Genomic DNA, 144179 nt, shown 5'->3' with positions numbered 1-144179 from the left:
CAACCTGATCCAGGACTATGATACCCGACAAATAGGGTTCCAAATGATTCGCAGGGATCAGTGTATAAATCTTCACGTCTGTGTTTAGCAGGGCAATGGGACGGTATGAAGTACACAGGGAAAGATCTTTCACCAGTTTAGGGGCAGCACTATCTCTGACATAGTTGGAGTAAGGCCCGTGGTGTCCATGAAATTATTAAAAAGGTAAAGAAGATGATCTTGAAGCTGCGGATAAAAAGTGTGGTAAACAGGAGGACCGTCAGTTCCGAGAGTTTTCCCTGTTGGAAGCTGTTTCAGGGTTTTTGCTATTTCCCCTTTTGAGTTTGTTTCGTCTAGGTTCCCAGAGACAGGAATCAAGAAAGGTTGTGATTTCCTCCAGAGGCAGGGTTCCTTCGCGTATAAATCTCTGTCGAAATTTAAAAGAGTTAAGCTCTTGTCAAGTTCCGATATCGCCCAAGTACCGTTCGTTCGTAGCAGTTTGGAGATGTGAGCGTGTGTGGTTTGGGCCGTAAGCGCAGTGCTAGGCTTGACCCAACCTTGTCTCCCCCTGTGTAGAAGTTTTGTTTGAGAGCGAGCAAGAGGTGTTCTGCTTTATTATTACAGTGTAAGCGGAGCTGGCCTCGCAACGCTGCTGTTTATTATGAAGGGAGGGTTGTTGGTGATCCTTTTGGTCTCGGGCTTTGATGTCAGCAGTGAGGGTCGATTCTCGAAGGCGGCCTTCCCGAGATCGGGCTATCGCAATAGAGGATATGACTCCCCAGATGGTCGCCTTAAAAGCATCCCATCAGAGAGCTTCCGCAGTACCAGAGGTATCGTTTGTGATGAAAAAGGCCTCAATCTCTTTCCGAATATCTGCTCGATCGACTGGATCATGGAGGACCTAAGGAGGTAGTCTCCATAGAGGTTGAGTGATACGCTGAGGATTGAGAGGCTGTAGTGATATCGAGATGTGGGCATGGTCAGATATTGAAATGTAGGATATCTCTGCAGTAACTAATGATTGGAGGAAGCGGAGGGAGAGAAAATAATATTCAATTCAGGAGTGTGATTGGTGTGCATGGGAGAAGAATGAGAATTGGAATCAGGGTGCAAATATCTCCATGCATCAAATAGCCCTAGGTCAGTAATGGTGTTTTTAAGAGCTGCAGACATGGCACCAGTGCCCTGGTATACATGTGCATTACAGTCCCAGTCAGGATCCCAGACCAGGTTAAAGTCACCCCCAAGAATAATCGCTTCTTTAGATGGTTTTAGGTGCGAGCGCAAGAATACGTCTTAGGCCTGGTTAGGGGCATAAATATTTAAGAGGTCAGAGGTTGCGTGCCCCAGTGTATTTGAATTTTAAGAAAGCGCCCTTCAGCATCCCTTATCACCTTAGGGGTTATCCCAGCCAGACCAGCCTTAAGTAGTATGGCCACCCTGGCGGTTTTAGTAGAAGAACAGGCCCAGTTTTGTGTTGAATATTTAGGATGTGACATGAGGCGAGTGTCAGTGGAGAGAAGGTGGGTCTCCTGAAGGAATATAATATCAGGGTCCTGAAGAAGAAGGTACAGCCAGATCTGGCGTCTCTTATTAGGGGAGTTACGTCCTCTAAAGTTTAGCGAGAGGAGTTTAAAGAGATTAGTCATTGTCGGTCCGGTGTGATGTCCCATGAATCGAGCCCTTCAAAAGTAACAGTGGGAGCCCAACCACCCTACCGGAGAGTCCCTGGTACAGTAGGAGGAATGGTAACATATTTGAGGCAGTTGGAACGACAGGTTGTCCCCAAACGGCAGCCAAATTCCCACGGCTGGGAATACCCGACCAAATCTCCCCAAAAAGAAGCGCATCCAAGGGGTAATGACAGGGAGGGAAGAAGAAGGAGGTGTTAATATTCCCAACAAGGGCAGCTAATGGGGCCAAACAAGGTCAATGTCTACCATGAACAGCCCATTGTCCAAAGGACAGGCCATTCTGAAGAAGTCACTCTTCAAGGGGACACTGTAGATGTGGGGAGGTGGCAGGTGCAGGACGTTCTTCAGGTCTCCGCTGCAGAGAGACACTCAAAAGTCGCCCACCGCCGGAGTGCCTCGGGAAGGAACAAGAGCTGGTGTCAAAGTGGGCAAAGACGAGGTCAAAAGGCTAAAGTCAATGCTAACCTTGTCCGTGTATCTGTTTCAGGGAGCCCACTTTTCCCCAGTGTGCTAAGATGGTTAGGCATGTTGTAGATGGTTAAGTTCCTTCTATCATATCCAGGCTCTAGGGTGCTATGTTGAGTCTAGAAAGCTTGACGATCTGGGCATTCCCTGTCTGGATCATTTCTTTTGCTCAGGGGATTGGGGCTGTGGGGAAGAGTCACCCAAGGCCAGGATGTGGTTGATAATATCCTGTTTAGCCTGGGAGGAGTCCTGTTCCTGGAGGCGTCTCCTGTGCTTGGGTGGTGGCACAGTGGACCATTCCAGTTGGGGGGTTTTCCAGAGCGCCCATGTGGAGAGGGAGGACTCCCATCGTCAGGGTCCAGTTGGAGATGAAGGAGCTGTTTTGCTTCACCCAGTGAGCAGAGGGCTTGTCATTTGCCCTCCCAGGTGAATATCAGCACAAATGGATGGCCCCACTGATATTTGATATTGAGTTCGCGAATCTTGTGTGTGACTGCCTTAAAGTCTTTTCGCTTTCGTAGGGTGGCACGGGCTATGTCTTGGAATATTGAATAGCCATTGTAGGATAAGGACTTGGCTCCGCTGGAACTTTTTCAGGATGGCTTCTTTTTCGACAAAGAAGTGGACCCGTGTCAGTATGTCCGGGATGAAGCCTGGGCGGCCTCTGGGGCCAGGAACATGATGGACTCTGTCCAGGGCAGGTGGGGATGCATCTTCATTCTCCCTACATGCCTGGAGGAGGTCCGCTGTGAAGGTCATGACATCTTTGCCCTCTGCCCCGTGTGGGACTCGGTTATTATGCTGACTTCGATTCTCCAGGTCCTCCTGCTTGAGCTATAGGCTAATGTGTTGGTCTTCCAACTCCGCCATGCATTGCCATAGGCTCTCATGGTCCTCCGCCCTGGCATCCATGGTGCATTTGAGATTGTCCACATGTCCACCGATTTCCATGACATCCCTCCGGATATCCTGCAAGCCAGACTTAACATCTTGTTGAAGGGAACCTATTTCTGCCTTAATTTCTTGGAGGAAAGAGTTCATAAAGGCCTGTGTAATTGGTGTATCATCTTGGTCCCTTTCCGTTGCAGACTCCGGGGAGACGGTTGCAGGCTGTGATTGCAGGTTGGATTTTGATGAGAGAGAGGTTACCGGATTGCCTCTAGTCAAAGTGGGTTCTTTATTTGTTTTGGTTTTGGGGGGCATAGCTGAAAATTACTCCTTGACGGCGCATCAAGAGCCCCGAGTGAGGTGTCGCTTTAGTGTAAAAATGAAGCAGCAAATTATTTTTCAGGTTCAGCTGTGGCCCAGGCTAATAGGTTCACTCCAGTAGAGGACTATAAGCAGTGGGGGAAGGGATGTAAACATGTTTTCAAGGCAAAACAGGTCACCCCACTATCTTTTCAGCTGGTAGGAGCAGGTCGTCGGAGACACCAATAGGGGTTATTGTCTCTCCCCTAGCTCCAATGCGATCTCCTGGAGAGACTCAGGCCAGCAAGTGGGACGGGGGTGCCGTGCTTGGGATAGGTTAGTAAGGATGGCATCCCAGGGTCAATGAAGGATCAGCAGGGGGCCCCAGCGAGCAAACAGAAGAAGACAAGAGAAATAGGGGGTCCCCAGCACCCAGATACAGACAAACCTGCTCCACCTAAGGCCCACGTGAGGAGGTCTGTGTTTTCACTGGGAAGACCTCCCCGGGACCATCTGGCTCTGTCCGCACTGTTTGAGAGTGGGGGGGCTCCCACCACCTCCAGGCAGTTAGGCCTGAGGCCCAGGAAATATTAGGCCCACCGGACAGCCACTCGAGTATTTTGCCAACAGGTACCGCTCTGGTCCCCTTGGTTGCACAGTTCCTCTCTAGCAAGGGGGCAGAGTGTACATTGCCAATATTGACGTATCTTCCAGGACTCACAGGCTTTTTGGCTGGGTCATTGTGGCTATGTACCCTCCAGAGTGCACAATTCGCCGCTCTAGCCCTTCTCTCATGGAAGGCAACTCAGCAGGAAGCTCAGACATTTCCCACAGCTTGCGCCGCCGCAAAGATGCAGAGCCCCCGACTTAGGGCCTGAGGGGCAAAGATTATCCCAAGCTGCAAGCCCCCCCAAAGATCCCAAAGATCCCTCAGGGCACAGGGCCGAGACAATGAGTCCAACAACTGGGCCGGGGAATAAATTCTTGCGCACTCCCCCAGTGACCAAATGGCAGGGTCGCGCTCAGCGGCAGCTCCCCTCGGCAGCAGCAGGCCCCAATACTGCCGATGTCCATGGGGCAGAGCAGGCCCCAATAAACAAAGATCACCTGCTTCTCGTCACACTAGAGGGCCATGTCGCACCGTCCAGAAGGCCCCTCACACTAGCACGGCCTTCAGCACTCGAAAGGCAGCTCTGCAGGTGGCTCCGACGGCTCCCCTGGCTCACGCCGCCGCAGGAACCAGGGCCCGGGGGCTCGGGGGCTCCCCGAAGATTCGAGGACCCTCAAGAGTCCCTCTGACAAAGCAACAAGTCAGCGAGCCCAAGAAAAGGGCGAGGGAAAGATTTCTTCCTGCTGCTCCCAGAGCAAGATGGTGGAGGCGTATCAGGCAGGAGCTCCCGCCGACGGCAATCTGCAGCTCCCTCGATTATAGCAGAGCAGTTACCAGGCAAGTAGGAGCACCCTCTGTCGATCCGGTAACAGGGTGGGCACCTGGTGATGGTTGGCGTGTCCGGTGGCCAGATTGTTAAGCTTTTACAGGCAGCGATGACTACATCGAATCAGAGAGATGCAATAATCTTAGGTATATTTTGGTGGTTGTATGTGCGTTCAGTAAATGGGTTGAGGCCTACCCCATGAAGGATAATACATCCATTACGACTGAGAAGGTACTCCTTAAAGAGTACTTTCGTCGTTTCGGCTTGCCCTGATATTTGGAATGACACCGAAAGTCATTTTAATGGGAAAGTGGTCATGTTGATTTATGAAGGATTGTATGTTCAGCAGAACTTTCACGCTGCTAATCACCTTCAGTCAGCTGGCCTTGTTGAGAAGTACAATGGTACTCTCAAACTGAAATTGGCGAAAATCCAAGAGACAACAGGGTTAAAATGGCCAGCTGCTTTGCTGTTAGCTCTTTTGTCAACAAGAACAACAGCTCATTCTAGAACAGGATTGTCACCTTATGAGGTTGTGTTTGGGCGCCTGGCAAATGTCTGGGGCGTCCTGTGCCCTCATAAGTATTCAGATATTGAATAACCTCTGTTGCTGGATTATCTTGGCCAGTTAACAGAAAGTTTGTGTTCTATTCTCCAACAGATACAGTAATCCCTACCTTCTGTACCATGACATTCAGACCGTGAACTTCGTGCTTATCTGACATTTCTAGCAGAAGAAAAGTCTGGAGACGCGCTGGAAGGGTCCTGAGCAGGTTGTGGTGGTGACACGGACAGCTGTAAAGGTTGTGGGCCGAAAGAACTGGGTCCATGCTACACAATGCAGGAGGGTTCCTTTGCCGTTGCCATAGGATCAGTGGGTGAAGGAGGGCATCGGCAATACAGAGTGCGAGCAGGTGCCCAGGATCATTCCTTTTTAATGATGCCCAGTTGTTCTGGACCCAAACAGATATGGAAAACGATGATGTTTTGAATGAGGCTGTTCCCCCAGAAATTCCATCTATCCAGGAGCCTTTGTTTATTGATCACACGGTGCCTGAGGCTACCAGGTACAATTTGTGCCCTCGGCTGAGGGATACTGAATCCAAGGAGAAGAAAGATTAGGAATGAACTGTACAAGATAGGTACTACTGAGTCATAGTACCAACGGAATTAATTGAAAATTAGGGGAGAATTTTGTACTCGCTTTGGCCTTATTCTCTGAACATTAGCTAGGGTGAGCAGAAGTATACCTTGCAGGTATACCATCTTTATCGATGTGGGATAGAATAAAAGATCTTAGGGCAGAGCAAGCTCCACCGCCGGTGCTCAAGAGTGCCAAGTTATTGATGGACGATAGGAGCCTGTACCAGTGAGGCTCTAATGGGCACTGGGAACTTGTATATTTTCTTTGCACTTTTGATTCTTTGCAATCCATTATGTATCCTTTTGGTAGAAAGGCTGCTGACGAAGAGCAGCCAATGGTTCTTGTTGCACAGCCTAAATATGATGTGGACACGAAAAGACAAAATTATATGTCTTGTTCTGTTGGTTTTATTGATAATATTATTGTGTGAGGTGTTATGGGTTTTGGAAAATGATCAAAGTGTCCCTTTACATAGTAAGAGTAAGGTTATCTCCCCAAAAAGAAATAAAAGAACAGCCCGAGTAATGTATTTCTGGAGACAATTAAGAGATTCTTTGGAGAAGGGACAGCGTGTTATCCCAATCAATCTGTTACTAGTCTGTGGACTGCATAGCCATTGTCACTTGTGAATTATACTTATACTAGGCCACCTGAAGTTACGGAAGTGAAAGGAGTATTTGGTTTTAGTTAACTGGGTCCATGTCTATATCATAGAAAGACACTGGGAGTGGGTTATCCAGGCTGTGATAACAATACGTATTGTGACAATTTCTACATGTGAAAACAAAATGTTACATTGGCGTATTGGCATTACAAGGAATTGATAGTTACCCGGTAGGCTGGTTATTATCCTAATTTTTGCTCCATCATGGATAGTACTGATACTTCTCTGTATATAAATTTTTCAGGAATAGTGCTGTATTAAAATACGATCCCCTTGGTGAATAACGAGGAGCCCCATACTTTTAGAATGAACTCCAGGTATGCAGCAGTAGATTATGAAGGACCGATTTATGCACACCCAGGGTTTTACTTTTGTCCAATGGAACATTTTACAATGTCCACAATGGTACAGATGATGTAGCTCTTGGGATGGCCCTGCCTTAAGGTGTGACTTGTAAATATGTTAAGTCTAACATCCGATGGATTAGGAGAACTCTAACAAAAGAATTCTGTGAGGGAGTGACAGACATAGAGGTCAATACTTATAGTAACGTGATCACTTTTGGGTACATCCTTTCTTCCATTTTCACTTTGAGTGGTACATCTATGGCTAGGGGTGAGAAAGCTACAGAATATTTTAATGCAAGCCGCAAATATTATCTAATACCACAGTAGCAGGTTTATGTGACATCACCATTCAGTTGGAGAATATTTCTATATATCCGGAACAGACCAAATATGCAGTTGATAATATTTTGGCTAGGAGTGGTGGTGTATGCATGGTAGTGGGCGATCAGTGTGTGGTCGGGATCAAGAATGCGGAGAAGGGGGGGGGGGCGTGGCGCTTTGAGAGAGGTCCAGATCCCGGGTACCTAAAACCCAGAAAATCCGTACATCCAGCCAGTCAATAGCAGGGTTAATGCTTGAAAAGCACGTGAAAAATGCCAGAGGCTTCACCAGCGTCATGTTAGACCAAGCTTCGCATTGGAAGAACCCCCGGTCTGAAGTCAATCTCGGCGGCTGGGCGCAGTTTAAAGTGAGCAGGTCATGGCCATTGTCGGAGCACCGGACTGTGAGGAGTGGGTGAAATGGCGCTACGAAGCAGGGGGCGAAACCGGCAGTGGCTGTACTGCGGTAAGAACAGCCAATCAGCATGAGTGCGCCATATAACACAGCAGCCCTGCGGTGAGAGGCATAGCTAGCGGGCCTCGTGGAGGAGACCGAGATGCGCCTCCTCCCCTCACCGGGCATCATCCGCCATTGAAATGCAGCCGGGCCTTGAGGCACTTTGTGAGGACACAGTGCTGGAATAGGGGCTCCTGGTGGAGTGAATCGGTGCTTGGAAGGCAACCAGGGGCACAGTGGGGCTCCTTCTCTCACCCGACACTAACCCTGGGCAATGAACTCCGCTCCGCTGCTGGAGTTTGCGGAGAGTTGTAAACTACGTATTCCATTAAAAACATGGAATTCATGCAATAACTCTGTTCCTCCACGTAGCGGAGTCAGCTACTAAATTGCACCCACAAAGGCTTTGATAAAGCAACTATACATGCTAAAAAGCATATAACCAATTCACAAAAGTGAACTTTGAAAACGAAAAATATCAGGCAATGAGAGAAGTGATGATTTTGGGGTCCCCCTAACCTAGGGGGAGGACCAAGCAGATGCCTTGAACACAAAGAGCATATCATGCTGAACGATTCATTGGTGGTCCCATCCTCTTAGGACCTCCCCAAGCACAGTTATGGGCAACAATACAATCCCAACCAAAGGTCCTGCAAAATAATTCTACAAAGAGCTGCAGTTCAACTAGTCGTTACTAGATCTCCCTAACAAGTAAAATGCAAAAGCATTGAAATTATTACATCAAGCTGCATTTCATCTAGTCGTTGCTAGGTGTCCCTCAAGTCAAATGCTTTTGCATTTGACTCATGAGGGACACTTAGTAACGACTACTGGAACTGCAGCTTAATGAAAGGGTTTCAATGCTTTTGCATTTGTCTCGTGAAGGACACCTAGTAACGACTAGTGGAACTGCAGCATTCTATGATGTTTCCAGCCAAATTGAGAGTTGAGGCCGAAGGGAAAACATGGTTCTTCAGCTCCCTGGAGGCGGCCATGGAATGGTTGGAGGGGTGGCGCAGCATTGGACCAAACGCCCAATGAGGAAGGTGGTGGGAGCAACACAGGACAGCAAGAGACGACTCAGACTGAGAGTGTTCGGACATGAGCCGGATGGGAGGATGATGGATGGTCTGGAAGTGAGGACTTCAACTTGACGCCAAGTCGAGGGCTGTGAAAAACAGGTTTTATTGTTGAGATGGTGGGGGGTGGGAGGGACTTGCCGAGAACACGAAATACCAATCATTGAGACTCTTGGTATATTGATATATTGGCAAAGTTGCTATTGCATACATATTGAGGTATTCTGCGGGGGGACCCTGGGGGAGGGGCTGCTGCAGTCTGGCACTGACCAACCCCATTTTGGTTTCTAGTTAGGGGCCACAGGCACTCTGCACGTTGGAGTGGTGGGAGTTATAATTAAGCCTGGGCAAAGCACTACGCTACGCTCGCGTAGTTTGCGAAGTTCGCGCTACTTCGCACTACGCAAACTGCACGTAGCACAGTGCAAACACGCGTAGCGTAGTGTTGCGTAGTGCTGCAGTCATTTTTTGCTTGCTCGCGGTCCTCAACGTCAAGTTGGCGACCGCGAGCAAGCAAAATGACATCCCGGCAAGACTTTTTCCTTGTTCGTGATCAGCAACATCAAGTTGGCGATCGCGAGCATGGAAAATAAACCTCCCGGCGAGATTCCCAACGCGAGGAGGTCAGGTTTCTCATTGCGAGTGGTCGCGTATGCTCGCGACCGCTCGCGATGAGAAACTACCAGTTCGCGTTGAGAAAGCTGCCGCTCGAGTAAAAATCTACTGGAGCAGCAGAAAACTACAGCTCGTGCCGGTTGCTTGTCTGCACTGTGCAATCATTGAAAACGACATCTGGCACAGTGCGAACAAGGTACTTCGCAGTTCGCGAAGTGCTACGCGTAGCTCGCGTAGTGCAAACTGCACTTTGCGTAGCTTCGCAAAGTGCTACTTCGCGAACTACGCCCAGGGTTAGTTATAATACCCACCAGCAGGGCAGCAGGGAGGGGGATATGGTACTTTGGGGATTGTTAAGTTTTGTAGGTATTTGTTATTTTATTGTTAGTTTCACATTATTACACAGTCAAGGTAATGGGTTGACACAACTTGCTAGTCATAGGATTGCTATTGCTAGTCTACTCTAATACTAGCCCCAATTGTTGCTCATCTTGTGGACTAGAAACCACTTATATGCCGGCTAAAGTTATAGATCGCTATCAGGATAGTTTGGAAAATATCGCCAAAAACCACACTGCGAACCAAATTATTGGAAAGACGATCTACAGTACCCCGCGTAACACATCCAAAATAATCAACTTTATTTTGTTAAACATCAGATCTATGTCAAAACATAAGTATGAATATGAATATTTAATATCAACTGCTAGCCCAGATCTGGTATTCCTTACTGAAACGTGGCCTTCTCCTTCCTCTGAACCAGACTGGAACATTGCAGTCCCAGCTGGATATTTAGTGGCACAAGTAGAAAGGGAAGGAGCAGTAGGAGGGGGTATCACACTGATATATCGATCTCATTTTAAAGTGAATTATAGATCAGAACCCACATTGGAGGCAGAAGCCATGTCTTTTAGTGTAAAACAGATTAATCAAGAACTCCTACCTGGTTTACCAATATACAGCAATAAACAAACAGTTCGAACAAGAGAGTCCAAGGGAAAATTTTAAAGACCACTAAAGGATTGCATCCCCAATCAACTGTTAACAAACACAAGAATCCTAGGGTCTACGAACTACCTCTAAGTTTACTGCTTAAACCTATGTGATAGTGAACCTAACTGGAAAGAAACTATAGAACAGAATGTTCCTAAGGGCAGATCCCTTTAAGGACATAGTCCCTCACTCACCAATGGTGACATGCTTCATCATAGGGACTCTCCTCCCAAAGGAAAAACCTAGTTCCTTTGGGGGCTACAACCCCCTCTCTGAGAGGGAGGAGCTCAGGGATGTTTTATTTCTAGTATTTAGGACTAACTAAGTCCACATATGATGAGCAAAGATGTATGAGCAAGGGTGCAGCGCAAGAAATGAAAATTGTGAGTATGTGAGAAGTGATAATTAAAACTGGCTAGGAGGCACCAAAGCCAACTTTAATCAAAAAGGTGCCTACTGTCAGGATTAAAAAGCAGTGCACCTGCGGTATGGATTTAAAACCGCTATGGTGTGAGTTTTGGGTGGTCAACATGTTTCAGCCCACGAAGACCCAAGGTGGATCAGGCTTTCGTCAGGACCTTACAAAGAAACGCTGCTGCAAGTGAATAAAGTGAAGAAACTAAACCAAAAAAGGATATAGGGTCAATGCAATATCATAAGCCTCTAACCGAACCTGCATGTACCCGCAAAGGCTGGGTACAGGATCTCACCTCTGCCTGGCAACCGCTCGGGAAGGCAGCACTGCTCTATCCGTCGGTACCGCTAGACCAGGAGAGCCTGCTGCCGGAGGTCATTCTGTTCAATAGTTTCTTTCCAGTTAGGTTCACTATCACATAGGTTTAAGCAGTAAACTTAGAGGTAGTTCGTAGACCCTAGGATTCTTACCGATATACAGACCACAGGGGACGAGAGCCCCTTTCATCAGATCACTACAAACCTTCCTGGAATCCTGCCTTGACACTACCACCTTCACAGTCTTAGGTTATTTCAATTTCCTTCTAGAGGAAAATAACAACTCAGATTCCTCTTGCCTAATTGACAATTTGGCGGGTTATGGGATGAACCAGATCGTAACTAAGCCCACCCATCAAGCTGGGCATACGCTGGATGGTATTTTTACCAGCAATGATCAAATTGAAGTAGGAGACATACAGCCCATTCCTTGGTCTGATCATGCGGTAATACATTTTAAAGTAAAAATAAACGTACCTATTAATGGCCGAAGGGATCGCCCTCTGTTAGCTAAAGCTCACCCTTGGAAATGCATACAGATGGAAGAGCTAATTACAATTTTGACAAAGAGTTCCCCCCCATGGAGGATAGCAATGGCAGGGATAATAATTTTGATTTATGGATCAGCCAGGCGATAAATGAGTTGGCCCCTGAGGAAAGTAAGCAGCCTAGGAGAAGATTAGCCACCTCACCATGGTACTCCGCAGAGATCAGGCAATTTAAAATTAAATGCCAGCGCCAGGAGCGGATCTGGAGATTGGACTATAGTACAGAGCATAGGAAGGAGTATAATAGAATCTTGGAGGAATATAAAATGGAAATAAAACAGGCCAAGACAGCGTACTTTACCCAAAAAATTCAAGAGGCCACAAATTCTCCAAAGGAACTATTTAAAACAGTATCAATTTTATCTAAGTGTCCACGTGACACTATGTTTGCCCCAGATCAAAATTTTGTTGACAAACTGGCTCTGATTTTTCAGCAAAAGGTCCAAGCAGTTGATAATGAACTCCAGAACCTGCAGGTAAATACGGGAAAAGACAACAGGGAACCAATTGAGACCTTTCCTATTATGAACTGTTTGTCCCAATTCTCCTTCCTCAATGTAGAACAGGTAACTAACCTGTTAACTCAAACTAAGACCCATGCCCCCCTACATACTTCATCTGGCCCCTGAAGAGATAAGTGCTTTCCTGACTCCTCTCCTTAACGAGACTATAAGATCTGGAGTCTTTCCTCAGAGATGGAAAAAGGCCTGTATAAGACCTATTTTGAAGAAAGACTCAATGGACCCACAGGATACGAAGCACTATCGCCCTATATCCTGTCTCCCTTTGCCATCTAAAATACTAGAGAAAGCTATGAATCATGAGCTAATGGAGTTTGTGGACCTCAACAAGATTCTGGACTCTTCTCAGCATGGCTTTAGATCACAACATTCTACGGAATCTGCTCTAATAATGGCTACAGAGGAGATTCGTAGGGCCATGGATGAAGGTGGCAGAGCTGTCCTAATTTTGCTTGATTTAACGGCAGCTTTTGACACCGTAAATCATGTGGATCCTACTACAAAGGCTTATAGCCGTGGGTATTAGGGATACTGCTCTAATGTTACTTAGGTCCTTCTTGGACTCCAGAGTACAACAAATCTATTGGGATGGAATTCAATCCGAAGAGTTTTTCCTCCTTTGTGGAGTTCCTCAAGGATCTGCGTTATACCCCACATTGTTTAACTTGTATGTGACCCCATTGGCAAAATTGATAAAAGACCAAGGCCTGAAACTGGTGTCATACACTGATGACACACAGTTAGTGGTGTCACTTACATAGAGTGTTGAAGTCACAGCTGAACAATTTCGAAATTGCCTTACAAGTGTTATGAGCTGGATGAACACTAATTTTCTAAAGCGAAACACAGAGAAAACAGAGGTGGTAGAATTTGGCCAAAAACCCTCAATCTGGAATCATTTATGGTGGCCTCCAGAAGCTGGCATCTGTCCCGTTCCGGCATAAAAGGCTAAGAACCTACGTTTCCTGATAGACAAAGATCTAACACTTACCACTCGACTCAATCAGGTTACCTTGGCCTTTTTTTTACGATTAAGGTCCTCTGTAAATATTGCCATTCATACCTTTTGCATTAAGGAAGACAGTAGTAGGAGCTTTGGTTTTATTGCGTATCGACTATTGTAATGCACTGTATGTCGGAATTGAAGAAAGACAGCTTGCCAAACTCCAGTCATTGCAGAATGCTACTGTAAGAGTGCTACTGGATCTTCCCAAACACCACCCGACGTCTAATGGCATAAGGCAACTACATTGGCTGCCTGTTCGACGGAGGGTGCAGTTCAAGGCTTTATGCCTAGTGTACAAAGCAGTAAATGGAGGAGGTACAGCGGATATGAAATCTCTTTTTCCCCGCTATGTACCATCATGAACACTAAGATCTGGCAGTCTAGGCTTGGTTTGTCTTCCTAAGATAAAGAGAGCCAGATGGGGTGGCAAGACCTTTTTTATTCCAGGCGGCAAAGTTATGGAATTCCCTGCCCACAGAGCTACGCTTGCAAACAAATAAGATCTTGTTCAGAAAGGCATTAAAAACCTGGCTATTCACCAAATCTTAGACCGGAAGCTGCCTAACCATAATCCTCACTTAGTGCCAAGACGCTTCGGCAATAGAGCGCTCAATAAATAATTCAGTCAGTCAGTCAGTTAGGATGAGAAACTCAATGCACGTATGGGGACACATGGGTGAGTAGCACTGTAGAGAACGGTGCAGACATCGGAAGAGGGCCTCAGGGAGGGACAGCACGGGGCTACCAGCCTTACTTTTTTGTTGTGGAATGTTAATGGCCTAGGGAGTCATATTAAAAGAAGCATAGTACTACAATACCTGCATAGACACTCACCGGGAATGGTGCTGCTCCAGGAAACGCACCTTAAGGGCCACAGATACCGGGCCCTAGATAGATATGGATACAAATTGGTGGCACATGCGGGCTACACGGGTGGCTCAAGTGGAGTAGGCATAATGGTCAAAACGGGCCTCCCTCTGATGGTAGGTAAAATATGGCAGGATCCCCTTGAGAGATATGTGGCTCTCACAGAAACATTGAAAAGACAAATGGTTAATATTGTCTCTTGCTATATACCGCTGGCAATGCGGTCCGAGGCATTTGCAGCACTGGGGACCCTACTGGTAGATCTTCCACAGGGACTCCTAGTACAGGGTGGTGATATGAACTCTATCATTACTCCGGGGCTTGACAGAGAATCCACATCAGTTAGAGACAGAGGGGCGGAACCACTTGGAATGTTCATAGAAGCAATGGGCTTGACAGACCTCCGGCGCCTACATGATCCAAGCACTCGTCAATAAATACACCTTTTACTCAGCCGCACATGGTAGCTACTCTTGACTTGACCATATTCTGACGCACAGAGGTGCAGAGGCATGTTTCTCAGGCACTAGAATCGGTCCACGGAGAATTTCAGATCACTCGGCAGTGGAGGTAAGGGTGAGGGGACCGACTCGAACTTAGGCTTTGCCAACCAAGCTGAATTCATGGTACTTTAAGAACAAAGAAAATGCTCAAAAAGTCCGGGAGTGGGCACAACTCTACTTCCAGGAAAATAAGGGAACAGTTGAGGAGGCATGTATCTTGTGGGAGGCGTTTAATCCAGTCATGAGGGGCTATGTCCAGGAATGCATATGAGGTAGTAACAAAGAAAAGAGACTGCAGTGGGATAAACTAGAGACGACAACAATGGAGATGGAGGCTACCTATCTGGCGGGGGGAGAACTGATACCGAATTGGCACATCGGCTGGAACTTAAGAGGCAGAAACTAAAAGACATGGCGGACAATTCCGCAAGATCGTCTGCGCTTGCTACACAAAGGCATATATACTACCTGGGAGATAGAGAGACAGTGAAAGGAGTTGGGTGGCAGAAATATGCGAAAAGAACAGTCAGGCGTATTCCACGGAAGAGTATACGACTCAGGTTTTTGTGGATTATTACGAGGAATTATATGAGTCCACCCCTGCTAGGTCAGCTACAGATTGTTATGAACTACTGGAAGAGATGAGGCTGCTGGTATTGTGGGAACAGGACATAGAAAGTATTGATAAGGACATAACCACAGAGGAAATAGTCGGTGCAATACAAGACCTACAGGGAGAGAAGGCCCATGGACCAAACGGTTTAACTGTAGATCTTTTTAAATGTACGGCAAATACTGTGGCCCCACATCTCATAGGCATGTTTAATGAGGAGAGAGAGCGGGGATGTCTGCCAGTTGATCAGCGGACAGCAACTATTGTGGTAATCCCCACGGCGGGCAAACCTACAGATCAGTGCACCTCGTACCAGCCGTTATCCTTGTTAAACACAGAGGTTAAAATACTGCCCATGGTATTGGTCAATAGACTCCTAGTCCCAATTATGACCTTGATACACCTGGACCAATTGGGCTTTATGACCCACAGAAGTACCAGGCTTAACCTACGTCGACTCTATGGGGTGATGCACCTGGTAAAGATCAACCCAGGGGTGGAGGCAGCACTCCTGTCCCTGGATGCCCACATGGCATTTGATAGTATAGAGTGGCATTACCTATTTAAGGTTCTGAAGTGGTTTGGGTTTGGCCCACAGTTGAAGTCATGGGTTATGTTATTGTATATGCCTCCCTTAGCCAGAGTCCGAGTAAACGGTGCAGTGTCCCGTACCTTCGCTCTCCATAAGGGCACACAAGAGGGTGCCCTCTTTCACCGATTCTATTCGCATTGCCGCTCGAACCACTGGCGGCATGGGTGAGAGGGGACCCGGTTATCACCAGCATTTTCGGAGGGGAACAATGGGAAGAGAGGATATCGCTATACGCCGATGATGTCCTGCTTTACGCGACGAGACCACTGTTCACAATAATCCGGCTACTGCAGATTTTTAAACTCTTTGAAGGGTACTCGGGATACCAGCTTAACTGGGATAAGTCACTCCTGTACATGCTATCGGATGAACCACCTCCGGAACTCAGTGCTGACAATCAGTTGCAGGTTAAGGATAGTTTTAAATACCTGGGCATCCAAATAGCCAAAACAGACGCGTGATTTCTGGCAGGGAATTTATAACCACTACTTGAACGTTTACTGGAGGAAACTGCCGATATCGCTTATGGCGAGAGCGGTCCTCTTAAAGATGATGTCGCTACCACGAATACTGTACGTTGTATAGAACACCCTATGTCCAATTCCTGACAAATTCTTTAAAGATGTGGACAGTAAACTACGTACATTACTGTGAGACGGTGGGGGTGCGAGAATTGCATTAGCTAAATTACAAAAAGGAGTCTATGAGGGGTGTTTGGCCATTACCAGCCTACAGAAGTAATACTGGGCCGCGCACCTAAGGGTAATTAATGACTGGGTATTAGCAGATGGGAACGACCCGGCATACAGAGTGGATCACTGGGCAATGGGGACTGGAGGACAGCTGAGAGCACTATATAGTCGGGGGAAAAAAGGTGACATGCCATCTCATATGCAGATAGTAGTGAATGTGTGGACAAAGGCGAATTGATTTTTGGGTTGGGCCACTAGACCGATGGAACAAACCCCCCCTATGGGACAGTGATACACTTCAGGAAGTGGGTAGACTACAGGGTTTCGGTAAATGGAAACTGATAGATATATTGCGCCTGGGAGATGTATGGTGGAAGGAGGCCATGCTCACGTTCCACAAACTATAGACAGAATATCAAATAGAGGATACAGAACACTATAGGTACTTGCAGATGAAACACGCAATAGGTAGACACCTTAAGGCGGGGGAGCAGATACATGAGTACAGTCCAGTAAAGGACAGATTACTATTGGACCCCATCCCAGAAAAAGCACTATCGTGCACCTGTAAGAAGATTATTAATAACGCCCGGAACCTCCTTGTGAAACTATGGGAGGCGTGGGAATCCGATGTGGGCCTGTTGGAGGACGAGGACTGGGTGGAGGTGTTGCAAAGCCCTAGAGAGGTGGCAAGGTTCAGACTTGTTCAACTGCGAATCCTACACAGGTTTTACTCCACCAGTGTGCTCATGTTCAAACTGGGGCACATACCCACAGACAATTGCCAGAGGGGGTGCAATCAGAGGGGTACCTTCTTTCATATTATATGGGAGTGCCTGATCATACAGTGGTACTGGCGGGGGTGACGCGGATAATGTCGAAGGTTGTGGGACAGTAAGTACCTATGGAAATATTGCCGGGGCCTGGGGAGCCCTACAACCCCCGACAGTGAAACGTTGGAAGAGGGATATGGACTTGTGCTGTGCGGACGAAAAAACAGTACATGAAGGCAGGGGGTGTCCCAAGAAATGGGAAGAAGTGTGGCGGCAATGGGAAGTATATAGGGGCAACTGGGAGATACCTGAGGGTGCAGAGTGGGAGTGGGTGGTGGGTAGGGGTGTGTCAAGAGGAGAACCTGACTGAACAGTTGAGTTTATTATAATGTTTGAATGTTACAGGGTGTGTACTACAGAGCTAATGATGTATTAACAAGATTGTCTAGCACGCTATTGTGTTTTGATACTGACGAAAGTTCAATATAAAGATGTTTAAAAAAAAAAAGAATATGGAGAAGAATATTACCAAACACATTTTAGATATCCTTGAAAATGTAAAAGGAATGGAAAGTGGGAATTGGTCTGTCTTTGGCAGCTGGGGCTGGATTCTTGAAAAAGTGATTTATCTGATTGCAATATTGGTGCTCTGCTGTGCTCTTATTCAGTGTCTTCCCTTCTGCTGCTCCTATTGCACCACTATTCTCACCCCTAAAAAGAAGATATCAATTCATGATACCAATGCCGCCATAATGATTCAAAGTATTGAAGATATGATGAACATCGATGAGGGAATTTTCGAGAATTCCTCCCTCCTTACTGTTTCACTTCTTGATGTTGATAGTATAGAGTGCTCATAATTGTTTATTAATAAAATATCTTATTACTGTATGTAGTTTTGTTTCCTCTTGTTGCTGTTAGAAAATGTTTTAGCTCATGCTAAAAGGAGGGTCTGTTAAAATAGAAATTGGTTATGCTTTTACAGTGCTCCACGTAGGTTAGCATTCTCTGCACCCTTTTCTATTTGGGCGCCATTTTAGGCAGTTCAAAACTGATTTAGTTCAATTCCGAGAAATGTTCCTCATAGAGTTTTGTTACTGCCACGTTAGGCTTGTTTCAGTAATGAGCATCCTGTTTATTTCAGCACATAGCTTTCTCACTAGATAGAGGCCCACTCCCCCTTGTCTGGTGGCGGGATCCAGATAGAACGACCTTGGACCATGATACTTTGTGTAAGATAGGAGTGCTGAAAAACATTTTTTCTGTATTTCACTGTTTTAGCGCACCTGCTTGGAAAATCCAACTGTGGGAGTGTTTTCGCCCGGTCACAAAGCGTATATAACGTATCTTTATGCTTGTCAATTTAGTATGGAAGGCTGAGAGGTGGTCATTAATGACCTGGGTGACCCTAAACTGGTTACTTCCTTCACCCTCATTATTAAAAACACACCCTTGACAAACTTGCTTTTGTTATGGCACTCACTGGCGGGTGCTCTGCCATGCTTCAGCCTCTCTTTGTCTGCTTCCTGCTTTCTACTGGCTCTGGGGGGGCCTTTGTTTTATGCTAGCTGGTGTTGTGGCTGCTGGTCCTGGACTCAGGATTCACAGCTTAGCCTCCCCTGAACGCCAAATAGGATGCCATCTTGGGAAGGGAGGCAAATTCTATCAACTTGGCCTTCCTTTTTCCTGCCCAAACAATCATGGCCACCTTCCTCTTCAGTTATATGGTAGTTTTCACAACCCTTTATGGAAAAATCTGGTTTTGGGTCACGTTTCCCTTTTCTAGATCTTATTGGTTATATCAACCAGCCTGTCTGTCCTAACGGCGCATCACAACACTTCCCGAGCCTGTCTGTTCGGTCTTTGCTCCAGAGTGATTTTTTACTGATTTTTCCATGCTTGCTTGTGCTATTTTTGTTGTTATACTTTAGGAGGTTTTGCCTTCCACATCCTTTTTCATCTTTCTGCTGATATTTTCCAAGGGCACTCCCCAGCTTCATGTTGTAGTCACTGGTTGGCAAGGTGGCTTCAGCAGACGATCATCCCTTCTTCAAGTCTCAAACTTACAGACTAAGAACTCAATAGTCTCATCCAACTCTTGAGAGACTGTGACACCAATGTCATGCTTCAAATATGGATCCTACTCAAGTCTTTCAGAATACAAATTGATTCAACAACACAGTGCTAAGTTGGATACTCTCTGAAATGATAATTCGATTTTGTGACAAGCAACAACCACTACAGTGCCCTCAAATTCACACCCAGTTCCTGCAAAAGCCTTACATTTTGATGGGAATCCGAACAAGCTGAGAGAGTTCCTAGATCTCTGACAGACCTTATTGTCATTCAGCCTATACAATTTCTGCAAGAGAGACCCAAGTTTGGATATTTAATCAGCTTCTATGACTTAGGTTACTCCTCTGGTTGTATCTTGGATACCAGTAACTATTCTACATTTTTGTAGTCGTTCCTCATATGCTTTAGAAGCCTGAAAGTTCTGATGAAGATGAACCTTGTGAGAACCTTCAAGGAATGACAGAAGTGTTGACCAGTAGATGCTGCTGCTATGGTAAAGTGGTAGGGCGAGGGGGCTTGGGGTAAGGTTTTAAAAATAAAAAAAGACTTATCTGCTGCTCTGCTTCTGCTGCCGGCCACCCCGTTGCTCCTCTTTGGCCAAGAAGTGGGTGAGCTTCATTTCACAGGCACCCCACTCAATCCAGACACTGCTCTCATGCTATAGATAGCATGAGAGCTACGCCACGATTGGCCTGAGTGGGCTGGTGTAACACTCGCTCAGGCACTGGGAGGCTTCAGCTATACTCCAACCCCGCTGTGCAAGACAGCTAGTTTGCAGAAACCTAAGTGCGAATGTCTGTTTAGCTGGTCTAGGACGGTCGGCCAAACTGACATGCGCACTCATAAGTGCCTAGCACTACTCCCTACTTCTGACATGACGCTCGTCAGCATGGCCCCATCATAACTTCAGCTGGCATAAGGTAAGGAAAATAAAATTATAATAACATTGTTTTATTATCATTTTATTTTACAGTGGGGCGACACTCCTCAGCCATAGAGGAGGAGTTGCCGCTGATGTTGACCTCTGTTACCTGTTCTAAGCATCTAGCAGCAGCAACTTCATGGGTTGAGCATACCTTGTTGCCTTTGTTCCATCACGGACCAAAGAAAGAATTAAAGGATGAATTAACCCATACTTTTTGCACTACGTCCTTAAGTGGGGATATTAAGTCTGCTCTTTATGCTGAACCTTGCCTCAGTGAACATAGCAAAGAGAAGAAGGGGTTCAGAACTAAACCTCAGCTATACACTGGCTGCTCCCTCGCACACACCGGGAGTTATGCTTGATCTTGAATACCTTGAGAGTTGAAATTTACCTTTTAAAAATATCGTTTTTTAACAAACTCGTTTTTTACTTTTAAAATTGTATTTTTTCACTGTGTTGCTGCTATTAATGTTTGGAGGGACTTGGGGGCATCTTGAGCCGTTTTAGGGCTCTGGGGTTGTGCTCGGCTGCCGACTAGCGTGACCGGACGCATCCGCCATCTTTGGTGAGGCGGTTGCTCGGTTGGCGGTCTAGTGCGAGGGCGTTTCCTGCCCCTCGCGCTATAAATTGTTTTTGTCTTCTTCGACCTCGCTCTATACACTGGCTGCTCCCTCGCACACACCGGGAGTTATGCTTGATCTTGAATACCTTGAGAGTTGAAATTTACCTTTTAAAAATATTTGGGATCGTTTTTTAACAAACTCGTTTTTTACTTTTAAAATTGTATTTTTTCACTGTGTTGCTGCTATTAATGTTTGGAGGGACTTGGGGGCATCTTGAGCCGTTTTAGGGCTCTGCGGTTGTGCTCGGCTGCCGACTAGCGTGACCGGACGCATCCGCCATCTTTGGTGAGGCGGTTGCTCGGTTGGCGGTCTAGTGCGAGGGCGCTTCCTGCCCCTCGCGCTTCATAAATGGCGGCGAATCCCCGTCCGCGCAGCGGGCGCGCCGATGGCGCGCCGGAGGCGCGCCAGAGGCAAGCCCGTCTGGGCCCATCCGGGCCAGGACGGACCTAGGACCAGGGACCCTGCCGGTTTCTGTAGGTAATCCCACTAAATATTCTAAAGAAGACTTACTCCGGTTGAAGCCTTCTGACTCACGTCACTGCCTACATGGAGCCAGAACTGATGTTCTTTTTACACCCTGTGAGTTCTGCCCCTTTATGAACCAGGCTAGTGGTAAAAAAATCCTTATTAAGGACCCCTTCAAATTAGGACTACTTAATTGCAGGTCCCTACCGAAGCATTCCATACAAATCTCTGAGCTGATTCAAGATACTAACTTGGATATTCTATATCTGACCGAAAACTGGACAACAGCCTCCTCAGACTTTGACCTAGTCAATACTCTTTCTCCCGGCTATTTGACTCACTGCCTCCATAGACCGCAAGGAAAAGGAGGTGGTTTAGCCATCATCTACAGGGACAAGTTTTCTTGCAGAGTAGTCAGGGGCCCTATTTTGGACGCTGAAAGTGGTCACTTTCATATACAGCTTTCTCCTAATTACTCTCTAGCTGGACTTTTAGTCTATCGCCCCCCTGGGACGATTAAACAGTTTTCCAGCTCTATTTTGGACCATGTCCCCGTCCTAGCGGCATCTTCCCCTAACTTTGTGTTATTGGGGGATTTTAATCTCCACTATGACCTGCAGGAAGATAAAAATGCAAATGATCTCAGATCTGAACTCAGAACAGCTAATCTTAATTTACACAATCGGGAACCTACGCATGTGAAGGGCCACTTGTTGGATTGTGTGTTTTCAAACATTGAGCACCTTCAAATAAGGTCCCCCTTTCCCCTGCCCTGGTCGGATCATTTCCTGGTGTCAGGGGAGCTTAATGTCAGTTTGGATCCTTTTCTCTCTTGGCATCAGAAGACACCCCCCATTTATAAGAGAATTTGGTCCCAACTCTCTACTGACAGCCTCTCACATACCCTTGCTGAGTCTACTCCCTCCCCTGGTTGTGGTCCTGTGGAAGCTGATATTGCTTTCCATGATTGGCTTCGCCAAGCCCTAGATGTAGTTCTGCCTGTCAAAAAGTTCACAAATAAAAGCACCAACCACAAGTCGTCTTGGTATACCCCAGAATTGGGGAGGATGAGAAAGAACTGCAAAAGGCTTGAACGGGAATGGCGGAAGGACTGGGCCGTTAACAGCAAAGACAATTACCGTGAAGCCATGAGATCCTACAAGGCGGCACGTAAATCTACTAAGGCAGCCCATTTTGAGGATAGAATAAATAAGGCAGGTAATTCTTCAAGGGAAACCTATAAGAGTCTCAAAGAGCTCCTTACGGTTCCCACTCCCCCGACCTCTCAGGTGGTGAATTCCAACAAATGCAATCTGCTGGCTCAGTTTTTTGACACCAAAATACGGAACATTTTAGCCAGCCTTCCCCCTAGCTCAGGAAATATGGGCATAACAGCCCCTGAGGTGGTCTCAGTTGTGAAGGGATTAGACATAATCTCTCCCATTTCAAGGGAGGATTTCTGTGAAGAGCTCTCGGCTCTGAAGAGTGTTTCCCGTTGGACCCCATGCCCATCCGGATCCTCAAACAATTTGTGGATCTCATTGCCGGTCCTGCTACTGACCTTCTGAATGCCTCCTTCACCCATGGCATAGTTCCACCCAGCTGGAAGCAGGCCATTGTCAAGGCACTTTTGAAAAAGCCTGACCTTGACCCTACTGATATGGCAAATTACCGCCCCATCTCGCTTCTGCCTGGCCTGAATAAGATCGCTGAGAAGTTTGTCAATCGCCAGCTCTCATGCTTCTTGGAAGCTAATAACTTACTAGGTCGGACGCAGACTGGCTTCCGCCCAGGTCAGGGAACAGACTCAGCTTTGATAGCGATGGTTGAGGAAGGCAGATGTATCTTAGATTCGGGAGGATCCGCTGCGATTGTCCTCCTGGATCTAAGCGCTGCTTTCGACACGGTGGACCATAATATTCTGATCCACCGTTTGGAAAAGATTGGAGTAGGAGGGTCGGCCCTCCAGTGGCTTAAGTCATATTTGAGTGGTCGCTCCTATCAGGTCTGCGATGGCGATTTTAGATCTCTGCCTACCCCCCTCCAGTGTGGAGTCCCGCAGGGCTCTTCATTGAGCCCTACGCTTTTTAACATCTACATGACCCCACTGGAGGAGGTAGTGGCACCCTTTGGGGTGACAATGGCAACCTATGCAGACGACACTCAATTGATTGTTTCTCTGTCCCTGTCGGAAAGCCAGGGGGTGAAGTTTGCTGCTTGCCTTACCAAAATCATGGCATGGATGTCGGATTCCCGGCTAAAACTGAATGGGACGAAAACGGAGCTGATGCTCCTTGGCAATCTGTGCACGTCACTGCCCAAATGTATGTGGCCGGCCAGTCTGGGTGCCCCCCCAGCCCCCAAGGGGGCCATAAAAAGTCTTGGGGTATGGCTGGAACCTGAGCTGTCTATGATTACTCAAGCCAAACGAGTGGCGGGGACCTGCTACGGGCTGCTTCGGTCAGCTCGAAAAATCTTGTCGCTTCTCCCTGACAATTCCAGGAGACTACTGGTGCAGGGATTGGTGCTCTCGAGGCTCGACTATAGTAATGCCCTCTTCCTGGCGGCACCTGACTCCACACTGAACGTGCTCCAAAGAGCCCAGAATGCAGCTGCTCGTATGCTCACTGGTACTGCCAAAAGCTCTTCAGCCCGGCCTGCCTTGAAGGCCTTGCATTGGCTACCAATTCGAGCGCGCATTAAATTCAAATCTCTCTGTATAGTGTTCAAAGCTTTACAAGGATTGGGTCCCCCCATTCTAAGAGATTCGGTCCGCCTCTATAAACCTACGCGAGCCCTTCGCTCTGAAGATGGGAATCTGGTAGTGATACCCAGAGCAAAAAAGGTGAAAACAGGTGGACGTCGGTTTTCTATTAATGCGGGTCAATCATGGAATGCCTTACCTATGGCCCTGCGTAAAGAACCTAATTTGGCAAAATTCCGTAAATTATTAAAGACTTATCTTTTCCCTCTGTAGGCTCCTCTTGGTGTTCCGGGTAGTGGCTTTGTGTATTGTTTAGCGCTGGGACGCTCAAGGGCAGCCATGCGCTTTAGAAATCTCTTTTTCATTTCATTTCATTTCATTTCATTTCATTTTCATTTCATTTCATCAATCTGGCCTGCTCCTCATAGAGTGAAAGTTCCTTGTCCAAGTTCAGGTAAGTAAGAACCAATGTAAACTGAAATAACTTGTGGTCTGTTATCAGAAGAAGAAAGATGGACATGAAGACAAAAGGGTCGTTATCAATACTGTGGACAAGATCTGATATGTAACTGCTGTTCTGCCATATAAGTCTGCGAGAAATTAGTAAGGACTGGACAACAACTACTTCCTCAGCTTATGTCTTCTAGTGTTTCTGACAGTAGTCATTCATTCCTTTTGCTGCTATCTATTTTCTCCTATGATATGTGTTGAAAATGGACATCTTTTGTGCGGTATTCCCCCACATTTTTGCTTGTGAAGCTGAATCCGTTTTTTGTTGGCCGTAGGTCTTTGCGTACTTCGCTCCTGCTAACCAATGTTGTGCTTGTGTTTCCCTTTTAAACATGATAAAATTGGCATATACCTTACTGGCATATTTAATTTACTTATATGTCCCTAGTATATGGTACTACATGTATCCAGGACCTGTAATGTAAATACTACTAGTTGGCCGCAGCACTCACTGTGCCACCTACTAAAGTAGCACTGTAAAAGATTTCCACAGGTCTCCTATTTCAGCCTGGTTGGGCAGTTTTATATTGCAATTTCGACTTGGTAAAATAAACTTTTTGCCAGGCCTAAACCTTCCTTTTTGATCCTTATAAGTCACCCCTTAGTAGGCCCTAAATGCCCATTGGGTAGGGTGCATGTCTTTTAATAAGTAGGATATGTATATTTCAGGTTTTACATCTTCTAGCACTGAAAAACCGCCAAAGCAAGGCAGACTCTCCCGTAGGAAAACATTGAGTTACATTAAAAAAAACATAACATTCTTAATTTCCATTTGGGAGCAGCTAGAAAAATGATTAAAGGACTTATTTTAATAGTCATTTAAAATCCAACTTAATGGTAAAGTTGGATTTACATTAATATTTCGAAAATGACACTTAGAAAGTTGTGATTTTATGCCTAAACCAAATCTGGCTTTCTGCCAGTGTCCAGTGTCACCTTACTGGTAAAGAGCTACGCTGGGGAGAGATTAGCTGTCACACTATAACAGGGCTGAGCCAGCCCAGGCCCATTTAACAAATGAGTAAGCCCTCTGAACAAAGGAGGAATTCCAGGCCAATGAACCTAACATCGGAAGGTGCTCTTCTTTGAAGGTTTGGTGAGAAAGACCAAGGCAGTTAGGTCAGCTAGGGGCAGAGAGGTGGCTCTCAGAAGAGATATGACCAGTGGCTCCTGCATGGTGCCATCTGTAACTGTCCCACCATGCTGTGAAGGACGGTTGGGATAGGGTTGGAAAGGTGTTGTGGAACCTTAGGATTGGCCAGGGGTGCCTGGCTTCTAGTACCTTGCTTCCCCAGGTTAGCCTGCTTTATGGACCTTTAATGGGTGGTGACCTTTAACAACCAGCAAGGATGTAAGCATATGCACTCTGCCATACTTCGTTACATTTCCCCCAGGGAGGGCCAGGGCCCGAGTGTTTACTCAAGCGTCTTTAATTTTTAAGAAGGTTAGAAGGGGGCATGCATGGGGCTCCCTCCCAAGAGCATTCCAAGGCCCGAGGGTCCCATACTCCAGGCCATTGTGTGCCAAAGGGGGTCTGGGCCTCAATCTCCAGGCCTCTGCCAAGTCACTAAGAAGGGGAAGTGTCGTTGCACATCTCACACCAAAGACAAAAGTGGCCTTGAGCCCCATCTCCAGGCCTGATGCAAAATAGATCAAATGAATGCCTTTGATCCCCCACACAACAAGAGAAGGAAGGGGCCCGGTACCCATTCTCCGAACGCCCAATGAGCCAGAAGAGCAGGAGAGAACTGTTGGGCTTCTCCAGTGGTGGTTGGCTACCCTAGTTCCCCCATGCCTGAGACTGGTGTAAGTGGGACGGCCACCGCATGCAGCACACCATACCTGCATGGAGCGGGAAAAGGGAAGTACGTTGCCAGCTCCGTCACCAGCCGAGATGGTGGATGCCAACCTGGTGGGGAGCCAGCAGAGGCAGCTGGGTGTGGGATCCCGAGCTTCCCTCAATGAGTAAATGAGGTGGCATGCCTGGGTATGACCAGGAACTCCCAAGAAGAAATATAAAACACACAACAAGACACTGGGCAGGAGCCCCTCACACTAAAAAAAATAAGATAGTAGCTCTCCCGAATGCAGCGATAGAGCCCCTTATCAAATATTCACTGCTCCTCCACTGGAGTTCCCCATAATGTATTGGGAGGGGCCATTTACTTACATTTATCTTTCTTAAGATGGCCCCAGGAGGACAGGGGCACCACCAAATGGAATAATTTAAAGTAGGGCAGCTGCAGGGAGTACAACAGCTCCTCTCCAAAAAGAATTTAAAACTGACCCTATGGTTCTGGGGTCACAGAATTTAAGACCCACAGGATTTTCATCATTATTTCCAAAGTGTTCCCAATGCTAGAGATTTTGGTCTACAGCTGGGAGTGCAGCACCTTCTTGGGGCTGGCTTTATGACTGTTTTTATGCAGTCTGAATGTATATTAAAAAAAGTCAACAACACCTGTTTTGATAATTTCCAATGTTTTATTAACCATTTGTGTTGCCAGTGTATGATGATTTTTAATATGAGTATTGTTTGATTTTTAACTTGATGCACTTTGGGGAAAACCCAAAGGCTTGTTTTATTTAAAGTGATATCCTCCTTTATTGTAACGTACTGTCTGGTATGGGTGGGGGGGTACTATGATTATAGGAGGTTTGACCCCTTAGGGGTCAAATGTGATTTCATAATGTATCCAATGGTATTTTCCATCTGCCTTATGCATATATTTGTAAATTAATGTCTAGTGTTTATTAGTGTGTGTGTGTGTGTGTGTAATGAATATAATTTTCCTTTTCTAAAGAAATAGCACAGACTGGACAGTCATTTATTGGCATGCCAGTGAATGGTGCTTACTAGTCGACGCAACCTCCACTGAGTAGGCCTTGGACTGCTCAGCTTCACTACCTTGAGAAAGTCAAGTGTAACAATGGGGTGCTCGGTTCACAGTAAGGGGAATTTTTGGACCTATTACTTGCCCTGGCCTCACATCCTGCACAACTAACAACACAATTTCCTTTCATCAACTATTTAAATGATGGTGTAGAATGTAAAGCAAGTCACAAGCTTTGAATATTTTGGTACAAGGTTGGCACTCAACTTGCCACAAATGAATAGAGCACACTAAAAATGCAACACTATTCAATGTCATAAAAGAAACTGCATAAAAATACAACTTCAAGACCCGCCTTCCCACCCATAGAGCTCTACAATGACAAAGATTTGGAAACAGCTCTCTATAGGGCAGAATTACATTGCTATGCCAAGGCCACCAGACTAAAAGCAGTTAAAAATAAGTTCCTAAAATCCCTAATCATCTTACTGTATTGTGCCTCCTTCTCTAATTATACATTGATTTTGGTCAGAATCCGATTTCACACATTGTGCAACTGAGACCATTGTGTTACTGTTGCAGATTGTGGCACGTAGATGAGCGTGGCCCCTACAGGACTGCTCTCAAAGACTTATTAAACATGAAGAAAGATCCTAATATTTAATCTTTGTAAATTAGGCTATAGTAGAGTAGGGTGAAGGCCCCACTCAAATAATAAACATAATCCTTTTCAGAGTGAACCACAAAAGTTACGGAATAAACTTGTGCTTAACTCCGTAGAAACTCGGCACGAAAGCAAACAAGCTTAACTTAGAGGCAATGTGTAAAGTCTAATGCACCACTTAAACATTATTAAAGTGAGAACCCAACACCTAAAAAAATCCCAAACCGATTTAGAAAAACTCAGTTATTTTAGTGAATAAAATAACACCAAAATAACAAAAATTCTATCAGTAGAACTGGAGAAATTAGTTTTTAAAGTTTTAAGTGAAAACAGTGTCAAAAAGTAAAAGCCACTTGTGGTTAGCTAGTCTCGCTGTACCGGGGGTAAAACTCACAAGTTCTAGTCAACATGGATGCAGTGCGGGTCCGATACAGGGAACAGGTTTTTCATGTTGAAGTATTTCCTTCTCAAGTCTGCATGAAGAGCTAGAGTTTGTATTGGTGGGGGGCCTCAACTAGGTCGTTGTCTGTACTAGGGGCAGGTTGGGCATTGTGGATCATTGCTCCTGTAGTGTGAAGAGCCTTTTGATGCTGGAGCTTCACTTTTTTTGTGACGTGGACTGTCACTGACAGTGTGAAGTGCCTATCTCACTGAAACCTGGTGTTGGCAGTCATAGTGGATGGTCACTATCAGCAAGTGAGCAGGTCTCTCTGGAGCTTTGAATTGGCAGTCATCGCAGGTGGTTGATTCTCGGCAAGAACAGTTCATTTCACCATCACAAAGAGACCAACATTTCTGTATTTTAACCTTTTCTTCAGAAGGAGTAATCTCTGATGCCATCCTAGGGTCCAAGACCTGGAGATCATGACTAACTCCAGTAGGGGTCAGCAGCAAGGCTCAGGCAGGTCCAGTCCGTGCTGGTCAGCTGACCATTTGCAGGGAGGCCTCCAGAAGGTTCTTGAGTTCCTGTAGATCGAGCAGGAGGCCAGCCAACTTACCCTTGGAGTCACTTGTGGAGAGTCAAGGATCAAGGCAAGCAGGGCCAATCTTCCATCTTCAGCCATCAAGGTAGTCCTTATTCTGATTCTTCCCCTTGTCCAGGAGTGTTCTGATAAAAAGTTGCAAAGGTGTCACTTTTATACCTGATGCCAGCCTTTGTGTGGGTCATTCCCTGGCCTGCACCCAGAATTGGTCCTAGTCAGCTCTTACTCCGCTCCTGGGTCCAAACTGTCTGGGATGACCAACGCAACGGCAGGCCTGTCAACTTCCTTTCTGTAGGCAGAGCCATTTAAAGAGTAATCTCCACACTCAAAACCCTGTCATGAAGATACTCTTCCCTCACATCTAGGACTCTTTTGTCTCAATGTCTGAAAGCAATATACAGACCCCAAAAAGAGAGAGCCACTAACAATCATGTGACCCAGGACACTAACAGAAGGCACAAATGGTTAGGAAAAGAAAATGACAACTTTCTAAACATTGTGTTTTCAGAATTGTAACTTAAAATCCAACTTTGACATTAAAGAATATTTAAAATGACAGTTCCTCTGAGTCTAAACAGTATATCTCTATCTGCACCCAATCCAAAGTTGGCACTTTTTAAATGTAATAAGGTAATCCAGTGTTGGCCAATGGGAGAGATAGGCCTTACAGTAACGAAAACGGATGTTTGAAGTCTTTCACTTCTAGGTCATGAGAACTTAAGCACACATACCCGACTTTGTAAAAGCATGCACCCTGCCCTATGACCCTTTATGGTCCTACCTTGGGGTGACTTATATGTATTAAAAAGGATGATTTATGCCTTGCATACATGTTTTATTGCCAGGTCAAAATTGCATTTTAAAACTGCACTACAAGCTGTAGTGCCAGACCTGAGACATGGTTCACAGTGATGCTTTAGTGGGTGCCACAATGGATGCTGCAGCCCACTTTTAGCATTTAATTTACAGACCATTTATTAGGGAATTATACGTAAATTAAATGTGCCAATTGTGTGCATGCTAATTTTACCATGTTTAAAGCACTTTGCAACTGGTTAGCAGAAGAAAGTGCACAGATTTCATTTCTCACGACAAATGCGCATTCGCGGGCATCCGCGCATGCGCATTTGTGAAAACAAGTTGCCGTCAACGAGGAAGAGGGAGCCCCGGGACGCCGCACTGCAGGTAAGGCATTTTATCTTATTTTTTATCATAGTTTACCTTATTTTAAAATAAGGGCGGGCGGGAGGCAGGAGGCGGGCGGCGGGCGGCAGGCAGCTCTGCTTCGCCCTGGCGTGTGCATAGCGCTGCCTGCTACGCCTACTTCGTAACACGCGAAGCAGGCAGTGCTACATACACTCCGTGGGCGAAGCGGAGTACTACGCCCGGGCTTAGTCACGATGGCACTTTTAAAAGATATTTTGTCTTGTTACCTAGGAGACAGATCTATGTAATGCAAGCCCAAAAGCATCTCGGATAGGTTCCTGGATTATAAATCTATGCTATTAGTTGATCCCTTTTGGACAAATTAGTTTGTCTAACAGATAATCAATTATACTTCATATTTACATATGAGAGAGCCTTCTGACCAACAGTTATTGCCGCAGATTTGGTTAGAATGCTTTTGATGATAGATGCTCAGAATATAAAATAGAACAGGAGACAGTCATGCACTTGTTCTGTTTTTGCAGAGCTCATGATAGTTGATGGAAGAAATGGTTCTTACGCATCTGCCTTCTGTTAGGGATGAGACATTTATTTAAAAGCTTTGAAAATACTAAGAACAGACACTAGCAAACCAATCATCTATTGTGTGGCCAAATCTTTATTTTCTATGTAGATGATGAGGAGGAAGCACTGTGGGGCTGTTCTTAGTACACAGAGTGTTGGATTGTCATCAATTTTAATATTTTATCTCATAGTATCTATTTATTGTAGTTTTTTTTAAATATCGATTGTTGATGAAATGTGATATTCACATTTGATTAATTATTGTGTGTATGTAGATGTATTTTCTACCTGAAATAAACAAATTCTTATTTGATTAGGGAGGAGTAAGGAGGGATTCAGGGAGGGTTAAGAAGGGTTTTAGGGTATGACATGCACCCACCCATAAAATTGTAAGCCCAATGCTATTCACAAACTGCACTTCTAAGGTTACTATGGCCACAAAGGGATCCACAATGGTAGTAAATCACTTAAGTTCAAAGCTATAGTAAGTACAACACTTGGCGAACCACTGGCACTGCAACATATTTTTGTAAATTAAAAAAAATATGTATATATATGTTTTAATTGTAGAACAAAACTAACAAAAGTAAATTTTTTAGTTTTGCCTATATATTACCATATGGATAGAAATAAGACTGAGTATAGTGAAAACTAGTAAAGTTTATTAAACTTGGGAAAGGGAGTAAAAATATTTTTAAGTCAAATATTATTGTGAATTTATTTGATATATTTATTTCAAATGTAGAACTATGGAAAAAACGCTACAGCACTGTTAAGTTTTTTAAATATTTTAAAACTATTAAATGTTTCAAATTAAATAAAAATTATTTTCCTTTAGTTCAAATTAAAAAAATATTTTCCACCTAAAGAAAAAGCATGCTACTATGCATTAATAATAATAATTACTGAAAGTGATGTATAGTGATGAATAGAGTGAATTAAAAGTAATTTAATTATAAAATTTGACATCAATATTTAATTAAAAATATCTACATAATTAAATAATGAATATTGTATATATTTGTTTATATTAAAATATATTGTTTTATTTTTAAATATTTTACATACTTAATTCACTGTAACATTATTTCCTATTTTTTTTATTTCAAACCCCTTTTTCTATTATTTTCTAAAGGATGGTGTTGTAGTATCTTTGACTGGCCATCTGTGGTGTTGGACTTGCTACTGTTTTTTTTGGCAATACTAACATATATTTGTAAATTTAGCTCAGGCTGTAGAGACATGGACGTCTACACTTTTGAGTAACTTAACACTCATATTTTGTGAATAGCCAAAAGTAGGAAAAGTTACTCACAAGTGTAAGTTACCTTGGATCTCTACCTATCCACCTCCCACGTAACTGCATTTTGTTGCTACAATTTAAACCTGGATTCAAGGCCTATGACCTTACTGCCTTATGTAGGTCTGGAACACTGATTTCCATATATTTTTCCATTCTTTATACTATTTTATTTTTTGTCATTCTTGTGTATTTAAATTGTTTTCAGGTTACAGTAATTCAGAGCCAATTATACATTTCTTTGCTCCAATAAGAATCATATGTGCATATGATGTGCTTCAAAACTAAAAATAGTTTCTGTACCTGTTCTCAGTACACCTGCCTGCTAGAAATCACATGAACTGTTTTTTTATTTGGCATATGCTTGCAGTAAAATGATAAAGAAGTGTAGGCCTTGCATCAAACACTAGACCCATGGACGTCATTTAGGGGTCACATTTGCAACCCCTGGCATGCCCCTTGCGACCCTTGGCACTGTCCTTGAAACCCATGTCCTAAGAGAACACTAAAGCAGTGCCAGGAATGTTTAACAGGTCTCTCACGAGCTTGTTTTCCCTTTTCTTACAACATTTTGTGTAACCTGCGGCTAACATTAACATTTGGTTCACCTAAATAAATTCAGCAGTAGACCTGCACTAAATTCAAACTAAATGTTAGCACTTTTTATGAACTAGTAGCCATGAACTAAGCTGCTTTTGGTGGGCATTTTGAAGGCATCTCCCTCAGAAACCTCCAACATAATTTATTGATATTGGTTGAGAGGCTCCTGGGAAAATGGCAACTCATTGTCCCTGGGCATGTCAGGGGAGAGGGGAAAAAGGCAGAGATTAGAGACAAATAAGAGGTAAGAGACGACGAGGAGCAGCAGAGAGAGCCCAGAAATGAAGAAAATACAAATGAAGGGAGAGACAGAGAGGAAAACAGGAGGGTGTGTGTTTATGTGTGTGTGTGTGCGTGTCAGAGAGAGAGAGATAACTATAGAGAAAGAAAATAAGGAAACAGCTGACATAGACAGAGAGATGAAGCGATATATGTTTGAGAGATAAAGACAGACAGGTGTGAAAGGGAGAGACAAAACATTTAAGACACAAAAAGGCGAAAAAGAGATCTCTGAGAGTCAGAGGAAAAGACAGAGATATGACAGCCTGAGAGATTAGAAAGACACATTAGAGAAAGAGGTTAGACAGGTGTGAGAAAGGGGTGAGAAATGTTGTAAATGTAAATGTTGTAGACTTGTAAAGCACACAGCTGCCCCAGCAACGGGGCGTCCCAGCGCTGTAGACCGCTGGGGAACTCGTCCTGGCTATCCCTGTGAGATGGTCCCTTTCTGGGTATCTCCAAGGTGAAACCAGGCATCCCTGGCGTCTGTGGGGGGCCGTTGTAGAGATGAGGCAAGCTTAATGCCCAGAGTTGCCGAGTGTGTTTCTGGTTAGAGTAGGTACCGAGGCGAGAATTATCGAGTCCGTTTTGACCCTGGTCCACGACCCTGCCACGTCGGGAATTGAACCCTGGTCCCTGGCTGATTCTCTGCTTACAGGTCTGCCGCCTCTAACCAGTGAGCCACACCTCTCCACGAGAGACAGCACAATGAAGAGACAGAGGGGATAGAAACAACTGAGAGATAAGGGAATGGACAGGTGAGAAATCAGTGATAAACAGATTTAAGATACAGAGGTAAAAGGCAGCTGAGAGAGAAAGGTGGGTGAAATTACAGGTGCAATGTAGGTAACAAAAAGAAAGATAAGAGAATATGGGGCATATCAGCAACAACCGGCAATAATTATCGCTTAGCGCGCTTAGCGCTAGGATAATTATCGCCGGCTATCACTGGATTTTATCGCAGAGATAGCGCGCTATCAGCGACGCTTATCTCCAAAGTGATAACATTTCCAGAGTTAGCTGCCAAATGTGCGATTATCGCTGGAAATCCAGCGATAATCGCACAACGATTGGCGATACGTTGTTAAAAGGGCAGGGCAGACTTAGCCATTATATCCACCTTCCATTGGATATAATGGCTAAGTCAGATTGAAAGCAGGTGGAAGAAAAGTAGCAATAAGCACTACTTTTCCTATCGCCATGCAAGTTAGCGGGAGGTTTGTTGATAGCAGAAATGTCGGTTAGCGACATTTCTCACGTTATTTTTGTGCGGAGCGCCCACTATGCCTCTCATTAGAGATGCAAAGCTGGGCGTTGAGGGAAATGGTGCTAAGGAAAGGATTCCCGAGATAGCGTGACCTTGCTGATAATGCGATAAAATTATCGCTGCTTTTCGCCCGAAAACGGAAGCTAAAGCGGCGATCATTTTATTGCGGTGCCTTGATGATATGCCCCTAAGATGGTTGAGGGAGTGAGGCAGATGTGTGAGAAAGGCGAGAAGAAAGCAACGTTTAAGAGATGGGTGAAAGGGAAGAGACTGATGTGAAAGACTTTGTTCATAGGGATGGAGATTAGGAGATGGATGAAGAGGAAAAAGAAAAATTGAGGCGAGAGTTAAAAAAAGAGGAGATAGGTAAGAGAGTGGGTGGTGAAAAAAGACAGCAATTTAGATACAAGTAGCTGAGAGAAGTAGGGATTATTGACAAGTGAGATGTAGGTGACAGAAACAGGTGAATGAGCTAGGAGACAGCTGAAAGCAGATATAGAAATAGAAAAAGTTGAGGGAGCGCTCAGAGGGGAAGACATGATGTGAGAAGTTGGCCTGGTATATGCTGTCCACTAATTAAAGTGGGCACCTTGCACCAGTCCAAACGACCCTTCTGGTGATTAGGTCAAAGATAACCTTTATAGAAAGCTATCCTAGTGGTTCCTATGGAGAGCAGCCTTCAGGCTAAGTCTTGAAGGAATGTAAAACAGCTTGTTTTACCAGAACAGAACTTCCTGAGTGATCAAATGAAAGGAGGTTCTGCATTGGTGTGCAGCGGTTGGGATTCACGCTTGCTATTGTTTTACCAGATAAATCTCATTGAGTGATTAACTGAAAACTACTACAAGTATTAGGCACATATAATACATTAAGATTAGAATAAAGTAAGTTCTACTGAACTTGGAGTTGGGTAAGCCAAGGGAATAGCACACCCTTTCTCCAACTCAAGAGAGTTTAGTCTCCACCAGGTAAGGTACGTGACTACACCACATAAAGCTAGTATGTCTTCTAAAGAAGAGGCCAGTGGCCCTTTGACAACTAGATATGATAGTCTCTCATTTTAAGAATTGAGGAACATGTGCACATCTAGGAAACTGAAGACAGGGAGAAGTGCTAGCACTCAACGCCTCATAGACATATTACTGCTAGATGACCTCAGAAAGACCCCAGGATCTGATAAGGTATGTAGAGTGGGTGGAACAGGGAATGAGGAAAGGCCAGACAGTAAAAACTGTGGTGACCTGGACTCAAACCCTGGCCAGGAAAATCAAAATGATTCTAACCTGGACAACTTAGATCTTCCTTTAGGTGGGGGAGAAGGCCCCAGTGGCCCTCTCTTTTCCCGACCAGGAAGAGTACTGAGTATACCTAGATCTCCCTCTGTGGAATCTAATCACTCAGGTACTTCTGTAGGGACTTCCATATCTATTAAGAGGGAATCCTCTTATGATAAGCAGTGCCCATTTCTAGAGATTTAGAGAATCAAGCTCAGGCTCAAGAAAGAGCAATTAGACCTAGACAGGGAATCCCTAGAGCTCCAGAGAGCAACCAGAAGATTGAAACTAGAGTCCCATAGTGGCAGCAACAGTGTCCCTAAAACTAGAGAGTATTCTTATGATCATAGGAACCTGAACAAGATAGTCCCTCCCTATTGAAGCGAGGACATGGGATTAACTGCAGACATAGCTAAATTAGCATAAGTTAGTATATGCTTGCCTGTAATTTTTGTCGCTTTTGCACACGTTACTACATGGCCCTGTTCTTGTAAATACTCTGCTTGCGCATTTTCACATGAGAACTGTCTGCCTTTCACACATCTAGCTGTACACTGTGATCTTCGTCTGCACAGCGTGTTCAAGATCGAAAAACAATGTATGCTGTTGATTCACTTTGGTCAGTCCCATGCCCATAGACACAACATAGAACACAGCTGCACTACTGAAAGTCAAGTGCTTTTAATATGGCATTGCATGCATGTAGAGGCACTTGGAGAAAAGCTTTCCAGAATAGAAGAGCTGTGCTTGTCCGTAGATGTAAATTCTTGCATCTAAACTTGGAGGTATGGGGTCCCCCTGACGAAGCCCAGAGGTCTCCTATAAGTATAATAAACTAGGTCTTAGCACGGGAGGGTCGTAAGGCACTGTAGTCCTGTTTCCACTGTCATTATAATATGATTTTCCCCTTCGTGCTTTATGGAATTGTAACAATGCTGATTATATTGTTCTTATGCACTTTGCTGCTAGTATTGTCGCGTGTAATGCATTATAGAGCACGTTAGTTGATATAAACTTTTTAAACCCTACAGTGTCTCTGTTTAGGTAGTGGACTAGTACAAGTGTTTGAACGAAAGAGTGTTCTTGTTCCCGCGATTCCTGAGAGGTTCAAAGAGACATGTTCTAGGATGTCTAATCATTGGTCGCTTCGCTGTAGTATGGAGAACACATGAGACACTATAGCTAGTTGGATTGGGGTTCTGGGCACTGAGGTGGGTTTTTTGGTACACCATTACACACCGAGGTCCTGGTTTCCTGCGCATAGTTCTGTGTATGTGCAGAATCCCTGCAACACTATCAGAGTGGGGATGACATCCACAAATGGATAACTGCAGTAGAGAGGGCCTGTAAAGTACAGAGGGTCCCTCAGGAGCAGTGGAAAGCTATCTTGTGGCTCACCTTTGCTGACAAAGGTAGAGATAAGCTCCTCACTGTTAGAGAAGAGGATGCTGACAATTACTCAGTCTTGAAGAGTGCTCTCATAGATGGGTTTGGCTTAACCACTGAACAACACAGGATTACGTTCAGAGACACCCAGAAGGCACAGAATCAGGACTGGGTTGATTTTGAAGATTGTGCTACTAAGGCTCTGGAAAGCTGGCTACTTGGCAGTAAGGAGTGTGATTTTAAAGGATTGTACAATTTAATTATGTGGGAGCAGATCCTTAATAATTGCCAAAATCAGTTGTTGCATCAGTTGTCGTACTTTAATCTTTGTTACCGCGTAGGGAACAGGGCCCTACCCCTGTCTATCTTGGTATTAGCAAACCGCAAATGGTAAATGCGGCATGTACGAGTGCTTTATATATCGTTCTAGCTATGAATGCACTGTGTACACATTATTCTGCTTCACTACGCGGGTTCCATTTTGGAAGCAGTGGCCATCTTGTCATTGCCCTCACATAGGCTATAATGGAGTAAATACGGGCCTCACAGTACATGGGCTTCTCCTCTGACTTCTCTGTGACCTGGGCAGCTGGCTCTGCTGCCCCAGGTCAAACCGGTCTCACGAGCTCCCCTTCCTCCGTCCACCTGTGATTAGCATCAGGGCTTGACCCATCATAAAACCCTTTCATTCTACACAATCCTCCGGCTAATCTCTTTCACACCTGCTTGTTCCTGCTTTATGACTTGTTTCCCAAAACAGGAGATGCTCATGTTTATTGGGGGGTCTATTGACATCCGATGTGGGATCTGAACCTTACTGTGTAAATCATTGTGGGCTGGCCGAACTGGAATGTGGGATGGTCATCATGACTCTGCTTTTTCATTTGTAATGTATACTTGTAATGGCCATATCATAAACCTAGGAATGTATGCTTGAGGCAAGAAAAAGGGTATTTAAGATGAAGTCCATTCCTATGATTTTCAGCAGTCTCCTGAGAACATACACGCTGTTGTACTTCTAGGATACCTGTAATTGGTCTGCAGCCAATAAATGAATCTTTGACTTCACCCAGAAGACTCTGTGTTTCTGTAGGTCTGGAACAGGGTGAACCCAGAAGTCATAGGGTGTGTGCCCCTGTACCGCTGGGTCTAAAATACCCAGTACTTCAGTTTGGCGCCCAACTCGGGACGATTTCAGCGGTACCAGTCCAAGCCAGAGGTTCGTGACGTGAGGAGCTTCGTGTGGAAATTCCGGAGGAATGCCGCCACTTCATCGACCCCTGCATGTCGACGTGGTCCGAAAGTCTTTTCTGCGAGGTTCTCCGCGTCCCGACGGCTACGAAGGACTGCTGCCCTGATTAATCGACCTGTTTTGGACCCTTGACGAGTTTGAGAGAGCGAAACAATTGAGAGAGTCTTCTGGTGACGCCATCGATCAGCAATATTCAGTTAAGTATAAGTGGAGCGTCTCCCATTTGTTTTGGTATCCTTCGGGATCGTTTGAATTGGTAATTTGGAGTTTGCAAACGCCAAAGCCAGAGGACTCGTGTATTCACGAGAATATTGTAATCGATAATCCTTTGACGTTTGGATCTAGACTAGTGAGCGAAGATGCCTGGTTCTGGACTATTTGGTAGATTATTCTGTTTGGGTTGTGGAAAAGATTTCCAGCTGGAGGAATCATGTCCGGTTCCTCCGGTTGGAACTCCAACTTATGAGCTCTATGTAAAACATGGCGTAGACCCCATTGCATATAACGAAGTATGGATCCACTACACCAGAAGAGACGGTGTTTTAAAATGGCCCCAAAATGGTAGTTTCGATACCGATATTTTAGATAATTTGGAAATTAAATTGTTCAAAAAGAAAGCCCGGCCGGCGATGTTTGACTCTTTCCGCTTATGGCGAAAGGAAGCCAAACAGAAGGAAATTAAGCTAGCGAAAAAGAATAAAAGAGAGAGAGGTATGACAGTAATGCAAGCAGCTGTACAATTTAAAGACAATGAGGAGGAGCAGATGAGTGAGCAATTGCACAGGCAGCGCAAGTTAGGGATTGACAAATGTTACCCAGTTTTACCACATTCTAAGCAGAATGAGTTAGAAGAAAAGGAGAAAGATCCCCTGATGTCACATTTGTTGAGTTCGCCACCCCCGTATGCTCAAAATGCCACGGCACCTCCCCAGCTTGTGAATATGCCACCTCCAGTGAATATACTGCAAGCCTTGCCGCAACCGCCAGCTGCTTTGCAGCCGGCTCTTATCCATGTAGCGCAGCCCTCTCAAGGGCCGCCAGTTGTGCTTCCAACTGCCCCCGCACTTCCTGCGACTTTGCCTAATACAGCAGCTGCCTCTTCTGACACTTTTCCTTGCACCACTCCAGTACCTGTTTCTACATCCTCTTTTCTTCCCTCTGTTTTTCCCCCTGTTTTCGCCTCAGCTTCTCCTTCAGCGCGACAGCGCTTAGCTAATGTGGTTACTACGTTAATGTCGCCTCTCTTTGAGTCATCTGGTGCGACTCCTGGTTTACAACGTAAGCAATTGCGTAGCCAATTGCCTAACCCTGATGAGAAAAAGGTAATAGACAGCATGGCGCGTAGATGGATTGTTTTCCCTTCATTGTATGATGTGGAATCAGTGGTCAACGTTTTCCATCAGTGGGATGCCCCAAAACAGAGATATGTGTTTGAGAAAATGTGCGAAATTCTCTGTGAAGAATTGGAGGATAGTGGTAAAAATCCGAGCCCGCAGGAATTGTGTAGAGTGAGGTTTGATTTTGGAACTGGTATAATTGTGGACCGCGAGGTAGATAAAGCAGTTGCGGTTGTATTGTCCTTCAGGAATGATGATTGTCAACAGTCATTGCTTGAACAAGATGTCCTTGTGGGGAAAAAGGTAAAAGCGCGACAATACCCCATGAGAGAAGTTCCCCCGGTATGGAAGGAAGCAGTTGCAGCTGGTGCCGGTATCGCCGCTGTGCCAGCGCATTTCCAGCGTGTTTGGGTGCATGTTCCATGGAAGCGCTCAGAGGTGTTAGCACTTAAGCAGTCCTTACCTGATCCCCGTAAAAACCCAGCAGGTTATTATAAAGAGTTGTCACAGACGGCAGGGTCATGCGTTATGAATCTGGCCGACATAGACATGTTGTTTGGTAATGTTGTTCCACAGCCTCTATGGGGGTCAATTCGTAATGTAGATCACGATGCAGAACTAGGGGATACATGGGCTAACATTATTGCTGCTGATGCTAGACAAACTGGTGGCGCGAAACCAGAACCTTTAGTAGCTGAACTGCCTGGTAGAATCATCACGTATATGAAGACAATAATGCCCGCGATGCGCGTAAATTGGGACAAGTTATCTGCATGTAAGCAGAAGAAAGATGAGACAGTGTCAGACTTCTTTACTAGGTTTGAAGAAACGTTTATTGACCACAGTGGGCAAGATATGAGTACTGAGGGTGGCCAACGGTTGTTCGTGGATAAGTTTGTGCAGAATCTACTCCCTGACCTGTGTAAAAAGTTAAAAGATTCAGAAAGTTCTTGGGCTGTTTCTTCTTCAGCGCAAATACTGGCTACTGCACAGTATTATGAAAACAGAGATAAAGATGAAAAAGATAGAACAGAAAAGAAAACGAAGGAATTAAAGACAAAGGTCCTTTTACAGCAGGCCTATCCGCCACGTGGAGGTCAGAATAATTATAGGCAACCCCAAGGTGTCTATCACCAACCCCAACAGTTTCAGAACAATCAGCAAATGAACGGGTATTATCAACCACGTGTCCCTGTAGGTCCCAACCAATGTTCATACTGCAAAGAGGAAGGTCATTATAAATATAGTTGCCCTAAATTAATGCAGCGGAACGGTAATGCGTATGGCGCAAGAGGTAGGGGTGGTCAGCAAGCTCCTAGAGGCAGAGGGCGTGGAAATGCTCCCCAGAACGCGCGTCCTCTGCCGCCTCAAAATACCATCAATAGCTTTGATCAGCAAGCTAACGCGACTAGTAATACGGCCCAGTATTATAATAATGATTATTATGCAGAGGACGGTGATGCAGAAAGTAATGATTACTAGGACAGCCATAGACAGAGAGAGGGAGTTGTTTCAGTGCCAGTGGATCAGAGTGGACCGTATGTTGAGGTAACTACAGCAAATGTAACAGAGCCTTTTCTGCTAGACAATGGTGCTGCAAAGAGTTCAATCATGCATTCAAAACTCCCTGGCGCACCTTTGTCTGGCGATATAAATGTTTCAGTAGGTTTTTCTGGCGCCCCAGTTAGGAACCCGATTTCTAGTCCCATGTCACTTTCTGTTGGACCTTGCGAGCTGAAAGCACCCCTGATCCTAACAACAGGTTGTGGTGAGAATTTGCTGGGATTAGATTTGTTGAAAAGATTGTACGCAACACTGTATTGTTCTCCTTCAGGAGTACAACTTACATTAGGTAGGAAAGTGATTTCCCCAATGTATTTGTCTAAAAATACAATGCCACCTAAATTATCATCCCTTCCGGATGCCCTTTGGGCTACTGGTCCCAATGATGTGGGCCTCTTGGAGATACCACCATACGTGGTGACTTTAAAGGCTAATGTCAGACTGCCGCGTATTCCCCAGTACAAAATCTCTAATGAAGGCCAGAAAGCATTGTTAGACATTGTCAGCGACTTGATTAATAAGGGTGTAATTGAAGAGACAAGAGGCAACGTTTGCAATTGTCCGATTTTACCTGTCTTAAAACGAACGGACCCTTCACAGCCACCTGTTTACAGATTTGTGATTGATCTTAGAGAGGTTAATAAGATTGTTGTGCCACAGTTTCCGGTTGTCCCTGATATAACTGCCTTGTTAACAATGATTCCAGCCTCTGCTGCATGGTTTTCAGTGATCGATTTAAAGAATGCTTTCCTTAGCATCCCAATTGCAGAAGAGAGCAGAGACATTTTTGGCTTTAGTCTGGGAGGCCGAAGCTTCCGCTTCAAACGCGCTCCCCAGCGTTACTGTGAGAGTCCATCCATATACAGTCAAGCTTTGAAAGCACAGCTTGATACACTTGTTTTACCTAGTGGCGCTATCCTGATTCAGTACGTGGATGATTTACTAATTGCCGCGGATACTGAGAAGATCTGTAAAGAAGCCACATTGTCACTGTTGCGCCATTTATCCGCTTTCCATCACAAGGTGTCTCTCTCTAAGCTGCAATATTGTCGACAAGAAGTGACCTACTTAGGTCATCTCTTATCGAAGGAGGGAAGGAAACTGACCCCAGAAAGAATTCAAGCCATTGCACAGTTGAGTGTGCCAAGAACACAGAGAGAAGTAGGTGCTTTCTTGGGCATCACTTCATACTGTAGGCATTGGATACCAAGTTTTTCCTTGCTGGCAAAACCTTTGGTAGCCTTAACATGCAAAGACACACCGAATCCTATCCCATGGTCTGAAGAGTGCCAGAAAAGTTTTGTGGAATTGCGCAATGCATTATGTTCAGCACCTGTGTTGGGCACTCCTGACTACAGCAAACCTTTTACATTGTATGTTCACGAGAAAGATGGATGTGCGTTGTCAGTGTTAACACAGCCTTATGGCGACAGACCGCGCCCATGCGCATATTTTTCATCAACCTTGGACCCTGTAGCGAGGGCATTGCCAAGCTGTCTGAGAGCGACAGCTGCTGCAGCAATGTCTATCCGACAATCTGCTGGTTTGGTAATGGACAACACATTGATTGTTATGGTTCCACACACTGTAGACACATTATTAAATAGAACCAAGACACAACACTTGACTAGTGCGCGATTATCAGGTTATGAGCTCACACTGTTAGCAAATCACATACACATAAAGAGATGCAATACGCTGAATCCAGCTACATTGTTGCCAATTCCAGCAGACTCAGATGAGATTGAGCAACATGACTGTCTGTTCAGAACAGAAGAAGAGACGAAAGGGAGAGTAGATCTAAAAGATACTCCCCTGACTGAGTGTGATGGTACTTTATGGGTGGATGGTTCGTGTTTTAAGCTCCCCAATGGTGACACGACTGCTGCATATGCTATCACGACTTTACACACGGTCGTGGAAACTGCACGAGTGCCACATAATTCGGCCCAAGCAGCAGAATTAATCGCCCTCACGAGAGCATGCGTGTTGTCTGAAGGAATGAGAGTAAATATATACACAGATAGCCAGTACGCCTTTGGCGTGGCTCATAATTTTGGGCGACTGTGGAAGGAGCGTGGGTTCCTGACGTCGCATGGAGCTAAAATTCAGAATGGCAAGTTGGTGAATGATCTCCTTGAGTCACTGACCCTACCATTGCAAGTTGCGATCATGAAATGCAGTGCGCACAGGAAAGTCACAGATGATGTTGGACGTGGGAATGCGTTTGCTGATGAGACCGCGAAAGAAACAGCACAGAATGTGAAGACTAGAATGTATGTTGCAGGCCCCGCAAGATGGGTTAATGATGTGGGAATGTGTGAGAACACAATAGAGAGTGTGAAGTCGCTTCAGGCTGAAGCCACAGAGAAAGAGTTAAGCAAGTGGAGAGAAAGTATGGGTAAGTTGGATGAGAATGGTTGTTGGATTGATCTGACAGAACATAAGCGATGGTTATTGCCTGATGCATATGTGCTTCCAGTGGTTACTATGGCACATGGAATGGCACATATCAGTACGAAAGGTATATGCAAGTTGTTGGCTCCAGTATGGCAGAATGCTGGGATTCCCAAGTGTGCAGAGAATGTGGTCAAGAATTGCATGGTATGCTTGAAGTACAACCCTGGTAGGGGAACCCCAACTCCAGCTGGTCACTTTGCACCCCCATCATGTCCATTCGAAGTCTTGCAGCTGGACTTTATTCACATGGAAAGATGCAACAACCTGAAATATGTACTGGTGGTTGTTTGTGCTTTCTCAAAATGGATAGAGGCTTATCCTCTGAAAGATAACACTGCCCTATCCACAGCCAAAGCCCTTGTGAAGGAATTTTTCCCTAGATTTGGAATGCCTAGAATGGTGTGGTGTGATAATGGAAGTGAGTTTGTGGGTAAAGTGATGAAGAATGTATGTGAAGGGCTAGGGATAAAGCAGAAGTTCCATGCTGCAAATCACCCCCAATCAGCTGGACTAGTAGAACGCTACAATGGAGCCTTAAAGCTCAAGCTGGCCAAAATTCAGGCGAGCACCGGTCTTAAATGGCCTGACGCTCTGCCTTTAGCACTCCTGTCCACCAGAATGACCATACACTCACGAGTGGGACTTAGCCCTTAAGAGGTCGTTTTTGGCCGTCCGGCCAACGTATGGGGTGTACCGAGGCCTACGAAGTTTAGTGAGATTGAGCATCCAGTACTACTCGATTACCTGTATGATTTGACTGTTAAACTGCGTGTTTTGCACCAACAGGTACATGATACTCTTCCCCAAGCTTCTGAACCTCCTGGACACCCTATCAACCCTGGCTCGTGGGTCCTGATCCGAAATTTCCAGCGTAAGAGCAACGACGAGCCTCGCTGGATCGGCCCTCACCTTGTGCTCCTGTCGACAAGATCAGCGGTACGAGTAAAAGGGAAGAAACACTGGATCCATGGTACCCACTGCAAAGTAGTCCCCTTGCCTCTGCCATATGACCAGTGGGTCAAGGAGGGTATCGCCGACTTTGAGGCAGACACTGTACCTCGTTTTGTACCATTCAGTGACGCACGCATAAGAGGCACAGTTTCAGACCAAGAGAGTGACAATATTCTGCAGGAAGCTGTGCCACCATCAAATCGACTGGACACCACTGAGCCTGAACTTTTGTTTCAAGACCAAACAGCACCTGGCCGTCTCCGCTATAATTTGAGACCAAGGCCCATGGACAAATAAAGATTTCCTTACTATTTCCTTTTTGACATTTTTGCTCTCCCATCTGAAGGACTTTCTTGATTTTTGTTTTTCGAACCACCATCCGGGTTCTGCCGCAGGGTCGCGGTGCTAAGACTTTGGGGTACAGGCCGAAGACGTTAGGTCAACGGTTCTGGTTGGTCTAGGGCGTTTCCCTGGACTGACAGGCGTGCCCCTTAGCAGAAGACACTCATCCGCCGCGAGCGGCCCGAGTAGAGGATGGAGTTTTTTAAGATGGAGAGACCGATTGAGGAAATGAACTTTAACGCAAGGGTGTGTAGAATTGTAAAAAGTAAATGTTTTGTATTTTTGTGCCTTTTTACACTGTGTAGCATAATGATGTTCATCGTAGGATTTGTGTTTTTCTCCGCTCAAAAGCCCATTACACCCACTGAACAGCCTATACCTCTTTCTACCGCCTCCTCTCACTCCTTTCACCCTTTGCCTGAACACGAACAGACCAGACGATCGGAGTTCGTAAATAACTCGTTTATCCAGCTCTTGCACCAGCACCAACTAGTAATGAATATGACCAATTGCTGGGTGTGTGGGTTAATGCCACATACCATTAACAAGGGTATTCCCTACCTGGTGCTGCCGTATAGTTACAATGGATCGTCATGGGCATTCCAGACCATGTTTCTCTATGCTCTAGGTACATACTCCCCTCGCCAACCGCGTTCCATCAGACCTATCACCAATAATAAGGCTTTGATAAAAGGAGTTGCCGATATGAGTAGGGATATTGATGCATACTCATCCATTCCCAAAGAAGAGTTGAGACCTTATGTAGGATGGAACACGACGGGGTATAGTATTAGTCTGGGTGAAAGACAGCGAAAAATCTCATCTCCAATCTGGGTCGTACCCCACATGGGTCGGTTCTGCTTACAGGGTAATGGTCAGAATCCTAGAGCTCAACTGGGAAGAAGTGACTGTACTGAAACGTACACTTTCCCGTCACAGTTTTCCCCTGCGTTTTTGGCTGCCAAGGGCACATATTTCATCTGTAATGATCGAGCATATACATGGTTGCCCCCTGATTTCTCGGGCACATGTTATATTGCAAACCTGCTACCGCCTACATTTACTGCCGCCTCCGACTATCACAAGACCATAGTTGGGAGAGGCGTGATTAGTAAGGAGGACACTGCGGGTCAGGAAGCGGGAGACTTCTTCTTGGGTTTCCTGCCGTTTTGGGGACCTATGGTCAATAGTAGGAACCTGAGACAGCTGACTCGTGTGGTTGAATCCACTGTCAATGTAACGGCTGGTGCCCTTGGTAATCTGACAGCTGAGCTCCAAGCGGATCGCCTTATGACTTTACAGAACCGCATGGTTCTAGACGTTATTCTTGCAGACCGCGGTGGGGTATGCAAGGTCATCCAATCCAGTTGCTGCATTTTCATACCAGATAATGCTCCAACAGTGTATCAAGCCATCTCCAAACTCCATAAAATATCTGAATCCATACACGTGGATAAAGGAGATTGGTCACTGGTGGGGTGGTTCTGGGAATTGATATCCGCCTGGGGTTGGAAAGTTCTGATGGTCATTGGAATGATCTTAGCCATTCTTTTCCTGTTCTGTCTGTGCATACAGTGTGCTCCTGCGATATGTGGTCTCTGTGCTACCTTATGTATAAGGAAACCTGTATCGAGGGACGAGCTAAGTAATAGGATGATGCTACAGCAACATCTCCATGACTTCGTGAACATTGACCTAGACTCGGATTAAGATGAGTATAGTGATTGCCTATGTAAGGGCAAAAGGAGGGTCTGTCGTACTTTAATCTTTGTTACCGCGTAGGGAACAGGGCCCTCCCCTGTCTATCTTGGTATTAGCAAACCGCAAATGGTAAATGCGGCATGTACGAGTGCTTTATATATCGTTCTAGCTATGAATGCACTGTGTACACGTTATTCTGCTTCACTACGCGGGTTCCATTTTGGAAGCAGTGGCCATCTTGTCATTGCCCTCACATAGGCTATAATGGAGTAAATACGGGCCTCACAGTACATGGGCTTCTCCTCTGACTTCTCTGTGACCTGGGCAGCTGGCTCTGCTGCCCCAGGTCAAACCGGTCTCACGAGCTCCCCTTCCTCCGTCCACCTGTGATTAGCATCAGGGCTTGACCCATCATAAAACCCTTTCATTCTACACAATCCTCCGGCTAATCTCTTTCACACCTGCTTGTTCCTGCTTTATGACTTGTTTCCCAAAACAGGAGATGCTCATGTTTATTGGGGGGTCTATTGACATCCGATGTGGGATCTGAACCTTACTGTGTAAATCATTGTGGGCTGGCCGAACTGGAATGTGGGATGGTCATCATGACTCTGCTTTTTCGTTTGTAATGTATACTTGTAATGGCCATATCATAAACCTAGGAATGTATGCTTGAGGCAAGAAAAGGGGTATTTAAGATGAAGTCCATTCCTATGATTTTCAGCAGTCTCCTGAGAACATACACGCTGTTGTACTTCTAGGATACCTGTAATTGGTCTGCAGCCAATAAATGAATCTTTGACTTCACCCAGAAGACTCTGTGTTTCTGTAGGTCTGGAACAGGGTGAACCCAGAAGTCATAGGGTGTGTGCCCCTGCACCGCTGGGTCTAAAATACCCAGTACTTCACAGTACCTGGTTGATTCTGATCTGACCTCTCCCCAAGAATTGGGAAAGAAGGCAGACACATGGGTCAGAACCAGGGTGAAGCAGAAAGACCAGAACCAAGGTGAAGACTCTAAGAAGCAAGATTCTAAAACCTCAGATAAGGGTGGGGAGAAGGGTAAAGACCAGAAGTCTTCACAAGTGCCCCAAAAGTCTTCATCTGGGGGGAGTCACAATCAAACAAGGGAAAAGGCAAAACAAAACCCTGGTGTCATATCTGTAAAGAGAAGACCCACTGGACAAAAGATGCTAGTTATCCAAGAGCCAAGGAATCTACTCCAGCCACCACTGCCCCTAAGGCAACTGTTCCTCCTAGCTCAGTTCAAAGTGGTGGTACACAGAATAAGGGTGTAGTAGGGTTGACCCTGGAATCTGAGATGGGTTCTGGCCTACTCAGATTTCCAACTCAGGCTGTGTTAGCCTGTGATGGAGGCATGGATATTGCCTCCTTATTTGTCAGTCCCAGTGATCTGGGCAAGTACAGACAACAGCGTTTGATCAATGGTAAGGAGACCATGGCATATATGGACACAGGTGCAAGCATCACCATGGTGACAAAAGAACTTTTGGGCCCTGACCAGATCATACTTGGTGAGATGTATCAAGTGACCAATGCAAGCAATGTCAGGACAGACCATTCCTTGGCAGTTGTGAATTTCACCTGGGGAGGGATAACTGGCCCTAAGAAGGTTGTGGTAAGTGCAGACCTCCCTGTAGAATGCTTATTGGGCAATGATTGGGAGACTTCAGCATGGGTTGAAGTGGAACTCAGGACAAATACAGAAATGCTAGACATCACTGCAGATGTGTTTGCCATGACTAGGTCACAGGCAAACATGTCTTCCACTGAACAGGCCCTGGAATAATGGACCAGGTGCCTTCCAAGAGAAGGAGCAGTAGGGGTAAGGCAGTGTCTTCCCCCCTGCCTCAGAATACAGATCAGTCTCTTGAGGGGGATGATCTTAGTTCTGAAGAAGGAACTGTTTCAGAGGAAGTTGAACTTGATCAGGTTGAGTTCTTGGGGACAGAGGGCCCTTTCAGGGCAGATCTGAGCCAGGAGCAGCTGAGCTGCTCCTCTCTTGAACCCCTCAGACAACATGCTGCTGAGGCTACTGGGAGTGCCAGTGGCGCCCACAGGATCTACTGGGATGATGGACTCTTATACTCAGAGGGTAGAGACCCCAAACCTGGTGCAACCAGGAGGTTGGTTATACCTATGAAGTTTAGTGGCTTCCCATTGACACTGGCACATGATATCCCATCAACAGGACACTTAGGCCAAAACAAGACCTGGGACAGACTTGTTCCTCACTTTCATTGGCCTCATGTCAGAGGACACAAAGGAGTTTTGTCACTTGCTAAGCCAGTGGTGAGGCAGGTGGTACCACAAAGGCCCCCCTGATATCACTACCTGTGGTGGGGGTTCCCTTCGAGAGGGTTGGGATTGACATTGTTGGTTCCATGGATCCTCAGACTGGGCACAGATTTATACTCTTGGCGGTGGACCATGCCACTAGGTATCCAGCTGCAATTCCACTTAGGACTACCACAGCTCCTGTTGTGGCTAGAGCCCTCCTGGAATTTTTTTCCAGAGTGGGTTTCCCTAAGAAGGTAGAATCAGACAGGGATGCAAACTTTATGTCTCGTGAAAACCCGGTCTGGAGCCCCCTTGGACCTCTGCCACCTGCACTTCTACCAGAGGGCCACTACCGCCATCGCCCCCGAACTACGGCAGACCATCGATGTCTCCCTCCAATCCGGCATCTTCCCCGACATCTGCAAGCGGGAGGAAGTCAAGCCCCTCCTCAAGAAACCCACGGCCGACCCTACGGACCTGAAGAACTACCGTCCCATCTCCCTGCTCCCTTTCACTGCCAAAGTCACCGAAAGACTCATGAATGCCCAGCTGACCACGTTCATCGAAGAAAACGCCATTCTAGATGCCTCCCAGTCTGGATTTTGCAGCAACCACAGAACCGAGACCGCCCTCCTTGCCGCCACCGACGACATCCGCATGTTGCTCGACCAAGGACACACCACAGCCCTCATCCTACTGGACCTCTCTGCAGCGTTCGACACCATCTCACACCACACCCTCGCAGCCAGACTACATGACGCCGGGATACAAGGAACCGCACTCAACTGGATCCATTCCTTTCTCTCCGGCAGAACCCAGAGCATCAGTCTCCCCCCCTTCACCTCCGAACCCACAGAGATCAACTGCAGAGTACCATAGGGATCATCGCTCTGCCCCACGCTGTTCAACATCTACATGGCCCCCCGCGCCGCCATCGTCAGACAGCACGGACTCAACATAGTATCTTACGCCGACGACATCCAGCTCATCCTCTCCCTCACAAAGGACCCCGAGGACACCAGGATCAGATTCCAGGAATGTATGAAGGACTTTGCAGCCTGGATGAAGGACAACACAGAGAAAAAAGAGGTCCTCATCCTGGGTCCCTCAACCTCTGTCTGGGACAACACATGGTGGCCCTGTACCCTCGGGAGCCCTCCCACCCGACACCACGTGCGGAACCTCGGCATCATTCTTGACTCCTCCCTCACCATGACCCGCCAGATCAATGCTGTCACCTCCACCAGCTACAACTGCTTCCACATCCTCCGAAAGTCCTTCAAATGGATCCCCCGAGCACAGAAAAACCATCACCCACGCACTCATAACCAGCAGACTGGACTACGGAAACGCCCTCTACGCCAGCATCAACAAGACCCTCCTACATAAGCTCCAAACCATCCAGAATGCCGCCACCAGACTCGTACTCAGGACTCCTCAGCATAAACACATGACGTAACACCTCCGCGACCTACACTGGCTCCCCGTCGAGAAGAGAACAACTTTCAAACTTCTAACCCATACCTACAAATCCCTCAACAACATCAGTCCCAAATACCTCAATGAAAGAGTCTGCTTCCACGCACCTAAAAGGAATCTCCGATCCGCCGACCTCACCCTAGCAGAGATCCCCTGCATCCACAGAAGCAGAGCAGCAGGAAGGGCATTCTCCTACATCGCAGCTAGGACCTGGAACAAGCTCCCAATCAGTATCAGATGCTCCGCAAACCTGCACATCTTCAGGAAGGACCTCAAGACCTTGCTCTTCGACTGAGTTGGAGCTGTCCACCCCCCCTAGCGCCTTGAGACCCTCACTGGCGAGTAGCACACTCTATAAATCCCCTGATTGATTGATTGATTGATTGATTGTTTGCTACTTGACTGCTATGTGGAAGGAGTGTCGGGTAAATAACAAATTTACCACTCCTTAACAATGCAATGGGTTTGTTGAGAGATTCAACAAAACCCTCAAGGGCATGACTAAAGGCAGTAGCGGTCCGTAGAGGGAGTTCCGTGGGCGGTGAGGCGGGGCGGGGGAGGGGCAGGGTGGGGGAATGTAAACACCGGAATATGGATGAACGGAGGTAAGTTCTAAAAAATACCCTACAATATCTACCAGCAAATTTCTAATGGAACAACTAAAATTATAGTAACATAAGAGGCTCACTAATTGGTATGCACCCTCTATATTCATTATTCTTAATAAGATGTCTCTAAATTGAAAATAGATTAGATATTTTTTCAAAACACCTCATAAGTTGTCACCATATATTTAAAATTAAAATTAATATCTATATCGTGTCTATATTTTTCGAAGTTACTTGTCCTCATCACCTTTTTATATTTACAGATTTTATCATTGTAAAAATAAATTCTGAAAGAGAAGTTCCTTTCTTCAGCTCTATATTAAACAGTCAATTTGGTCTAACCAAAAGTGGATCCTTTTTAGAAAATATGGAATTAATACAATAGGCAAGTACATAGCTATAACAAAATACCAGTTAAATATTTGCACAGCGATATACCTATGACCTTTCTGATAATCTTTGGATACCATCTTGTTTTTACTCCATAGATCAAGAAACTCTACGACTTTTCTAAATCCCCATAAATCAATGAACGATATTTTCCTTATAATACAAGTAAGCACCTTTCAGTTCGTCTCTATTAACTGGTCCTCTTCATCTTCTCACGGGTGTCCTGAATAGAAATAATAACAAAGAAAACCAAATATCTATAACATTCGGGCTTCTCTATACTACACCCCCTATCTCCTCTTTTTCCATATATCTACTTCTCTTTCTCCTTTTGGTAATATTCACAATCAGCAACAAATGACAAATATAGACAGAATTATCAAACACATGCTATTTGTCATAAATGTTGTTAAATAAAGATCTCTTTCAACAGACAACAACTCAGCATACCCAAATGTATTTTATAGTACAGAAATGTATGTATAATTATTGTTTTACTTAATTCTTTAGATTTTTGTGGCTACTCCTGACGAAGGCACCCCTGTGCCGAAACGCGCGTCGTGAAGAAATCCAACTTCGCCACCCCTTGTATTGCATTAGTCTGATTTATGTTATTAGAAAATTCATTTTATTTGTGAAAAAATCTAAGTCTGCCACCCTTTGTATTGCATTAGTATGATTTATGATATTAGAATATCCATTTTATTTGTTTATTGTCCTCATTAGAGTATGTATTTTATTATGTTATTATGTTTTTCAAATTAAATTTGTGAAATGTTATCCCTTGATTGTTTTAACTTATTTCTGTACTTTATCAGTTTGAATTAATAATCTTAAACATTGCCTGGGAACTATACTTTCCATCGTGAACGGAGGTAAGTACACATTTATATAAATAAAACGAATTTCGTTGCGCGCGCTGCATCACATTTTGCGATGCAGCGCGTGCAAAGGAATTCGTTTTATTTATTTAAATGTGTACTTACCTCCGTTCATCCATATTCCGGTGTTTACATTCCCCCACCATGCCCCTCCCCCGCCCCGCCTCATCGCCCCACGAACTCCCTCCACGGACCGCTACTGATTAAAGGTCTCCCTGAAAAGCTCAGGCGTAGATGGGATATCCTTTTGCCCTGCCTTCTCTTTGCCTACAGAGAGGTTGCTCAGAAGGGGGTTGGTTACAGCCCTTTTGAACTTCTGTTTGGACATCCAGTTAGGGGTCCTTTATGTCTAGTGAAGGAGGGATGGGAGTTACCTCTCAAACCCCCTAAACAGGATATTGAGGACTATGTACTTGGTCTCCGCTCCAGGATGGCTGAGTACATGAAGAAGGCATCCAAAAACCTTGAGGCTAGGCAGCAATTGCAAACGGCCTGGCATGCCCAAAAGGCTGTTGTGACTGTTTATCAGCCAGGACAGAAAGTATGGATGTTGGAGCCTGTGGCCCAGGCAGCCCTCCAAGACAAGTGGAGTGGACCTCATACTATCATTGAGCAAAAGGGAGAGGTGACCTCCCTGGTGGACCTTGGAACTCCCAGGAGCCCCCATAGGGTGCACCATGTGAACATGCTCAAGCCATATGTGGACAGAGAAGACATGGTCTTGCTCATGGCTACTGATGAGGCACCGAAGGAAGAGAGTGATCCACTCCCTGACCTGCTCTCACAGAACCCTGATGATGGGTCAGTTGATGGTGTAGCCTTGGCAGGCAGCCTCACTTACCAGCAACAAACTGATTGTAGGCAAGTCCTGAATCAGTTCTGACATATGTTTTCACTGACTCCAAGTCAGACTACCTGGTGCACTCATGAAGTGAACACAGGTGACAGTCTGCCTGTTGAAAATAAGATTTACAGGCAAGCTAATCATGTCAGGGACTGTATCAGGACTGAAGTCCAGAAAATGTTGGAGCTGGGAGTAATTGAGCCCTCAGATACCCCCTTGGGCTAGTCCAGTAGTCTTGGTACTAAAACCTCACACCCAGGGTGGTAAGAGAGAGATGAGGTTCTGTGTTGACTACAGGGGTCTCAATGCAGTCACTAGGACCGATGCCCATCCAATAACCAGGGCAGATAAACGTATAGTTTCTTTGGCCAAGTTTCTGAGTACATTTGACCTGACAGCAGGTTACTGGCAAATCAGATTAGCTGAGGATGCAAAACCAAAAACAGCATTTTCAACCCCTAGTGGTCACTACCAATTTGTGGTGATGCCCTTTGGCTTGAACAATGCACCTGGCACTTTTCAAAGGTTGGTGAACAAAGTCCTTACAGGCCTGGAAGCCTATAGGGCAGCTTATCTAGATGATATTGCTGTCTTTAGGTACACCTGGGAGGATCACCTGGTCCACCTGAGAAATGTTTTAGGGGCTCTGCAAAATACAGGCCTCACTATCAAGGCCACCAAGTGCCAGATAGGGCAGAGTAAGGTTGTATACCTAGACCACGTTGTGAGTGGAGGTCAGGTTCAACCATTGCAGAGCAAAATCCAGACCATCATGGACTAGGTTGCTCCAGCTACCCAAACTCAGGTCAGAGCTTTCTTGGGCCTGACTGGGTATTACAGGAGGTTTGTCAAAGGATATGGATCTATAGTGACCCCTTTGAATGATCTAACTTCCAAAAGAATGACTAAGAAAGTTCAGTGAACAGTTAGCTGTCGAAAGGCATTTGATGATCTGAAGTAGGCCATGTGCACTGCTCCCATTCTGCAAAGTCCTGACTATTCCAAACAATTAATTGTTCAAACTGATGCATCTGAGATGGGGATAGGGGCTGTGTTATCACAACTGAATGAAGAGGGTCAGGATCAGCCAGTAGCTTTTATTAGCAGAAGGCTGACCCCCAGAGGGAAACGTTGGACAGCTATTGAGAGGGAGGCCTTTGCTGTGGTTTGGGCCTTGAAGAAGCTGAGGCCATACTTGTTTGGCACTCACTTCAGTCTTCAGACAGACCACAAGCCCCTTTTTGGGCTAACACAGATGAAGGGTGAAAAGCCCAAACTTTTGAGGTGGCCCATTTCCCTACAGGGGATGGACTATACAGTGGATCATAGGCCTGGGAGTAACCATGCCAATGCAGATGGACTCTCAAAATATGTCCACTTAGAACATGAAAACTCAACTGTTCAAGGTTAGTTTAATGTCCCTGCGTTTGGGAGGGGGGCGTTGTGTAGGAGAGTAGGATCTGCCTCTTATGGTTACCCCCACCTTTTGCTGATGTATCACTGTTTTTGACTTAGTCTGACTGGGATCCTGCTATTCAGGACCCCAGTCTATCTGCTTTCTCCTGTAAAGTGATTGCATGTACTTTAGGTACAGTCCAGATTGGGTTCTGGGGTACCCTTATCAGTCCCTAGTATATGGTAAACTATGTACCCAGGGCATTGGAACCCCAGAGGCCTCCAGGGGCGGAAGCATGTATTGGGCCCCCTGAGAGGCCATTCAAACTGACACCACAGGTCTGCTACTGCAGCCGGTGTAAGGATGTGCATGCACCCCTTACTAAGATATAAGTTCCCTATATCTCTTCTAAATCACTACACACATAAACCTATCAGTCACCCCTATGGCCGGGCTTAACAATCCTGAAGGCACGGTGCTGGGTTTTATGTGAGAGGGTGCCCCTGTATGAGAAGGGCCCCTCTGCAGCCTTCGGAACCTATTCTCCGGGGTTGTCTGTGATGCAGCCAACCATATATACTTAAGTGCATCATAACCTTGCGGTAAATGCTAACTTTAAAACGGCTGCTTAGAAACATGTCGTGTTTGGTGTCAAACACCTTGGAATCATACCTTCCCACCAGGAACTGGCAGGGGAGGTATGATACCACCCTCCTAGAGGGACTTAAGTGGATCACTGGTATACCCGGTAACGGCTTTCTTGACCTGGGCATCACAAAGTGTTTGGTGTCAAACACCTTGGAATCATACCTTCCCACCAGGAACTGGCAGGGGAGGTATGATTCCACCCTCCTAGAGGGACTTAAGTGGATCACCGGTATACCCGGTACCGGCTTTCTTGACCTGGGCATCACAAAATGGATGCTGCCAGCCACAGACACGAGTCTGCCCTCCTGCTGCTGAGCCAAGCTCGAGCAGAGGAAGGCCGGACAATAGGTTTCCTGTCACAGGGAGCTGTGACCACCCCCCTGACAGGCGTTAGTGTATTGGGGCTGGGTGGGTGCACTCTGAGAGTGCCAGAAAGTCTGTACTGGGGGCTCATTTGGTGTCCCCATGCATAGTCCAGCTCAAACCAGTTCCAGCAGCCATTTGCTCCTGCTCTGGCGCGAAACTGGACAAAGGACATGGGTGTAGCCACCTCTCCGTCCTCCCCTCCCCTCAGAGGGTTCCCAGAGTCAGTCCAACCCCTCCCTGGGTATAAAGTGGGAAACCTGATTACAGGACTTTGAATTTTACCTGGACTAAACTCTGCAACAGAAACCAAGTACTTTGACAGTCTACACTTCGCTCGACAACAGAAGAATCTCCCTTGGAGTAAAGGAGTTACTCACCTGCAGCAGGAGGCACCTAGACACATCTGACCGGTTTGCATCTCCTGAGCTCCTGAGGACTTCAAAGATTTCTGCAACACAGGAGGTGGGTTCCCGAGCATCCCTGAGGTCGATCTGCCCTCTCAGCAATCCTGAGACCAGAATTCCTCATGGGGCCCATGCAACCCGAACCCCTTTGCACCGTGTACTTTTGCAGCAGCATATGCTTTTTGGCGATCCCTGAGGCTGTACTTTGGACTACATGTAGTCCCGACCCCGAGCAGCATTTCCACCAAAGATCTCCTGCCTCCTCTCCATGAGTGCTCTGTGGGCTGGTGCTTTGTGAATCCGCTCGAGGTCCCTTCGTGATTCCATGTTCGTTGGCTGTGGGCCTGTGGGTCCTGGCGAGGGTTACTTTGATTTTCCTTGGGCTTCCCTGGTTGCTCTAAACATGCTCTGACTCCCCATTGCTTGGAGAGTCTCCTGGACTTGCTGGTCCACACCGTAACCCGTAACCTGTTTCCCGCGTGGGTTGCCTTGGCCAAGTATTGTTGGTCAATCCGGACACTGACCCCTCAGCATTCAACTTCCTTTGTGGGACAGCTCACCTTGAGACATTGGTCGTCATCGACGTCTCCTGGTCCCCGTGGCTGCAGAGTCAAGCATCCTATTTTCACACCTGAAGCACCCGACATCGGTGGGCATTCGTCTATCGAGCCCCTGTTCACCCTGAAGTGACCCAGACTCTGTCCCCTCTACTTTCAGGTTCTTCTCACCTCGGATCCAGGATTGGATTCCACCAGACACTTTTCATCTTCCCTGCAGCAGCTCTTCTTTGCATCACGTCATTGAAAACTATGAGGGTTTCTGACACCACTTGACCCCTATACACCTGGCTCCTCTGGGATAGGTAACCAAGTACCTCGGTACTCACAAGGGTGCCGGCCTTAGAACCTTCTATGTTCCAAAGGGTTTGCTTGAAGTCCTCTCATAAGTGTCCTTAAACTGTAATTTTCCAACCGCGACATTCCCATAGAGTTGTACGGAGCATGTGTCTGTGTTCCCACACCACACCCGTCCTCCGTGGGCTCCCTGTGTCACTCCTTTTGGTCGTTCCTTGGGGTCCCAGCGATTCCAGGCACTGTGTCTATTGAAGTCCTTGTTGTTATACCATTTTTAGGTCTCGCCTGACCCAGCGCATGCGCTTGTCTGGTGAGACTTATTGAGAGGGCTCCAAAAAGTGCTACCAGGCCAGCCTAGAGCTACAGTGCATGTGCGCGGATGCGCGCGCCGCGCTTTACCGCGATTACTTTCACTTTCGCTTTGCATAGCCAATAGGTCTCGCTTTTGGGATCTTATAAGTATTTAGTTATGCAACTGTTGCATAGCTAAACACTTATAAGATCCCAAAGGCGAGACCTATTGGCTATGCCAATGCTTGTTTTAGCCCGCTGTGTATTGTGCTATTTACTGAAGAGCTATTGATTAGGTATTGTGTGCTTTATGATCTAATCTCGTATAGAGATTAGTAGAGAGTGAGTAGTAATAAATACATATTTTTTATATAACACTTGTGTGGTTCTCCTTTCATTTGATCACTCAGGAGGTCCTGTTCTGGTAAAACAAGCTGCTTTACATTCCTTCAATACTTAGTCTGAAGGCTGCTCTCCAGAGCTACCACTAGGATAGCTTTCTATAAAGGTTATCTTTGACCTAATCACCACATGGGTCGTTTGGACTGGTGCAAGGTGCCCACTTTAATTAGTGGACAGCATATACCAGGCCAACTTCTCACACATGAGTGCACTGATGAAGTGGCAGATGGGTGAGAAAGAAGCAGCTGGATGGAGGAGGCAGACTGGTGACATAAAGATGATAAAGTCACATCAATCATGGAAAAGGAAACAGGAGAGAGATAAAGGTGACAAAAAGGGAAGGAGTGGTGATAAAGAGACAGAAACACAAGAAAGCGACAGAGAGGCCGAGACAGGTTAGAGACAGCACTAATAAAGAAAGTTTAGAAAGAGAGAAAGGAGAAAGATTAGGGTTAAAAGTATGAGATGGAGTGGTTATATACTGGCAAGTGAGAAAGAAACGGCTGAAGACGTGAGACAGAAGTGGGAGACCTGTGAGAAACAGGTAATGAAGAGATGGATAATAATAAGAAAGAGGCAACTGAGATAGTTCTGCAGACAGGTTCGATGGAGAGGTGGTGTAGGAAGTGAAACTACTCAGAAGGAGGCAGCTGAGGGTACAAGATGTGAAAAAAAACTGAGAAATACAGATACATTTGACAAAGAGCCACTTGTCACAGATGAGGAGACAGCTGAGGAATGGAGAATAGTAAGATTGATAAAGACCAAGAGAGAAAGATATACAGAGGGAGGCAGGTGGTGCAGTAACAGGGGGCTGAAAAGGGAGAAGAAAGGTGCCCAGTTGAAGGGAGACAGAGAAGCAGAAGCGGGGCAAGAGCAAAGGGAGACAAGAGACAGGAGCAAGAGGCAGAAAACGAAGAAGATGTGAGGGACAGGGTAGAAGACAGAGGCCCACAAGATGGTGGACAAGGGAGGAAAGAAAGATTTTAGAGGAAATGTAAGAGAAAACCTAAAGCAGATATAGAAGGACCATAACGTTTGCCATACACCTGTGCTCATAATCTAGCACAGTAGTACTGTTCTACCTACCTCTATTATGAGTTGATGGGCTTGGATTCTGCACAACCTTGTGGAACCAAAGGCAGGCCCCCATTCTACACCATTTCATATCTTCTTTGTGCATGTAAAGTACTAACAGGTCCATGAACCTGATTCCAGTAGAAAATACTCTGCCAGGTGTTAGTGTGTTCGCTGATAATCTGCAGCTGCACCAGAGAGAGCGCAGCAGTAAAAACACGGAACAGTGGTTTCGAACTGCACCTCCATCTTTCACTACTTGTGAGCTGGCCTTCCTGTGTTTGGTGCATGTGGAAATCGCAGGGACATTTAATGATGCCTAGGGGGCGCCCTCGCTATTTGACTCCACCTACTTGGCACCATTTGTGAACGTAGCGATAGTCTCTTTGCTCCTTTGGCAACATCATCAGCATGAAACAAACAGATCGGCAAAGATACTCCCTTATTTGCATGAAATGAGGGAGCGCTTTCTTGAAATTGCACAGGAGTGGATTAAGCACTTAACCTTTGGGTATTACACAAGGGGCTCTACATGCATCTGCAGTCCCTTATGTTTACGAAACGGAATGTTATAAAATAATGAATGGTGAATATCGATGAAAACGACTGAAGTATTGTTTGGCGGTTTGCGCAAATATGTTAGTTGGTTATTAACATTTTCTTAAAGTTTTATTAAAATGTAATATAAATGAACACTCTAGTTTCCTAATTACGACTTTAGAGGTGAAGCACCAGGTCCACCCGGCCGCCGCACTGCCAAAGCCATGGTCAGACTGCCCGCCAGATTACAAGTGTAACTCTTGTCTGGTGGGCTATTATTCTGAAGTTCCCACTGCGATGCCCTGAAAATGGGCACTGTAATGGGAAAGCCAAAAGCAGTTCCTGCACGGCATGGACTAAAAGTCAATGCCGTGCAGGAACTAGTGTGCATGCACACAGGGGGCACCCTACATGTATCCCTATGTGGAGGATGCACATTTCCTCTCTGGCACTGTGTTCATGGAGTAGGAACCTTCATGACACCGGAGGCGGAGAGTTACTCATAATATTCTTGGTGGGACTGCCACAACACCGCCAGGGAACAGCAGAGGCTGCGGCGGGGCTATGGCGGTTCGACTGCCCTAAACTAAAGAGGGTGTTGGTGAGACCGCCAACAATGTGCCCCTACAATTCTGAGGGACCTTGGTCCGCCAGACTCGAAATCAAGCCCCTCGGAATGGACAGTGCATGAGGGTATGTATGCTTTAATCCTGCTAATATCTGTTTCTACCACTTTCATTGAACAGGCGTTGGAATTAATGTAGGTCCCCACACTTTCCATCCAAAAAGAACCCTAAAACCCCATTAGTTTCACCAAAACATAAACCAACTGTTCATAGGCAGTCCCACTCTGAAAAGATTAGATCGCTAGCTGAAAAACACTGATATTTAAGTATTAGATTTCCAATTGATGAAAAATTAACTCAACTGAGCGTCCATAAGTGTGATTAAAGTAGTGTCTTTATTTTGTTCAAGTAGACAAAGCTCAAGAAATTTAAGATATAGTGAAAGCTAACATTTGTAGCTATGCCTCTTTTTGATCACATAAAATACGTATTCTTATTGGAATAACTTTCAGTTTTTACTTGTACAACATTTTACCTCGGATTTGGGGGAATGTGTGTGCCTAAACAAAACAGCAATCAGGCAAACAAAATACACTTTTTACTACTCGACAAACAAGCTAGCGCGTCGGCCCCTCAGGTTCCACACGAGGAACATAAAGGTATCTTGATCTGCAGACAAGAAAGAACAGGAGGAAGGGGGGAGGAGTTTTTATATTGGGAGGTGTGTCTGATTGGAGGAAAGAAAGCCTCAATGTTCTGAAGTAAGGCGAGGAAGGGACGTGGAGGTAATGCACTTTTAATTAGCACATGAAGAAACATGGTAAGGCTTTTTTTTTTTTTAATACGGCTCTCTAAATCTGTGTAAATTGTTTTGTTTAGGCAAAAACAGAAGACGCTAATCTAGCCTGAAATTTCAACTCTGGATACGCCTTTGCGTTCTGGGTGACGTATGAGAAAAGGAAAACAAATGGTTTACAGCTAGAACATCGAGGTGCAATTAAAAAGAACACACTGCAGCGGAATGATATTAGGCCCAAATCACTGAAATCTGGCTTTACAAGTGACAAAGGTTGGTAAATTGTTTAATAATATATTGGGAGTGAATCCAATGGGTTACCTACCATGCTTGTTCTTCTCATGATTACACATTTTGTGTATGTGTAAGTCTTAGCAGTGATGGTTGTCACCTGTGACACGTGGTGTGTAATCTGGGTATTTGTCCACTTTTTACGGTGAAATAGATTAAAATTGGAGTTCTGTGTCTTTGTTTTAGTTCAATATTGCATTTTAACAAAGAACATTTTCCTTCAAAATCCACAAATATATTTTGTGTATAAGGTCACCATCAATTCTGCTCCTCTTTCAAAAGATTAAGATGTTTTGTTTACTCTTATTTCATGGGACTGAATAAAAGGATTAACAGCCTTTGTATTGAAAAAAAGTATTATCATTCGTATAAATTAGCTCCCGCTAACAATAGTAACCTACTGCTCTATATACTTTCCTAACCGACAATATAAATGTACAGAGAATGTTTTTGCAGGTTTTTGTGTATGAGTGGGCATGTTGAAGATGTGAATATTGGGTAGTTCAATTTTCTGGCCAATAAGGTAACAGATGTATTACCTTATTTGATGTGATATGTTATGCATCATTGTGTCTACAATCGCATTCTTTTTAGGTGATCACCTACCTTTCTTTACAAGCCAATGACCACTCCTCTGATTCTTCTGATAGAGCACCTGCATCTATGCATCCATGTGCAATATGAATTTGCATAATTAATGCATACTTTCTTCACAATCTGTATACCAAAAGAAAATGATGCATGCATAATTTAGCTGTGTAAGCTGTTTATATATCATACATGTATCATTTATGTTTGTCCTCATGCATAGGTGACACTAACAAATGCATAACGTTTTGTGAATCGAGACGAAATGCCTCTATGCTATAAAGAGGGAGTTGTGGAATAATCAGAAACTGGCACCTCGCTGCACGCTGACCAGGAACCTCTGCAGCAGCAGTTCAACTGTCCTACAACCTGGACTGTTACTGATCCATGCCTGCCAGCAGAACCGACTCTTTTATAAGCAATTGAAAACATTGATTTAAGCAAGTTTTTGTCTCAGAACTGTGAGTGCGAGATGCTGTGACCGTATAACTACGTTAAGCAGTGCTACACTTCAGAGTTGCCTGACTTCCATTGCCTAGGATCCAGAGTGCAGAGTCCACACCACTAACTATTTTTTCACTTCTTCCAGAGCAACAATTGACAAACACAATGAAATACATAAAAAGAAAACACACACACATCTGCCAATGGTCTATATCTAGAGAAGCTCCAACCATGACAACTCTATACTTACTCTACTCTATGTAGTAAGCAATACATTTTGTAAGTAATATCAGTTACACTACCCAAAGGTAAGTACTTCAGTGCACAAACTATATACTGTGGCTATTACCTAGTTAAAATTGAAACTGCAAGGATGTTTTTGTCACAGTGCTTAGATTAGGAGCATGAAGCATACAAAAGAATGATGGATTGAATGATTGAACTAATCTCAGCCACTATTAATCACTCCATCTTTATTTTGCACTCCATGCTACCTTGGTTTGGACCCAACCATATGCAAACCAGTCTTGACCCATTTCCAAAAGGAACAGTCCACATTAGACTGCCAGGTCAGGTACTCCCTGAACCAAAACAAAAGCAGCCCAAGACAGTTTCACCCAAATTGAGGCTTATTTGTCGGGTGCACTGTGGTTCCAGTGGCAAAGTGACCACAGGACCCACATCTGGGGATACCCATCACATTTCGGGCATTGCACTGAAGTATACAAAAAAGTGATGATTGGAATGCCTGAATTCATCTCAGCCACCTCACAGTCCATCAATTTTTGTGATTTCCAGAGAAAGGTAGAGGCATGGGGCAATATTTTACTGATAATTGTCTAACTATAAATATAGAAACCATTTAAATAATGATTTAAGATAAGAAAGGAGTCAAGCAAAATGGCTTATAAATATGGAAAGAGTTGAGGAAGTTACGATCTATTAATATTTAGGGTTGCTTTTTTCTAGGAAATTAAGTTGGAATGAACACTTTAAACTCTAAAGATTAGAACAGTTCTTTCAGCTGGGGCATTATTAAAATGTTAAGATTGATATGGAGGGTATTCTCTGTAGCCGTTGCTTACTGCTTATGTGTGCAAAATTCTTCCAATGTTTTCTTATGGCACCAAAATGTTATGTCTTGATCCAAAGGATATCTGGGAACTTTGGGAGTAATACACTAAAAATTATACTTCATTTATCAATAAGTTCCATGTTCCATGTGATTAATTGTGAATTTAAGCTCATTGCATGGTCTATGTTAGCTGGTATATGTATGTTAAAGTATTTCAGTAAACTGTCAGTAGAACAGAATGTAAATGTAAAAAAAAAAATATATATATATATATATATATATATATATATATATATATATTCACTGAAAAAACCATAGGTTTCACACATGTTATAGTTAGCTGTACATTTTACTGATAAAAAACCAATGAAATTCCCCCGTTATAGTTACTGTAGGCAACTATAACTCACGCGACCGTAATCCTCTGCTGATGCTAATACTGTATTTAGACACTTATTTGCCCATGTCTTCTTCCATTAAATTTTAGCTATACATATATTAGAAATATTTTTTTTTCATAAAGACACATATTTCATCAGCAGAGGATTACGGTCGCGTGAGTTATAGTTGCCTACAGTAACTATAACGGGGGAATTTCATTGTTTTTTTATCAGTAAAATGTACAGCTAACTATAACATGTGTGAAACCTATGGTTTTTTCAGTGAATTTGCAAGGTTTTTTAAATGCTAATTCCTAACTATAACGTGTGTGAAACCTATGGTTTTTTCAGTGAATTTGTACGGTTTTTTAAATGCTAACTTACTTTACGCCATTTGTGGCGTGCGCGCCCAGTTAACGCAGTTCGTTCCGTGCGCGCACGGTGTGCTTCGCGCACCGCGCGCCCACTTTATGCAGTTAGTGCCATGCACGCACGGTGGTCACGCGGTGCGCTGCGTGCACCGCGTGCCCACATTATGCGGGATGGGCCATGTACGCACGATGCGCTTCGCGCACCGTGCGCACATGGGGGACATATTATGCGCATCGTTGTGAAATGTTTTGTTTATTATTTTCATTGGTTTGATATGCCATGCACAAATGATGCCTTTCGGGCACTATTTGCACATGGGGTGGGGAGTGTGTGGATAATTTTTTTTTTTTAACCAAATTTTTACCGTACGCGTACGGTAAGCGTAATCGGCGATTTTTCGAAAAAAAAAAACATTTTTTTTTTGGCCTTGGGGGTTGTTTGGGGGCCCGTATATCACTGCTGGGTGATTATTATCTCAATATACTGCCCCTTTACACATTTTTGGGCTTCATTTATGCTGCCCCACTCAGAGTGCGAGAGAGAAAATGGCGGCCGCCGCTTCCTGGTTTCGGCCGATTCGAATGTTTACTAAGAGCTAAGAGCCAATCAGAATCGTGCTCGCGCACGTCACCGTACGCGTACGGTAAGCGCACCGTAAGCGCACCGTAAGCTGTCACAGATATATATATTGATTTAAAGGCTATTTTCTCAGAATCTACTGAACAGATTTACACCAAACCTACAAAAGGCACTTCCTTGACCTGAGGACTACCTCTCTGCCAAATTTCAAGTAATTCTGTTCAGCCGTTCGGGCTGTAGCTGTGTCTAAAGGTCCTATGGAAAAATGCATGGGAAAAACGCGTTTTGGGACCCCCCTTTTATCTCAGCCCCCGCTTGACGAATCCCCCCGAGACTTTCAGGGTAGGAGCGGAGCGTAGCGCCCCACCTATTTTGAAAAATTCGCGAGGATTCGTCGACCGGCGCAAAAGTTATTCAAAATAGAATGTTGCGGATTTCCTATGGAAACGTGGTCCTAACTATAACTACCTACTGGCGACCGCCAGTAGGTAATATATATATATATATATATATATAATATATATATAAATATATATATATATATATATATATATATATGTTCATATGTATGTTGGAAAGAGACACTAACAAGTGAAAGAAACTGGCCATCACATCTAATGAAAATGAGTGAGGCACACAAAGAAATGCATAAGAATTGGGGTAACCTTGTATCATGGGAACCTTTCCCATCCAAAATGGCATTAAAAACCAGCATATTTAATGCCCTTCAAATCTGATAATGTGTATCTGTTACATAAACTGTCAATTACTCTTACCGTAAGAATATTGGGAAGTGATGGCATTTTCCAATATTTACATAAATTACCTAATCCAATTCTACAGTTCAGAGTGCTAAAACCTAGGAAAAGTTCTCTGCATGAGTGCCTAACTGTACTGTTGTCTGGCTCCCTAATTCTCCTTTTAATTGTCATAGGAAAACACGGATCATGCGTGTGTGTGCCAGGACATAGGCCTGTCTTATGTATTAGGGTCTTGTTGGACCGGTAGGGGCACACAAAGTGCTACCCTTATAGTAGTGGAAGAATTAAGCGGTACAAGCATGGTGGTGGCAGCATACAGTGTAGTGATCAGTAGGAGTGCACAGGTCCTTTTTAACCTGTGTCACTGGAGTGAGGCCTACAGGTTCACTCACCTTTTAAAGTTCCGCTGTAGTGTCCTTAACTCACCCTTGGCCTACATCAGTTAGATGTAAAGTGCTGCGCACTGCAGGATTTGTGGTTCTTTGCTGAATGTATGGATGGCTGTGAAGGGTACAATACAGGGATAGAGAGCAATGCTGTGCAGAACATGCATGGTGAGTGTGTGTACTGGTTGTATGTGTACCTATAAGGGATACATACATGAGAGATGTAGTGCTTTGCAATGCGTGCATAGTGAAGCATGTCCTGGGTGTATATGTACATGTGAAAGATAAAATACATGAAGGGTGAAGTGTTATCAGCAGATGCATGGTGAATATGTGTGCTTGAAATGTGTGTCTTTGCAAGTGGGACCCCGTGGAAAAATTCAGAAAGGCTACAGTACAGAACAGTGTGCAGAGCAAATATGCGTGCTGAATGTATGTGTGGCTGTGTTGGCACACTGCATGGAGAGAACAGTACTGAATTAGTGTGTGTGCTGTATCCATACACTGAGTGCAAGTGTGCCTGTATGGTGAGACTCCTGTGTTTACTTGGCTACACAAGTCTAGTGGGATGTTTGCTTTATTAGACTATTAGTTGAGCGAAATAGCATTTCCAAATACAGACTATGATTTGATTTTAAATTATTTTCACAACAGCATTCAACTAAACTTCAGATAAGAAGGGGGAGGCGTCGACCCCCATCATCTAGGAAGCATAAGTTTAGGAGCAGTTACCGTCGCCTTAGAGAGGTAAGGTCTGCTTTCAATAAAACGATCTTATAAAAATGTTTTAGTATTTGATTCCATACTGTTAGTGAGAGTAAGTTGCATGTGAATCCTTGAGTCATATGGACATGTGAAGGTGTGAATGCAAAGAGTGGGAAGAGCAACATATATACCTGGATAATCACGAGGTAATGGGATATGTATATTGGGTATCATGAATTGTGTAATAAACAAATGTTGTAGGAGTATCACGTTTGCGAGGTGATGTAGTACCAAGACATTATCATGTCTCAACAAGGTTCTAATTGTAATCATCAGCAATGTTGGATGGTAAGAAGTACAAATTGTACCATCATATGCCTGGACAGGGATAGGGTGCATTGAACATCATGTAATTCTATTTTAATCTATGCCATTTTTAAGTTGGTGGTATATGAGTCCATCAAAACGCGTCGACGCCTCATTAAAAAGTACACAATCCATCAAGTGACTAGACCAAGGAGTATTTTATGAATTGAACAATACCAGGCACTAGCCCGTAAAGTTTTTCCTACGGATGTGTACGCTACTTATGACATGGTGATGTCTGTCTTGTGATATGTACTCACTTTTTTATTTACAGTGTTGGTATTTATAGTATGCAACTAGGTTTTGTTCAAATATTTTTTTTCTACAATTTTGTGTATAACAATAATTGTATTATGTAAAACTGTCTTCATTTTAAACTGTGTATTCCAGTGTTTTTAACTAATAAATTGGTTAGTACTTTTTCACAATTGATGTTGCCAGAATTATCTGTAAGGAATATATGGTCTCACTTCTAGGGGTGGGCGGAATTTGCGAAAGTGACTTTCGCAAATTATCGTGAAAATGTTAAAAATCTCCGCAAACACGCGGAAATATTGCGAAGATGCAGAAGTTTTTTCCCGCCCGTTCGTGGTATTTTCTGCGTGGTCGCGGCTCGCCAACTTACCCATGCGGTTGCTCGCGGGCGCGGCCATCTTGTTTTCACTCTTCTCGCGGTGCATGATCGCGAGAAGAAAGACGTGATCGCGCGACCAATGACATTACTGCAGGCGCGAACTGTGGTGAGACAGCGCAAATGGCTACCAACAATCCAACATCTAGTGGAGAACGCGACCGGATCGGGAAAACTTGTCGGCGAACGCGGGGATTCAGGTAAGGCGATCGCGCGCGCGTGAGAATGTATTATTTTACAGCGCGAGCAAGAAACAAATTATCGCTAAGCTGCAGAATGTGGAAATTTTGACATTTTCGCGCTCTCCGCGGAATGCGAGAATGTCAAATTATCGCAATTTCCGCGAGAGGAACGGAAATTTAGCCCAGGCCTACTCACTTCCAAGGTATGCAGAGGGTGTGAATGACAGATAATGTGTGGATTATATTGAATATATAGTAGACATAAGTATTTGTTCTCCAAAGGATAAAGCTCTTGTAATACTTACATACAATGAAGTACACTGGGTTAAATTTTGAGAAGCCCAGGCGTGTCTGAAAAAGACACCAGGAGTAGAGGAATCCCCCAAGGCAGATGTGTTTATTTCTGTATTCATGTGAGTTGGGTGGGACACACTGGAGAAGGAGAGAGGGACTCCCCTAGTGCATGTCAAAGGGTGCTTGTTGATTCATTGAGATCAGAAGGAAGGGGCCTGGATACATCTCAGGTAGGAGATAGGGCTGATAATGGCATCACAAAATGTAGAGCTTGGGGCCTGGGATTAACTTTTTGATGCATATATCACTGTGGCTGACATCATGGAATGTTTTGTCTGAATATCAGCCATGGAGTCTCTCCTACTGTAACAGAAAGCCTTTCGTGAGGTAGGGAGAGAAAGGAGGGGTGCACTTCAAATAAAGCAGACCCTTAACATAAACCTTCAAGGACTCAGACTCTAAATCACATTTGGTGTCTGGAAATGGAATATAAGAAGGGGAGTTTGAGACCCCAAAAATATTCATTTGCTAAGCAACAAGATGGGTTGTGTGAGGCGGGGAAGTTCTGCAAGACTTCTGCCTGTGATCCGTGTAGTGTCATGCTGGAGATGTGCTAGTATTCATCCTTGTGCTGTAACCCCACTTTACACCCACCCTTCACAGGCATCACCAGTCAGGTGACCTTCTAATAAAAGGGGCCGGGTGCACATGCCCTGTGCCAGGTACCAGTAGCGCATACCATGTGTCTGTGTGGTCATTTGTCCAGCATGTGGGCCAGGTGCCGAAGTCACCACAATGACGATGAGCGGGTCGATCCCATGTGTTCAATGTCAGCAGACCTCCAGTTAGTCACCTGCTGCTGAAGTGACCGGGGCACTGGGGCTGTTGCACATCTGGACAAGCATCCTCCAGTTTGCCCCACGCATCTGACAGCATGCTGATGTGGCTGCAGCCCTGCCGTACTGACTAGCCCAGCAGCGAGAGATACGTAGACGGTGGTGGAGTGCTGATGCCAGTACCAGCCTCAAGGTGCCTGCATGCTGTGGGATCTGCACCACAAGAGTTGAAACCCCACCTCGCAACAGCATCTCCCGGTTGGGGCAAGAGGACTGCACCCACCCTCAGGCTGACTAAGTGCCCAGGTGAGAGGAGCAGAGATTGTCCCTGCCGCATCCCCTGGCGCAAGTCACCTCCATACGGAGTGATTAGGCAGCCCGCACCGGCATTCGTTGCCCTGTGTGGCTGTTCGTTGACCAGGAAATGAAAGACTGAGTCAGGTACCAAGTGGAACAATGCCCTTGAGGGACAATCCACATACCCCCAAAAGTACCCTCAGGAAGGCAGAGCATGATCTCACTGGGCAGAGGCCCAGAGCAACACTGCCGGTGTGAGTGGCCTGAGGGCAAAGTGAAGGTGATGCAGCAGCAGCGTGGTGAATGGGTCTACGCCCCCATACCTGCTCGGGTGCTGGGAAGCTGCCTTGCCCAGCCCCAGCGAAGAGGTGTCAGGAGCAGAAGCACCAGCATTGAGGGAAGCCCTGCACTGACTTCTTAAACAACCTTCTAGGCCTGTAGTTGCAAGAAATACTGCTGCAGCCTGTAGAGAGAAGGCCTGCAGCACCACCTAGTGGCTGTGTGGCTACAGTGTGACCACACTAAGGAAACATCCTGCACCGGCAGCCCCAGCCTTGTGCTGCCCTGTCGTCACCCCAAGAAAAAGATACCCCGCTCATGAAACAAGCTCTGGACAACTCGGCAACCTCTAGCTGCTACAAGAGTGTCGGGTGAGGCAGGCCCCCATTGAAGCACATAACAGCTGCTAAGTCTCTGAGCAGCAGGAACATTACACCACAAAATAGCACAGCCCCGGTACCTGGTTAGACGTTGCCACTGCACGAACCTTGCTACTGACTAGAGCAGTCACAATAAAAAGAAGAGCTGTGCAGACAACGGTCTCAGCACATAGTGAGCTGCTCCCTGTCTCATAGGAACAATTGTAAAGGATAATCCAGGGGAAGGTGCACACTCCCTGTGAGACCATTACATGTACCCCAACCCCTGGCAGGGAGATGAGAGGAAGAGATGGAGCACAGCTCCTGACCACATGAGCACCACAGAGTGTAAATTCAACAAGGCTGCCCCCATCCCCAGAGGAAGAAAGAACTCTTCAATGGACAGCTAGAGCCAGCAAGCACTGCTGTCACAGTCTGTAGCCAGAGATCAGTTTTCTCCAGCGAAGGCCCGCCGAGTGTCAGCCTGAGAGAAGAGGAAAAGTCCCCAAGATAATAAGTGAGCACTCTGCGAATCCCAGTGGCTGTCTGATGTCACCACAAGAGAGAAAATTGCACCACACTTTCCCAGTGGTGAACGGAAACCACTGCAAACTAGAAAACGTGGTACGCAAAGCACCAGAAGAGAGCGCCCACAAAGAGAACTAAGCGCACAAGTTCAAATGTGCACAGGAAGCTGCTCCAGAGAGCCTGCCAGCACAGGCAGAAGTCCGGGTGAGAGAGAAATCTCTCTGAAGAGAAGAAGCAATGCTGAAACAGGAAGAGGCTGCACTAGCCGGCCGCTCACCACAAAGAATGGCCACAGTGGGCTCAGCATTGAGCATGTCACATGAAGTGACACATTCTGCCAAGCGTGCCTGAATGGAGGCAGGAGCAGGCGCTACGATGGCGCAGGGTGGCTCAAGGCTCAAGCACCTCACCCTTGAGTGGAGAAGGTGACCTGCCATCCTGGTAGCGGAGCACCTTGAAAATCCCTGAGGAGGAAATGGAGTCTGTGAGAGGTCCACGAGGAGTAGAGGCAAGTCCTGCTGACAGGACAGACCTGCAACAGGTCTGTAGCAAAGAAAGGGCCCAGTCCTAAGAGCAGGACATGAACTGCGAGATGTCCATGTGGCGTGAACATGAGACATATGGCATGGCACCCCATCAGAGTGAAAACCTGGTCGGGAATAGGAGATGAGAGTGGCAGAATGCCACACTATGAACGACTAGAAGAGAGTGGCATGATGCCACAGGGCAAACAACCACCACAGTTGCGCAAGAGAAAAGGGAGAAGAGCGATAAGATAGAAGACTCGTGCCACCACTGGGGAAGGTGTTCAGCAACACAAGCTAGCCACAGGGGTGCAGAGACGTCACTGGAGACAGCTTCGCAGGAAGACCAACCATAAGCCACAAGTAAGCGCGAGCTGTGTCCAAGCCCCACACTTCACAGTGCGACCGTCCACTCACCTGTGACTGGCTGCTTAGCAGCGATGGCATCACAGCTAGCAAGACAACCACAAGTGGCCACGAAGTTCCTCCAGTCCTCCTGACCCAAAAAATAGCCTCAAGCATGACATCACTGCCTGTCGCCCTAGCGCAATAAAGTAATTGTACTCACTACCCAGGTGCATCACTAGAAACACCTAAGGAGCATCGCACCACCAGAGTGGATCCAAATGCCTGAAACATCTGGAGACCACTGAGGCATCCCTGGTGCTGTGTGAGGCTAGCCACCCAGGAATCTTCTGTGTGTCCCTGTTAACCTGAGGCCTGCCGAAGAAGAGCATACTAGACCATTGGACTATCCACCCATGGGATTGCACGAGGTTTGGTCGTGGCCCTGTTGGGAGTTCTGAAGTGAACCCTCAGCGTTCCTATGAGAGGCCCCACATAGCCTACGCAGTTACATGGCAATCCAGGGGCAATGACCTGAAGGGAATTCTGGTGGGATCAGAATCCCAACAAGATAGATGCCACGACAGCAACTCCACGACAGGTACCGGAGAGCTTGGAGGTTGTGGATGTAGACTGGCCACCCGAAGACCACCTGAGGAAGGCATGTGAACCTGAGTCCTGACAGCCAGAGCACACAGACCCTAAGACATCATCCTCGGCGGTTGCAAGAGCGACTTGGTTGTGGTCCTGTTGGCAGTTCCTCAGTGACGCCTTCGCACGGCCTACTATGAGCGGCCCTGCACAGTACACAAGGTTCTGTAGCAGGGACTCAAGGAGACTCCTGTGAGAGAGGAGGCCAAGCAAGAGAGGAAAGTCTGAAGCTGCTCTGCCAAGACAACTGGGAAGCATCATCGCCTCCGAGGAAGGCCCTCATCCACCAAGGTCATCCTTAATCTTTGCAAGTTTTGCCGGCGATCCAGACCTGACCACCGTCAAGAAGATCTCCAAGGTGGACTCCACCACTGCTCCAGATGTACCCCTGTTTGAGCACCAACGGAGTGGGAGGTGGTATCGCCATCATTCACAAGGACACCCTCAGAGTCTCGACCAACACCGACGACACCCTCACCACCGCCAAGCTCATGCACTTCCTGATCCACACCGACCCACACACCACCCTCAGAGGAACACTCGTATACAGACCACCCGGACCCCGACCACAGTTCAGCGACACCTTCGCCGACCTCATCAGCACCCACGCCCTCGCCTCAATGGACTACATCCTCCTCGGAGACCTGAATTTCCACCTCAAGAACAACAACGACGTCAACTCCACCGCCCTGATCGACAATCTCGCCAACCTCGGACTCAAACAGCTTGTGACTACACCCACCCACGCCGCCGGACACACGCTGGACCCCATCTTCTCCGCAACCCCCTATGTCTCCTTCAACCACACCACCAAACCCCACTGGACCGACCACAGATGCGTCCACTTCACCTTCAGGAAACCCACCACTCACCACCGCACCCAACGGTTGCCACACCGCCGCTGGGGCAAGGTCACCAAGGACCAAATGACCACCACTCTTGCCCTAGGACCACCCACCGACCCCACCGACCCCGACATCGCCACCATCAACCTCAATCAATGGATCAGTGACTGCGCCGACACCCTCGCCCCACTCAATACCTCCGCAACCAACCACACCAACAAGAAAGCTGCATGGTTCACCGATGACCTCCGGACCTCCAAGCGCACCTGTCGGAAGCTGGAGAAGAACTGGCTCCGCGACCGAACACCAGACAGCTACACCGCCCACAAGAACGCCACCCGCAGACACCACCAACTCATCAGGACCGCCAAGAGGACCGCCTTCAAGGACTGCCTAGACAACAACGCACACAACTCCAAAGATCTCTTCAGCATCGTGAAAGAACTCTCCGACCCCAGCTCCAACACCAACGACATTCCACCTTCACAAGACCTGTGCGATTCACTGGCCACCTTCTTCCACCGCAAGATCGCTGACATCCACAACAGTTTCAACACTAACACCCCCACATCCACCGCCGAGACTACCAGCTCGCAGGCCCCCACCCGCACCAATCGTCTGACCTCCTGGTCCAACGTCAGCATCGAAGACACCAGCAAGACAATGAACTCTATCCATTCCGGATCCCATCTGACCCATGCCCTCACCACATTTTCAACACAGCGAGCACAGCCATCGCAACCCACCTCCAGAAGACAATCAACATCTCCTTCGAGACAGCAACCTTCGCGAAAAGCTGGAAGCACGCCAAGATCAACGCCCTTCTGAAGAAACCGAAGGCGGACCCCAAGGACCTCAAGAATTTCCGGCCCATCTCCCTGCTCCCCTTCCCGGCGAAAGTCACAGAGAAGATTGTTAACAGACAGCTGACCCGTTACCTCGAAGACAACAACATCCTGGACCTGTCCCAGTCCGGCTTCCGGAGCAACTACAGCACCGAGATCGCCCTCATCGCCGCCACCGATGACATCAGGATCCTGATGGGCAAAGAAGAAACTGCCGCCCTGTGAGAAGTTGGCCTGGTATATGATGTTCACTAGTTAAAGTGACCACCTTGTACCATGCCAAGTAACCCTTATGGTGTGGTTGTAAGTCAACCTTTTCGGACTAGCTGCCCTAGTGGTAGCGTAGGCTAAGCAGTCTTTGAGGCTAAACTCGTGAAACGTGTTAAGCAGGCTGTTTTACCAAATGTAACCCCCTTTTATACCAATGAAAGGACACCACACAGATATATATTGAAAATATATATGGATTTATTTCTAAAAGTAACCCCTAGACTCTTTATGAGCACAGGAGCACAAATCGTTAAACAAGAATACGTTAGAATACACAGAAGTTGCACTTTATATGGATAGGCCCTGGTGGCCGCTCAAACCATATACTAAAATAGTGGTATAAGTACCACGAACAGAAAAGGGAAAAGGCCTAGGGCCTCTAGAATCGCTGGGCCTAAAAGGAGCTAACTTCAGTTAGTGACCAGGAGGTCCACGGGTTGCGTGTGCAGAGCAAATAGTCACACGCGAGCTCCCATAGGTTTTCAATGGGTGCGTAAAAGTTACAAAGTTACTGCAAAAAGGATCTTCCGGATGGACTATGAACTCAAGATTGGAAACACAGACACTAGAGATGATACTCTACACTTGGGCACCGGAGTGCCAGCTTTACCTCACCCACAGGAAGCGGGTGCATAGGTCTCGAAGTGCGTCGGGTTTCTTCTATCTGTTCAATGGAGCCTGTAGTCAAAGATGCTGCAGGCGGTCGGCCCGGAAGAGATGCGGTGGATCCAAGAGTGGATCGGAGTTGTAGAAGACCTGTAAGCAGAGGGGACAGTGTTCACAGTCACTAGCCAGTGACCAGCGTGGCACCAGGTGGGTACCAGGCGATGTCGGGTGCAAACAGGAAGAAAGGTGCAGCTTGTCTCTGCAGCCACGTGGTCCCTGAAGGTCGACGACATCCAGGAGTCGGTTCACGAGCTGTCCCACGCAGGCTCTCGCTGTCGGCGGTGTCAGTGACTTGATCAAAGCAAACAAGCTTTGGCAAAAGCAATTGTTGTGGAAAACGAAATAAGCTGATGGTTCTGACCAGCAAGGTCAGAGGGATTGCTCCTTTGGAGGGGAGCAAGGGCCAGTCTGGAGCAACCAGACCAGCGGTGTATTTCTTGAAGTTCGTCGCCAAGATGGCCACTAGCCAGCGGGCCAGCAACCGGTTAGGCGCGTCGAGTGGCAAAATGCAGAAGGGCCCCACGCAGATCGTGGAGATGCTGGAGGGCTCACCTTTGGTGCAGATGCTGCTCGAGGGTTGGGCTTCTCAGATCTCAAAGCACAACTTGGAGGGAGCCTCGGTTGTTGCGCTTGCAGCTTGTCATGGTCTTTTCAAGATGGCTGGCTCCACGTGTCTCGGTGCCTCCACGGGTTCCTTCTTTTCAGGGACTGTGGATCGGGCGGTGAGAGGTCTGGAGGTCCAGGTCTTGTCAGTCTCTGGGCTCGGGCTCCGGCGGGAGGCGGCGGCAAAGCAGACGTTGATTTGCTGGATGGTGCTTGCGTTAGCAAGGTGGTCACTCCCTGACCACAGGGGAGATTGGCTTCAGTCCTCTGTGCGGCAGAGCGTCGAAGTTCCCGTCTTCTTCTTGTAGTTAAGTTGATTCCAGGATGTCTGAAGTCTTAGGACACAGGTCCTACCTTTAAGCGGATTCTAGGGGCCGGACTACCTGCTAGGTTCCTCCCTAAGGGTGGGACCAGGAAGGGGGGTGGTTACACCCCCAATCCTTTGTCCAGCTCGCCCCAGGCCCGGGACTGGTGTGCCCCAGGACCGGATTGAACTGGCATATGCACCGAGGCTCCTTGTGAGCCTCAGGCATGTCTGGTTTCTTTCAAGCCCTCCCTGACCAATACACAAAATCCTGTCTGGGGTGGTGCACGCACCTCCCCTGGCAGGAAACCCTTTGTCCACACCTCCCAAGCTGGAAGGACTCCCAGCAGCAGGAGGGCAGACTTGTGTCTGTGGTGGCAGCATCCATTTTGTGGAGCTGAGGCTATGTCTGATTTTACCCGGGTTTCAGGTACTGTACATGTCGTGTCCCTCTAGAAGGGTGGAATGCTAACCCCGTCGCCAGAATTGGTGAGGGGTTAGTATTCCAATTCGTATGACACCTTACTCGACATGTTTTGATAAAGCCAAACCAAAGATAGCATTTAACCGTGAGGTTCATAATGCACTTAAGAGTATATGGTATGACGATATCTGGAAACAGTAGAAGGAAGTTGTTCCGACCACTGCAGACAGGCTCAGCTCATGCCAGAGCACCATCTCACATGGAACCAAGCACTCTGCCTTCAGGATTGTTAAGGCCTGCCATAGGAGTGACTTATAGGTTAACATGTGTCCCATTTAAGGTTAGGTATAGGTATACTACACCTAAGTGAGAGGTGGTTACACCAACTTACCCCAGCTGAGTGATCAGCCAGTTGTGTCAAATTTGTTAGGCCAGGCCAGGGGTGGCATAATACATGCTTCAGCCCCTGGCAGGCCTCAGATACACCAATGCCCTGGGTACCTAGTGTACACTGGTACAGGGGCTCACAGGGTGATCCACTTCCAATTGGTTATGCACCTGGGGTACATGGAGCCCATTTTAAAGAGAGAGCAGATGGGCTGAGGTCCTGAATGGCAGGATCTCAGGCCAACTAAGTCGAAAAACCAGCTAGACACTAGGCAAAGATTTGGGGGTAACCATAGTCAGATATCCACCTTCCTCCACAACCCCCCGCCAAACGAAGGGAGATAAGGCTGACCTTGACCAGGTAAGCCTATATTGCCCAAGTGGCCATATAAGGAGGAACCAGCACTGGCATGGTTACCCCCTGTCTCATGGTCCACTAAGCAATCCCTCACCCTAAGGGTATCAGAGGGTCTCCACCATAGGGAATCTCTACCTTTGGTGTGTCTTTGCAAAGTAAAAGGCTGGTGTGGAGATGGAGTACTGAAGTGAGTGTCCTCAAAGTGAGGTTTCAGCTTCCTCCAATCATCCTCCACCATGGATGCCTTTCTTTCTTTAGCTGAGTTGCACTGTGCTCTCAGGGTCAGCCTCTGGCTACCTAAAGCTGGAGGCTGGGTCCCTTTTGTGGGCTTACTGGAGGGACAGGTCAGGTTTGGGGCCCTAAGGTCCCATGTTTGCCGGTGCCCAACAGAATCCCTCTGGGGGAGGTCCCTAACTACCTGTAAAGGAGATCCCTCAGGAATGTTTTTACCCATCACCTGGCTAGGGCTACTAGCCAGGCAATCCTCATTCTTTTGATGGGGGGGGTTCTTGTGGACAGGGGCCCTCTTGGGGTCCACTGGCCTCCCTGACCTCTGCAGCCCTGGGCTGACTGAGGCAGGGTAGAGAGAGGCAGGCTACCTGCACCAGACTGGGTCCCACCTTGGAAGGGGCCACGGACATCAGAGGCTCTGCCAGGCCAGGCCTGGCTACCTCTGGGGCAGTTCCTTCACAAGGGGTGAGGTCAGATCCCTGAGGAGGCTGACCTTTTCCTAATGTCTGGGGAGAGGGAGACTTTTCTTCCTCCCCACTACTCTCTGTTTGTGTGGAGTGATCCATAGTTTCAGGCTTCACTACACCTATGTCAGTCTGAGTATAGGCTGAGACCATTACAGCCTTGCCAACCCCTTCAGGGGGGTACTCAGTTTGTGTTTGAGCTGTGACTGTCACAGCTCTGCCAGTCTCTACAGGGAAGTCTGTCTGTGCCTGGGCTGTGGTTACCACTGCCCTTCCAACCTTTCCAGGGAGGAAATCTATTTGGACAAGGGTTGTGAATGGCAAAACCCCACTACCCTTTTGTGAAAGGCCTACCATTTTAGAATGGGTGTCTTGTTCAACTCCAGCCCAAGCTGAGAGTTCTAAGTCATTCCCCAGTAAGCAGTCTACAGGCAAGGTTGGGGACACTGCCACCCTTTTAGGGCCAGTGACCCCTCCCCAGCTGAGACATACCTCTGCCATGGGATGACTGTTCTGTTTGCCATCAATGTTAGTTACCTGGTAGGAGAAACCAGGCAAAAGCTGCTCAGAGGGAACTAGCCAATGGGCCACCATCGTGATGCTAGCTCCAGTGTCTCTGTAGGCCTCAGCTTTTGTACCATTGATGTAGGGCTCCTGTCTGTACCTACCAAAAGTGTTGGGACAGGCAGTGAAGTTGGCAAACCCCATGCCACCATCACAGACAAGAGTAGTTGCTGTAGGGGAATTGGCTAAGCCAGGGTCCCCCTGTGTTCCCCAAGTAAACCCACCCAAATTTCTGGGGGCACTCCCACCACCTGGGGGATTACTGCTGACAGTAATAGGTGGTGTGACAGGAGTAATTGGAGGAACAGTTTTGTTTTTAGCCTTTGGGCAACTGCTGTCAGTTTTCCAATGCCCAGGAATTTTACATTCATGGCAGTAAGGCTTTTTAGCTGTGGTAGAGGAGGGAGCTTGGGACCCACCACCCTGTGTGGAGTTTTGGGGCCCTGAGGAAGATTTCTCTTTTGCTTTATCCCCACCCTTCTCTTGAGGCTTGGTGGTATCTTTCTTTTGGTCACCACCCTGGTTTTTAGGCCTGATCCTGGTCCTGACCCATTTATCTGCCCTCTTTCCCAATTCTTGGGGAGAGGTCAAATCTGATTCTACCAGGTGTTGATGGAGAAGCTGGTTTTGACAATTACTTAAAATCTGCTCTCTCATCATCAAATTGTACAATCCTGTATAATCAGATACCTTACTTCCCAGCAACCAATCCTCCAAAGCCTTAGTGGCACATTCCACATATTCAGACCAGTCCTGAGTCTGTGTCTTCTGGGAATCTCTGAACATTAACCTGTACTGTTCAGTGGTTAAGCCTAACCCATCAACCAGGACACTCTTCAGGGCTCTGTAGTTTCTGACATCCTCCTCTCTAACAGTGAGGAGTCTATCTCTGCCTCTTCCTTCAAAGGAGAGCCATAAGATTGCTGCCCACTGGTCTTCAGGAACCTGCTGTACTTTGCAGGCTCTCTCAAGAGCAGTCATCCATTTGTGGATGTCATCCCCACTTTTGTAGGGGGGCACAACCTTGGACAGGTTCCTATTGTCAAAGACCCTATCTTTGTCCTTAGGGACAATGCTGCCACCAGTGGGTATAGACCCACTCTCTCTAGGTTGCCTAGCCTTGTTCAGTTTCTCCTCCATCAGGGCTACTTCTAGCTCCTGTCTCCTGATTCTCAGCTGGGCTTCCTGCATTCTGGCCTCATGCTCCCTCCTCTGAGGGGTGGTCATCCTTCTCCTGGAGTGACCTTGAGAGCCTCTAGAGGCATGAGAAGCATTAGATTCACCTGAGTGATTCCTTTGCCTCCCAAGCCCTGTGTTAAGTCCACTGGGGAGATCCAATGGGATGATCCCATTGTCAGTCCCCAATAGCCTTAGGTTAGCTGGGCCACGTATAACACTTGGCATTGGGCTAGTTCTCCCTTCATCCTCACTACCTTCTGTATCAGTACCCTTCTCACTTTCATCCTCTGTAGTATGAATCTCATCTAAGGGGTGACTATTGGAAAGGGGTACTGTGGAAATTTAGCTTGTAACTGAACATTATCTGCGCCATCTTGCCTCTCCCCAGCGCCACGCACGGCCGCCATTTTAGGCACCCCACTCTCTCTCCCCGCTCATTGCCGATCACCCTCAGGTGCTGCGAACATCCCCCGCGCGCTGGCCACCCCCGCTCTCTCATACATGGGCCGTGAAACCTCTCCTTCTGCGCGACCCTGCCATGGAATCGCACCCCGTGTCTGACCAACACCTCCTTTCATCCCATACATGGTCATACATCCTTTCTGATAACCCCCTTCCTCCGCGCCCGATTGTCCGAACCGATCCCAGGCCATCACCTAGCCCTGCGGATGCAGTTTATTGCCCCTACTGTAAGGAAAACACCCCACATCAAAGGGATTACAGCAGATCAAGGCCCCCACCCCCTGAGACCCGACCGGTTGCACACACCCCCGCGAATTGGCGGAATGTCCAGCTGTGTGATAGCCATCCCCTACTGTGGGTGGGGTGGGGACTTCCACTGAAGATATGTGTGGGAACGAGCTCGAAGTGGGGATCCCGAGGATGTTCTTTCTTGTATCAAGACAATCTCAAGAATGTGCCATGTGTGATAAACCTGCAATAAAGTCATAAACCTGTGTATAAGAGGCCAGGCCTCAGGGATGCAGTTAGAGCACCTCGTGACGATACCTTGCTGTCTGATCTGATGTGTTCTCCTCCGGAGAGAACAAAACTTTGTTTCCTGCCTTCCAGTCTCCGGCGCCTGCCTCTTTGTTGGTTTAGCATCGAATGGTATAAGAGGCGATTACCGCCGGGCAATACTTGAAAGGTTATCGACTGCGACTGCCGCTACCATTTAACAATTGGCGTCCCAAGCGTGGGGCCCATCAGCGACATGTGGATCCAGTGGGAGAGGTCCCGACGACAGAGTGAACGACTGCAACGATCGGGAGAGCTCCTGCCCGATAGACCCTCGTCTGGCAGCCGATCATCCAAACTTCACTGATTTCGAGCAGACCTCTCTCGAGCGATCTACGGTCCTGACTGGGAACCATCAGGAGTGCCGCGGCAATAACGGAGAGTAGAGGACGATCGGGCGCTGGAGGCGGAAGACGAGAAACTGTCCACGCGGTCCGGGTAAGGTCGTGAAACACGACAAATTGCGAAACGATTGATTGATTGATGGAAAAATACTAGTATTGCTTATTGATTGTTCTCTTTGAGATATTCGCTGTCTACAAACGGGGAGGAGTAGAAATACTCTCTCTCTCTCCCTTTGCAGATAGTGAAGGGTAGGTAACGCAGACTTTTGTCCCCGTTGTAACCCGTCGTGCCTATCTTTATCTCCCCACTGATTGATTGTCCGAACATTGATTGTTTTGAAGGATAGTGCTCTTTGAGATATTCTCTGTTTGCAAATAACGTAGAATAGAAATATTCTGTCTAGTCTTTGCAAATAGTGAAGGGTAGGTAACGCAGACTTTTGTCCCCATTGTAACCCGTCGTGCCTATCTTTATCTCCCCATTGATTGATTGATTGTCCGAACACTAGTTGTTCGATATTGGTTCTTTGGAGGTATTCTCTGCTTACAAATAACGAGGAATAGAGATATTCTGTCTAGTCTTTGCAAGCAGTGAAAAGATAGGTAGTGCTGACTTTTGTCCCCGTTGTAACCCGTCATACCTATCTTCTCCCCACTGATTGGTAGTTGGTTCTGCCCGGACCGCTTATTGGAGGTGAACCATCCGGCTCCACTGGAGGGCACCCCTAATAAGGACATGTTCACTAAATATGGACTAGTCGCCGTAGCTTATAGCAAGCTATGGCATAAATATACAAAGGGGGACCCCGAGAGTCAGTGGCCACTGGTGGGATATTTTTTTTGACCCTACAAAACTAAAAAGACGCTAGGAAATAGCCCTTTGTGGGATATATGAAACTAGGGGAAGGAGCCAAGCTCACGGTCAAGACGGCCACGAGGTAGCTCGGCTCCATCGCTCTCGCTGCCTAAACATGTCTGCCCTACCACCCACCCCGCCCAGTAAACACGACAAAAAAATCCCACACAACCGAAAGCCTGCTGATACCCACCATCGACGTCACCGAACTGGACTAGGATCACGCACAATTGGACTATGCCATTTTCCGATTACACAGTAACTAGATTGCAAATATGTACAACGCTCCAACAAAGTAGTATGATTAAAACATTTTAATAACTTATAGGTATAACAACATTCCGACAAGGTGAACAAGTTAAAACACGTTTTAAACAACTATTTACATGACAATCTGCTGCAACCTCCATCCCAAAGCATTTACGTCCGCGTGACACCGTCCTCGCCTCTCCTTCCTCGAAGTTGCAACATTGGCCTGTTTTGGGCGGCCCTTTTAGTCGGCTTTGGGCTATAAAAGCCATGCAAAAAATCCATCGACATCAGTGGCGGACAACTGTGCGAATAGGCCGGAAGCTACATGCGGCGCCAAGACCCTGGCAACACCGAGGTGGGGTCTGCCACGTTGTGCGGATCTTCCCATTCTCTTCTTCTTCCTTCAACAACGAAGGGTGCCCTGGCGGGGGGAAGCGACGCGGACGGGCCTCCCCCGCCTCCCCAGGTGGAGGCTCGCCAGCAGATGAGGGCACCCCAGCCGTTTCTTTCACCGGCCAGCTGAGTTGCACCCAGCCATTTCACTCGCCGCCCAGATGAGTGGGCGCCCCTGCACTCACCGACCGGCTGCAATGGGACAGCCATTTAAGTCTTGCCTGCCGAGTAGCCACTCAGGCGCAGATCCACTAAGATTGCCATTAGCGTTTCACCCGAGAAATGGGCCCCCGCGGCCGAGGGATCGAGGGACCCACCCCGGTGGCTGTAACGAAGAGCTGCTGCTGCTGCTGCCTTTGGACTCCGGCGGTCGGTTCTTCGGATCCAGGCCTAGCCCACCGTGAGACGGCCCTAGACTCGGAGGCTTGTCTGCTCGGGCGTGGGCCCCACCCCTTGAAAAACACCCTCTCAGCTTTGCAGGTTCCGCGGGAGTCATTGACATTCGACTCCCGTGGGCCTCCGGTGGGGACAATCGCCGCTATTTTTCTTGATTATTCCACGTTAACTTGTCCTTGCCCCGGGCAGCAGCCATCTCACCTCCGTTTGGTGTCGTAAAAGAAAGACTGATTTAGGGCGACGGCGGAAGAACCCGCCTGCTGTCCCGCCCCAAGGACGAACCACGGCATCGCTACAAGACCGCGGTGACGCCATGCTGACGCAAGCTAACGCTGATGAAAAACTCTCGAACTACCGAAGGGGATTCTGGTCCGGCAGCTAGTTAGTGGAAAGACTTATAATTGTGCACTGAACCCACCCGACCTCGCCCCAAAATGGCGCCGAGACGCCTCTCACACCGTGGCCGGCCTGAACGGTTGTAGGCCCGTATTTGTATACTGACATTGTTTTAAATAAAGGGCTTCTTAAAGGAATTACGGAATCAGTGTCATGACAAATCATCTAGGTTGGTAAAGGTTTCCTTTTGAATAAATGATTGTTACTCCCAAGCAATAGAAAACAGATAATGCAGACCCCATTTACCTGAATCTTTTTTTATTAACGGAATTTGTACCTGTCACACCTGTCTTTTTCCAAGAGTTGTCAGAAAATGATCGACTATAGCTTGAGGTATATGCCGAATGCAAGGTATGGTATCTTGCACCATAATATGCGACCGATTGAGAAATACATGTACGACCAGGGAACCCGAATTTAGGAGATGAATGAAATAGAGCGTCTTTGTTTCGGAAGAAAAGAATAATAGGTCTGTGGTATTACCCACTCCTGCGGCTAGCCTGGTACATGGTAAGTAGAACTTTTTCGTGTCTACGCGCGCTAATGTACTTTGATTACTGCACATCCCCTCCCCTCTTTTCCCCCTCTATAGGTCACGACGAAGTTCCGACTAAAGAATGGAGTGGACATGGACCGCACCATGTTCAATATAGGGAAAAACATAGACGAACGTTGTGGGATAATGCGCAAAGTGCAGACCACCATTGGGAACATGAAAAACTGTATGATATGATTGTGCGTGTGTGCTACGATTATGCGGCATGAATGTGTATGCATTTCATGCTTGGGTCGCTTGAGGAGAGCGTCATCGTATGATTGAAGTGCTTGTCTATCAATCAAAGGGAGGGGAGTAAAGGGTCCGACACCCCCCCTCAAGATAGACTACAAGATACTGAAAATACGCAGCATGCATAGGAAAGAGGACAAGAAAGGAAAGGTCCCCATACTCAACGTAGCCCTGTATCTCCGTCTTAAGTTTCTGTGCTTGATGTATGTACTGACACGCCCTATCCAGTATTTTTGTGTACGTGATCACCAAATTTATGTCTTTCCCCCGCTTGTGTTTTCTTACATAGAACTGACCCAAGCTACTCCAATATTGTGTGTGCACCAAGTAGCCTATTATCGTACACATGTTACTCTCTCTCTCTCGTTTTGTGTCGTACGTATGCCAAATAGCCTACTTGATGCGCACGCCTCTCTCTCTCTCTCTCTTTCACTCTCTCTCTCTCTCTCTCTCTCTTACTCTCTCTCCCTCCCTCGCTGAAGGCTTTCTTGCCCTCTTTGTTTTTTTTTAACAAATTAACGACACATACCTCCTCGGTATGTGCATAATTGGCCTCGAACGCGGCGGTGTTCGAACAAATTGACAGAAACAAAAACGACCGTAGTTTACCACGTTACTACCTCTCCTTTCTGCAAATGTTGAACTTAATTGGCTGAGAAAGAAAGGACAGGTAAGACGACTGATGTCTCCCAATTTGGCCCTCATCACGGGGACTATATGTCAGTGGTTTTCGTTTTTAGAGCTTTAACAACACCATCTCCACCGCCCAGAATTGCCCCCGCCCAATTACCCCGAACTAGAATGTCTAAGCACCCCGTTCTCCCAAAATAACCCCAGCCCTGTACTAGCCGTCTCAGAGTATTTCGAACAAAACAGCTGATGACCTTATTCTCTAAAGGTACATCGCCTAAGCTGATAAGGGTTACCTATTGTCTCCAGCAAGAAAAATGTTTAGCTTTTGTCCCTCCCCGAAATAGATACCTGTGAACCCATGACAGTAGCACCTCGCATTTTTTTTTTTTTCTCTTTTCATAAACTTAGCAGTCCTCGGAGGAAAATGTGTATTAACAGAACTTGTGTTAAGATGAACGAGTCTCTACCGGAGAAGCCGGTTCGAATTTTTGATAAACCAGAAAGTCAACAGATGTCAGGCTTCCTGCAACGATTATAGGGCACAGGAATCGACACCTAGCAGGCCAGACGATGAACAGGAACACCCACAGAAACCTGCACCACAGCAATGATTAATAGATTAGTAACACACACCGACATAAGATTTGATAGACATCAATCATGCAAGCGACCGACAAAAGCATTTCCCTAACTACTCGGTGGTTGGGAGAGAGGATGAAGTGTGTAAATGTCTTCCCTGCCAACTCTCTAAGATTTTGTTTCTTGTACTCATTCAAAGATAACCTGCGGCCATCGAAAGAGAGGAGTCGGACGTGACGCACAGCCTGCCTGCGGACCATGGAACATCTATGGCATCGACCAAGGGGGAAGCAACGAAGCAAAAAGGGCGTGAGACGAGGCACCATTATCAGGATGATAAGCGATAGAACGAAGGGCTATCTCGAGGCCCCCTGCTCACTGACCAGCGTGCCTGAAGTCCCAACCCGTCGGGCCCGATTGATGGGCCCAGTGCTGGAAGATTCTGCTCTCCTTGGTCCGCTTTTTGATCCGATCCCACTCCACCCCCTCTTCCCTCGGCATCCCGAAACACGCCACACCCCTTCTCTCTCTCTCTCCCTCTTTTATATGGATTTTGAATTTGACTTAACTACAGAAGAACAAAAAGCCGGTACCCCGTCTCAAAGTACCTATGATAAAATGTGTTAGGGAACAGGACTGTGATCGGAGAACAACGAATGGTCACACCCTGCTACGTGAAAACTTGGATTTAAGCTGGACCTTAGCTCCACCGCCGGTGCTCAACAGTGCCAACAAAAGAAGAACAACAATAAGAGCTTACCAGTGATGGCTCGTTATAATAGGACACTGGAAAGAAGAACTCCCTTCCATGACTGTAACTCATGTTAAGTTGAATTCCTCTCCCAACCACCTTTTTATATTGACTATCTTCCAATCGAGTTTTCATGATATTGCGTCAGTCACTTCCAACTGTACATTGATAAGTTAAGAAATTCTAACTTTGTATAATGACATTCGTATAACACCAGCCGTGCACACGACTATGCTGACTATTTTTGATCCACACGAAGTCTGGGCCTTAAGTAATGTACGAAATATCCCTTGTTTTGCCAGAACATTTTTGCTTTACGGTATCATGTTTGTGCTCAAACAAGCTCCCCTCCTCCTATCCCTGGGCCTGACATGCGGCACAGCTGATGTAATTTTGTATGCACTACCTCCTCGCCTACTTTATCAACTATATGTAACTATGTACAATTGTGTCAGATTGCTCCTGCCTGTCCTAAAAAAAAAACTCTGTACTTTTAAGGAATGCATGAAAAACATTCACGGTGTTATAGCTAAAGGGTTAACGAAGGTGAATGTCGGCCAGGCAAGCTGGCGAGATATGTTAAAAGGGAGGACTGTGGAAATTTAGCTTGTAACTGAACATTATCTGCGCCATCTTGCCTCTCCCCAGCGCCACGCACTGCGAACGCACGGCCGCCATTTTAGGCACCCCACTCTCTCTCCCCGCTCATTGCCGATCACCAGCGCGCCCCTCAGGCGCTGCGAACATCCCCCGCGCGCTGGCCACCCCCGCTCTCTCATACATGGGCCGTAAAACCTCTCCTTCTGCGCGACCCTGCCATGGAATCGCACCCCGTGTCTGACCAACACCTCCTTTCATCCCATACATGGTCATACATCTGTTGTAAAGTGAAACAACGATGTGATTAAGCATTTACTAAAGACATTAATTCCCCTCTTATAGATCATGTTTTCTCTGTTATGTTGACCGAAGTTCGGACTCCATTTTGTATTGTCATGCTTCCACGTGTTCCCCACGAGAAGAGTCCAACCTCTGTGTTAGTTGCTCTTGTAATCTGCCTAGTAACAGTCTATAAATAGCTCCTTTGTCCATCTGGCACATGCCCAGACTTGACCGCATCTGTTATCAGTTAGCCTTGCTTGACCATGTTTTCGCGGGCTCAAGGAGTGTGTTAGCTCCGCCCACATATTGATTCAGTATCGAAAATGACCATAAATGGTGATGTTCTTCAGCCTCATGTTGTATCCACCCACTTATGAGCCCCTCTGTTGTGTATAAAAGGGGACTGTGTACGCAAGTTCTTTGTGCTACTCTATGCAATACTGAAGAGTGTTGTGTGGATTGTAGGACCACCCTTAAGGGTTAATAAATGCTGTCTTTGTACTTTGCAGTTTCCGTGCCAACTTCCTTATAGATTCCATTACAGGAGAGCGAACCCTTGTGTCCTGCGGGCCTAGCTGGGGCCTGTATTCATCAATTGGCGCCCGTCACGTGGGGCTCATCGGCGACTCGGATGCCCGAAGGACTGGTCGCGACGAAGGTGAGGAATTTGACCGGGGACGTGATCACTGCCCGCGGCGTCTTAGCCCTGGCATCCCGAGGTTTTTCTTCCTTCCCTTCCGAGCTGACCGTCTGGGTGGCGCCGGTCCTCGACTGAGACCTCTTCTGTCGGTCTTGCCGTGAAAGCCGTTTGGGCGATTGTGGAGCTTGGCAGTTGGAATCTGGACTCTTGATTGGTAAGAACCGGTGTACGGTACTTGCTCCGAGTTTTTGAAGCCTGATCTGGCTATTTGAGTTTGATTTGTGATGACTAGTCATATTTTGAATTTGTCTTTGTGAATATATATGCGTTGCAACACATATAGGCAGGTAATGTGGAGAGATTTCTCCGGAGCTGTGTAACTTTGAACGGCGCAACGATTAAGTGCCATTTTTCTATAATATTGCATATTTTGCATTATTTCTGAGCATGCCTGCTTTCAGCGCACTCCGTAAGTGGTGCTGCTGTTTCGGAAACCGGTTGAACCTCGAGGAATCTGCTCCAGCTCCCCCAGAGGAGACTCCTAATAGGGATATGTATGTGAAGCATGGTCTTTCTTCCATAATGTACAGCACAGTATGGAGGAAATATACAAAAAAGGATCCTGAGTTACGATGGCCTTTGTATGGATCGTTTGATATACGTAAGATTGAGTATGTGGAACAGTGTATGTGTAAGCGGCGTGCTCGTCAGGATATGTGTGAGTGTGTGCGGTTGTGGGTGAAGGAGGTGCGTGAGCGAGAGAAGCGTGAGAAAGCGCTGTTTGATAAAGAACAACGGAAGAATGATCATGTGCGAGCACAGGAAGCGAAGCGTCGGGAGGACAGAGAGCAGACGGACAGGCAAGAGAAGGAGCGTAGGCTACAAGTTTCGGGTCAATACGCTGTTCGGCAGCCACTTTATCCTGTCCTTAATAATCTTGATGATGATTTTTATTTACTAGATCGCTCTCCGCCCCCTTATGTTGGCGCATCTGCTCCGAGGCCACAAGATTCTGTCCCGGGTACGGGTAAGGTAGATACGCGGTCCATGTTATCAGCCGAGCAAATGGCTCAGCTTCGGCAAATTTCCTTCCGTGCACTTAACGGCAAGATATCCATAGAGGAATTATTCCATACTTGGGGGCCGTGGCAGGAGAGAGATAAATTGTATTTTCTGGGTCATTTTGCGGAGGAAGTGATTGATGCTTTCCGGAAACGTTCTGGTGTTTTTGAGCCCGACGAAGTGTCATCGGATGCTAAAGCATTGCGTAATGGTGTTTTCTCTTTTTCTAAGGCTCCAGATATGGCTCGGCGGCTGTTCGCCTTGCGGGACGAGGTGCTGGTCTTTAAAGAGAAGCGTTACAACAAACAATTGATGGACGGAATGCTGACAATGCAGACATTCTCCCCCAGTCAAGAGATCTGGGTTAAATCCATCGTTCTTTTGCCCACTACGCCACCCCAGTTTAGACATGGCCATATGCGAATCAGTCTTGACCCTGTGCCTCATGGGAACAGTCCAGCCCGAACTGCCAAGCCATGTCTTCCCTGGACCGGAATCAAGCATCCTAGGACCGGTTTCTGGCTATCAGCCGTCATCAGCCAGGATAGCTTGACTCCAGTGGCGTAGTGAGCACGGGTCCCACGTCTGGGAATACCCATCCCACTTAGGGCGAAAAGCGTTACAACAAACAATTGATGGACGGAATGCTGACAATGCAGACATTCTCCCCCAGTCAAGAGATCTGGGTTAAATCCATCGTTCTTTTGCCCACTACGCCACCCCAGTTTAGACATGGCCATATGCGAATCAGTCTTGACCCTGTGCCTCATGGGAACAGTCCAGCCCGAACTGCCAAGCCATGTCTTCCCTGGACCGGAATCAAGCATCCTAGGACCGGTTTCTGGCTATCAGCCGTCATCAGCCAGGATAGCTTGACTCCAGTGGCGTAGTGAGCACGGGTCCCACGTCTGGGAATACCCATCCCACTTAGGGCGAAAAGCGTTACAACAAACAATTGATGGACGGAATGCTGACAATGCAGACATTCTCCCCCAGTCAAGAGATCTGGGTTAAATCCATCGTTCTTTTGCCCACTACGCCACCCCAGTTTAGACATGGCCATATGCGAATCAGTCTTGACCCTGTGCCTCATGGGAACAGTCCAGCCCGAACTGCCAAGCCATGTCTTCCCTGGACCGGAATCAAGCATCCTAGGACCGGTTTCTGGCTATCAGCCGTCATCAGCCAGGATAGCTTGACTCCAGTGGCGCAGTGAGCACGGGTCCCACGTCTGGGAATACCCATCCCACTTAGGGCGAAAAGCGTTACAACAAACAATTGATGGACGGAATGCTGACAATGCAGACATTCTCCCCCAGTCAAGAGATCTGGGTTAAATCCATCGTTCTTTTGCCCACTACGCCACCCCAGTTTAGACATGGCCATATGCGAATCAGTCTTGACCCTGTGCCTCATGGGAACAGTCCAGCCCGAACTGCCAAGCCATGTCTTCCCTGGACCGGAATCAAGCATCCTAGGACCGGTTTCTGGCTATCAGCCGTCATCAGCCAGGATAGCTTGACTCCAGTGGCGTAGTGAGCACGGGTCCCACGTCTGGGAATACCCATCCCACCTAGGGCGAAAAGCGTTACAACAAACAATTGATGGACGGAATGCTGACAATGCAGACATTCTCCCCCAGTCAAGAGATCTGGGTTAAATCCATCGTTCTTTTGCCCACTACGCCACCCCAGTTTAGACATGGCCATATGCGAATCAGTCTTGACCCTGTGCCTCATGGGAACAGTCCAGCCCGAACTGCCAAGCCATGTCTTCCCTGGACCGGAATCAAGCATCCTAGGACCGGTTTCTGGCTATCAGCCGTCATCAGCCAGGATAGCTTGACTCCAGTGGCGTAGTGAGCACGGGTCCCACGTCTGGGAATACCCATCCCACTTAGGGCGAAAAGCGTTACAACAAACAATTGATGGACGGAATGCTGACAATGCAGACATTCTCCCCCAGTCAAGAGATCTGGGTTAAATCCATCGTTCTTTTGCCCACTACGCCACCCCAGTTTAGACATGGCCATATGCGAATCAGTCTTGACCCTGTGCCTCATGGGAACAGTCCAGCCCGAACTGCCAAGCCATGTCTTCCCTGGACCGGAATCAAGCATCCTAGGACCGGTTTCTGGCTATCAGCCGTCATCAGCCAGGATAGCTTGACTCCAGTGGCGTAGTGAGCACGGGTCCCACGTCTGGGAATACCCATCCCACTTAGGGCGAAAAGCGTTACAACAAACAATTGATGGACGGAATGCTGACAATGCAGACATTCTCCCCCAGTCAAGAGATCTGGGTTAAATCCATCGTTCTTTTGCCCACTACGCCACCCCAGTTTAGACATGGCCATATGCGAATCAGTCTTGACCCTGTGCCTCATGGGAACAGTCCAGCCCGAACTGCCAAGCCATGTCTTCCCTGGACCGGAATCAAGCATCCTAGGACCGGTTTCTGGCTATCAGCCGTCATCAGCCAGGATAGCTTGACTCCAGTGGCGTAGTGAGCACGGGTCCCACGTCTGGGAATACCCATCCCACTTAGGGCGAAAAGCGTTACAACAAACAATTGATGGACGGAATGCTGACAATGCAGACATTCTCCCCCAGTCAAGAGATCTGGGTTAAATCCATCGTTCTTTTGCCCACTACGCCACCCCAGTTTAGACATGGCCATATGCGAATCAGTCTTGACCCTGTGCCTCATGGGAACAGTCCAGCCCGAACTGCCAAGCCATGTCTTCCCTGGACCGGAATCAAGCATCCTAGGACCGGTTTCTGGCTATCAGCCGTCATCAGCCAGTCTTTAAAGAGAAAGCGCGCCAGCGAGCAGGGGAGGAGAAGCAATCGGATTCGTGCACAACAGAGGGCCACTCATCCACCTCTCAATCAGATAAGAGCGATCTAGTGCATGTTAAACCAATGCGAGAGGCGGCGCCTTTGTATGTTCCTCCTAAAGGAGCGGGGACTAGCTCGGACATTACCTCCGCCGATGCTAAGGGATATTTTGTGTATAATTGGGTTTACACTCCATGGCATAGGGCTGATGTTATGGCATTGAAGAATGCGCTGCCCGACCCCCGCAAGAATCCAGCGGCCTTCTATGAAGAAGTCGAGGGGGCCTTGAATTCTTGCGTCATGACTTTAGCAGACATAGATTTGTTCTTTGGGCTTATTCTACCACCAGACATGTGGCGATCTGTGCGGAAGGTAGATGATGTTGCCACTTTTAAGGCTCGATGGTCTGAATTGGAAGATGAGGATAGGGAGCGGAAGCCTGCGCAGAAACCGCCCCAGAGTATTTTAGATCTCCCTGCTGCTATTGTGACTAAGTTGAAGACAATTATCCCCCCTAAAAAGATTGACTGGAATATGTTAGCTGCATGTAAACAGAAAGTTGACGAGTCAGTTGCGGACTTTTTTACGCGCTTTGAGGAGACGTTTCATGATTTTAGTGGCCAGTCGCTTACTGACGATACGGGTCGCCACCTTTTTGCGGATAAATATGTGGCTAATCTGCTGCCGGCAGTTGCGGCCCGTCTAAAAGCGAGCGAGAGTTCTTGGTCCTCTGCTACACCGACGGCCCTCCTGACTATCGCCCAGTATTATGAGCGTCAGGAGCAAGAAGCAAAGGGCCAGGAGGAAAAGAAATCGAAAGATTTGAAAACAAAGGTGATGTTGGCACAAGTCTATGGCCCGCCCCGACGGGGTAGTAATAGAGGTAGGGGAGGATCTTATGGTCCTCCCTTGGGCCGATCTGATTTCAATAGGAACCAATGTGCGTATTGTAAGCAATCGGGTCATTGGGCTAGGGACTGCCCGGTGTTGCATGCATCGCGTCAGGGGCATACCTCTGGTGGCCCGCGAGGTAGAGGGAGTTTCTCGAACTTTCGAGGGAATTCTAACGAACAGGCTCGTTTTGACTCTGCTGGGCAGCACCGAGATAGATCAAATGTTTTCGATCGCCAGCATCAGTATCAAGCATCAGGAATTGACCGGTCGGGGTACCATGACTCTCAGCATGCATAGGATTGCGTTGGATGGGGGTTAGAATCAGTTGAGGTGCCGGTCGATCAGAAGGGCCCTTATGTATCGGCTGAGGTTTTGGGCTCTACTGATCAGTTCCTAGTGGATACAGGAGCGACACGTAGTGCGCCATCTAAGCAATTGGTTCCGGGGGCTCCCCCATCCGGCTTAATGGTCACATCGGTAGGGTTCGATGGTACACTCTCCCGAAGCCCTCTTTCACAGCCCCTCATGTTTAAGGTTGATTCTTTTTCTGCACCCTGTCCGTTTCTGCTTGCCCCGTACACACCGGACAACATTATGGGTCTTGATATGTTAAAGCATTTTAGGGCTACGATCCGTTGCTCCCCTGCTGGTGTACGGGTAATATTGAATGACAATTACCCCCGATCAGAACGAATGTGTACGATGTCAGAGGATGCGCTGTTAGCTACCCTCCCTCGTGCTTTGTGGGCAACTTCGGATACTGATGTAGGACAAATGGTGATTCCACCGGTCCACATCAGCGTCCAGGAGGGGGCGGTGTTACCTCGCCTCCCACAGTACCGTATTTCCCAGGAGGGTGAGGAGGCTCTCATACAGATAGTGCAGGATTTGATAACGGTTGGGGTAGTCGAGGAAGTCCCCTACAACATTTGTAACAGTCCGATTCTTCCTATACTGAAAAAGGATACGGATGCCAGAGTTTATCGGTTCATAATTGATTTGAGAGAAGTGAACAAGATCGTGATACCTCAATACCCAGTGGTTTCCGATATCACGACGTTGCTTACCTTGGTCCCGCCTACGGCGACCATGTTCTCAGTGATTGATTTGAAGAATGCCTTCTTTTCCATTCCCATTCACCCTGATAGCCGATATCTTTTTGGGTTTACATTGAATAATAGATCTTATCGTTTTTGTAGGATTCCCCAGGGCTATACAGAAAGCCCTAGCATTTACAGTCAGGCTTTGAAACGACAATTGGATTCTTTTGCTCTGCTCGAGGGGGTCGCCCTCATTCAATATGTCGATGACATCTTGCTGGCGGCTGACACCCTGGAGTTGTGTGAAAAAAGTACGTTATCCTTACTTTCCTTTTTAGCGTCCCACAATCATAAGGTATCTAGGAAGAAATTGCAATTCTGTAGACCAAAGGTGACTTATTTGGGTCACCTTTTGTCTAAGGAGGGACGTGCACTCACACCGGATCGTATCCAAGTAATTTTGGATACACCGAGACCATCCACACAGAAGGATGTGCGTGCATTTTTGGGCCTTGTTTCTTTTTGCAGACAGTGGATATTGGGGTTTTCGCACATAGCTAAGCCATTGTTAGCCCTTTTGACAAAGGACACGCCTATCCCAATCCCTTGGTCAGATGAGTGTGATACTGCTTTTCAGCAACTACGACAGGCCCTTTGTTCAGCACCAGTGTTAGGAACCCCTGATTATGCAAAACCCTTTTCGTTGTATGTGCATGAGAAAGATGGATGTGCATTGTCAGTTTTAGTGCAGATGCACGGCGATAAGCAGCGCCCATGTGCATATTTTTCGGCTGTACTTGATCCTGTTGCCCGAGCATTACCAGGGTGTTTTCGCTCGGTTGCGGCGACAGCTGTGTCAATACGCCAAAGTGAGGGAATTGTGTTATCTCATAAGTTGTTGGTATTAGTCCCCCATGCTGTCGATGCCCTACTCAATCAAACGAAGACGCAGCATTTGACCAGCGCCCGTTTAACAGGATATGAGTTGACACTTCTGGCTCCTCATATTACGTTAAAAAGGTGCGTAACGTTAAACCCGGCAACATTGTTGCCATACCCCGAAACCCAGCCTGAGGCGCGGAAAGCGCATGATTGTATTCTCGTGACTGAGGAACAAACAAAGGGTCGTATTGATCTCCAGGATACGCCCTTTCCAGATGTGGATGGGGAACTGTGGGTGGATGGATCCTGTCTGAAGCTACCAGATGGTACGGCTTCAGCAGCATATGCAATTACCACATTACAAACGATAGTGGAGACAGCACGCATACCACAGAAATCAGCCCAAGCAGCGGAACTGATAGCATTAACACGAGCATGTGAGCTCAGTACAGGACTATGTGTGAATGTTTATACCGATAGCCGCTATGCCTTCGGAGTAGCGCATGACTTCGGCCTACTCTGGAAGGAGAGAGGGTTTTTAACGTCACATGGAGTACAGATAATGCATGGAGAGTTAGTTCACAATCTTTTAACCGCATTGACATACCCAAAGAAAATTGCTATCTGTTAGACCTGGCACCTTGGCGTGAGTTTCCCTTCCACTTTTTTGATGGTGTGCCTCGATTGTTTTGCTGGTGTTGTCCGCTCGGGGCACTGCGCCACGGCTAATCCGTGCCGCAGTGCAAGTGCTCCCTAGGTAAAGTGTACCTGTAATTGATGTCCATGATTGGTTTATTGGATTCACTGTCAGTCCCCAGTAAAGTGCACCAGGAGTGCCAGGGCTCGTGAATGCCAATGCCGCTGGTGGGCTTGCAGCGCTGGTTGCGCCACCCACAGAAGCGGCCTTGTAAAATATGTCTAGGGGCTGCCACCGCAGACCCTGTGCGCGGTCCGGGACCGTCGCGCTGACTACGCAAGTGCCCCCACTTGCCAGTCCCTAAACCTACCCTTACCTACATATTAGCCACCCCTCTGGTAGGCCCAAGGGCAGGGTGCATTGTAGGCATAAGGTAAGACATGCCCTGGTGTGTGTGGCATGTCTTAGTAGTGAATTACAGCCCTTTCCGTTCTTCACTATTGAAGGCTACCTGCTCTCCGTAGGCCAGAATGGGCTGCCGGGATCACGCCAACGCTGTGACCCCAGTGGACTCAGAGAGCATGGTAGAAGTGTCAAGTTTAGTATGCCTGAACTCAGAATAATAAAATACTTCTTGTAGTCAAGTTTATTTTAATATCCTGGGTTTGTAAATACTACTTTTAGAAAGTTAGTATTTACTGACCTGACCATCTCAGTCCGCCTCTGCTGTGTGTGTGTGTGTTCTGCCTAGCAACAGTAGGAGCAGGGTGGGGGGATCCCCAGAGACAGGTTGGCTGCCAGGTGGTGGGTAGAGAGATTACACCTGGATGGGTGGGAGGAGTACACCTTGACTCTTGAATAGACCTGGGCTCTGCCACCACAAAGCCGGCGCCACCCCCTGTGGGGCGGCTGATGTCTCTGCCCTGCTGCTGAAAGGAAAGAGCAGAGTCACCATAACAAAGTGCTCCAGAACTGGACTGAGCCAGGCCCAGGCCCCCTGGCGCTAAAGAACAAAAGAATCATGGTATAAAAGTAGGAGCCTGGCTCCTAAGAAATCAGAATCCTGTTTACCACAAAGAACCTCTGCCCGACTAGAAGGAGAAGAAGACGCCGGAGGAGCTGGCCTGCTGCTTGCCTTGCTGAGAAAGGAGAGGAAGAGACTTACTGAAAAGACTTTGCTACTTTGTGCCTGAACATTCTCCAAGGGCTTGATCTGAGCTTGCCCCCTGAACTGAACCCCAGGAACAGTGGGTTCTCTGTGCTTCTTGCTCGTCCTCCAATTCGAGCCGTGTGGGCATCCCGCTGGAAAAGAGACTGCGCCCCTCATCGCCCCTCCTAGGGCCGTGACACTCAGAAGCTCGCCTGCCTCAAACCCGTGAGAGCCCCGCTCCGTCCCGAGCCGCTCTCTGTCCCCGGGCCAGGCCGCCTGCATCCCTGTCACCGCCTGCTACTGGAGCGCGCTGACCGCGCTATCACCCCTCCCGCCGGAAGCCGTCCGACGACTGTGATCTACGCCGGGTCGTCCAGCTGCACTGACCGTGCCCTGCGACCCCGCTTCGCTATCCCCGGACATCTCAGGCCGCGCCGCCCCCGCTGTGGAGACCCTCCTGCACCGCCGTGCTAAAGGGTCGCGGGCCGCGCCTGCCTACTGGCCCACACCTGCTGATTGAGGACCCAAGAACACTTCCCGAAGTTGAGAGTCGCACCGACCTGTGCCGACTCTCCTAATCACGAAAGAAGTCCAGTATCGGGCTCGGGGCCCGCAACGCCTTATTTCCCCGTTCGCAGGAACCGATCTCTGTGAGTACTGGAACTACAAGTAAAAGAGACTACGAACTATCCATTTGAAGCTACGAGCCCAGAACATTTGCCTGCCGTATAACCCGGTGGCCTAGCGAAAACGTTATTGGTCTTGTGATAAGTCTGTTGAGATATATATACCTTATTTTTACATAAAGAAGCGTATTTTTATATATATCCAAGTCTGGTGTCCGTTTCTGGGGGGATTAATGTATTTACTGTGTGTACGATTGTAAGTGCTTAACCAACAACGCCTGAGGAATCGCCTTGGCTGCTCACGCCACGCACCTAGAGGGTGAGCAAGGGTCATTCGCGAGGGGTTATCCTGCGCCCTGACGTGGAGGAGAGGGTTCCTGCTTGACACAAGGGCAACCTTGCGCCAACCAGAGATCCCCGACTCTAACATTGGTGGCAGCGGGTGGGATTTCGGATTTGCACTTGTAATTTGCATACAGTGAATTATTAATCACCAGATAGTGAGAGCAGACCAAATAACGCAGCCACAGGTTTTCATTTTTGGAACTTTGTTGAGACATCTGCCATTACTGCAACCATGCCTGGCTCGCACTCCGCTGGAAGAGCACTCTCTGTGATTTCTGGAATAGATGAGGTGGATTGGGAGAGACTGGAAGGCTACTCGATGGAGCAATTGAAAGGCTACAGTGTAAAATTCCGAGTCCCCCATGCTGGATTCAAGAGGAGAACCCAGTACGCCAAGGCGCTGAGAGCCTGGAAGGAGTCACGAGACCCACGGAATGCGGGGGACATCGTTCCACCCGACAACCTTGAGGAGCCCAGCAGAGTCCGGTCGCCAGAGGAGCTGGCAGACAGGGCAGCCGACAGGGCGCATGCAATGGAGATGGCAAAGTTGGCCGGACAAATGGAAATGGAAAAGCAGAAGTTGGCCCTGGAGGCACAACAACGCCAAATGGATCATGATATCAGATTGAAGGAGTTGGAGCTGAAGGCGAAAAGTTTGGACACCGCTCCTTCTGGTGGCAGCACTCCACCAGCGCAGGTAGAGTCCAAGGTGTACATCCCCAAAGATGTAGTAAAGGAGTATTTCAGAAAGGATGACATAGGGCAGTGGTTTAGGGCCTACGAGGTGGCCATGTCCTCACACCGGGTCCCTGAGAAAGACTGGGGAGTGGGGTTGTGGGGAAGGTTCCTTGCTGAAGGGCGTGACACACTGTTAGATTTACCCTTAGATCTCCAAACCTCATACCCCCATATGAAGGAAGCTTTAATGACCAGGTATGGGTTAACTCCGGAGCTATATAGACAGCGGTTCAGGGAGACGAAGAAGATCCCTGAGAGTACGTATGTAGAATATGTGACCTTTTTCTGCAGAGCGCTGGATGGTTGGGTGAAGGGTAGCAAAGCGAATGATTATCAAGGGCTGCTTGATTTAATTGCATGGGAGCACTTGTCCAGTCAATGTTTTCCTGAGCTACGCCAGCACCTGATTGATAGCAAGCTGTCCAACCCGAGGAAGCTTGCTGAGGAGGCGGACCGCTGGCTCAGCACCAGGGTCCACAAGGGTCAAGTGGGAGACTCCGCCAAAGGTGGGCAGGGTCCCCAGCAGAAGAGTGGGGGGGACAGGGGTAAACAGAAAGGGTTCCAAAAAGGCCCCCAAAGTAATCCCCAAGGGAACCAGCAGAAGGGTTCTCAGCCTCCCCCACCCCCGCAGCAGAACGGGGCCCCGACAGGTAGACCTGTTCCAAAGGGGCCCTTCAATTGTTATAAGTGTGGTGATCCGGGTCACATTGCCTCTGATCCTAAGTGTCGCCTGTTTGGTAAGACCGCACCCACTGGTGCTCCACCCCGGCAAGTAGCTAGTGTTAACTTTGGGGAGGAAGTAGCAGTCCAGGAGGGTGGGGGTCCCGGGCAGATGACCCTAGTCTCGCTAGGAGACAGTGAGATGGTCCCTGTAACCTATCTGCCCTCTAACACTAAGAAATATGGGCAAGTAGTGACCATCAATGGAAAGAAGGTTGAGGCTCTTAGAGATACAGGAGCCAGCGTGACTTCGGTGAGGCAACACCTGGTGTCTCAAGAGCAAATTGTACCCAATGCCTACTGTAGGGTTGTCAATGCTGACAACGTAGAGAGTCGTTGTCCAATGGCTCAAGTTCCCTTTGAGTGGGGGGAGGTCTCTGGTACTCTACAAGTCGCTGTGAGAACTGACATGCCTGTAGATTGTCTGCTAGGGAACGACCTGGAGAGCTCCCCTTGGGAAAAGGTGGAGAAGACCACGCATCTGAGGATGGTGGGTCTACCCGACTGGGCGTGCGTGACCACCCGGTCCATGGCAGCCAGTAGGGGTGTTGAGAGGGTCCTGGAGCCTGAGGGAGAGGTCCAGGAACCGGCCTTAGGGAGAAGGCGCAGGAGGCGCGGGAAACCGGCCCCCGAAGTTCCCACGGCCCAGGAGGAAGCAGACCCGGAGGGGGATGCTCTGGAGCCTACCGGGGAACAGATCGCCGAACTGGGAGACTTGCCTGAGCTGACCCATTGGCAGCAAGAAGGAGGTCCCTCCAGGGAGGAATTCTGCAGGGAGCAGAAAGAATGCCCTTCTCTCGTGGGTATGCGGCAACAGGCTGCAGACCAGGCCAATGGTGTTTAGGCCAAAACACACTACGTGTACTGGGAGAGTGACCTCCTGTATTCCGAGCCTAAGGCTGCTGAACCTGGGTCAGCCCGTGTGCTGGTGGTACCCCAGAAGTTCAGAACCTTCCTACTGGGGCTGGCTCATGATGTGCCGTTAGCAGGACATTTGGGGATGGACAAGACCTATGACAGGCTTGTCACCCACTTTTACTGGCACCAAATGCATAAGAATTCCGATTCCTACTGCAGAACCTGTCAGACTTGCCAGGCAAGTGGTAAGAGCGGAGGGAAGCACAAGGCTCCTCTGCAACCTTTCCCTGTGGTCGGTACGCCATTCCAACGAGTGGGTATTGATATTGTGGGGCCTCTGGATCCCAAGACAGCCCTGGGCAACAGGTTCATCCTGGTCTTGGTGGACCATGCCACCCGGTACCCTGAAGCCATCCCTCTGAGGACAGTGACGGCCCCCGTGGTGGGACGGGCACTGATGGGAATTTTCTCCCGAGTGGGATTCCCTCTAGAGGTGGTGAGCGACAGGGGGACCAATTTCATATCCACATATATGAAATCCCTGTGGAAGGAGTGTGGGGTAACTTACAAGTTCACCACTCCTTACCACCCCCAAGGAAATGGGTTGGTTGAGAGATTCAACCGAACCCTCAAAGGCATGATCATGGGCCTGGACGGTCCAATGAGGCGTAAGTGGGACGTCCTCTTGCCATGCCTGCTCTTCGCTTACCGAGAGGTGCCACAGAAGTCTCTAGGGTTCAGCCCCTTTGAGCTTCTGTATGGTCACCCGGTAAGAGGACCTCTGAGTTTGGTAAAAGAAGGCTGGGAGCAATCTCCCAGGAAACCTCCCCAGAATGTATATAGTTACATGCTGGCCTTCCGAAACCAGACTCGGCGTTTCAGGCAACTTGCTGAGGCAAATCTGGAAGCCAGCCAGGAGGAGATGAAGCGGTGGTACGACCGGAATGCCACTCTGGTAGAGCTTCAACCTGGACAAAAGGTGTGGGTCTTGGCCCCAGTGGAGCCGTGTGCACTTCAGGATAAGTGGACAGGTCCATTTGAGGTTGTGGAGCGCAAAAGTCCTATCACCTACTTGGTGAACATGCAGACTCCCAGGAACCCTTTGAGGGTCCTACATGTTAACCGCCTTAAGCCCCACTTAGAGAGGACCGAAGTGGGCATGCTGCTGGCCACTGATGATGGAATGGAAGAGGAGACCGAGCCCCTTCCTGACCTCTTAGTGGCCTCTGAGAAAGATGGGTCAGTGGATGGAGTTAACCTCTCACCCACCCTGACGCCCGAACAACAGGAAGATTGCCGCCACTTGCTGGGACAATTTTCCGACCGATTCTCCCTGATTCCTGGTGTCACAGATTGGTGCGTCCATGATGTGGACACAGGAGACAGCTTACCTGTGAAGCACAAGGCTTACAGGGTAACTGACAGGGTCAGAGCTTGCATTAAGGAGGAGGTCTCCAAAATGCTTGCGCTAGGGGTGGTTGAGTCCTCCAGCAGTCCTTGGTCCAGCCCCGTGGTCTTGGTCCCAAAGGCTGCTGCGCCGGGAGCCACACCTGAACTCCGGTTCTGTGTGGACTACAGAGGACTCAATTCAGTCACGAAGACTGACGCGCACCCCATCCCCAGAGCTGATGAGCTCATTGATCGGCTGGGGGCTGCCCGGTTCCTCAGTACGTTTGATTTAACGTCTGGGTACTGGCAGATCGCCTTGACCGATGGGGCCAAAGAGAGGTCAGCATTCTCTACACCAGATGGGCACTTCCAGTTCCGAGTCATGCCATTTGGGATGAAGAATGCCCCTGCCACCTTTCAGAGGTTGGTCAACCAGGTACTGGTTGGGCTGGATGCGTTCAGTGCCGCCTACCTGGATGACATCGCCGTGTTCAGTGCCACCTGGCCTGAACACCTGCGCCACCTCTGGGAAGTGTTGATGGCGCTGCGCCGAGCAGGCCTCACGATCAAGGCAAGCAAGTGCCAGATCGGGCAGGGTTCCGTGGTGTACTTGGGACACCAAGTGGGGAGTGGCAAGGTGGCACCCTTGCAACCCAAAATTGAAACCATCCTGGCTTGGGAACCCCCCAAGACGCAGACCGCAGTGAGGGCCTTCCTGGGGCTCACTGGGTACTACAGGAGGTTTGTCAAGGGCTATGGAACGATCGTTGCCCCCTTGACAGAGCTGACTTCGAAGAAGCAGCCCAGGAACGTGATTTGGACTGACACCTGTCAGAAAGCTTTCGACACCCTGAAGACGGCCATGTGCACGGCGCCCGTGCTCTTGGCCCCTGACTTCTCCAAGGAATTCCTAGTCCAGACAGACGCTTCAGAGCATGGTGTAGGGGCTGTTCTCTCACAGATGACTGAGGAGGGCTGGGACCAACCCGTAGCCTTCATCAGTAGGAGGTTACTTCCACGGGAAAGTAGGTGGAGTGCAATTGAGCGAGAAGCATTTGCTGTGGTCTGGGCGCTGAAGAAGCTAAGACCCTACTTGTTTGGGTCTCACTTCCGGGTTCAGACGGACCACAGGCCCCTCAGATGGTTGATGCAAATGAGGGGTGAAAACCCGAAGCTGTTGAGGTGGTCCATCTCCCTACAGGGTATGGACTTTACGGTGGAACACCGTCCTGGTACAGATCACGCCAACGCTGACGGTCTGTCCAGGTATTTCCGCCTTAGTGACGAGGAACCCCCTGGGCAAGGGTAGTTCTCCCCACATTTCAGCTGGAGGGGACACGTGTTAGACCTGGCACCTTGGCGTGAGTTTCCCTTCCACTTTTTTGATGGTGTGCCTCGATTGTTTTGCTGGTGTTGTCCGCTCGGGGCACTGCGCCACGGCTAATCCGTGCCGCAGTGCAAGTGCTCCCTAGGTAAAGTGTACCTGTAATTGATGTCCATGATTGGTTTATTGGATTCACTGTCAGTCCCCAGTAAAGTGCACCAGGAGTGCCAGGGCTCGTGAATGCCAATGCCGCTGGTGGGCTTGCAGCGCTGGTTGCGCCACCCACAGAAGCGGCCTTGTAAAATATGTCTAGGGGCTGCCACCGCAGACCCTGTGCGCGGTCCGGGACCGTCGCGCTGACTACGCAAGTGCCCCCACTTGCCAGTCCCTAAACCTTCCCTTACCTACATATTAGCCACCCCTCTGGTAGGCCCAAGGGCAGGGTGCATTGTAGGCATAAGGTAAGACATGCCCTGGTGTGTGTGGCATGTCTTAGTAGTGAATTACAGCCCTTTCCGTTCTTCACTATTGAAGGCTACCTGCTCTCCGTAGGCCAGAATGGGCTGCCGGGATCACGCCAACGCTGTGACCCCAGTGGACTCAGAGAGCATGGTAGAAGTGTCAAGTTTAGTATGCCTGAACTCAGAATAATAAAATACTTCTTGTAGTCAAGTTTATTTTAATATCCTGGGTTTGTAAATACTACTTTTAGAAAGTTAGTATTTACTGACCTGACCATCTCAGTCCGCCTCTGCTGTGTGTGTGTGTGTTCTGCCTAGCAACAGTAGGAGCAGGGTGGGGGGATCCCCAGAGACAGGTTGGCTGCCAGGTGGTGGGTAGAGAGATTACACCTGGATGGGTGGGAGGAGTACACCTTGACTCTTGAATAGACCTGGGCTCTGCCACCACAAAGCCGGCGCCACCCCCTGTGGGGCGGCTGATGTCTCTGCCCTGCTGCTGAAAGGAAAGAGCAGAGTCACCATAACAAAGTGCTCCAGAACTGGACTGAGCCAGGCCCAGGCCCCCTGGCGCTAAAGAACAAAAGAATCATGGTATAAAAGTAGGAGCCTGGCTCCTAAGAAATCAGAATCCTGTTTACCACAAAGAACCTCTGCCCGACTAGAAGGAGAAGAAGACGCCGGAGGAGCTGGCCTGCTGCTTGCCTTGCTGAGAAAGGAGAGGAAGAGACTTACTGAAAAGACTTTGCTACTTTGTGCCTGAACATTCTCCAAGGGCTTGATCTGAGCTTGCCCCCTGAACTGAACCCCAGGAACAGTGGGTTCTCTGTGCTTCTTGCTCGTCCTCCAATTCGAGCCGTGTGGGCATCCCGCTGGAAAAGAGACTGCGCCCCTCATCGCCCCTCCTAGGGCCGTGACACTCAGAAGCTCGCCTGCCTCAAACCCGTGAGAGCCTCGCTCCGTCCCGAGCCGCTCTCTGTCCCCGGGCCAGGCCGCCTGCATCCCTGTCACCGCCTGCTACTGGAGCGCGCTGACCGCGCTATCACCCCTCCCGCCGGAAGCCGTCCGACGACTGTGATCTACGCCGGGTCGTCCAGCTGCACTGACCGTGCCCTGCGACCCCGCTTCGCTATCCCCGGACATCTCAGGCCGCGCCGCCCCCGCTGTGGAGACCCTCCTGCACCGCCGTGCTAAAGGGTCGCGGGCCGCGCCTGCCTACTGGCCCACACCTGCTGATTGAGGACCCAAGAACACTTCCCGAAGTTGAGAGTCGCACCGACCTGTGCCGACTCTCCTAATCACGAAAGAAGTCCAGTATCGGGCTCGGGGCCCGCAACGCCTTATTTCCCCGTTCGCAGGAACCGATCTCTGTGAGTACTGGAACTACAAGTAAAAGAGACTACGAACTATCCATTTGAAGCTACGAGCCCAGAACATTTGCCTGCCGTATAACCCGGTGGCCTAGCGAAAACGTTATTGGTCTTGTGATAAGTCTGTTGAGATATATATACCTTATTTTTACATAAAGAAGCGTATTTTTATATATATCCAAGTCTGGTGTCCGTTTCTGGGGGGATTAATGTATTTACTGTGTGTACGATTGTAAGTGCTTAACCAACAACGCCTGAGGAATCGCCTTGGCTGCTCACGCCACGCACCTAGAGGGTGAGCAAGGGTCATTCGCGAGGGGTTATCCTGCGCCCTGACGTGGAGGAGAGGGTTCCTGCTTGACACAAGGGCAACCTTGCGCCAACCAGAGATCCCCGACTCTAACACTATCATTAAGTGTAGCGCCCATAGGAAAGTAGTTGACAAAGTTGGAGAAGGGAATGCGTTGGCAGATCGAGTAGCACGGGAAACTGCGATGCAGCCCGGTACTACTGCCGTGTATGTAGTGAAGTCACAGGTGGAAAGATGGCATGATGCGAAGGAGGAAGTGCGAGAAATGCAAAGGACCGCTTCTGACAAAGAGCGGGAACAATGGGCTACTGAGGGAGAATTGGATGATGAGGGTTGCTGGAGAAATAAGCAGATGGATAGATGGAAATTACCTACGGCTTTTGTACAGCCTATGGTTCAGATGGCACATGGGCTAGCACATGTTGGAGCTTCCGCAATTGTGAAATTGCTTACCCAAGTCTGGGAGCATCCAGAGATTGCTAGCACAGCGAAGAGGGTGGTGCAGACCTGTATGATCTGCCTGAGGTACAACCCAGGAAAGGGTACTCGAACTCCAGCAGGAGGATTTGTGACACCCACTGCACCCTTTGAGGTTCTGCAGATGGATTACATCCAGCTTGAGCGCTGTAATAATCTGAAGTATGTTCTAGTAGTGGTCTGCGCTTTCAGCAAATGGGTTGAAGCGTACCCTACGAAAGACAATACTGCGATGACTACTGCGAAGCTGCTGCTGAAGGAGTTTTTCCCCCGATATGGTGTTTGTAGACTTCTGTGGAGCGATAATGGCCCTCACTTTGTAGCGGACGTTATAAAGTATGTCTTGAAGGGTCTAGGCATCACTCAGAAGTTCCACGCCGTGTTTCACCCTCAGTCTGCAGGCCTAGTTGAGAAGTATAATGGTACACTGAAGCTGAAGATCGCCAAAATTCAAGCTTCGACGTCTTTGACTTGGCCAGACGCTCTGCCACTGGCGTTATTGTCAATTAGATCGGTACCACACTCTCGAACTGGCCTTACACCTTACGAAATTGTTTTTGGACGCCCAATGAATATTTGGGGTCCACCAAAACCTAAGGCTGTGTATGATGTACCTTGTGTAATGATGAACGATTATCTGGCACAGTTAACGGATAACTTGGTTTCTATTCATCAACAGGTCCGAGAGGCGCTCCCTGATCGGTCTACCGGTGAAGGACATGGTCTCCGGCCTGGTGACCATGTCATGGTGAAAGTTTTCGACAGGACGAACAGCTTGGAACCGAGATGGGTGGGCCCTGAGCAGGTCCTCCTCGCAACGAGGACGGCTGTGCGAGTCTCCAACCGAAAGAATTGGATCCACTCTCTGCACTGTAGGAAGGTGCCGCCCGGATTGGTGGAACCTGCCGTGCTGACCGATCAACGAGAAATCTTGGCTGCAGAGACAGGCCGTGCTGCGGAGCCAAACGCCACTGAGGAGCTCTTTCCGGACCACGCGACTCCTGGAGGAAGGCGATATCATCTTCGACCAAGGAAGTGAGTTTTCCAGTACCAGGACATACTGTCAGAACGGCCCTTGGGTTAGTGAAACGGAGAGCCGATGAGGCAAGGGGGGGGGATCAGCCCTGCATTAGTGTAGTGACACCCGTCTTGGCCCGCTGGTGAAGAAATCAACCGCTGCCTAAGGGGAAGAGTTCTGACAGACTTCTAGTTTCAGGAAGATATTGGGTTTTATTTTTGCTTTGATATGGAGAAAAAGAAAATACTTTGCGCATTAGGGTTCATGTTGACAGTAGCCATTGTTGGGATAACCACATGGTTCGTGGAGGATGTAATTCCCGCTCGGAAGATTCTTGTGTTGACAACTCCGGTGCCTGAGGAGCACTACTTTTATACATTACCGTATCAAGAATTGAAGCATCGACAATCTTACTTGAATAACACTTTCATCCAGATGCTGCATCATACCCACGTTGCTACGAATGCTACGAACTGTTGGATATGTGGGATGATGCCAGCTCATCAGAAGAAAGGAGGAACGCCATTTATACCATTTCCTTTCTCTCATAATGGCTCTTGTAGAGCATGGTATACCTTGCTTTTTGCTACTCGGAAACCAACAGTGGGACGATTGCTCTTCAGACTCAATAAAGAATGCCATCAAGACAAAAATGGGTATCCACAAGCGAATGGGACAATTTGGGAGTGGGAAGAGTACCGACCAGACAATGAATCCATTCCCTACATCTTTACGAACACAAGAGACACTGTGGGAAAGGACAAGTTTGTAATTCAAGTAGCACAAGCTCAAGCGGACCTGTGTGTCCAGAGTGTGGGTTTTATTCCTGTTGGTGTTAGTGATTGCATTACTGTTTTGAATATTGATGGGTTGAACAATAGTACCTTCTTAGCCTCCCATAATACGTACTTTGTGTGTGGAAATAAAGGTTATTACCGTCTGCCGGCTTGGTGGTCTGGGGTATGCTATGTATCATTTCTATTACCTCCAGTATTCTTAGCTCCCGCATCTTATCATAAGGATTTGAAATTATTAAATAATGTGACTGTAAATAGGTATAAACGTACTTTATCGATTGATGATGTAGATCAGACTGACACCAGTCTGCAACAGTATATTGATTTTAACTTGGGACTGTTTTTCTTTGTTGGAGCTGCCCTGAACAGTAGGAAGATCCGAAGATTAACAAGAGTGGTAGAAGCTGTGACAAATCAGACTGCTGCTGCTCTTGGGAATCTTACGGAGGAATTACAGATCACTAGAATTGTTGCATTGCAGAATCGTATGGTATTAGATGTTATGCTAGCTGACAGAGGAGGAGCATGTAAAATTATTGGAAGTAGCTGTTGTGTGTTTATTCCTGATCATACGCCATCAGTTTATAATGCCATCAATAAACTGCATAAGATTGCAGCTGAGATCCATACGGAAAATGGCACTTGGTCCTTTTCTGGATGGTTTTGGGCGTTAATTACTGCCTGGGGATGGAAGGTTCTAACTGGTCTCTGCATTATTGTAGCGGTTCTGTTTTCATGCTGTATCTGCGTTCAGTGTGGTCCTTTACTCTGCTCATTATGTGTATCATTTTGTATCCCCGATAAGAAAGCTATTGCCAATGTCACTTATCAGAAACGTTTAGCTAAGGAAGTAGAAGAGATGATGATAATTGATATATATGATGATTATTCTAACAAGCCGGATGTCTTCAGTAAATGCTGAAAGGGTCGTCTGTTGTAAAGTGAAACAACGATGTGATTAAGCATTTACTAAAGACATTAATTCCCCTCTTATAGATCATGTTTTCTCTGTTATGTTGACCGAAGTTCGGACTCCATTTTGTATTGTCATGCTTCCACGTGTTCCCCACGAGAAGAGTCCAACCTCTGTGTTAGTTGCTCTTGTAATCTGCCTAGTAACAGTCTATAAATAGCTCCTTTGTCCATCTGGCACATGCCCAGACTTGACCGCATCTGTTATCAGTTAGCCTTGCTTGACCATGTTTTCGCGGGCTCAAGGAGTGTGTTAGCTCCGCCCACATATTGATTCAGTATCGAAAATGACCATAAATGGTGATGTTCTTCAGCCTCATGTTGTATCCACCCACTTATGAGCCCCTCTGTTGTGTATAAAAGGGGACTGTGTACGCAAGTTCTTTGTGCTACTCTATGCAATACTGAGGAGTGTTGTGTGGATTGTAGGACCACCCTTAAGGGTTAATAAATGCTGTCTTTGTACTTTGCAGTTTCCGTGCCAACTTCCTTATAGATTCCATTACAGGAGAGCGAACCCTTGTGTCCTGCGGGCCTAGCTGGGGCCTGTATTCATCACATCCTTTCTGATAACCCCCTTCCTCCGCGCCCGATTGTCCGAACCGATCCCAGGCCATCACCTAGCCCTGCGGATGCAGTTTATTGCCCCTACTGTAAGGAAAACACCCCACATCAAAGGGATTACAGCAGATCAAGGCCCCCACCCCCTGAGACCCGACCGGTTGCACACACCCCCGCGAATTGGCGGAATGTCCAGCTGTGTGATAGCCATCCCCTACTGTGGGTGGGGTGGGGACTTCCACTGAAGATATGTGTGGGAACGAGCTCGAAGTGGGGATCCCGAGGATGTTCTTTCTTGTATCAAGACAATCTCAAGAATGTGCCATGTGTGATAAACCTGCAATAAAGTCATAAACCTGTGTATAAGAGGCCAGGCCTCAGGGATGCAGTTAGAGCACCTCGTGACGATACCTTGCTGTCTGATCTGATGTGTTCTCCTCCGGAGAGAATAAAACTTTGTTTCCTGCCTTCCAGTCTCTGGTGCCTGCCTCTTTGTTGGTTTAGCATCGAATGGTATAAGAGGCGATTACCGCCGGGCAATACTTGAAAGGTTATCGACTGTGACTGCCGCTACCATTTAACAGTACCTCAGTAGCATCTTCAGAAGGGGGGCCTCCTGTTCCAGTCCCTAAGGGGCCTAACTGGGAGGCTTTCTTGAGAGCTCTCTGATCTTCATCAGCTTGTAAAAGCTCCCTGAGTTCAGCAGAAGTAGGGTTATTGGGCTGTTTAAGGCCCCTGATATTTGCCAACTGCCTGAGCTCATTTTGATTAAGGGTAGCAAAGAGAGTTGGTGCCCTCTGGGGGTCACTATCGACAGAGATGGGTACCTTGGACCCCTCTGCCCCCTCCATTGCTCTTAAGTGTGGGTGGATGTGTTGCAATCTACCTACACTTGCGTTTACCTACTAAACCTATCTAGTAGTTGTAGTCAGGGTGTGCTACTCCCTTTTCTCTACAACAACTAAGTTCAGTAGAACTTAAGTAAATCTATCTTGTTTTATATGTACCTACAGGTACCTATGTGATCTTTCAATTGGTACCCAAGAGATTACAATGGTAAAACACAGCAAGCTCAAATCCAACCGCTGCTCACCAATGTGAGAAGTTGGCCTGGTATATGATGTTCACTAGTTAAAGTGACCACCTTGTACCATGCCAAGCAACCCTTATGGTGTGGTTGTAAGTCAACCTTTTCGGACTAGCTGCCCTAGTGGTAGCGTAGGCTAAGCAGTCTTTGAGGCTAAACTCGTGAAACGTGTTAAGCAGGCTGTTTTACCAAATGTAACCCCCTTTTATACCAATGAAAGGACACCACACAGATATATATTGAAAATATATATGGATTTATTTCTCAAAGTAACCCCTAGACTCTTTATGAGCACAGGAGCACAAATCGTTAAACAAGAATACGTTAGAATACACAGAAGTTGCACTTTATATGGATAGGCCCTGGTGGCCGCTCAAACCATATACTAAAATAGTGGTATAAGTACCACGAACAGAAAAGGGAAAAGGCCTAGGGCCTCTAGAATCGCTGGGCCTACAAGGAGCTAACTTCAGTTAGTGACCAGGAGGTCCACGGGTTGCGTGTGCAGAGCAAATAGTCACACGCGAGCTCCCATAGGTTTTCAATGGGTGTGTAAAAGTTACAAAGTTACTGCAAAAAGGATCTTCCGGATGGACTATGAACTCAAGATTGGAAACACAGACCCTAGAGATGATACTCTACACTTGGGCACCGGAGTGCCAGCTTTACCTCACCCACAGGAAGCGGGTGCATAGGTCTCGAAGTGCGTCGGGTTTCTTCTATCTGTTCAATGGAGCCTGTAGTCAAAGATGCTGCAGGCGGTCGGCCCAGAAGAGATGCGGTGGATCCAAGAGAGGATTGGAGTTGTAGAAGATCTGTAAGCAGAGGGGACAGTGTTCACAGTCACTAGCCAGTGACCAGCGTGGCACCAGGTGGGTACCAGGCGATGTCGGGTGCAAACAGGAAGAAAGGTGCAGCTTGTCTCTGCAGCCACGTGGTCCCTGAAGGTCGACGACATCCAGGAGTTGGTTCACGAGCTGTCCCACGCAGGCTCTCACTGTCGGCGGTGTCAGCGACTTGATCAAAGCAAACAAGCCTTGGCAAAAGCAATTGTTGTGGAAAACGAAATAAGCTGATGGTTCTGACCAGCAAGGTCAGAGGGATTGCTCCTTTGGAGGGGAGCAAGGGCCATTCTGGAGCAACCAGACCAGCGGTGTATTTCTTGAAGTTCGTCGCCAAGATGTCCACTAGCCAGCGGGCCAGCAACCGGTTAGGCGCGTTGAGTGGCAAAATGCAGAAGGGCCCCACGCAGATCGTGGAGATGCTGGAGGGCTCACCTTTGGTGCAGATGCTGCTCGAGGGTTGGGCTTCTCAGATCCCAAAGCACAACTTGGAGGGAGCCTCGGTTGTTGCGCTTGCAGCTTGTCGTGGTCTTTTCAAGATGGCTGGCTTCACGTGTCTCGGTGCCTCCACGGGTTCCTTCTTTTCAGGGACTGTGGATCGGGTGGTGAGAGGTCTGGAGGTCCAGGTCTTGTCAGTCTCTGGGCTCGGGCTCCGGCGGGAGGCGGCGGCAAAGCAGACGTTGATTCGCTGGATGGTGCTTGTATTAGCAAGGTGGTCACTCCCTGACCACAGGGGAGATTGGCTTCAATCCTCTGTGCGGCAGAGCGTCGAAGTTCCCGTCTTCTTCTTGTAGTTAAGTTGATTCCAGGATGTCTGAAGTCTTAGGACACAGCTCCTACCTTTAAGCGGATTCTAGGGGCCGGACTACCTGCTAGGTCCCTCCCTAAGGGTGGGACCAGGAAGGGGGGTGGTTACACCCCCAATCCTTTGTCCAGCTCGCCCCAGGCCCGGGACTGGTGTGCCCCAGGACCGGATTGAACTGGCATATGCACCGAGGCTCCTTGTGAGCCTCAGGCATGTCTGGTTTCTTTCAAGCCCTACCTGACCAATACACAAAATCCTGTCTGGGGTGGTGCACGCACCTCCCCTGGCAGGAAACCCTTTGTCCACACCTCCCAAGATGGAAGGACTCCCAGCAGCAGGAGGGCAGACTTGTGTCTGTGGTGGCAGCATCCATTTTGTGGAGCTGAGGCTATGTCTGATTTTACCCGGGTTTCAGGTACTGTACATGTCGTGTCCCTCTAGAAGGGTGGAATGCTAACCCCGTCGCCAGAATTGGGGAGGGGTTAGTATTCCAATTCGTATGACACCTTACTCGACATGTTTTGATAAAGCCAAACCAAAGATAGCATTTAACCGCGAGGTTCATAATGCACTTAAGAGTATATGGTATGACGATATCTGGAAACAGTAGAAGGAAGTTGTTCCGACCACTGCAGACAGGCTCAGCTCATGCCAGAGCACCATCTCACATGGAACCAAGCACTCTGCCTTCAGGATTGTTAAGGCCTGCCATAGGAGTGACTTATAGGTTAACATGTGTCCCATTTAAGGTTAGGTATAGGTATACTACACCTAAGTAAGAGGTGGTTACACCAACTTACCCCAGCTGAGTGATCAGCCAGTTGTGTCAAATTTGTTAGGCCAGGCCAGGCCAGGGGTGGCATAATACATGCTTCAGCCCCTGGCAGGCCTCAGATACACCAATGCCCTGGGTACCTAGTGTACACTGGTACAGGGGCTTACAGGGTGATCCACTTCCAATTGGTTATGCACCTAGGGTACATGGAGTCCATTTTAAAGAGAGAGCAGATGGGCTGAGGTCCTGAATGGCAGGATCTCAGGCCAACTAAGTCGAAAAACCAGCTAGACACTAGGCAAAAATTTGGGGGTAACCATAGTCAGATATCCACCTTCCTACACGCCCTCATCCTCCTGGACGTCTCAGCAGCCTTCGACATGGTCTGCCACCGCACCATAGCAACACGCCTCCACGACGCCAGAATCCAGGAGAAGGCCCTGGCCTGGACCACATCCTTCATCTCCGGTAGAACCCAGAGCGTCCTCCTCCCACCCTTCCAATCCAAGACCACCGAGATCATCTGCGGCGTCCGACAGGGATCTTCCCTCAGCCCGACGCTGTTCAACATCTACATGGCACCACTCGCCTGCGTCGCACGACAACACAGCCTCAACATCATCTCCTATGCCGATGACATCCAGCTGATCATATCCCTCACCGAAGACCCCCACTCCGCCAAAACCAACCTCCGCAAAGGAATGAAGGCCGTCGCCAAATGGATGAAGGACAGCAGGCTAAATCTGAACTCAGACAAAACGGAGGTCATCATCCTCGGCCCGACCCCATCAGCCTGGGACGACTCCTGGTGGCAAACATCGCTAGGAACAGCCCCAGAACCCACCGACCAAGCACGCAACCTGGGGGTCATCCTCGACTCCTCCCTCTCCATGACCAAGCAAGTCAACGCCATCTCCGCGTCCTGCTTCACCACCCTCCGAATGCTCCGCAAGATCTTCAATTGGATCCCCTCCGACACGAGAAAAACCATCACCCAGGCCCTCGTCACCAGCAGACTGGACTACGGCAACGCCCTCTATGCAGGAACAACAACCAAGCTCCTGAGACGGCTGCAACGCATCCAGAACGCCTCGGCATGACTGATCCTTGACGTCCCCCGACGCAGCCACATCACACCCCACCTGAGAGGCCTGCACTGTCTCCCCGTCAACAAGAGGATCTCCTTCAAACTCCTCATCCACGCACACAAAGTCCTACACAACGCCGGACCAGCATACCTCAACGACCGACTCAGCTTTTACACCCCCGCCCGCAGCCTCCGGTCTGCCAACCTCGCCACAGTTCCACGCATCTGGAAAACCACCGCCAGTGGCAGATCCTTCTCCTACCTCACCGCCAAGACCTGGAACACTCTCCCCACAGACCTGCGTCAGACCCAGGACCTGCTAGCCTTCAGATGACATCTCAAGACCTGGCTCTTCGATCAGTAGCAATAGCAGCACCTCCCCCCTCCCTCTCCCCAGTGCCTTGAGACCCTCACGGGTATGCAGCGCGCTATACAAATGTCGTGATTGATTGATTGAATTGTGTAAATAGTATCCAACACCGTGAGAACAGGCTGGTCTGAACAACATTGCCGAAGTAGACTAAAGCCTCCTGACCGTGAGGGCCAGAGCTCCAGCACTGCCCAGGAGGTGGTCTGAAGAGGCTCAATGGTGCTGTGCATTTGTTGTTTGTTTTCCATAGGTTTGACTTTTGTGTGTTTCATTTCCAATAAGGTTTGGGAGGGATGTAGCGTCCTGCTGTACATGTTCTAGTGATCAGCCTTGTGCTGTAACCCCACTTTACACCCACCCATCAGAGGCATCACTGGTCAGGTGACCGTGCTAATAAAAAGGTGCTGGGCACACATACCCTGGGTCAGTTACCAGTATGGCATACCATGTGTACATGTGGTCATTTGTCCAGCATATGGGCCTAGTGCCCAAGTCACCACAACCAGGACTGGGGGCACGGTCTGCTAGTCTCCATGCTGGGTGAGGGGATATCACCCAAAGAAAATAAGAACACCCCATGTGGAGCCTGGGGCACCAGCACCTGCCTGCTTGCCATGACAAGTGCGCACTGTTAGGGAGAGGAGAACATTGAAGGGAGGGAGGTCCGATGCAGGGGCCTGTTGAGAGAACTCCCTGTGCGAAGTATGAGGAGATGCTGCACCTAACAGGTCTCTGCCCATGTTCATGAAACTGGACACTGACCTTCTTATGACAGGAGAGGTCTGCATGAAGATTGTCATAAGCAAAGCGCCATGCAGGGAGCATAAAGCCCATACTGCACTGTTGAGATGACCTCATAGACCAGGAGGGGCCACTGTGGAAATAGACAATGTCAAAAAGGGTCTAGTGGCAACCCTGTATGCGAGCAGGGGCCACTGTGGTGTGGACTACCCTTGCAGAAAGGGACAACACCTTGTGTAAGGTACTGCGGTAATCTTGTATACCAGGAGGGGCCGACAGTACTAATTACCTTTTGGAGTGTGGGGCTCTACTTTACCTTGCCTGAGATATATTTGTAAAACTATGGGCGGTATTGGCCGGCCAGAAGTGTTTAGCGCCCCAGATATGATCACCAAATCTACCAAAAAAATTGTTAAGCATGGATTGTTGGAGTATTTCACCCAGGGTGGCTTTTCCTGTCCTTGAAAATGTGGGGCAGCAAAATGACCCACTGGGGCGCTCAAGGAGCTTGTAAATAAGCCAAATAGTGATTAAGCCTGCTTGTCAACAATATAGGATGGCCTTAATTTATCTTCAGTTGTTAAAAAGCCCTGAAATTTGTTTTAATGTTTGTTGCTTTTTTTAAATGGTCGTTTTAAGCAGAAAATCTATGAAGATTAGATGAAAAAAGTATTTTAGCTGTTTTAAGGATCATGAATTGTAGTGTCTGAGATTTTAATACTGTGATAATGTATTTTGTACATATATTTTTGTGTATTATTTTTATTCTGTACTTTTATGATATTTTTCTAAGATCAAATAAAGGAGAATTTAATTGACAGAGGAGGAAACCGTGAGTGCATTGACCTCACTGGGCCCGCTAGGGAACATTGAACATACCTTGGAGGAAGAAGCGCTGGATTCCCTCTGATCACTGCTGAAGCTGGCCGAGCAAGCTCTTAGAGATCCTGCGCCTGCCAGGTGTTGCGGTCTTTCCTTTGTGCAGACCAGCATGATCAAGTAAGACTGGAGCAATGTGAGTGCCCGCTATTGGGGGCATGCACTGAGACGCTGAATGCTTCCTCGGTTCTGGTACAATAGGACTTGATAAGGGTCTACAGGGCCCCAGGGTGCTAGCTGCTGTTTGTGCTCAAGCACCACAGACACTTTTGACTACTTCCTAAGAGTCAGAGTGGACTTTTGAGTAAAGACTACTAGGGAGCATTCGCAGAAGTGGACAGCAGTGAATGGGGAATAACCCCAAAAACGTTACCAAGAGCAGGCGGGACCTGGGCATGCCAGAGTAACACTAGAGCCCTGACCTCAAAGGGAATGTGTTATTGCTCCTGAATGTCGTATTATTGATTTTTATGCATCAAGTTAGACATAAATACGTCTTTTGGCTATAACAATAAGTATTTGACTCGGCATTCATTTGTCATTACTTTGTGCTTTTTGACTTTGAGTTGTGTTTACTTACCTGTATCAACACTTTCCCCCGACTGCTGAACCACAGCTACCACTGAGAGTCAGGTGCATAAGGGGTACTTGGCCCAGTTGCTCAGGATCCATATTAGGTCAGACCCCAGGAAATCATTAGTAAAGGGCCTCAGCTACCCCGGTTGGGACCAGGAACACCAGCGTGCCCCGTGGCCCTGTAAAAGGGGTTCTGGCACCGTATGTTTTCTATGCCTGAACTTTGAGATATGGTGCATATGAATAAGGGGTATTTCTCATGCTTATTAAATGCAGTTGAATTCATGTGTTAAGCCATTGCTTGTTGTCTAAGGCTATCTGGAAACAAATATTAAAACACCTAGTTAAAAAAATGTAGTGCCTTGACATGATCCTCTGCTCTTGGTCTTTTAATCAATTTGTATTTTTTTGATGTGACAACTGAGCTACATTGCATTTTAGATGCTGTTAAATATCTATATTATCATTTTTTATGACATCTTTAATTTAACAAGGTGTGTAAGTATTGTTCATATGTTTGTGTTGGTGTTTCATAGACATAATTGTTACAATAAACCTAGTTTGTCACATGCTACCAGGAAAGTCCAGTTAAAAATTCAAGGATCAAATCAAAGTGTTTAGGCAGATAAACCATTGGCAAGGACATATTGTATACCAGAATTCAAACAATGCCATATTGTAGAGGAGTCAGGCCAAGACAAATCACATATGAACTATGAATTCTGAGCAGAATGGCAGAATACAAATTGAAAAGAATTCAAATGGTGACCAAAAGACACTGTAAATATCAACATGCTGCAGGTGTCTGTGATCTCTACAACTGCTGATAAGGTTTTCTTTACGTTCCAAAGGCCAGTGACCATTTGCCTACGCTCGATAGTCTCCTGAAACACCATAGAAGCTGATGGATACTCACAATACTAGGTTTCATTATATATCCATCTTAGGTCAAGTACAGTGAACGTATTGAAAAGGCATGTGGTAAACGTCAAATACATCCTTTCTTCTGGTCATGTAAACACCTGATTAATCAAGGATGCAAAGGGACAGTGTATGGCAAGGTACTGGACACAGTTCAAGATTAATACTCTAATCCATTATAAGTCAGAAGAGTCCCTCAATACCACAGATTTGTACTCCTCCCAAAACACTGGAGCCACTTAGAAACAGAGTGTGAGTTCCAATTCTCTTCCTTGAAACTTTACTTTTAACATATTATTTAGTACTACTGCGCCATTAGTCTTTCCAGCAAAGGTTTACCTTCCTTGCACAGTATTTAATACAGTATTTAATAAAGTGCACTAATTCAATGATGCCAGCTAAAATCACTAACAGTTATTGAACTGCTCAATTGCCCTTCTTGTCAATTTTAGGGGCAAGAGGTGAACCCCTCATATAATTTTGCCTTGCAAGTCACTCTTTTATATTGCTACCCACTCAGCGTTTAGAATTCTGGGAGCGACAACAATGATGCCAGCCTTTCACTAGTACTGCTTGTCTTATTAAATTTCTTGAAATACTCAGTTTCTTTTAACAAATTCATCATGAGGTTCTATTGCGAAAGCGAAGCCTATTGCTAACGTCCCAGTGGAATGGGGCACAGAAAAGTAATCTTAAGCACCAATGACTCTGCTATAGCCATGTTTAGGTTTCCATGGATATTAATGTAATCATTAATACTACTAAATGTGCTTGCCAAGTATCTTAAGCCAATCATGCACAATATTGCTTCAATTAACATTCAGATTCATAATGACACTTGTCTTATCTATCTCCACCTAACACACCTTCTCTGTCAGGTCCGTATAAATTATCTTTGTACAGCTTTACCTATAATGCAAGATATTTTTACTGTGGAATAACTTTGATTAGAACAGAATGGTGAATAGTTACTATTTTCTATCAAATGTAGGCATCTTTCATTAACCATTCCCAACTGGCACAATCTACAAGTGAAGTTTGGATCCAGTACAAGATGGCTGACTTTCTTATTAAAAGTCACATAAATCTTGAAATTAGCATCAATGGACTTAGTTGTTGGGTTTCGGCAAGCATTTTACTTTGGAAACTATTGAAACAGAGAGCATATCTCTCTAGTGTAACATGAAGACCCAGAGGTAGAAAATGTCACAAACTGTAGGTATGAACTAAGATATTATCAAGAATTCCGGACATTTCATAAATGAAAAGCTTTGCACAACCTTAAATGACATAAATATATTTTGGACCATAAACGCAAACATTGATTAAGATGCTCACCAAATAACTAAGCAAGTAGATAGCTAGATGGCTTGAACGTTGTTGCCAGAAGATTAAAGCTTTGGATTTCTGCTTCAAATGCAATAGCGAATACATGTGTTTAATAGTGTGCTTTCTTTATTCTATACCGAGATTTCAAGTTGTGATCATTTTAAAATGGTTAAGTTTGATAGGTAGGTGGTTCCTCTTGGGGCTGCTGCTGTTTTTTTGCTGAAGCATACAGATGTACATGTGCGAGCATGGAGTGATACCCAAAGACATAGGCTAGCTTTGGGGTGTGTGGTTGAATGTCTATTGACATTTCTTGTTTCTGCGTGCAGTGTTGAATACTCCCTTACCGAAGTCGAATACTACATTTAGTGGTTAACCTGTCTTTTTATAGCATTCGAAGACTATTTTATGCTTATTTTAGTATTCAGTGGTATTCTTTTTGGGAAGGCTAGTGCATGAAGACTACTGATATGTAAGTGATATTTCTTGAACACTAACAGAATACTAAGCAAATACTTATTTGCTAATCATATAGTCCTCATTTACAATGCAGAACATTTAGTGAATACAAACAATTTGAATACCACTGGACCACTATTAACATTCTACTCAAGCTTCTGAATCGTAGCAGAATTGTGAACCATTAAATATTAAAAAGATGTCCAAAGCATTTTGTGTCCAAACTGTTAAAGCGAAACCGAGCGGTATGGCTAGGTTAATAATATATCACATTATTAACAAATAAACAGGTGCACTAGCAGATGCTTAGTTACACATGTATAGGTCGGAGGATCTTACAACTTCCTCCATTAATATATTAGTATGAATTAATGGTCAAAGTATCCCAGCACTTATGACCATTTGTTCATATGACTATGGTTTATTTTCAACAGTCCAAAGATTACAATAAAGTAAAAGTATATGGGTTTTTATCAGTAACACAATGAACAATCTCCACATATGACTGAGACGCATAGCCCACCTTTATTTGTCAATGAAAACTCTTTAAACTAAATGGTTAGCAGAAATTTAATTTTCTTATTGATAATAGTACACAACAGTGTGAATTTCCTATGGATAGATGTGGCAAAATCTAGCTTTTACACAACATTTAAAATGTATTTAAAATGTACTTAAAATGTACTTATAAAAACATTTTGTAAAAGTAAACACACAGCCTTACGGGTGCCCTGGTAATTACTTGTTTACAGTGGGGGAGAGGCCGGGTTGCAGTTAAAAGTGATGTGAATATAACATTTCCTAGTAATTACAGGGTGGAGTACCCCCAGATCAGTTTTCAAACCTGCCGAAATGTATGGTATAGACCTTTTAAACATCTAGGCAAGTAGATTTTGGTAGGGATACGTATCACAAGGTCAATCTTAGAATCAAGTACATAACTTTCCATTAAACAATAGAGAGAATCCAGGTGACCACATACTGTGTTACATAACAGACAATGTAGTTCAATCCACTACTTAGAGAAAGTGGCTCCTATATCATGTTGTAGTACTGCTAATACAACAGCATCCACTAATCTCTCTCATAGTGATTTGGAAATTCGCATACAAATGACAATTTTGTGGTACAAACAAAGCAGCAACTTCCTAGTATTTCCGAAATATACACTGCAATTATCTGGTTCCAACTTGGATTAACTTGATGGACATTGCAGTCACTGGAATATGTGTTTATACAAGGCATCGGATTTAATAGTGCCAAGTTGTGAGTTTTTCTATTTATGTCTGTGACCTGGATAAATTTCAACACTTTTCCAAACTGCATTTGTGAATTATCTAAATATTTTATTGTACTTTGGTCCCGTCTGACTAGTTTGTTGTAGTTTGCTGCATACACATAGCAATAACCCTTCCTTAAACTAATTTTATCATATGATGCTACTTTCCTTTCGAAGTATACAGATAATCTTTTTTGCGCTGCCAGGAACTCATCATTTGTTAAATCTTTTATAGTCACTTTCCCCATTTGAAAGCACCCATCAATTATCTCCATTCTCTCCACACGTATCGATGGATCCATAAGTCTATTGACTGCATTTTCTATCTCGCTATCAATATTATAGGTTGCTTTTAGTAATGGTATCATCTGAATTAATGTCACAGTATTTAGGATTTGCATTTCTACATTTTGTGTTCCAGAGATGTGGGACACTATGTAGCCATTTAGGTCTTCAAAATGAAAACAGTTATTTGAAAAGAGTGGGCCATTGTGACGTACACAGTCTGAAAGATGCACTAACTGATGAATATTCATAGTCATGAACCTCTGATCATACAGGTCTCCAAAAAATTTGACAAAGGTGAGCAAGCAAGTCTCTGCTCGGTCGATTTCTGAAAATGTTAGACTTTCTTTATCTAGTAAATATATTCCTTTTGAGAAGAGGCAAAAATGTATAAATAACTGATTGGGTAATACATCAGCTAGTACTGGAATTCCCCAGAAGAGCAAGAAGTTTCTGTATTCAGAGGATTTCCATAAATGGACATCTTCAAGGCTACGAGGAGGTCTTGATATGTTAAGTGGAGGCTTGATCGCCTGTAATCTCTTGCTAACAAGTTCTCTGTAAGAGTGTGCTGAAAAGCATGACTTCTCATATTGCTTCCCGAACCATAATGTGAGCATTAGTTTCATTACACCAGCGCAGACCCCATGCATATAATCTAAACGAAATCCCTTAATACATGGGAAAAGGGAAAGGAACAGAAACCCGAAAGGGCCTTTCACACCACGAACTGAATATTCATGTTCACCCTGTTGTATTTTAGCTAATGTTTCATTTATATCATTCTTCAGATTTTCTGTTGTTCGCGGTGGTCCTTTAGGATCATCATCATTGTAAGGAAAAACATGACAATGCCCCATTCCAGATCTTGAAGTCATGCCTGGCTGTAAACAGGACCAATAGCTAAATTTCCCATCGAACTGCTTACTGTTGGTAACCAAACAACGAGCTGGTAGATCACAAGTACATGAAAGTAGTGCAGCACGACATACAAAAACAGAGCCTGTATGATCTGTAAACATAACTCCATTTTCCAACTGACTCAATTCCTCAGTTAAAGGATGTAGGTATGTCCACATATATGGCTTTCTTTGCCCAATCCAAATTCCATAGACAAGCATGTTTCCTTTTGCTTTGCATTTTGTTATGGAGAGCTCATTAATCATCAAATACACAGGCCACATACTTAGTTTACTACTTTTAAAAATGTTCACTCCATCTGTGTTCAGAACAAAAGAGATATTGTTTTCATTACTTAATATCCCCTCATCAAACAGGTTTTTATATCTAATTCCATCATAAACATCACCTATTACAGAGTTTCCATTCTGTTTGTAGTGTTCATATCTGTGGGTTCTCACTTCCTCCGTAAAATCTCTCCTCTTAAACATAGTATTTAGCTGTTCAATTATGGAATGTTGGACAAAAAATGCAACAGCACCAGGCTCTGTAAGATCCTTTAGACAATGGGTGTTAGTGCATATCTTTTCATTATCGCTGATGCTTTCATAGCAAGAGGAACAGTAGTTTCTTATCTTAGGAATAGTGATGTATTTTTTTATAAACATCTTAAGTTTGAATAACGAGTTAATCATTTTATTAGGCACTGGTAAAATGCAGCAGATTAAGTCCAGTAGTGCCCCTAATGCCTCATCAGAAATTCTAAATCTAACCGCAAAGCAAATGATAAGCAGTAGGACAGCTTGCACAGTGTGTCGTGAACCTTTAAATAAAAAATTGTCTTCTTGGATTTCATGACTTTTAGAATTATTAATTTCGCCCTCATTTACAATAGTTATATTGTTTACAACATTCTCTGTAAAGTCTTGTGCTTCAAAACCGATTTCATTGTCTTCTGGATCAAAATTATTTTCTCTTTCATCTGCATATTCATTCTGATGCCCAGATGTGTGTAATTCCTCATAAGCCTCTTCATCAAAATCATATGTTGGAGTACGTAAATTATATTCCATAGTAAAGGATGAGACTACTTCAGTTTCTAACTCTTTAGGATCTGTGCATAAAAAAAAGAAAACATGCATTGAAGCCTATTAGAAATAAGTTTATTAACATTCCCTAAATGAAGTATTGTGCAGTACAGAAAATCCATTCACTTATTAACACACCATCCATGGGGATGTCAGTTAACACAGAATAAAGTTGTCTGATGAGGTAACAGGGTGGGATGTGATAATATAGTTCTACCTTGATCTTTCCTTTAGATTTGTAATCATTTAACCCCTCACACTTGACGTGAAGGGCAATGTCTGTTTGGTGAAAAAGCATTGGTTGCAAAGAGGGAGCTGTTATGGTGCAAATCATTTGTCTCAAAACCACTTTCTTTAACATCGTACCCTGAGGAGAAAGGTTTTCGTAGATGCCTATGTGTACAAGCTTTCTGTAGTAGCATAATTTGTAAAGGAGCATAGAGAGCATGGCAGGTCAATGTATTCTCATTGAGAGCAATTACACTGGAACACGCACAATTAACAATAAACTATACAATGTCATTAAAAATGTTTTTACCTGTCTTTTCTGATTGACTACATTCATCCTGTACACCTGGTTTATCACCAATTGCATTGGAACGTATGATATTTTTATCTAGGATACCTAAAATTGGTGTTATCATTTTTGTTGTTTCCATTGATTCCTATAAAATAAAGAAACACGCTTATAAAAGTATATCTTCCAAACTGTGCTGGAGGTCAAAATTAATAAGTCTAACAAGATCAGGACTAATAGATATATTTATCCCATTTTTTGTACATTTAGATTATCCTTAATAGTGCTTCAATATAATATAGGCTGTTGCTGGGGGTTATACTAACCAGAGTTCTATAATAAGGGAGATGGCTCTTGACACACAGTACAAATCGTCGAAAAAGGTTTATAGGCTTTTAGAATACTGTGGATAATGGTCTTATTTAAAAAGAGACATACATAAAATGATGGCCCTGCCGAGATTTGTATATGTATTGCATAATACGCCTTTCCAAGTTCAAGACTCATAATTCAACTCAATAAACAGTGAGGTGCATTCCCTGCTGTGGGACGGTGGCCCACCGAGGATTGGACTCAGTAAGCTGACCCGTGGTTGGTATGATGGAGGGATCGCATTGCCACACATCCAGACGTATTATAGGGCAGCGCAATTAGCAAACGTTAATCAATGGGTTGATCAACCGTTAACATTACCAGCGGACCAGATGGAGAGGCTGGTGCTGCAGCTGAGAGGGTATCTCCACGCACTTTACACTGATCCACGAAAACTCACACTAGAGGGTCCCACAGAGGTGATGGTCCGGCAACGGCATGTGACTCTCTCTAAACTAGGGTGGAAAAACAAGCTCACCAAAGACACAACCACTTTGGGGTTCAAAGCAATTGGGGGCCTCAGGCATCAGAAAAGACTTCACTCAGTGGGACCTAATCGGGATTTCCAGGTTGTGAGACCTCCACACGGGTAGAGAGATGATGTCATTTGAACGGCTAGAGAACAAATATGAAGTGGCCAAAACATTTTGCCCAAAACAGTGGTGGAAATTTTTGGGATAAATGGAATATATATCGGGGAGTCCCTGCCTCCGGTGGTTGACACAACCCTTCCCATGAATCAAGCAGAAATTATCTGACGGGAACAGCATACCAGGAGATAAGGAGGACAGCGGCCCTGCAAGGCCCTTTGGCAACACTCTGGGGGGGGGAGGGGTGGTACTGCTTAAGCGTGTTTGTAATATTGATGATGTAAAGACGTAATTCTGCGCTGTTACAATAAAAAGATTTATTTTAAAAAAATAGAACCAGAGAATTTATTGTGGAGCGCCCAACATTCCAATGTTCTAATTTTTATTGAATGTTTAGAGCTCCCATCCAGGTAGGGTGAAGGGTGAAGCATCTGAAGTTCCTGAGTGCGCCCCTTCTGCAGGGGATCCCGACTGCTGCAGCCAAGTCCAAGTGAATCTGGTGCACACCAAGCAGCCACACTCAGCAGGCGCTGAGTCTCTCACAGGCCAAAGGGAGTGACTAGCGTTCATAACTGGGTGTCAGGCACTATGATATATGTGCTTCAAAAGGTTGGGCTAGAGAGCCCTGTTTTTTATGATTCTCTTATCAGTCTCATCTCCTTCCTAAGATGTGCCCAGGTCCCGTTATGGTGACCTGGCACTAAATCAAAGAGCACCCTTGGAAGTGTACAGGTGAAGCCTAACTCTTCCCTCTCCAGTTTGCGTCTCACCCAGCTTCTAGGAATGCAACAATACACAAATCTGTCTGTGGGATTACTCTATGTCCTCTGCATGTTTCACCAATGCTGGACTGAGTTTTACTATTCATTCATTCCTAAAAACTTTATTTCGGCAATCAAATGCCATAAAAACATCAATAAAACAAGCAATAAAATTCAATGACTTCATAAAATATACACAGTTAAAAAGGTAGTGTTAAAATTCGTTAGAGTGCTAAACAGTAATCCAAATAGTAGAATTGATGTAGCCCCTCCCAGAACCCGAAATGTAGCCAGAAAAATCCAATATTATGATCACTCATACAATTCCTGCAATGTCATTCTACTATTCAAAGGCACACCTACACCCATTCAAACATTCTAAATCACTTACCAATATTAAATGTTTGTGGTATGGACCTCGTTTTTTAGAAAGTCTTTTTTTTGCTCCTGCTTCTGCCATTACTCCTACGATATAAAAAGAATCTTGAGCCATGAACAATTTTGTGCTAAAATAAAAACCTCTATGTATATGTGTACTTATTTACATACACCCTCTGCATACTCTGCAAGACAAATGGATCCACCCTGAATCCAGGAAGACCGTCACACATGCACTCATCACCAACAGGCTGGACTACAGGAACGCTCTCTATGCCGGAATCAACAAATCCCTACTTCACAAGACTGTCCAGAACACTGCAGCCAGACTCGTCCTCAGCATCCCACAACAAGACCACATTACCCAGCACCTCTACTGGCTCCCCGTCAAAAGGAGAGTGACCTTCAAGCTGCTCACACACGCCTACAAAGCGCCCTCCACAACACCGGACCCCAACACCTCAACGAAAGAATCTCCTTCTTTGCCCCCAGGAGAAAACCACACACAGCAGCATGCTGCCATTTCAATTGAAGGACTCGGTGGTTCCATTTATGATAGGACTGTTTGCATGATATGGCGCAAGCGCACAGACAGTGCTTAGCCCTTGACCCTTGCTTGTACTGTCTACCAAAGTACAAAATGATGTGTCTATCTCCCATCACATAGGTCTCTGGATGCAGACCCTCGATATACACCACCCTTTGGGGTAAAAAGACAATTATGGCCATTTACTATCCTGCCACTAGACGAGAATAGAAACCTTTCTCTTCTCAATACTGAAAACCCTGACTTCGAGATTATTTGCTCCCCTGTGAAATGGATCCAAATAAGAGAAACATTTTTGCTGGAAATGTCGTATTTAAATTCCAAAGTGCAGCATCTGGATTAAAAGGTTAAAAATATGCCAAATAACTAAATAAAGTAACAGGGTGGCAGCAAACTGGCCAGATTGATTTTATTCACACACAAACACAATAGCACCACTTTTTCAGAGTTTGCCAGAGAAGCGCTTTTTTTGTTTGCTTTGTTTTCCCTGGGCTTGCAACAATAGTGCATCAATCCTGGAGGTACTGCAAAGTGTGGATTGAACAAAATGTGTACTGCGCTCTGTGTGCAGGGATGTGGTCTTTTTACCTGCTGCTTACGTTTTGTAAGGATATAAGCAATGGATATTGAAATGGGTCAGGGCCCTCATGTCCTTAACTTTTCAGGCATATCCTCCGCTTCTAGGAAAATTATTTAATCTTCCATGCCTAAAAAACAAAGGAGTTATGATCTTGTGTAATGTAACTGGTGTCCATGTTTAGCGCTCCAATATTTTCGGGTCGAATCCGTGCTACATAAAACTGCAAAAAAAAGTTCAGCAAATCACGTTGTGAATTATCCGTCCGGTTATATCGAGCTTAAAACCTACCATGTGCTCTGCCACCTCTTTCTGCTGCGGTACACTAATGTAAGCACTTGAGCTGCTGGTTAAACAATCCCCAGTGTGAGGCAGAGTCCTGCAGTTGGAAGTGCATGCCTCCATCTGTCCAAACAGAAACAGATGTATGCAGCAGCACAGCTGCCCAGAAGTCATTTTTAGGTCTCGCCTGAGCCAGCGCTTTAGCGCTGCTCTGGCGAGAGCTATAGAAAACGGGGATTTGGAAGTGCAAACGAGTGCTTTTCAGGCCCCCAACTACAGTGCATGTGCGCCGGGCGCGCGCACCAGTTGGCAGCCTGCGTGTACATTTCACGGGCGCTTTGATGTTCTCAGTGAGCTGCGCGGCGACTGCGAACATCAAAGCGCCCGCGAAATGATTACTTTCACTTTAAAGTTCGCACCTATTTGGCAGACTGGTTCTCTCTTGCTCTTTCCTCCTCTGCTCTCTCTCCTCAGAGTCCGTCCCTCCCCCTGTTGCAGCAGCTGGCATTACACGGGGGAGGGTGGCTCTTCATGCCTACCAGGCCAGTGGCGCTCTTCGTAGTCGCATTAGTGGCACGAAGCGCTTTATAAATTCTATATTGCAGTAGTAATCGGAGTTACACGCCTCAAAGCGCTTCAGCGCCTCGTCAGAGGCAATAAGCGCTATATAAATCCAGTTACAGTACAATATTTCCGCAGAAGCCCCTTTTAACGCAACCAAACCTTCTTCGGGGCCCAACTCGTGCAGAAGGCATGAATGGTGTGCTCAGGTGTGGGCCCCAGGGGCCCATACTGAGGCTTGAAGGCCTCACCGGCACCAGCACGCTCCAGGGGCAGGCCTTCCCGTGCAGCCGTCTCTGCACCTCCGTGTCTCTTTGCTTAAACCGAAGCCCCGCTCCCCCCCCACCCTCCCCCACTTGTCTGTTATCTCTGGCTTAGGGGCTAGTACCATATAACTCTCTCCGCTCTGATAAGGCAGGTCTCTGGTTTGAGTTCTCGAAGAACAAACAATACATTTTTTTATTCTTTCCTTTCTGAAATATTTTACAGCCCTGTTTATGAGGGAATTACCAGACACTATTTATATTAGGGAACGTAAGATGCTTTTCTTAGTCTGTGGTAAAAGACTTCAAAAAGAAAACACCGTTTGCCTGCTATCGAAAAGTACAGCTAAAGGAAAATGTGTCGGCTTTTCACTTGCAGATGGAATATTGTATTTTTTATTTTTGTAAAGTGCTGCACAGTGACACATGGTCTTTACTACACGTGATTAGCTTTCATAAGTGGATACATGCAATGTTTAGATTATACTAACATTTACCTAAATAAAGCATCTATCGCCTTAAATTAGACATATATAACAATAGAGTGATAACACAGCCATGTTATACGGTTCCGCGGCTTTTTGGCCCTGTAAAAAGCGGGTGTTACAATAACCTAGTTAAACAAGCATTTGCAATGCAATAGGTCTCGCAGTTATACGAGTTTGAGCTATTGGCATTATAAATGACAGTGCCTTTTATTTATGTTTTAAAAAAACCAAACTTAAATAAAAAGCATTGTCATTTACAATGCCAATAGCTCAAACTCCTATAAATGCGAGACCTATTGCATTGCAAATGCTTGTTCAAAAGGCAGATTAAAACATCTGCCAGAAGCCACTTACGAGGCCGGAGCAGGAGCAGCCCCCTCAGCTGGGCCTGTCACTCCGGGCTAAGAGCAGCAGGGCGGGCGAAAAAGGCTGCATCGCGCACGCGCGTGTTCTGATTGGGCGCTATGACTTTAATATTTGGGCCTCCCTTCTCCCATTACTCAGCTGTTGCACGCGCCCCACTCCCACTTTAAACCTCATTTTCTTTGGTTTCTGCTCACAGCTGTCATCAGATTACGAGAAGAAGCAGCCTAGGTCACATTTTTGAGTAGATTGAGCAGGGGGATGTGATCTGTGAGAAATCTCCGCTGAGGCGTAATGGAGCACTTTATTAACACACAGTTGTGGGTTAACAACACACATAGGCTCACTGTACTATATCCTCGAAAACATCATGCTAGTAAACAGTATCTCTCCCTCAAGAGCTAAAGCAAAATGCTTGAAGTTGATACACATTTGCACAGCAGATTTTCGGATCAGCGTTAAGATGCACCAATGATTTCCCAACACACAGAGTATTTTCATTTAAATATCTGCAAGGATGTATTATTTATGCCTTACGTCCAAGGCAAGCAGAGCTTCCCCCAGTGTCTCTCAGACTGACTTACAATCAGCTACGCAACTGGAGAGGTGTATCGCTTTCTAACGATTTTATAATGTGATCGGCAAATTATTCCTGCGCCAATTTAAACAAACATGAACTGGACAGACGTGGTAGCGTTAAAAGGCAAAAGTACTGTATCCTTCTTGAATGTATTGCGTAACTAATTAAAATTGTTATCGATTGCAATCGAGGCCAATCAAGTAGCAGCGGAACACCATAACGACCACTGAAAGAAATAGGCATATGTAGCTGAACAAAAAATAACATACTAAACAATTTCAAGAAATCTCATCTCAAGGCATTTAAATTAGATCATTCCCACACATTTCGAGAGTCGGGTGCTCTAAATCAACAGAAGCAGAGTCACAGGTGCAAGGCTGTGTCAACAAAATGAGAAGAGAAACCCAGAGAAAGAGCTTGTATATTCCATCCAACACAATGGAGTGTTCTGCTCTGCACGTCTTGTTTTCTTGAGTCACAAACTGCTGTAAAACCCCTACCTTCATGGTGGTCATTTAGGTACTACCAGGAGTAAAAGTTTCATTAGTATTCCTGCTACGACTCACGCTAACCGTGGTCTTAATGGTCACTAAAGGCAGTGCACGTGCGTTCAGGCTGCACGCCCAAGCAGGGCTCACTGGTGGGAATGGAGATCACTGATCGGATTGCAGGTGACAGCACTCACTGATTTCTGAATGGTGAGTGTGAAGCGTTAAGGTAACCATGATGTTCCTGCTTACATTTCACATGGTTTGCTAAATTTTGCATTCCCTATGAGCGTTTGCTTTTTCCATGATGATGTTACTTTTTTTTGGTAGGCTGCATATTGCTCTAGGCTATTGCGTCATTTACATTGAGCCTCATCCTATAGCCGGCAGCAATTGGGTTGTAGTTGAAGGCAGTGTGAGTTTTGATTCATGGAAAGGTAGCTCAAAGGGTTAATGACCCTACTGCAAAGAACATGTACAATGCAGATCACAAAGTGCACATAATGTAAATAGGTCAGTGGGCTAATGCTTTTGTCAGAGAGATCCTTTTGTTGCTTGCAGTTTATAAGTTAAAATCCTAACATAGAACAGTGCGCTATTAACTCTCATCTACGAGCTGCATACAAACAGCAAGGTATAAATTAGAGCGTTATGTTTTTCCTCCAGTCTTTGATTATCCTAATGTTGCAAAAAGTGTTCTTTTGGTCAGAAATCAATTCTGATTATTAAAGAGAACCCTAAACCTTGGTATTACGTTTTAAAATCTGTTTTTATGTTTCTCCAGTCCAATCACTATTAAACTATACGGCCTACTAGTATGGTTGTCATATGACTCCTACACCTTGTAGTCCTTAGTCTTATGTAACATTTTCTATACGGTGATTTACACACATATTGATTGTCTCTTAGTAATGTGTGTGATGTTAAGTGCTCTGACACCCTACACTGGTATGAGTGGCGCTGTAAATCAAATTAAATGCGTCTGAGAGAGTGTGGTTATGCAGACTTGAGGGGCACTGTTAAACGGTGGTAGTGAGGGAATCCATGGCACAGGTGGTCATTGGGGGGCAATAACAAACATTAATGCACAGGGTACCGCCAGTGCTAAGGCTGGCCCTGCCCTTGAGGCCAGTCTGCCTCACCCATAGGTACCTCCATTGGCCTTGTTTCAGAAGTAGTAGCTGCAACTCACCAGGGATTGGCAATGCAGAATTTGCACGCACACCAAACTAAGTTCGCAAACTTCACAATCTCTCTGCTTCATTCACAAGCACCTTTAACATGTGCTGCTTGCTGTGGGGCCACTGAAATTATATATGCAGCAAAGGAGGACAAAATTATGCCGCTGTGTTGACTAAATTATGCATTAAAAAAAAGGCTGCAGCGTAATGCTGTATGTTTTCTGATATTTTATTATTATTTTGACATGTGTACACATGCTAACAGTCTTTGGAAAGATTTTGCCTCATTAGTATCAGTGTAACATACAAATGCAACAGTGAGAAAGGTGATCAGTCAACCTTTGCACTAAGCCATCCACTCCGCAGCAAAACAAGTCACATTTTTATTTAACTTTTGATGCGTTTGAGCTATAAACCATTTAGTAGTTGAAATGGTCAGATCATGCAGCAGATCTTCCATTAGGAGGCAAATATGGCAGAGGCATAATTATATAGAAAACATTTTGCAAACTAGGATATTTTGCCATTCATGTTTGAACTGCCGTTGTGGAAAACGGGAGAACTGCTGATGACAAACTCCATGGCTCGGTGACAAATGGCTTGTGCTTCCACATTTTATCGTATTTAGGACATTCTGTGATTAGAAGCATATCCCACTTTGTGAATGTGTTTTAATGTCAATAACTCATTATAACCTTAAATAATCATGTGTATCCATTGTTTGATGAAACTGGGCAGTGAAATGCCAAACTAATACTAAAAATTTGGATGTTTGCACATTCTGCCCACACCTCTGGCTCTGCCCGCTGATCCAATCCTTGGGTTATTCCCGCCCTCTGGTTTTGGGGGTAACACCCCTCATCAACCAGGCTAGCTCGAATCCAGTGGCAAGGGACCTTGTCTGGGCATACCCTGCCAACTTAGGGTGAACAAAGCAACCACGAGGAGATGATGGACTGAGTGCTGCAACTTTTCAGACACTCACCGCCAGTCACAGATCTGTGTTGAATCCGTCATCATTCTTTAGCTCACTTCGCCACCCTAGTCTATCAGTGTCCGCTTTGTGAGTGTGGTGTTTGAGCTATGTCTGCATGGATAATTTTCGAGGGTTAATAACAGGGTAGATGCATTCCTGATAAGTTGCTGCATGTTTTTAGATTTTCAGCGTGAGGGTGTGTATATTGCTGTCTAATATAGAGCATGAGTTTCTGAGATGACATAGGAGTATCAAACTGGGTGAGATATCATATCTTTCTGAAGGCAAGAGAAGCTGTTTTGATAAGGGGCTAGATAGTTTAGAGTATGTGAATGTGATTTGATGCCTGATGGCATGTGTTTGGGTGTTTTAGGTGTGTGATGGCATTTGGGAGTATCATAGTGTTTGTGGATGTATGATTATGTATGTCTGGTGATATGCTTGAGTGTCTGTCAGTGTGGGTGTCTGTTGTGCAATGGGGACTACATTGTTGAGTGTGGAATGGGCTTGTCAATGTGTGCAAGAATTTCATGGTGTACACTGAAGCTCCATTCTGCTTAAGTGTCCGGTTCCATTTGTCAGTAGCTGAGGATTATTTTGATGGTACAGTGAGTTGAAAGCACCATGCACAAACTGTCCCATTCACTGCAGGTTACATCACAGTTAAATATTTACTCTTTCATTTACAGGGATTAAAAAGAATAAGGCAGCTTAGATTTTTTATTTTAATTCAGAACATTTGGAAGCCATGGCGCACATGACGAGGAAATCGAGTAAGGACTGCTATTGCTGTATATTTGACTATGTAGACCGATCAGTTGTGCTGCAAAGTCATGCGGAAGTCACATTTAATGCAACGGAGAAGACTTCAGAACTTTTATTAGGAGCCCGCTGTCACAGTGCCTTTGAAACATTTGACCTAGATGATGAAGGAACACCTACCAAGAAGAAAATGATTTATAAAGGGATCCTAGTCTTCTACAGTGAATGTAAGTGTCTTCAATATGTAAGTTTCACGGTCCCCCTGTCAGTTAAGTTTGCTTTTGAATATTGCTGAAATGCATATCAATACTAATACCTAGGCTCAGTTACTGCTGAACCAGTTATGGCCATAGAATGCTATCTGGTTCGGCCTTTACACAATCTGTACATTGAAACACCAGTCTGCCCCTGATGATATCCAGTACCTTTCTTTTCGGTATCAAGTGAGAATAAATTTCACATATGCAATGCTCCCTTTTCCACTTTGGCTCTACGTTGTTTAAAACAGTCATCTCATCTTATGGTAAATCACCTTTTCCTTGGCATTGAAGATCTGCTTTTAAAGGTACATCAAATGAAGTCTTTTCTCCTCATGTCCCATCATGCAGGCCTCCATGCTGCACTTTCGATCTCTATATTTCTATTCCCTTGGCTTATTCCACCGACTCCCAAAATACTAGTGGCATATATTCTACTCTGATCACAATCTCTCGTAAGCCCATTGGCGGCTACTACTGTAGCCAGTTCTCACAACCCTACACCTATGTCCAAAAACCTCTTTCTGAGGTGTTACATGCCTGCCCACAGCTCCATAGAAAATGACTACAAATTAAATACATAATGTAATGCAATACCTTACAAATATGTGACCTGATTTACACATTGGTGGATGAGTACTCCATCCCAAACATTATGAATTACCCATCCACCTTATTACAAATGCATTGGGATGTGATGCACTTGCAATAAGGTAGAGAGGATCTGTCATGTACATTGGCATGTTCACTCCATTGAAGATCAGAATACCATGGAGCAGCAACAGACTAATTGAGGGTCCATAGTAATTGTTCATTTTACACTGGGTACTCTAATCTCACCAGTTTTAGTGACAAGTAAATTTACACAATAGGTCATACAAATAAGTACTGTATCGCAAGTCGTTTGCAAATAGGAACATTTTGAAAATGAATTCTTTTTTTTTTATGTTACAGTCAAAAAACAATGTGCAGCTGTAAAAAAGACTATGGATGTGTTTATTAAAAAAAACAGTATGACTTTAGCACAGGATTTGGACAAGGAATTGGTACATATGGGTAACATTGAGACAAAAAAACTGTTTTCAAAGAAAAAAGATCGAGCTGCTAGTCCATTAAAAGAGATGGGTAACATTGAGACAAAAAAATTGTCTTCAAAGAAAAAAGATCGAGCTGCCAGTCCATTAAAAGAGATGGGTAACATTGAGACAAAAAAACTGTCTTCTAAGAAAAAAGATCGAGCTGCCAGTCCATTAAAAGAGCTTAAAGAAAATATGCCAGTTGTAGGAAGTCAGAAACGCAAAAATGATTTCAATGCTTTACAAATGAATAAATCAAAGATGGATAAATGCGAAATCGAAAATTCAAAACCTGCAACCAAAATGAAAAAGCAGCAATTCGCCAGAAGCATTAAGCAGCAACAGAAGGATGGCATTAAAAAGAAAAATGTTGTTGTGACATTATTAAAGAAAAATACAACCAAAAAAACGAATTCAAAATGTGTAGATCCAACAATGCAAAGAATGTGTGAGCAATTTTCTGGATATAACTTTCAATTACAACAGAGTGATGTTTTACATACTTCTGTGACAACGAACTACACTGATCCGCCACCAAAAACTCCAAACCAGACTAGAAATTCTATCTCAGAAAGCATTAACACTGGGCAAACTATTGCCCCATCAACCAGCACTGCACCTTCAGGAACACTACACTGTAGCCCTGTAACAACAAATCTGAATCATAGGCAACTAGCAGAGTGCAATAGCTTTACTTCTGTTCCACGAGCAGGCCATACGCTTTCATTTAACCATTTGACCGCTAATGGAAAACCCAAACAACATCAAGTTTTGAGCAACCCAGGCCTACAAAAGTCAACTATAGAAAGACAGGGAGTTGGGAAACACAAAGATACAACTACTTCTGCTCTAGCGTCTAACAGTCTTTCTTTCATTCAACAAACCGTCCATCAGTCAGGAAGTATACATGGTTCTGCGAGGGACTCACTCAATATTGATAATCAATGTGCAGAATTAAATCAGACAGAATTACATTGCACCATGTCCTCGCCTACAATACCGTCGCACAACAATTATTTATTGAATGCCTCGGAAGCTATGACATCTGTCTCCCCTTCAAGATATGTGCCAAGAGTCCATGACGAAACAACACAATATAGTGGATCAGAACCCACGATTCATAGCCAAAAAGATTGGCCCCAAGTTAATTCACATCCACTCCAACCATCACAAAGTAATACATCCTATCAATCATCTGTGCATCCAGAGAACCAACTTCAATCCTCTGTGCTGGCACAACAAATACATTCTGAATACAGGCCACAGCAAATGCAAGAATCGCTAATTGCAACCATCAATAAATCCATTAACATAGCCAATGGTGAAGAAGATCAGATATGGGAGAATCTCGGCAATTGTCAATCTAATGAAGATGATTTTGACAACGATAATGAACTGTCTGACCACAGTGAGGCAAGACCTAACGTGTACAATAAAAAAGATCACAGAGAAACCAATAGAACAAATGTGCAAACACATATAAATCGTGCTAATGTGATAGCTGGTAAGTTTAAAGTCTTCTTTTGTATATGCCAACTTAAACTATCAAATGATTCATGAAATAAAACCAATATACATTTAAATGTACATATATTTGCTTTTTTGCAGCACTTGGGATTGACCTAAAAGATCTCCCAGTGGTGACAAAGGCTATTAGAGGTCTCCTGAATATCCTTTCAGAAACTAATGTAAGTTTGTTCTTTGATAATTGTTCAGTTATTTGTATTGTATGCTTCCAGTTGCTGTTGTGAATTTAAAATTATATACGCCAAATTTTTAAAGTCATGTGCAGTGAATTCTCCACTTTGTTGTCCCTGCGCACTTATAACATTTTACCCCCATTTCATTCCACCACCCATTACCACATTTTTTATCCTCCTGGATAGCTCATGCAGATTTATATGCAGAAGCAAACTGTGTAGTATTTTTATTTTATATTGGCATGTTCACTCCATTGAAGATCAGAATACCATGGAGCAGCAACAGACTAAAAACACTATAGCTATTTTTAAACCACTCAGCCCATGGTGTATGATGTCACCTGAAACTCAGTGTAAATTGTTCCTATATTGCCATTCTATCACCCCTGATATATGTATAAGTTCATATTCACCCATACAAAAAACTTGATATCAGTTTCATAACATTAATATGTACATGGTGGTGTTGCATATCTCTCTATCTTTACCTCTCTAAGGGACAGATGTACGACCATAGCATTTAGCGACTCGCAAGTTGCGCGCAATTGCGAGTCGCACTTTTCGAGTCACTAAATACTATATATAACAGTGTCGGAGACACTGTTTGTGATTCCCAATGGGTTTGCAAATTGCATGCCTCATCAATATTCAAGAGGCACTCGCAATTTGCGACACCATTGGGAATGGCTGGATCTCCCAGCTATGGTGGCCTGCTGGGCTCCGCAAACCTCCATTTCTGAGACTGCTTTTAAATGAAGTAGTTTAAAAAAAAAAAAATGCAGCCCGGGATGCATTATAAAAAAATGAAACTTTTTTTTAACATTTTTTTTAATGGGAGGTAGTGTTGAGATTCCTATGGGTGTGGCACCAGCGCTCGGATGATGCTCAAACTGTTATCAACGCATATTGTGGTTGCAAAACATTCTTACATAGGCCTTTGACTCGCTATTAGGAAGGGACGCCCTTGGAACGTCTCTTTCTAATAGCAACTCGCAATTCCTATTTAGCGAGTCACAAAACAAATGCGACTCGCTAAATCGGGATTGTTACACTGTCCTATTACATTTTGCATGTGCAAACGGGTCACAAACCAGTTTGTGCATGCAAAATAGGGTCGTACATCTGGCCCTCTTTCGCGCTCGCTCTCTTTCGCGCTCGCTCTCTTTCGCGCTCTCTCTCGCGCTCTCTCTCTCTCGCGCTCTCCCTCTTTCGCGCTCTCTCTCTTTCGTGCTCTCTCTCTCTCGCACTCTCTCTCTCTTTCGCTCTCTCTCTCTCTTTCGCTCTCTCTCTCTTTCGCTCTCTCTCTCTCTTTCGCTCTCTCTCTCTTTCGCTCTCTCTCTCTCTTTCGCTCTCTCTCTCTCTTTCGCGCTCTCTCTCTCTTTCGCGCTCTCTCTCTCTCTCGCTCTCTCTCTCTTTCGCTCTCTCTCTCTCTCTTTCGCTCTCTCTCTCTCTTTCGCTCGCTCTCTCTCTCTTTCGCTCTCTCTCTCTTTCGCTCTCTCTCTCTCTTTCGCTCTCTCTCTCTCTTTCGCGCTCACTCTCTTTCGCGCTCACTCTCTTTCGCGCTCTCTCTCTCTCTTTCGCGCTCACTCTCTTTCGCGCGCTCACTCTCTTTCGCGCTCTCTCTCTCTTTCGCGAGCTCTCTCTCTTTCGCGCGCTCTCTCTCTTTCGCGCTCTCTTTCGCGCTCTCTCTCTCTTTCGCGCGCTCTCTCTTTCGCTCTTACGAGAGTTTTTTGAAATGTTACTTGGGGCATTAAACAAGAGTTGTTGCACTCTACTGAGAAGACTCATGTTAATGTTAATTTCATATGAAGGCTAATTTCATGTGTTTGTATCTCTAATATCCATCTCCATTCTTTCAATGCAGGAAGAAACGACTTCCGCTTCAGAGATGGGGAGTGCATTTTTAGAATACAGGCAAGGGCGACTTATACAACTCATTAAGGACCCCAAAAATCCTCTTCCATACAACGATATCTTGGTAGATGCTGGCCAACTTTATAGTTTAATTGCAAGAGCACCAACTTCAAGTGATCCTGGAGCATTTGTGCTAAATCGCGTCATATCTATGGTATTCAACGATCAGGAATTGGCAAACAGCAAAGGAACTGGTCAAAGAAAGCATTCGAAGGATAGAGGCTTGAATGAAGAGAAAGTTTCTGCTTGCAGAGGTATGTTTGGATGTATTGTGTATATATATATTGAACTAGTTAACCTTAGTGTATTCCTTCTTTTTTATCCATTGAAAGTGTTTAAAGGATACTTGCCAATAGCAAAGTCCTGTGTGTACTCTACAAGAACCACCACCACTGAGGGGGATTGAGGGGAAATCAAAGGTAGTATTTTGAGTCAGTGGGTTGCAGGTGGTAAATGGAACTGTGAGGACACTGACTGAAGGATATGCTCATGACAGAAATCAATTGACCTGACTGTTCCCACCTATTAATGTATATTTTTAATGTATCCACTTTTATATTTATTCTACAGAATTTGTTTGGGCGCTTTGCAAGGAGCACCACTGGAAAGTCCCAAATAGTGACCAGCGTATCTTTAACAACAAGTGCACTAATGCAAGACGGAAATTTTCACCACATCAAACTTTATAAGCTTTGGTAATATTTGTCACGTTTCTCTAAATCTAGACTGATCATTTGATAGACAATAACTTTATTCAAATGTGATGGAGACACTTTTACCACTGATGTGCTTATAAACTTTAATTCATATAGCAATATATCTAAAAGTGAAAATGCCAAGAGACGGACCGGTTATATTGGTCACTTTTTAAAAATCTGTTCTGATAATTTGGTAGACTATAACTCCATTCAAACATCTGATGTAGACATTTTTACTAATAATGTGGTTTACAATTGTTAAATTGTAAGTTCAACCAATCTGCAAGTTTCTTCTGTCAATAAAAAGTCATCTCACAGGTCACCTGCATCTCCTTCAGAGCATAAGTTAATGGCATAAAAGCCTTGTACAATGTGTTTAGCATATTGTTTTTCTAAATTATACCATTAATAGAGTATGGGGGAAAATAAACACAGGCGTTAGAACAGTTAAGCTTTTATCTGGCGACTAATTCAATTTTGTACAATTGTTCTTTTGGATAATATGAAAACAAACAAATGTTCCATACACATCATAAAATGTTTGCTGATTGTATAACTGATGAGTTTGTAGTCCGCTTATAATCATTGACTCAAAACATGTAACAAATAAAATTTAGTTTGAAAGGCCCATAAGGCATCGTTAAGAGCCCTGTGCAAGCTATCAAATCAATCACATTACTATAAATTAATCGGAGTGAATGTAACTAGTCTTCAATTAACATTCACTTTAAATTCTGCTAGTCTTACTTGAGTCTTCACAATCATTGCCGTTAGTATTCAGATACTGCTCACAAAGAATACCATTAGTCTTCAGATATTGCTCACAAAGAATACCACTAGTCTTCAAACAGTGGTCACTATCAATGCGACTAGTCTTCATTTTGCTCTTGGAATAGCAGAAGAGCTGCAAATAAACCCTAACGGAATACTACTAAGCTTCAAATACTATTCTTCTAGAATACTACTAGTCTTCTTTTAGCAATCAATTGAAGTGTTCATCATGTATTTGAAGGGTAGTTGAGTAGAACTAGTATTCCCTCATTTGCATATTTCGGCTTGTGGGGATACTACTTAGTCTTCATGCATACTAAAAGAATACTACATTTTAATAGTAAATGAATACCACTGTAAATACTGAAATCACACTAAATGAAGAGCTTCCATTTTGGTGAGGGCTACCATCAAAGCAGAACATGGCTGATCAGTGAGACAGATTTTTGATAGCAACATTGCTTTGACTGTGCATTTAATCTAGAGTACTGAAGCTATATTTTTACTTTACATAAGATGTTCACTTGGAACTCGGATAAAGTCAGTACTGTAGGGTGTAGTCCATGTTGCTGTTTAATAGGTCGGGATATTCTTTTGTTATAGGACTTCATTTATGGTAGCTGCCTGACATGACAGATTGAATAAATGTGAGGAAGTATATATGATGTGGTTTTAGATGACATATTTAAACATAGGTATATAGTAAAGACTTACAGTAAACTAATTGCTGTTTTTTTTATAGCAGGCCACTTGGTTCCCTCTCAAGTTTGATATCCCAAATCACTCTTGCCCTATTCAATGGTACGTTTGTAATTTTGTTCGAAATTTTATAAAACCAGGTGACTAATTTGGAGCCCATCCTCAATGTAAATAGGAGCTGTAATAGGCCATGCAGCAGTGGTTCCACATGCTTAGAGTCCCATGTGCTGTGCAATATATGTGCTACTGCTCCATATTTCAGGAATTGCCATGCGGGAAGCCAAAACTCCTTCTCCAATCCTGCCTCTGTCCAGCTTGCCATTAGGAAGGTTAGTAATCCGTTACAGTCAGTCATGTCTAAGACAGTCAAGCACCATCATAAGGCAAGGGTCTGCCACAGTCCGTAACAATTTGGACATTGTCCATCACTTAAATGGTTGTGATTTTGGAGCTGCATTGTGGTTTAATCCAGGTTGCTAGTCCTGGATGAAGCAGAGACTGCCTATGTATTCCTGCTTTGTCAATATCTTGTCTCAGTTTAAGAGTCAGTGATGGAATGATAATTGGTTAATTCTGCTTGGTCATGCAAAACATTTTTAGGAGGGGATAGATTTGGCCAGAGTGTATTAAGATGAGAGAATGTTTCATAAGAGAAAAATGTGCTGAGTGTTTTAAAATAAAACCCCTCATTGAGGAGGGCTTCCATGACAGAGAGGGATGCAATATCATCCTCATAGATGGTTGGTTCCTTGAGGTTAAGATAATGGAGGACCTCAGAAAGCCTGTTGCAAAAATATGTCTTAATGTTTTTTGTTAGTTTTTTAAATCATTATTAACATCAACCAAATATTTTCAAAAGTTGATCCTATCAGCAAATAGCTTAGGTCTTCTAAAATCTCGTTCACATCTTCAATGATTTTTTTTTGCTATCTACAGGCCCTAAGAGACTATACATTGCTTGATTTCACTTGTTAAATAAATATCTTAAAATGATGGTGAATACCAAAATCACATAGGGTATGAAAATTGCTGACATTCAAAGAACACATGCTAAGCTAATTCTTAATCTGATCCACAACACCTGCCACTCCTGGGAGGGGCTTTCCAAATCAAGGCTTGACCTGGTTGGGTCTGAATAGAATGAACAACATACGATATGTATGAATTGAACTTCCACATAATCCATTGGGCCTCAAACAATTCACGTGCAAATTCAAAGAAGATTTGTAGGCTGTGGTTCCAAAATCCTTATTGCAGCTTCTTAAATGAAGTTTGACATTTCGTTTTTTAAGTATGCTTTTTATCAACCCCACTCCCATGCTATCTTTACGAGTCCTTAATTTATTATCATGCTTTTTTAATGAATTTATACAGTGCACTGCTACCAGTAAGTGTCCTAGACCTGTCTAGTCAAGTGAAGGGCTGAGTTAAAATCAGAGGGGGTATGAAATCAGAGACTGGAGAAAAGCCTAGTACTATGTCCCTTTCTGAACACAAGATAGTTCATTTCAACTCTTAGGCTAGAAGGCATTTACTTCCTTGTCTTTGGTGCCAGAACATATACAGCTACATCACCTACTCTTTTTACATTTCAGCACTTTGGCTAGGTGTGCCATAGAGGAGGGAAGGTTGTGTGTTGGACAGTAATGAGCCAGTTTAGTTTGTAAGTACATGAAACCTTGTTGTATAAGGACTTTATCAATACACAAGCTTTTGAATAAGATTTGCTCCTTAATGGAAAGCCAATGAAATTCCCTCAGAACTGAGGGCATGCGAGACTTGCTCTGCTGGAATAAATGCTTTGGGAGACCTAACAACAATACATTACAATAATGCAAACTAAATAGATAATTGCTTGGTTCACTGTCCTCTGTCTTACCACCAAAAGAAATGAACAAAATTACCCCAGTAGCCTCTCTACTACACCGCTAGAGAAACAGGTGAACGTTATCTTGTTCATGTCTGCTTTGAACGGCAGTGAATTATCTATGATGACTCCTGGATTTCTTGATGATTCAAGCTGTGTAGCCCACCAATTCACAAACCACATGTCAAAAGAGTCACCCAGGATGAGAAGTTCTGTTTTCACTGAGTTAATTTTGAAGGCCTTCTCTGACATCCAAGAAGCAAAAACTGTAGTTCAGTTTTGTACTTCCATTTTGTAATCGTCTTGCATCCTCTGGGTGACAACCCAGCTTTGTGCCTTTCGCAAAGATCGTCAAGGATACGTCAATTTAAATAATTATTTGAGTGAGAGGGGCATAATAGGGGTTAAATAGGGCTTAAGGATGATCCCTGCTGCACACCCTGTTTCATAAGTTATCAAGGTGATTGGTGGAAGCAGGTCTTGACAGTTTGGCATTACTTGTTGAATTAAAATCTAATCCAAGGCAGTGCATGAACCTTAATGCCTGCTTCATGTAGCTCATGATAAGTGTTTCATGAGAGACAGCATGTGGAAGGCTGCAGAGAGGTCAAACAAAATAAGGGCCACTCAGCTGCCCTCATAAGGCATCCAACCAACTTCTCTTTGGAGTATCTATCTAATATGGGCCCACTAACTTGATTACAATCACCACCAAATATAATATAATCATCATCAAATTAAAGCACTTTGTTGGCGAGAGTAGTTCAGAATCTATTGGTTTGTTATTATTAAGCTGTTTAACAATAAGCCATCCACCTTCAGCATCATGTTCTTTGTTGATAACTGAGATTTTCAATTTTTTATGATAAAGAATCAGTACTCCATTTCTTTTCCCCATTGCAGGTGAGACAAAAACATTTCCAACCTGGCCTATTTTTTTTTAGCTTGGCAGCCTACAACTCACAAAGATGTGACTCCTGAAGAAGTAAAAACAACAGTCGATGGACAGAATGCAGAACAATGTCATACATTCACCCCAGTACAGAGACCTGAGCCTAAATCCATGGTTTTTTTGCTCACCATGCCATTTCAGTTTGAACCTAGATTGCATACCCGTCCCACTTGGGGTGACAAATGCAAAAACAACAGTTGATGGACAGAATGCAGAACAATGTCATACATTCACCCCATCGTTTGTTTGCTCTCCATGCAATTCCAGTTTGAACCCAGTCATATGCAAATCAGTCTTGACCCTGTGCCTCATGGGAACATTCCTGCCCGAACTGCCAAGCCAGGTCCTTCCTGGACTGGATGGTTTGGAAAAATAAGGGGTCCCCTACTTAACACAATGAAAACTGTCTAGCTAGTAGGGAAAACAATGTCAAGGGGAAAAGAACAAGCTAATCACAAGCATGAATATTTAGAATTTTAACAGGGCATCATACACATAATAAAACAACATAGTGCTTAAATGTTATCAAAAAATATATTTTTATTTTGTTTTGCATAAAGTTTTGTCAATTTTTTTACCAGAAAATCAAAAATATATAATTCTGTATATTTTAAAATCACAATGCAACAACACATGTTACGACATATGAGACATAATCAAATAGATAAGAGATTAGAACCTAATGATACTGTTGCCTAATGATACAATATTTTTTCTCTTATATTTATTCTAATCTCTTATCTATTTGATTATGTCTCATATGTAGTAACATGTGTTTTTACATTGTGATTTTAAAATATACAGAATTATATATTTTTGATATTCTGGTGAAAAATTGGCAAAACATTATGCAAAACAAAATAAAAATATATTTTTTGATAATATTTAAGCACTACGTCGTTTGATTATGTGTATGATGTCCTATTAAAATTCTAAATATTTATGCTTGTGATTAGCTTGTTCTCCTCCCTGGACTGGAAACAAGCATCCTAGGACCGGTTCCGGGGTTTCACCGCTCTTCAGCCAGGATAGCTTGATACCAGTGGCATAGAGAGCACGGGACCCACGTCTGGGCGTACCCATCCCACTCGAGGTGACAAATGCAAAAACAACAGTTGATGGACAGAATGCAGAACAATGTCATACATTCACCCCAGGACAAAGATCTGGGCATAGATCCATCGTTTTTTTGCTCACCATGCCATTCCAGTTTAAACCAAGCCATATGCAAATCAGTCTTGACCCTGTGCCTCATGGGAACAGTCCAGCCCAAACTGCCAAACCACATCCTCCCTGGACTGGAAACAAGCATCCTAGGACCCGTTTCGGGGTTCACCCCTCTTCAGCCAGGATAGCTTGATTCCAGTGGCATGGAGAGCACGGTACCCACGTCTAGGCATCCCTGTCCCACTCGGGGTGACAAATGCAAAAACAACAATTGATGAACAGGATGCAGAACAATGTCATACATTCACCCCAGTACAGAGATCTGGGCCTAAATCCATCGATTTTTTGCTCACCATGCCATTCCAGTTTGAACCCAGACTGTTCCCATGAGGCACAGGGTAGACTGATTTGCATATGGCCATGTCTGAACTGGGGTAGCGGAGTGAGCTAAAGAATGATGATGGATTAAACCCAGATCAGTTGACTGGGGGTGAGGGCTTGCTATGTTCAACACTCCGCCCAAAATCCCCTTTGGTTTTACTCCTGAAGAAGTGCCACATCTGTTTTAAGTTTGGTTAAATGAGATCATTCTCTCTGGGGTATATTCACAAGAACGTGTGATAACTACCACAAGAGTAGCTTAACGCAACTCTCAACATCGCAGCCTATCACTGCAAAATTACGCTGTGCCAACCAAGTATTCACAATGCAGTGGTAGCATGTGATAGTCACCAGATAACGCGTCAAATGTCAGTATTAAAATCAACGCCACGCCGCAAAAATGAAAAACACGAATGCAAAAAATCATGCGATGAGGCCAATCGCGGTCCAAAAATGAGCAAAAACCAGCCACAGGCCTGCAATCCCACGCGTCTGGCGGGAAAATGCACAATAGAAGAAAGAGAAAAAAAACACCAAAACCAATTCAAACTGCATAGCACCATGGATGCACCTGGACCGAGGTCAGAACACAAGCCGAACTCCACAAGCCCCACAGAGGACAAGCATGGAACCCCGTGTTCGGGGAAGGGCAAGGAGAAGAGGCACAGGAAGACCGGGTTCAGTCCGCAGGTAGACCGGATCATCGTCACGGAGGTGATAGAACACCATCAACAACAGTTAGGCACCTCCACTGCGGCACTGGCAACCCAAATGGAAATATGGCAGGTCATCGTCACCAACGTTAATGCAGTCGGAGTGTCGAGGAGGTCGATGGAGGAGGTCAAGATGCGCTGGCATGATGTGAAAAGGAAGACAAAACAGAAACTCGCCGCCAACAGGAAGGCAGCAATGGCGACTGGAGGTAGGAGTCCTGCGACACAGGAAAAGCTGGATGAGCTGGAGGAAATGGTGGCCACAGTCAGCAGTGTGGAGACAGTGGCAGGATTTGGGGGCCTGGACACAGATCAATACGACCTGACCCAACAGCAACATGGTGAGTAATGACCAGGGACTGGGGGGACGGGGAAGATGGGCACAATGGCACACATGCAAAACATGTGTAGCACACTGCACACCCACAATGATCGTGGAACATGTCCCTGATAGCCTTGGCACACTCCAGCACACATAGAAACACCAAGTAGGCCCCCGTCCACAATGTGCACAAAAGGGCCACCCTTCCTATCACCAATATCACAACCTACCCATGCACATGTGCTGAATCGAGCAAAGCAGCGGCTCTGTCAGCCACACTGACTATGCAAGTGACACTGCATGCCCGATAGCATGACAGCAGCCAAATAACATGACATGGCCCACGAATCGACAAGGAGGTGGCCCAGTGTGGATCACATCCGTAAAGGAGTAGGTCACACCCTGACATATACATGTGCATCTACAACCCATGCAGTACAATACACGCAGCAGACGAACAATGCACCAGACCACAAAATCTGTCCGAGAGGACATATGACCCAAGTCAAAAACAATTCAGCCCCCGAAAAGCACACAATTCAAAGTCATCCCGCCTCAAAGGGAGAAGGGCACATGAAATTAGAGCTGCAGGGCCAACTCCCCCACAATGCAGCACACACACATAGCAAGTCACAGAACATCAGCAATGACGGCAATGTGGTACAACGTGCAACACCAACACCACAGGACAGAGCTCACAACAGGTTCCGCTTGTGCGCATTAACTGTCCACTCACATCTGGCATTGCCTGACACTGTGTGATGATAATGTACGGGTCTACCGCACATCCATCATGTAGTCGAAGAACACACTGACTGCTCTCAAATAGCCAGCTCCACCAAAACAGTCACAATGTACATTGGCATGCTGTCAGAAGGTAAATATCTGCAAATCTTCAACATACATGTGAAACTCTGTTAACCTGCATCTCCCCTTTACATTGCAGAGGGACAAATAACACCTCCTGCAGAGCACACCACACTTCTCATCATTGATGATGAAGAGGACAACCTGCACATATGTCAAGACACCCTCCAACGGATAATGGACAGCTTCCGCACCCCATCCCCAGGGGCAGGGCAGGCCAGCCACCTCGAGGTGACCCCACCACCTGCACAGACCATACAGCAGAAAACACACACCACCATGGCTGTCTCACAGGACCCCTGACCAATACATGGAATTCCAACACCGTGTGTGGGGTTGCCAGGTGGAGATGGATGATCAGCTGCGGGTGGGTTTCGAGCTTGTGGCAGTCAAACTCGATGCCATACGTGGGTGTCTGAGTCCCATCAGGGTCCACGTACAGTCCCTATTGGACAACCCCTGTATGCACCATGCTCCACCACAGACCTTGGCTGACCTCGCTGGGGCCATTAATCGGATACAAGAACTGTCTGGTCAGACAGGCACCAGCGATGACAGCACAGAGTTGGAAAAGATGCGGAGGTCAATGGAGACCTTGGAGCAGATGCAGGCTGGAAGTAGGGCTGCCACAGCTGGACACCAGCGAGTAGTAGCTGGGAACTTCAATGCCCTGCAGTTCATCATCTTGCCAATGCTGCCATTGAGCCTGTCCCAGATGACTGCAGCGGGAACATCGACACACACAGCTCCGAACCCTGATGTGTCAGTGGCACACAGTGATGCAGCCCCATCACCTTCGCAGTCTGATCTGTCAGTGGCACACAGTGATGCAGCCATTACCCTGCCACACACACCGGGCACACTGGACACAGAACCAATATCAGGGGAGTAAGATGGGGATGGTAATTACTGTGTGAGGAAGGAGGCAGTAGTATTAATCACCGCCATATGGCCTGTCTCTGCCTGGTACTGACTTAAGCAT

At 46.2% G+C, this 144179-nt stretch overlaps 1 protein-coding gene across 1 annotated transcript; it reads right to left on the bottom strand.

The window, feature by feature from the left end:
• Positions 1-24418: 24418 nt before the first annotated feature.
• On the bottom strand, positions 24419-122828 carry LOC146860345 (uncharacterized). The gene is made up of 4 exons (XM_085646150.1): positions 122759-122828; positions 120666-120792; positions 117931-120153; positions 24419-24513 (listed from the first exon to the last, which is right to left on the bottom strand). The coding sequence occupies exons 1-4, from the start codon at positions 122825-122827 to the stop codon at positions 24419-24421; spliced, it is 2514 nt and encodes an 837-aa protein (XP_085502276.1). The 5' UTR covers position 122828.
• Between the last annotated feature and the right edge of the window lie 21351 nt (positions 122829-144179).

The sequence above is a fragment of the Triturus cristatus genome, chromosome 3_1, assembly GCF_964204655.1.
Source record: "Triturus cristatus chromosome 3_1, aTriCri1.1, whole genome shotgun sequence".
NCBI classification, from domain to species: domain Eukaryota; kingdom Metazoa; phylum Chordata; class Amphibia; order Caudata; family Salamandridae; genus Triturus; species Triturus cristatus.
Note: the sequence above shows the minus strand (reverse complement) of the source record. Positions and strands in the feature narration are given on the sequence as shown.

Coding starts and splice junctions, on each gene's coding strand:
- LOC146860345 (XM_085646150.1), bottom strand. CDS start 122,827: ATGGCAGAAGCAGGAGCAAAAAAAAGACTTTCTAAAAAACGAGGTCCA. Junction 120,793..122,758: donor ACCACAAACATTTAATATTG/GTAAGTGATTTA, acceptor TTTATTTTATAG/GAATCAATGGAAACAACAAA. Junction 120,154..120,665: donor TAGTCAATCAGAAAAGACAG/GTAAAAACATTT, acceptor TTTTATGCACAG/ATCCTAAAGAGTTAGAAACT.